The sequence below is a fragment of the Ambystoma mexicanum genome, chromosome 12 (assembly GCF_040938575.1).
Source record: "Ambystoma mexicanum isolate Mex_15411 chromosome 12, UKY_AmexF1_1, whole genome shotgun sequence".
Classification (NCBI taxonomy): domain Eukaryota; kingdom Metazoa; phylum Chordata; class Amphibia; order Caudata; family Ambystomatidae; genus Ambystoma; species Ambystoma mexicanum.
Window position 1 is genome coordinate 251412615 of NC_090936.1, and position 144179 is coordinate 251556793.

The following is a 144179-nucleotide window of genomic DNA, read 5'->3' on the forward strand; positions in this document are numbered from 1 at the left end:
GTGTGAATCCAGTCAGCTTGCAGTTGTTTTTGGTACCATCTGCATTGTAACGTAGAAGCATTAGTATTACGTATTTACTATGTGTTTGTATTACTAACGTGGAGCGATTATCTGAATTGCAGGTAGAGCATAATCTACCATGGTTTGCATTTTGTACAAGTTGCGAAATGGAATGGATTCACAATTTGGTATTGATATATATATGAAGCATTCATTGGGAATTTCTTCTTGTGTCACATTGTTGCACAGAGTGCATGTATGTTTCCACATGTATGAAATCTGGAAGATTTCATTTATAGGTATGTTTTTGTTTTCCAGTACTAATAGTAAGTACATTAGAAATTCTTGTGGATCTTCCTGTGAGTTTATAGTGAATTTCACCATTCCAGCACAGTAGTCCAATTGTCGTCTTATTCCAAAAACACTATATGTGTTGTCAGGATTGTTTGCTGCATTTCTGTGAAGTACTAACATTTGCAAACACAAAGGGTCTGTATTGTGTAAGTAAATGTTGTTAACAATTGGTGGTAATTGAAATAGAATATTCATTGCTACATTTGCATAGCAACTTACACCAACTATATTTGAGAATTTAAATGGTCAAGGTAGTTCTGTATCTAACTGCTTTTTTGGAGTTTGTCTTCCTTCTTTAAAGAAGTACCTGGTTTCCTTTCTCTAATTGATTCTTTTTTGTTTGTGGTACTTGATGAAGTATTAGTTTCTTTTACTCTCTTTGGAGGATTTGCAGTGACGTCCTGTTGCATTTCTGTTTGATTTAGTTTTCTTTCACAACGTTTTAGTTTTTGTGGAACAGAATATGTGTTTAGATGGGGAGTGTATAGTGAGCAAAGTCTATTATATTCTAAAATGCAAGGAATATCAGGGTTTACTTTACTTGCATCAAAGTTGATTAGAAATAGACCGTCAAGTGTACGTAAGCGTGATAGTGCTACGTAGCTCATGCCTTCTTTAAAGACTGTGTTACCAATATCTATCATTGCTTTGTCTAGAGTAAGACCTTGTGATTTATGAATCGTGACTGCGTATGCAAGAGTTAGAGAAAATTGTTCTCTGCGTACATACATATCTTTGAAGAGAAGGAATCTAGCTGTTGAGCGACCTATCCGTTTTACTTCTGAAAGTTTGTCAAAGAGTATATTGACAAAATGAATTTTGTTGTCACGTGGGTATGTTTGAAAGCCAACAACTGTACCCAGTGCTCCATTAACTAGACCTTGGTCCACGTCAAGGTTACATTTAAGCATTTCTCTGCAAATTAAGGATAATTGTAACATCTTTTCTAAGCCTGCTGTGTTTGAGATTGATTTTTCTAAATTATTAAGTCTTGTTGTGGCTTGGCCACACATAGGTAGTGTCATACCATGTACATCTAGTTTGTCTGTGGCGCTAATTTCCATTAGTGGTTGCATTTCTTTACTTAACATTATTTCATTGAATTTGAGACAGCTTGCAAGAGTTGGCATTGAGGCCATACAATTGACATTTTTGTGGGCTAATTGTTCCATAACATCTGTAGCACATGCATTATCGCCATAAAGTGCATTAATGTGCCAGGTTTTCAATGTTGCTTCTGCTTCTATAGAAAGTATACCAACTCTCAAACTTTTTAAAATGTTGGCATAAGTTAGATCTGCAGATTGGCGCATGTTTTCTGTTAATTATCTGTATTGGAAATGTTGCCAAAGGTTGACATTTCCCATGCTGCCAACAGTTTTGCGGCAGAGTTTGTGCCCTAATGTTTTAAAAATAGGTTCACCTTTTACTGGTGTTAATTGAAGCAGATCTCCAAAAACAATAATGTGTTTTCCTGCAAAGAGCTCTTCATAGTCTGTTTTGAGTACTTCTTGTAATCTGAGGTGAATCAAAGCTAACATCAGGTTGGAGACCATGCTCACTTCATCTATTAGTAGCATTTTCATTTGTTTCAATACTCTGCGTAATTCCATTGCAACTTCTGCAGAAAGTTTGTAATAGTCTAATTTGTTCTGGTGTTCTACTGGTAATAGTAGTAATCGGTGTAATGTAACACCACCTATGTTGTAGGCAGCTAAACCTGTGGGGGCAGTGACAACAGCTGACAGTTTGTTGTTTGTCAATTGTTGAAGGAACTTACTAATGATTTTGATTAGGAATGTTTTGCCAGAACCAGCTTCACCACTGACGTACAGTAGTATAGGTTTATAATTATGGCAGGAAAATTCTTTATTTTCATGTTTTACACCATGTGCAATTTGTTTTGTTACTTCTTGAAAAATGCTACTTTGCTCATTGTTTAGTTTTGATTGTAGTATAGTTAAGTCTTCCTTATCTTCATACTGACACATGGTGTTTTCTACTTCTATCATAGCTAATTCTGCCTCCTTTGTTATTAGTGGTTCTCCCGGTGGTTCTTGGCTTCCTGTTACAGAAGGTTAACTACTGTCAGGAGTATCCTTATCTAGTTGGGCTTGGAGTTCTTCTTCATGTTGCTGTTCATTGTGCAACATTGTTTTGTACTGTGTAAAGTTTACATCAGTTATAGTGCTTTCATTTGCTTTGAAAGCATCCTCATATGAGTCATAGTTATCTAGTAATTGTTCTTCTTTTCTCCACGGTTTGAAGAGTTGTAGCAGGGGCATGTAATATACTTCTTTATGTTGAGGAGTCTTCAATGACAATTTGATATGATTAATTAAATTTGGTTTAGTGAGTTTAACTAAGCTGCCTTCACAGTCTGTCACTCTATATTTACCTTTTTTTCATCAGGTTTCATATTATTTTTGTACGTGTAGTTTTGGGCTATTTGGTATAGAAACATGTTTTCCAAAGTATTACTTCTGTTTGGGTAGTATGTGTCCAATACATTGTTTTTTAAAATGTCTTGGCTGTTGGGATCATGTTTGGCTATTGTTTCTATATCTTCATATGATTCTAGAACTCTTTTTCTAGATTTAGCTGGACCAAGACTTTGCCATACTATATTTTCAGATTTACCATACAATGAAGTACCAGTTAAACGATCAGCTTCTTCATAAGATCCACATTCTCTATGGGTGAGCATTTTTATGCCCAAGCTGTATAATTTCTGAGATACTGTTTTATCTGATGACAGGTCATTCCAGAGGTCTTCGAGCTCTGTTTTTTCTGCTTTAGTTAAGTATGCTGTGACATATCGTGCAACTGCAGTAGAATTGTATGCAATGTACTGCACATCTATGTTTGCATTCCATAAGTGGGCAATGATTGCATAATAATCATTGATATATTTTTCTTCTTCTTTTCTTTTTATGTAATATGTATTTTAGGTGACTTACCTTTAACACTATGTCTAACTGAAGACATGAGGTTGTTTACTTGACCTGTATTTGTAACTGGTCTAGGGAAACCAAATCGGCATTTGGTGTAGTATTTGCCTTTGTTTTTGTATTTGCGACGACAATATTTTCCACATTTGTGTCTTTGAAATTGTAAAATTTGTGCATGAAGATCACTATTTGTGGCTTCTGATGGAATTTCACAAGTGACATATTTTTCAATAAACTGTAAAACAGTGGCATCACTGTCTTGACCAAATTTAGGAGCATCTTTAATCCATGAAAGCATGTGGATATGTGGTGCTCCTCTGGCTTGGTATTCTTTTCTCCAAAAGAAGTGTTGCACTTCTCCAAGGGGAGGAACAGTTTTATTACAAATAAAATGTAGCATAGCAATGAAGCGATGGTGAAAATATCTTGAAACATTAACAGTATCCAAAGAACAAAGTTCTCCAGGTGTTAGAATATCTATGTTTGTTTTGTTTTTATTTGATATGCGTAGGAAATCATGTAAATCTTCCCATGCATATTCTGCACAACTTAATGTAACAAACCAAGTGGGTGGGCCAAGGTTTCTGATCATACAACGTACATCTCCATGACGTTGAAACCAGTACTCTTTAGTACCACGCATATTTGCTAATAGATTTGTAATATTTGATTGTAATACCTCATCCTTTTGTTGCACTTTCTCTAATAATTGTGTAGCTGTCATATTTTGAAAGTGTGATCCTGATTTTAATATGTGTGCAACTCCGTAACATAAAGTTGCTAGTTCACTTTCAAAGAGTAGGTGGAATATGTATTCCACATTTTGTCTAAATCTGGGATCTTCAGAATACATCCGTAATGAGCGGTATTCTGAAGCTGATATTTGAATAGGTCTATCATCATACCTTCCTCCTTTGCCAGTAGGAAAGAGTAGAGGAAAAGCATGTGCTTCTATACTTTTTTTCCCATATACTGATTGGCGATCCTTTTGTTTGACGCATTTGGTAAGTTTCCAGTACATCTTGTACGGTGTCATTACAGTGCAAAGGATGAATTGTATAATGGTCTAAAGTATTTGATATTGTAGCAGGATCTAGTAGCTCAAATTGACCAGCTTCTTGTGTTTCTTGAATTATTTCAGTTGTATCTTTCAAGTTTTCTTCAATATTAATTTCTTTGTAATATTCATTATTCTCTTTAAGATATTGGAAGGCTTGTCTACCTTTATATAAATCTACCAGCTGTTGCCATATTTTTTTGTCTTTTGTAGGTACTCCATTTACTAATATAATTAAAGATTGCTGCATTGGACGTTGCACTCCTAGAGTATGCACATTTTCTTTTAGATTTAATGGTAAATAAACTACTTTTCCACAAATGCCTTTTACCAATTCAGAGGGAGGTAATTTTGCTGTTTTTGGTTGAAGGCATATTATTGCTTGAAATGGGTCTACTGTTTGAATTATGATGCTCTCATATAAATTAAGTTGTTGTAGAGGTTTTGGTACTGGGTATAATTCCAAATTATTTGTGATAGAACGTGAAGGAGTTTGGTTGTTGTCAAGTTTTGTAGTGCAATAACTGCAAAGTATTAAGGGCTCAGTTATTTCATATTTGTTTTCTGCTACAAGGTAGAGAGCTAATTCAAACCATTTAGAATCTTCATTGTCTTCTATTTTGTATGATAGGTCCACAGTTTTTGTGTTACTTTTATAAAAAATTCTACGGCAACATACACATACATGGTTTGGTACTTCAGCTGATGTACTTTTAAATTTTAGTATTTCTTTTTTGTATGTGTTTAGCAAAAGGTTGCCATGTGTAGAATTGTTGCTTAATTGGTTTAAAGCTATTTCATTCTGTAAATGGCTTTCACTTCCAAAATATATTTTCTGGATATAGTGAATTTCTTCAAGTAGGTCTTTTGCTGTACCATGTAGAAGGATGTTATTTAACTTTGCTAGTGCTAAAGCAGGACTTTTAGCATAGTACAGTTTATAGACTAGATTTCTTATAGTTGAATGATGTGTTGATATCCTTTTGATATCATGGAAAGTGGTTTTACAAGTAGGTCCTGTAATGCAGGCCAATGAATGTCCTTGTAGTCCTGTGTACTTGCGCACTGGACAGGTATCTATATTTTGCAGTAATTCAACTTTGATTTTGTCTTTGCTTTTTACATATTTATTGAGGAATTGGCGTAAAGATTTGAAACATTGTTTGGGAATGTTACACATTGACGTGCATGGCCATTTGTACACTAGACGTTCTGATTCAGTTGAATGGAGGGGTAATTCTAAGTTTTCAGGGCAAATTTTTGTAAGAAGTACTTCTTGTTCCATTATGGTATTATTCACTTTTTCATAATAATAATAATAATAATAATAATTTGGCATTTATATAGCGCTACGAACCCTTAGGTATCTGAGCGCTGCTTATTATTACCCACGGTGTGTAGTGCTCATTTATCGACCTCGGAAGGATGAAACGCTGAGTTTGGCGCTGCCGGGATTCGAACCTGCGTTCGCAGGCACTGCACTGATGTCAAAGCGAGCGCTCTACTCGCTGTGCCACTTGTCCTAACTTGTCACAACCTCGACCACTGATATGTATGGCAATTGTATTCGTTTGCTTTTGTTTGTACGCTTCTTCATTAAAATAAGGTTCTGTGCTTGTAGTGTGATTCCATTCACCTCCGCTGATACTTAAGAAGTTCTTTCTGTTGACATTTCGCTTATTGAGAAGTCTTTTTTGTAATTTAGTTATTAGTTTTGTTAGTGGTTTCATTTTGTTTAACAGTAAAATAAATAAATTTCTTTTGAGAAGAATTGCACTGTCCATCAATGCTTCTAAGATTAATTTCCTACGATAGGTTTTAAGCTTTGAACCTGATTTCTCTCCTGTTTTTATAAGATTTTGAAGGACTTTGTGACGGTATATTTTGGCTAAAATACTTTTCTTGGTATGCTTACTTTGCACTATATTAAAATTTGAAGAAGTAGTTTTATCTGTACTGATAGCTGATTTTCTGTTAATTGTTTTTTGGTTTGTTTTACATTTTGTTAGAGGAAGCAAAGTTGTTGTACTTGAAACTTCTTGTGTTTCACTAAAGGATTGTATTAGCTGTTTTGTTTTAACTTTTTTTTACAAATTCTGCTAGAGATGGATGCTTATGTTGGACACCTTTATTTTCATTTGCTCTACTTTTGCGTTGCTTTCTACGGACTTGACTTTTGGTAGGCATTCTTTAGGGTCTGTTGAAAAAAATAAAGAAGATATGGGTTTGGGTGTTCTGGAATGTATGTGTGCTGGGTGCTGTGTGCATGAGTGTTTGAGTAAGATGATAAAGATGTATGTAATGGTGTGTGATTGTGCATTGGAAACTAAAACTAGTAGGGATAGGTATTCTTGAATTTATGTGTTACTAAACTGGGGTTCAGATGACAAAAAAAAAGCAAGCTAGTGGTGTGGAAAAGTACAAATAGTAAATCTAATGTATACCATTAAAACAGTTGTTTGTTCTATAATATGAAAATTGTAGTGGTTCAGTTGGGTAATTTGTGTGTCCAGAAATAGAAATTTGTGGGCCATTCTGGCTTGGCTGTAAATCGCTGTTTAAGACATGGACATTTTTGGACAAAATGGTACAAAATCTCTATTTTTAGAAACCGAAATAGCTCGTATTAACGTTAATGTATATTTGATTAATAATACAAATATTATGGTGATATTTTACTTACTTTTTTTTTAAATTAACAGGTAACTTCTTAGTTTTTCTTTCTTCTTCGAATTCGGCTGCTTCTTTTCAGGAAACTGGTCTTCACTGCAATTGTAAAAGCTTCAAATTAGTAACTTTGTTTGTATATTGCACTGTTTTTAATTTAGATATTGATTTTTTTTAATTGAAATCCTGAGTGCCTTCTGTAAAACCATTAAACTAATTTATTTACATAAGATACATTGCATCAGTTCAGTACATATGATATGTTCTTAATTAACAAATTGTATTGAATGACTAACTGTAGCAAAAAAAAAATATCTTTACTATGTCTTGTGAAATTTATAATATATTAGTAAATACCACTATTTCTGTAAGTAAACTGTTCTAGGTAATAGCGCCTCAATGTCATGTCTAATTTAAAGTAATTAAGTAATAAATAAATAAAAACAAACAATATGAAATTGTATAAGTATTTTTATAAAGGTTTAAACATAGATTGTGTTTGCATGCAATTTTGTTTGAATATATGTAGTCTATATATTTCATTTAAAAAATGTTAGTTTAACATGATTTGAGTGTGTGTGTATAAAGAAAGTAAATAGTATAAAGGTTTATAAGTGATAGTTGATTTTAGGAAATTGAAAAAAGTACAGTAAATTCATTTTACAGATTTTACAAGGTAAAAGTCTGTTTGAAAATGTGTTCATCTACTATACAGAAAATATGCATACCTGAAGTTTGTGTTCATGCATATGGATATGCATGGAGCTGCAAGTAGAAATCTTGAAGACTTGTACAGTATTTCTGGTAGATGCTGCTTGCCAATGATATGACACTTGTACTCAGAGAGATTCAGAGTACATTTGCAGTGCTGATCTATGATGATGCAGTTAGATGTAGAGGTCTTGAATGTGATTGGTGCATGGTCATGTGATTTTTGAGGTACATCCAATGAGGGAATAGCAGAGAGAGTGTAGTGGAAATGGTAGAAGGGCTGTTCATGTTACTATATGCCCGCGGACATGGCGGTAGTTCGCGGACATAGGGAGTTACATCCGGGGATTTTTGGGTTCAGAAGTCATGCAAATGAGAATAAGCACTGAAAGGGATTGGTCAGGAAAGTTTGGTGGGTGTGTTGTGCCAGGAGAGATTTTCTCAGATACTCTTTTTGCTGAGAGAACAAAAGATAGCTATGGCTGTGTGTTTCAGAAAACAGATTGTTTGGATTTTAGGAGATTCGTAGATACATTGGTTGAAGGTGCATGCAGAAAGCTGTGGAGTAGCTGTAGATCTTGGATTCCCACATGTGGAAGTACACTGGCATGGAGTACGTGGAATGAAGTGGTTGGACTTGCTACCTCTCTGTGCTACTTTGGAGACAGAGCAACATCCAGACATAATTGTAATTCATTGTGGAGGGAACAGTTTAGGACATGTGACTGAAATTTTTTTGCAATTTGCTATGAAAGAAGGATTTAGGAAGGTTATGGACATGTTTCCTAATTCTCAAGTGATATTTTCACGGATTGCGCAGAGACAAATGTGGCTTTGTTCTTCTTCATTTGGTCCACAAATGGAAAAAGCAAGGCACAATGTTAATAAGGCTGTTTGTGCCTTTCTAAGAGATCTTGGCATGTCTTCTTTTCACAATGAAAATATTATGTTTTGTAGTACATACATTTTTCGCTGAGAGGGAGTCCATCTTACTTATGCTGGCAATCAGATTTTTCTGAGAAATGTACAAAATGCATTGCGACCTTTTTTGGAATTACAACAACGATTTTGAAGTAGATGTTAAGCATTTACAATTTTTGACTTACAAACACCACACAAAGGCTCTTTTCAGAGCCACCACTTCTTTCCAGAGAAAATTACAATGTTTGTGATGGAGTAGCAACCCAATTTTTTTATGTTCGCGAACTGTCCGCGGACCTCTAAAAAATACAAAGAGCCCTGCTTCATTTATTTTCACTTCTATTTTTTAACTGGGAAAGACGGCTCTGAAAAGAGCCTTATTTTTTTATTTTTGTAATTTCGTATTTTTTTTGGTTTTTCAGACACAACACACTAGGAGAGGAGGGTAAAGGAGGGTAAAGGGGGGGACACCACCCACAGGGATAAGAAAGGGCGAGCTGAGAGAGGAAGATGTAGAGTGGGTTTTACTTGGGTAGTGAGCAGGTCTTCTCGTGCTCTGAGACGATAGTCTCAAAAGCACTCCGAAGTCGCTCCCCCCTGCAGAGTACTGTGTCACAGTACATACATACAACTGTGACCCTCGAAAGGTAAGGGTCATCAGCATTCTGTATGGCCTGTGAGGCAGCTTGAGGAAGACGCTGTCCCACAGAGGTAGTCCTTGTGGTGACAGGATCAGAAACAGAGGATGAAGTAGAGGAAATCAACCTGCTACGTTCTTCGCAAGGTACAACCCTGCGAATAGCCCCAGAGTGAAATGACCTCAGGTGTCGCTTCATAGTAGTGGTCCCAAAGCTGTACTTACCGTGCTTCCCGCGACTGAGTATCATTTTGCACTCATTGCAGGTAACACGGTTCGCACGAGCCTTAGGAACATTACCATGAATGGTAAATAACAGCCACACCCAAAACTCACGCCTAGTGCGGGTAGTAGGGTTTTCCTCTACCTCATTCTCATCATCCTCTTCTTCCTCCTCCGCATCCTCACTCCTGTTCCCCTCTTCAGGCCCTTGGGGAGGTGGTGGAGGTGGAGGGGGTGGGGGTGGTGCTGAAGCAGGTGCAGCACCAAGTGGCAGTTCAGCAGCCAAGGATGCCATCTCGATGATGGTGTAGTCTGCAGGTGGCAGCAAAAATCACTGTGTTCTGAAGAATAGCCAGAAACACAATGGGAATAAGCTCTTGGGCGTGGTCTTTTATAGGGGTGCTTGTGCGCGGTTCGCGGACATGCGTACTGTCCGCGGACAGATCGAACACAAAAAAAGGATCAGAAAGTTTCAAAAGGTATATAGAAACTCAAGATTGCTATGTGGGACTTGTGCCACGGTGAGATTGTATTGAAAAATATTATGGATTAACTGAAAATGTACTTTTAAATTGTTCGGGGACACGAACAGTGTCCGCATTTCAGGACACACGATGAGCGTGGGCGCGGTCATATGATCCGTTCGCGAACTAGTCCGTGAAGGAAGCGCCTGTCCGCAGGACACCAAGTGCACGGAGATTGGTTAGCGCATGCGCATTGATGTCCTATGGACACTGTTCGGGTTCTGAAGTAATTAAAAGTGCGTCACACGTGAAACGAACATTTCAGGACGCCGTGTGTGTTCTTAGAACAGTTTAAACTTGGTAGCGAACAGTAATGACAGATACTTTGTTCTTCAGGACACGTGTAATTTCGTTTATGTACGAACATTTCAGGACACCAATAGCGTTCTTAGAACAGTTTGAACTTGCTAGCGAACAGTACCGGACAGGTATAGTGTTCTTTAGGACACTTTAATTTTTGTTTGTTTACGAACAATTCAGGACACCGCGTGTGTTCTTAGTACAGTTTCATGTTGCTAGCGAACACTACGAACAGTTGTACTGTTGTTCAGGACACATCATTTTCGTTTATTTACGAACATTTGAGGACACCAATTGTGTTCTTAGGACAGTTTTAAGTTGATAGCGAACATTACGGACAGATATAGTGTTCTTTAGAACACTTTAATTTTTGTTTCTTTACGAACATTTCAGGACCCCACGTGTGTTCTTAGAACAGTTTCAACTTGCTAGTGAACAGTACAAACAGGTGTGGTGTTCTTCAGGACACCTCCATTTTCATTTATGTACGAACATTTCAGAACACTCGCACTGTCCGCGGACACTTTTATTGTTTAAAAAAAAAAAACGGAAACTATTCACAATACAATATAAAAATTAAACTTTATTTAACATATATTAATAATTTATGACAGAGAAGGTGAGGCAGAAACAGAAACAAAAACAGGAGAATTTGGGGTTTCAACATGATTGGTATTAGGTGAAGAAGGGATGGAAGTCTCATCAAAACGTTTTGGATTATGGAGAGGGTTTGGGGATAATTGACTGGGATATGGTGAGGAGGGACAAGTACATGTCGGGCAATGGTACGAGGTTTTTGGTTTGAAATGATTTTCTACAAAAGTTTTTAAATTATTAAAATTAGCCAACAATACATCCATTTTTTCTTCTATATTCTGAAGACTGTTATCCATAACAGGTTTTTCTGAAGTTTTTTCTATTTTGGTATGCTCTGTACAAAAAAATAATATATATGTTAAATATATATAAAAAATAAATAAATAAATGGTTTATATTATAAAGTGTTTGCCATTAGTTTCACTATCTTGTGACATTTCTTCATGTGGGAAATTGTCCTCTAGCCATTCCAGAGTACTAGACATTTCTGTGAGAAAAAAAAAAAAAGATAATATATTTTTTAATCTAATACAGAAAGTTTATAAATATATGAGTAAAATGAAGTACACTTACTATTTCTGGTAAGATAAGTCCTATGTATTCAGTGGGTCTGGTCTTGTTCTCAGTTCTGTTGTGTCTGTGAGGTAATTATGTTGGAAGCCAATATATCTTCTTGTGGTATATTCCATTTCAGAACATATTGTATTTAAATGAATGGTTAGTGTGTTACATATATGGGTTACATTTCTTATGTATTACTATATATAATGTGTTTGTGTGCTGCTTTTTGAATTTGTTAAATGTTCCTATATTATGATATAACAATCAAACATACCCCACCACCCCCCCGCCCACAGTTTTTAGGTAGTGGTACTGTTCTCCGAACATATCCGCGAACATTAAATAAGTTCGCGGACATCAAGTTCATAAGAAGAGATCTAGTCAGTTCCATATGACATGTATATAAAGTCAAAGTCATTATTGTTAAGTTGTGCTACTAAAAAACTATGAAATTCAGTGAAAAAACTTTGTTAAAAGGACGTTATGGTTAAGTTGCGCTACTAAAAACCTATGTAATTCAGTGAAAAAATGTTGTTAAAGGGACGTTATGGTTCCAAGTAAAACCGAAAAACCCTTGAAATTCGCCAGTTATGGTAAGCCAAGCAACCATAACTCGCGCCACCACCGTGCACTGCTAAGACTAACACCCAGGACATCAAAGATGACATCACAAATGTCATTGATGACATCTTTGATGTCCTGGGTGTTAGTCTTAGCAGTGCACGGTGGTGGCGCGAGTTATGGTTGCTTAGCTTACCATAACTGGCGAATTTCAAGGGTTTTTCGGTTTTACTTGGAACCATAACGTCCCTTTAACAAAGTTTTTTCACTGAATTTCATAGGTTTTTAGTAGCGCAACTTAACCATAACGTCCCTTTAACAAAGTTTTTTTCACTGATATATATATATATATATATATATATGGGTTTTGGGGGTTTGGCATTGGGTGGGGGGGTTCCCCCCACATATATGGTACAATTGACCTTCACAATTCGGTCAATTGTGAAAAGGTCAATTGTCATTCGAGCAGTTGTAAAACGATCAATTCATATACAACCGTTGAGGCGGCATGTTGGACAGTCTTATGCAAAATGCATATGCAGACGGGCGCACCTAGATACAGAGTTCACACTAGGGCTGAAAATGCATGTGCAGACAGGGTTCACCTAGATACAGAATTCGCACTAGGGCTGAAAATGCATGTGCAGACAAGGGTCACCTAGGTACAGAGTTCACACTAGGGCTGAAAATGCATGTGCAGACAGGGTTCACCTAGATACAGAGTTAACAGTCTACTACTATACCTTAAGCAAACGTATGCATACAATCAGATGTCAACGTGGTACAGGTACATAACATGCATATGCATAACAGATATCATGAGGCAATTCAAACTAACCTTGGGGACAGGAAGTGGATGCAAGTGAAAGTTAAGCAGCGTGCATAGTGTTGTGGCGCATTTATAGGCAGCATTATGTAGCGATGCGGGCCGTATTACAGGAGAGGCAGGAATTACCTTACGAACTTGCAAACTTCAGTCGTGTCAGGGATCCAGGTAAATTAGCAGAACTAGTATGTGTGTATCTGTGTTATCAGGGGCCAACACTGAGGGTCTTGGCAGGCAGTGTTATATATGGAAGAAGCCTGAAGCATCATAACATTTTGCAATGTTGGTTCTGTGCAATTCTCAAATAGTCAGGTGAATTATTCGAGCTAGGCCTTATACAGTGTAGTAGTGGATAGGTGGCTTACCAGCATCCGATATCAAGTCCAAAGGTGTCAGACAGCATCAGTTGAATAAGAGTCAGGTGGCCATACGGCAAGGATATGGCAAAGTTCACAATGGGCAGCGTCGCCGCAGCGTCCCGGGGCGAACAGGGGAGGAACAGGGCCTTTTCCCTCGGGCCTTCTCCCGAAAGCCGGCTTACGCCTACCGGTGTCGGGGATTGGCTGAAGATCAAGCAGGTTGCTTAGCAACCAATGGCAGCCTCGTTTTCAGGCCGCACTGCGCCCGCCATTTTAGGGTCAGGCAGCATTAGGAAAGACAAAATGGAGGATTGGCACAAAGGTAGTATGCAGGTACGCCGGAGGGGCTATGGTGTACAACAGGGCTCGGAGGACAGGCCCAGTAGGGGTGAAGGAGGCTATTCAGCCATACGATTGCCTCACCAATGCAGTTGCTTTTGTGGGTGCTGCTTCAGGTAGGTCAGGCAGCACGAGTGCGGGATTCCAATGGATTCTTCTGGTATGCTCGTGAGGGGAAGGGGAGGGCTCCAGCCCTCTCACCCTTCCAGGTGAGCTGATGCAGCAGAGTGGGGCTCACTGGGGAGGAACAGGGCCTTTTCCCTCGGGCCTTCTCCCGAAAGCCGGTTTACGCCTACCGGTGTCGGGGATTGGCTGAAGATCAAGCAGGTTGGTTAGCAACCAATGGCAGCCTCGTTTTCAGGCCGCACTGCGCCCGCCATTTTAGGGTCAGGCAGCATTAGGAAAGACAAAATGGAGGATCGGCACAAAGGTAGTATGCAGGTATGCCGGAGGGGCTATGGTGTGCAACAGGGCTCGGAGGGCAGGCCCAGTAGGGGTGAAGGAGGCTATTCAGCCATACGATTGCCTCACCAATGCAGTTGCTTTTGTGGGTGCTGCTTCAGGTAGGTCAGGCAGCACGAGTGCGGGATTCCAATGGATTCTTCTGGTATGCTCGTGAGGGGCAGGGGAGGGCTCCAGCCCTCTCACCCTTCCAGGTGAGCTGATGCAGCAGAGTGGGGTGAACACTGCGTGCTGGGTGGGTGATGGATAGCCATGGGTAAACACCCGAGTCCTTTCTATTGCTACGGCAATTCTCAATACACCAATCACACCCCTTTCATTATAGCCGTGGCTAAAAAAAAATAAAAAAATTAAACAAAATCTGAGTATGGTATATAAATGATATAAGAGACACTAGTAATACCATAGTATTTATAAGGTGTCAATACAATAAATCACTGCTCATGGAGTTATTTAAAGAAGATAATGATAAAGACAGTATCCATGGTAGTTAGGGTACAGTAGATTGGAGTTAGGAAGTGTGGATGAGGTTCACAAACAGGTAAAGGATGAGTTTGACACAAAGAATGGAAGTATGGTACATAACGACTTCTAGAATCTAAAGTACAAAACTTCACAAAATGGTGCCTTTTACACTTTCCAAAATCAAGCCCACAAAAAGAGGTACAATTGAAAAATCACAGAGAAATGTTAATAAAGTAGTTTCAGCATTCATAAAAGACCACAACCAATTATGGATTTCAAACAACAACATACAGTTCTAAATAGCTAATTTCTTTATACATGATGGAGGACACCTAACCAATAAAGGTATTGCAAAGTTTTGTTATAACATCAAAGTAGTACTTTTATAAAGCAGAGTATTGTTGAAAGCCAGACATGGGGTGAGGAAGGGGAATGATGAGAGGGCATGGTCTGATCATTGGTCCTGAAAGCGCGCTTTTGTAAATTTGGTGAAAATCTGTCCAGTAGTTTTTTTAAAAACGATCAAAAAGTAGGTCTGAAACAGAGGCGAAATGCAGTATTGTGGAGTGTTTTGGTGTGCAAGAGTCCTTGGGGAGGTTTGGGGGGTAAGAGATGTGTGAAATAATGTATTTGTTTAGGTGGCAGGTGCTACTGATGTATTCGCCATGCCCGCGCTGTCCGGGATTTTCGTAATTAGTGAAAATGAGGGGTATCCTAAGGATAGTATTCCCGTTCATGCTGTGCGCAGGCAAGTTGAAACCATGGGTGTGGTATTTTGCGGTGGTTGTGGGTAGGGCCTAGAGTCTTGGGTGAATAGCCGAAGGCCATGCACCCAAGAGCTAAGTTATAAGTACTGAAGTTATAAGGCACCATGGGTGTGATATGCTGCGGTGGTTGAGGCCAGGGCCTAGAGTCTTGGGTGCATGGGCAAAGGCCATGCACCCAAATCTGAAGTTATATGCACTGAAATTATAAGCCACTATGGATGGCTTACAACTCCGCTCTACCTGGATGTATTCTCACCAAACTTTGCAGAAAGTGTGATATGGGTGGGCCTATATAGACAGTTAAAATGTTTCATTCTATGGGTGTGATCTATGGGTGTGATATGCTGCGGTGGTTGTGGCCAGGGCCTAGAGTCTTGGGTGCATGGCCAAAGGCCATGCACCCAAGACCTAAGTTATAAGTACTGAAGTTATAAGGCACCATGGGTGTGATATGGTGCAGTGGTTGTGGGCAGGGCCTATAGTCTTGGGTGCATGGCCGCAGGCCGTAGGCCGTAGGCCATACACCCAAGACTCTAGGCCCTGGCCACAACCAACACAGCATATCACACCCATAGATCACACCCATAGAATCGAATATCTTTCAAATGTTTGAAATCTACAGTTTCTGTACTGTTTGAATTTTATAGTTTATATGTGAAGTTTTGGCTACCAAAAGTCATTAAGATTGAAGAGTTTGGTAACAAGCACTGTAGTATAACATATCCATGGAGGTGGACATTTAGTATTGTGGTGTATGGTTAGATGTTTGCTTCAATGGTTCTGTTATGCAGCAGTATTTATGTGTTCTATTAGAATATACTTACTGTTTGATTTTTTGAGGTTAGATATATTGTTTTCATGAGTTTTGTAACTGGAGTACATATTCTTTTTCAGTGTCTGTGATAAAAGAAAAAAGCTTGTTAATGTATGTATTTTATAAAGACTTATTACAGTGCATAATAGACATTTCAGGTTTTTTTCGGCCCTCATATTTAGTAGTTTACAAACCAGTGTATTTGCTCAGTTTCTGTGTTTGATTTTCAAATCATTGAGTTTGAGGGAAAAAAAATCCATGTCGGATTAAAAAAAAAAAAAATTTTGTTATGCTACAGTCTATTTGTTTGTTTGTTTTCAGTGTTCACTTGTTGTTATGGCTAATGTTCTATCTGTTGGCTTGTTGCAGATTTTTGGAGCGGTTAGATACCTGTTGGCATATTCTAACTGTCTATTTTTTGTTATAATTTAGGGTTATTCATTTATCTGTTTGTTTGTTATAGAATCTTGGGGCAGTTAGATACATGTTGGTGAATTCTAACAGTTTATAGTTTTTTAATTGAAGTTTTGTTAATGTTTAATGTTAATGTTGTTAATGTTTAAGTACAGATTAGTTATTCAATCCTGGTTTTAAGAAGATTAAATAAGCATTTGTAAGATTTGCTGGTAATCTTGCTTTAGAGTAATGGTACTATAATTTCATTCAAACCATCCACATTTCTTTTTTATATATGCAGTGTAGTGACCTGCATTGGTTGTGGCTCCTGCGTGGTAGATTATACCTATTGTTGTGAAGGTTTTCTTACCAAGTGATACTTGACCATGTGTGAATCCAGTCAGCTTGCAGTTGTTTTTAGTACCATCTGCATTGTAACATAGAAGCATTAGTATTACGTATTTACTATGTGTTTGTATTAGTAAGGTGGAGCGATTATCTGAATTGCAGGTAATACATAATCTACCATGGTTTGCATTTTGTACAAGTTGCTAAAATGGAATGGATTCACAATTAGGTATGGATACATACTTGAAGCGCTCATTAAGGATTTGTTCCTGTGTCACATCGTTGCAGAGAGTGCATGTATGTTTCCACATGTATGAAATCTGGAAGATTTCATTTATAGGTATGTTTTTGTTTTCCAGTACTTGTAGTAAGTACAACATTCTTGTGGATCTTCTTGTGAGTTTATAGTGAATTTCACCATTCCAGCACAGTAATCCAATTCTTGTCTTATTCCATGAACACTAAACTTGTTGTCAGGATTGTTTGTTGCATTTCTATGAAGGACTAACATTTGCAAACACAATTGGTCTGTACTGTTTAAGTAAATGTTGGTAACAATTGGTGGCAATTGAAATAGAATATACATTGCTACATTTGCGTAGCAACTTACACCAGTTACATTTGAAAATTTGAATGGACCAGATAGTTCTGTGTCCAAGTCATTTTTTCGGAGTGTGTGTTGCTTCTTTGAAGAAGTATCTGAGTTACTTTGAGTAATAGGTTCTTCTTTGGTTGTGGTAATTGATGAAGTATTAGCTTTGTTTACTCTCTTTGGAGGATTTGCAGTGAGATCCTGTTGCATTTCTGTTTGAATTAGTTTTCTTTTAAAAGGTTTTCCTTTTTGTGGAACAGGATATGTTTTTAGATGGGGTGTGTATAGTGAACGTAGTCTATTGTATTCTATAATGCACGGAATATCAGCGTTTACTTTACTTGCATCAAAGTTGATTAAAAATAGACCGTCAAATGTACGTAAGCATGATAGTGCTACGTAGCTCATGCCTTCTTTAAAGACTGTGTTACCAATATCGATCAATGCTTTGTCTAGGGTAAAACCTTGTGCTAGACTTAGAGAAAATTGTTGTCTGTGTACATACATGTCTTTGAAGAGAAGGAATCGAGCTGTTGAGCTCCCTATCCTTTTTACTTCTGAAAGTTTGTCAAAGAGAATATTGACAAACTGAATGTTGTTGTCATGTGGGAATGTTTGAAAGCCAACAACTGTACCCGGTGCTCCATTAAATAATCCTTGCTCCATGTCAAGGTTACGTTTAAGCATTTAATTTTAACATATTCTCCAAACCAGCTGTGTTGGAGATAGAATTTTCGAAGGTATTTAATCTTGTTGTGGCTTGCTGATACATGGGTAGTGTCATACCATGTACGTCCAGTTTGTCTGCAGAGCAAATTTCAATTATTGGTTGCATTTCTTTTTTCAACATTGTTTCATTGAATTTGGAACAGCTTGCAAGAGTTGGCATTAAGGACATACAATTGACATTTGTGCTAATTGTTCCATAACATCAGTAGCACATGAGTTATCGCCATAAAGTGCATGGATGTGCCGGGTTTTTAATATTGATTGTGCTTCTTGAGATAGTACACCAACTCTAATACTTTTTAAAATGTTGGCGTAAGTGAAGTCTGCAGATTGGCACATGTTTTCTGTTAATTCTCTGTATTGGAAATGTTGCCAAAGGTTGACATTTCCTATGCTGCCAACAGTTTTACGGCAGAGTTTGTGTCCTAAGGTTTTAAACATAGGTTCACCTTTCACTGGTGTCAATTGAAGAAGATCTCCGAAAACAATAATGTGTTTTCCTCCAAAAGAGCTCTTTGTAGTTTGCATTAAGTACTTCTTGCAATCTGAGGTCAATCAAAGCCAACATTAGGTTGGAGACCATGCTCACTTCATCTATTAGTAGCATTTTCATGTGTTTTAACACTCTGCGTAGTTCCATTGCAGCTTCTGTAGAAAGTTTGTAATAGTCTAATTTGTTTTGGTGTTCTACTGGAAGGAGTAGTAATCAGTGTAACGTGACACCACCTATGTTGTATGCAGCTAAACCTGTGGGGGAAGTTACAACAGCTAACAGTTTGTTGTTTGTCAATTGTTGAAGGAACTTGCTGATGATTTTGATTAATAATGTTTTGCCTGAACTAGCATCACCACTGACATATATTAGTATAGGTTTGTAATTTTGGCAGGTACATTCTTTATTTTCATGTTGTACACCATGTGCAATTTCTTTTGTTACTTCTTGAAAAATGGTGCGCTGTTCTTTTTTCAGTTTTGATTGTAGTACAGTTAAGTCTTCTGTATCTTCATACTGACACATGGCGTTTTCTACTTCTGTCATAGCTAATTCTGCCTCATTTGCTATTAGTGGCTGACCCAGTGGTTCTTGGATTCCTGTTACAGAAGGTTCACTACTGTCGGGAGTGTCCTTATCTAGTTGGGCCTGGAGTTCTTCTTCATGTTGCTGTTCATTGTGCAACATTGTTTTGTACTGTGTAAAGTTTACATCGGTGATAGTGCTTTCATTTTCTTTGAAAGCGTCTTCATAGGAGTCATAGTTATCTAGTATCTATTCTTCTTTTCTCCATGGTTTAAAAAGTTGTAGCAGGGACATGTAATATAGTTCTTTTTGTTGAGGAGTTTTTAACAACAATTTGATATGATTAATTAAGCTTTGTTTGGTAAGTTTCACTAAGCTGCATTCACAATCTGTCACTCTAAATCTACCTTTTTTTCATCAGGTTTTATATTATTTTTGTATGCAAAGTTTTGGGCTATGTATAGACACATGGTTTCCAAAGTGGTACTCCTGTTCAGGTAGTATGTGCCTAGTATATTGTTTTTCAAAATGTATTGGCTGTTTGGATCATTTTTGGCTATTGTTTCTATGTTCTCATATGATTTGAGAACTCTTTTTCTAGATTTAGCAGGGTCAAGACTTAGCCATATTATTTTTTTAGACTTTCCATACAAAGCAGTACCGGTTAAACGATTGGCAGATTCATAGGAGCCACATTCTCTATGAGAGAGCATTTTTATGCCTAAACTGTACAATTTCTGAGATAGTGTTTTGTCTGATGATAGGTCATTCCAGAGGTCTTGAAGCTCTGTTTTTTCTGCTTTTGTTAAGTAGGCTGTAACATATTGTGCAACTGCAGTGGAATTGTCTGCAATGCACTGCACATCTATGTTTGCATTCCATAAGAGGGCAATGATTGCATTGTAATCACAGATATATTTTGATTCTTCTGTTCTTTTTATGTAATACGTGTTCTTAGGTGATTTACCTTTAACACTATGTCTAACTGAAGACATGAATTTGTTCACTTCACCTGTTTCTGTAACTGGTCTAGGGAAACCTAAGAGGCATTTGGTGTAGTATTTCCTTTTGTTTTTGTATTTGCGACGACAATATTTGCCACATTTGTGTCTTTGAAATTGTACAATTTGTGCATGAAGATCACTATTTGTTGCTTTTGATGGAATTTCACAAGTGACATATTTTTCGATAAACTGTAAAAACAGTGGAATCACTGTCTTGACCAAATTTAGGAGCATATTTAATCCATATAAACATGTGGATATGTGGTGCTCCTCTCGCTTGGTATTCTTTTCTCCAAAAGAAGTGTTGCACTTCTCCGAGGGGAGGAACAGTTTTATTACAAATAAAGTGTAATATAGCAATGAAACGATGATGGAAAGATCTTGAAACATTAACAGGATCTAGAGAGCAATGTTCTCCAGGTTTTAGTATATATATGTTTGTTTTGTTTTTGTTTGATATGTGTAGGAAATCATGTAAATCTTCCCATGCATATTCTGCACAACTTAATGTAATGAACCAAGTGGGTGGGCTAAGGTTTCTTATCATACAACGTACATCTCTGTGACATCGGAACCAGTACTCTTTTGTACCACGCATGTTTGCTAACAGATTTGTAATGCTTGATTGTAAAACCTCATCTTTTTCTTGCACTTTTTGTATTAATTGCTTAGCTGACATATTTTGAAAGTGAGTTCCTGATTTCAATATGTGTACAACTCCGTAACATAGAGTTGCAAGTTCACTTTTAAAGTGTAGGTGGAATTTGTATACCACATTTTGTCTAAATCTGGGATCTTCAGAATGCATTCGTAACGAGCGGTATTCTGATGCTGTTATCTGAATGCGTCTATCACCGTACCTTCCTCCTCTGCCAGTAGGAAAGAGTAGAGGAAAAGCACGTGCTTCTACACTTTTTTCCCATATGCTGATTGGTGATCCTGGTTTGTCGCATTTGGTACGTTTCTAGTGCATCATCTATGGTGTAATTAGAGTGTAATGGATGAATTGTATAATGGTCTAAAATATTGGATACTGTAGCAGGATCTAGAAGTTCAAATTGACCAGTTTCTGGTGACTCTTGAATTATTTCAGTTGTTTCCCTTAAGTTTTCTTCAATACTTATTTCTTTGTAGTATTCATTATTGTCTTTTAGATACTGCAAGGCTTGTCTAACTTTATGTAAGTCTACGAGTTGTTGCCAATTTTTTTTGTCTTTTGTTGGTACACCATTTACTAAGACAATTAAACATTGCTCTATTGGACGTTGCACTCCCAGAGTGTGCACATTTTCTTTCATATCTAATGGTAAATAAACTACTTTGCCACAAATGCCTTTCACCAATTCAGAGAGAGGTAATGTTGCTGTTTTTGGTTGAAAGCATATTATTGCTTGAAATGGGTGCACTGTTTGAATTATGATGCTCTCATATAAATTGAGTTGTTGCAGGGGTTTTGGTAGTGGGAATAATTCCAAGTTATTTGTGATAGCACGTGAAGGAGTTTGGTTGTTGTCAAGTTTTGTAGTGCAGTAACTGCAAAGTATTAAGGGGTCAGTTATTTCGTATTTGTTTCTGCCAAAAGGTAGAGAGCTAATTCAAACCATTTGGAATCTTCATTGCCTTCTATTTTGTATGTTGTAGTTTTTGTGTTACTTTTATAAAAAGTTCTGCGGCAACACACACAGGGACGTCATTTCACCAAAATGCCTGGGGTAGCGGAAGTGACATCACACAACCCTTGACCCCGATGACATCACGGGAAGTGATGTCATTTGGCCCCACCCCAAAGTGATATACATTTCATACCTGAATGGATCACCATATGTATCATTAAGATCAGTGTGTCTAGGCCCATATTACCAAATTACTGTCATTGCAAGCAGACGTCCATGACCAAATGATAATGATGTGTTATTATATAGCACTTACACTTAAGCGCTTTACATAGAAGAAATATACACCCAATATCACCCAACATGTGTTGGTACCCATTTATTGACCTCAGAAGGATGAAAGGCTGAGTTGAGGCGTTTGAGAACAGACTAAATCAGTGACTCACGCGCTGAAGTGTGCCTGAAACAAACCTTTAATGAGTCTAGCAATTATTGTATAGAATTCCAGAAAGACAACTTTTTTAGGCATTCCTATTCTTTCTTATTTAGGTTCAATGCTGAAAGTGTTAGACTTGTGTCCCTCATGTTCATATTTGTATTCTTTTTTTAAGGGGCCTGAACAAGAAAGCTAGCCACTCCAGAAATAAAGAGCCACATGGTGATGGCCACAACCCAGGAGCTTGCATTGCAAAAAAAAAAAAACTTTTATTTTTTTAGATGTCGCAAGGGAGACCCCAAATGACGTCCCTGAACACACACACACATGGTTTGGTACTTCAGAGGATGTACTTTTAAATTTTAGTATTTCTTTTTTGTATGTGTGTAGTAGAAGGTTGCTATGTGCAGAATTGTTGCTAGTCTGTTGTAAAGCTATTGCATTTTGTAAGTGGCTTTCACTTCCAAAATATTTTCTCTGGATATGGTTGATTTCTTTGAGTAGGTCTTTGGGTGTACCATGTAGAAGAGTGTTATTTAAATTGGCTAGTGCTAAAGCAGGCCTTTTAGCATAGTACAGTTTATAGACTAGATTTCTTATAGTTGAATGATGTGTTGATATCATTTTGATATGATGGAAGGTGCTTTTGCAAATAGGTCCTGAAATGCAGGCTAATGAATGTCCTTGTAGTCCTGTGTATTTGCACACTGGACAGGTATCCATATTTTGCAGCACTTTCATTTTGATTTTGTCTTTGCCTTCCACATACTGATTGAGGAACTGGTGTAAAGATTTGAAAGTTTTTTTTGGAATGTTACACATTGACGTGCATTGCCATTAGTATACTGGACGTTCTGGTTCAGTCGAATGGAGAGGTAATTCTGAGTTTTCTGGGGATATTTTTGTAAGCAGTATTTCTTTTTCCATTATGTTATTATGCATTTTTTCATAACCTCGTCCACTGCTATGGATCGCAATAAAGATTGCCCACGCTTACAGCTCAGGAAGTCTTCATTCTATTAAAGACACGCGTGGCCAATCTTTATTCTATGACAAGACAGGAGGCTCGCATTATGCTTATTCAAAGCTAGCTACCACTCTGTTCGTTATGTCAGATACTGGTTATGAAATAAAATGTCTTAAAGGTCGATTCTGATGACCAATCGGCAGCTTTCATTATATCTTAAAGTGGCACTCCCGCTGAGAAGGCTCTAGAAGCTATCGCGCCCCTACTAGAATGCGCGCCAAACTGGGACAAACCTATCCCTGCCCATTGCATCACTTCGCGCACCCATCTTGCAATTGTCGCCATTGCTACTGCATGATAAGGCTTTCTACGCGCTATTAACAACTGTGTTATGCCTGGCGGTCTGAACTGAGCTGTAACGGACTCGTAGTCCTTGAGACACATATGCTACACATAATTTCTTATTCTCAGTAAAATAGGGATATGAGATCACTTGAGAGTCTGATTTTGTCCGCTTAGCTATGGTGAAGGCTACTCCTTCTGGATAGACAATTTTTCCTATGGATTTCTAGTGCTTTTACATCGGATACTCTTTGGCATGCCGTGAGACACAATAACATTGCTAGCTTGCCTGAAAGTTGTGATCGGGATAGATCTCTATAACCTGGCCACCTGAGAAATAGCTGAAAAACTTCTTTGACATCCCATAATGTCGTATATATAGGCTCCGGGGGCTTCTTCAACTTCATCCCTCTCAATAGATGCAAAACTGTCGGGTGTTCACCAATGGCATTACCCTCTACTAGGTTATGTCCTGCTGAAATCGCTGACCGTAGAACTCCTATCGTTCTAAAGGCGCTACCTCCTTGAAATCTCTCTGCCAAGAAATTTAATAACTGTACTACGGGGCAGAAACGGGATCCAGACTGTGCTCTGAACACCAGTGTGTCCAACTCTTCAATGCCACGTTATAGCTCCTGACGCTGGAAGGCGCCCATGAATCCCTGATACAGTCTGCAGCGAGTTGCGAAATTCCTGGCAACTCCCACTTTCTCCTGAAACCTTGCAGATCATCAGCTGCAATATACCCGTAGTTAAGAGCGGGTGAGTCCTTCCGGCTGGGTCGAACAGAAGGTCTGGCTGGTGGGGAACTGTCCTCGGAAAATCCGTAGAAAGTTCCATCGCTACTGGAAACCAGGGCTGAGATTTCCAGATGGGGTGCACCATTATTAGATCTGCTTGTTCCCGTCCGAACTTTTGCCAGTGCTCTCGTGATCATGAGAAACGAAGGCAAGGCATAATTTAGTGGTCGGGCCCATGGTTGGAGAAAAACGTCCGTGCCAGCTGCACCCGGGTCTATTCTCCAACTGAAATATGTCTGTGTTTGTGCGTTCAGTCTGGATGCAAATAGATCTATGTGAATGGGGCCCCAGAGATGTTGTATCTTCTTGAATACTGTTGGGTGTATCTTCCAATCGCTGGAATCTACAAGATATCGTGAGGTCCAGTCTGCTACCTCGTTGAGTGACCCCGGCAGATACTCTGCTGTTACTGCGATCTGGTTCTGCAGGCAATAATGCCAGAAGTCCTTTGCTAATTCTGCTAGCATTCGCAATTTCATTCCCCCTAGCTTGTTGATATATCGCACCGCCGAGATGTTGTCCATCTTGAGCAGCACGCAGCATCGTACTTTGTCTTTCATAAAGGCACGTACTGCGAAAGAACCAGCAAATAGTTTGAGACAGTTTATGTGCATACGTAGTTCTTGCTTTGACCACTTTCCTCCTGTCTCTATGTTCTCGCACCTGGCCCCCCAGCCCGACCTGCTGGTGTCTGACTCTATAATGACGTCTGGGGTATCTCCGAAGATCGCTCGGCCATTCCAGGCTTCCATGTTGTAGAGCCACCAATGAAGTTCTGAGATTGCTTCTTGATCCAGGGTCACTAGCTGGTGGTAACCTAGCCCCCCATGTAGATGTCTTATTTTGACCCTCTGTAGAGCTCGATAGTGTAGCGGACCCAGGAAAATTGCCTGGATTGAGGCCGCTAGAAGGCCCACTACTCTCGCCAGAGCTCGAAGAGATATAGTCTTCTTTGCTATGGTTATTCTGAGCGCCTTCTTTATCGCCTTCACCTTGTGATGAGGACGTTCGAGGGTCGCTTTGACAGTGTTTATATTGAAACCTAGAAACTATATGGTCTGGTACCAGCTGGGACTTGTCCAAGTTTACTAAGAATCCTAGAGACGACAAGAGCGTGAAGATCCATTGGACGTTTTTGGAGAGGGTAATCTTGTCTGCACCTCGGATGAGAATGTCTTCTAGGTAAACGATTATGCGAATACCTCGCTCTCTTATGGCTGCTGCTACGGGCTTCATCAGCTTGGTGAAGGCCCAAGGTGCTGATGCCAGACCGAATGGAAGACACGTGAATCGCCATGTCTCTAGTCTCCATCAAAATCAGCGATATCTCCGGAACACCTGAGCTATTGGGATCGTTAGGTAGGGATCTTTGAGGTCAAGTCGTGCTAACCAGTCCCCCATACAGAGGAGATCCCGAAGAAGATGGATACCCTCCATCTTGAAGTGATTGTATACAACCCATTCGTTCAGGCCCTTCAGATTTATGACCGGTCGTATCTTGTCCCCTCTGTCTACCAGGACATGTTGCTGAGGAACCCTGGTCCTCCCTGTGTATTTCTCTTTATAGCATTTTTGTCTATCAAATTGAGGATTTCTTTGTGTAGCAATGCTCCCTCTTCTTGTGACACCCGAATAGGATGGGGTTCCGCCTTCTGAACAGGGTTCCCTATGAATTCTAGTCGCAGCCCTGCTACTGCTTGCAGTACTCATGCATCGCGCGATAACTCTTGCCAAGCGCTCAGAAATTGGAGAGTTCTCCCTCCTACTGGTAATGAAGTTGCACTCACCTCCTGCTGCATTGGGTTGCCGATAGGCACCTCTTCCCCTTCGTCCTCTAGGGAATCTGGTTCTGGTCAGAAAGAATGTATCCTCTTGTTTCCCTTCCCAGTACTGAGCACGTGGCCCCTGGGGTCTGCGTTGGTAGTTAAACCGACTGGACGAACAACCCCTGTAACGTCCAGTCCCGGGAAAAACTTGAGTGGGGAAGATTTTCTTTATCGAGCTTTGGGCTCTCTCCAGTGCTGAATAAGTACCTACAAATTGTGGCATCTCTTTGGCAAATGCCTCACCAAACAGTAGTCCTTTGGCTCCTGCCCCTGCTTCGTAGGAGGCTAAGTCACTTAACTTGTTATCAATCTTCAAAAGTACTCCTCTTCTCCTCTCAGAGGACAGAGTGCAGTTAGCGTTTCCCATAAGGCAGACCGCTCTTTGAGCCCAGTTGGCTAGGACAGAGGCGTCTACCGGGGTTCCCGTGTCTCTCGCCTTCTCCGCTACGTCCATTATTTTCGCTAATGGCCGGGCGATGTCGAGGAGCTTATCTTGGCATCCTCGCCAGGAGCGGTCTATGCCCTTTCGTAAGTCTTTTGCTGTTTTTGTTACGAAAGTGACCATCTTGGGGTCTAATTCTGGCGTTTCTGCCAGGTTTCCTGGCAACTCTGGCCTAGGACACTTCGAACGCATACGCGTCCTCACCTCTCTATCAAGAGGTTTTCGTATGTTGCGCCATATAGGTGGCTACTCTGGGTGATGGGACCCATTCAGAGGACTTCGGGTGTCTGATGGCCTCTGGGTCAAACATGTCTGCTGTACCTTCTGGCTCTTGAGGATCCATGTCCTCCTTGTGGTGACAATCATCGTATAATTCCTCCTCTCCATCGTCGGGCATATAGCCCTTCTCATTGTCCCCTGATTTGTCCACCCCTGGGGCAGGGGGTCTGTCCTGGGACCGTTTCTTCTCCAGGAAGGCTCTCTTTAGCCTGGCGACGGGGTCGCTTACTTCTTGGGGAGTGGAATCCTCCCTATCTAAATTGCTTGGGGGGGTCATAGAGTGTTTAGTCTTGCGATCCGCTTTCTGCACCTTTGGTCCACCCCTTCCTCAGGGTGTCTGGCTGACAGCTCTTTTTCTGGACTTTCTGTCCTTCTTTTCTTAGGCAGTTGTGTTTGCTGTTCATTAATCACAGCTTCTAACATGTCCAACCTCTGGGCAACAGGCTGTACTCCCTGAGACACAGCCTTTGCTAACGAATCTGCTAGCACCCTTTTAAAACTTTGTGAAAGGGCTGTGTTCTGCTCGTAAGGACTTTCTTCTTCCCACTCCTCCTCTGACCACTCTGGTGAGGTGGATGGAGTGGCACAGGGCTCTCCACCATATTCCATAGTGTTAGCAAAGCTAACTTCACATGCTGTCAGCAGGGGAAAAAGTTCCCAAAACAATGTATATTCCTTTTCCTTGTACTATCCCCTTTCTTAGAGCTCCGGCGTGATGTTCAATAAGATTTCTCTTTTTTTTAATTTTTTTTATGAGCCTTGGTACTTAAAGTCTTCCTCGCTCGACAGACGCTACACAATTACATTGCGAGCGGAAGAGTGGAAGAGCTCCCAGGGGATGATGGGGGATGTAAATCTTTCCGCTCCCTCGGTCCTACCGCTCGCCGTGTTCGACGGCATGGACTTGAGGGATGAGGAGCAGGACCGGGAGCCTGAAGCGGGCGCGTTCGCTTGTGGCGCCGGTCCCGCCTCCTCTTTTGAAATGTGCTTGCTTTCTTGCTTGATAGTCGCGTTCCCTAATGCGTCACCGGCGATGAGAAAACAAAGTGGAACGCGGCTCCAAACACGCAGATAAATGTGAGGAATATAATCAATAAAATAATGCGTATTTACTTCTAATTTACTCACGACGCCTATGCGCAGATAATACCAAAAATCGCATGTACATTCTATAATGTTACATTTTCTTCAAGAGAATGACAATTCATGTACTTATCTTATGACAGCAAAAAAGAAAGAGGAAAGGACCTGGGACTGGGGGTTCTTATAGGCTGACCTGACACCGGATTGGAGCAAGAGCTAGGGTCAGGACTACTACACTCCCAAAGGTTCATGGGAGTTTTAGTTCAAGCTGATCTCAAAAAGAGTATAAACAGTTTTGGAACTTTTAAACCTCGGATTGGCTATTTTCAGAACTACAGAGAAAAAAGCACAAATGTTAAAGTTTTTAAAGTTATAAGTTGAAAAGCTATGATGACAGTATTCAAGAAATAAAGCATAATGGGAGCCTCCTGTCTTGTCATAGAATTGTGTTTGTTTGGTTTTGTTTGCATGCTTCTTCATTAAAATATGGTTCTGTGCTCGTGGTGTGACTCCATTCACCTCCACAGATATTTAAGAAGTTATTTTTGTTGACATTTCGTTTATTGCGAAGTTTTTTTTGTAATTTAGTAGTTAGTTTTGTTAGTGCTTTCATTCTGTTGAACACTAAAATGAATAACTTTCTTTTGAGAAGGATTGCACTGTCTATTAAAGCTTCTAAGATACATTTTCTACGGTAGGTTTGAAGGGTTGTGCATGATTTGTCTACTGTTTTTATAAGATTCTGAAGGACTTTGTGGTGGAACATTTTTGCTAAAATACTTTTTTTTTATTTGGTTACTTGCAAGTATATCAAGATTTATAGGAGCAGTTTTAGCAGTAGTGGTAGCCAAATTCTTGTTAAGCATTTTTTGTTTCATTTTACATTTTGATAGAGGAGGCAAAGTTTCTGTACTGGAATCTTGTTTTGTTTCGCTAAATGACTGTATTAGCTGTTTTGTTTGAACATTTTGTACAAACTCTGGTAGAGATGGATGCTTATTTTGGATACTTTTATTTTCATTTGCTCTATTTCTGCTTTGCTTTCTACAGACTTGATTTTTGGTAGGCATTCTTTGGGGTCTGTTGAAAAAAAAAAGAAAGTATGGGTTGGGCCGTTCTGCAATGTATTTGTGCTGTGTGCATGAGTGTCTGAGTATGATGGGAAAGATGTATGTGGTGGTATGTGATTGTTCATTGGGCAGTTACAATTAGTTGGGAAGGCTATTCTACTATTTGTGTGTTACTAAACTGTGGTTCAGATGAGAGTAGAAAGTGAGCTAGTGGTGAGGAGAAGCATTAATAGTAAATCTAATGGTATAAAATGAACACAGTTCTTTGTTTTGTAGTACTAACATTCTAAGGGTTGAGTATGTTATTTGTGTTTCAAAAAAATGGGGATTTGTGTGCCATTCTGCCTGCTAATCTTTGTTTAATAAATGGGGATTTGTGGGCAGAATGTTTGGTGTGCAAATTACATGAATGAACCACACAGTGTGTTTGAGGAACAGTAAGAATATTAAGGTAGTATTGTACTTACTCTTTTTTTTGTGCAATGAGTAGGTCTCTTCGGATATGTTGTTTGTAGTTCAGATGCTGCTGATTTTCAGGAGAGTGGTCCTCACTGCAATTGTAAAAGAAAGAAGTTAGTAATTTTGTGTGTTTATAGCACTGATGTTAATGTAGACGTTGATTTTTTACGTTTTTGTGGTAGTATTCTTGTTTGATATCTGAACATAGTGTATTCAGGCATTTCATTTGACTATGTGCAGTGTTTATATTTTATTTACAATATGTTAGTTCAACATGCTTTGCAAATTAGTACAATTTTAAGTGCACGAAATTTTCTTGGTTTTTTAAAGGTGTGTTGTAGATAGCATACAGGTTTTGGGAGTGACAGTTGATTATAGTAGATGGGAACCATTTCAATAAATTCATTTTATAGGTAGACATGCCAACAATCGGGAGCAGCTGAGAGGGAGATTTCACCAGAGCAATCGGGAACATTTATTTTTCTCATAGGATTGCATTGGGATTAGCATTAATTTAGGCGGGAGACAGTAAAAAATAGTGTGATTTTTCAATGAAAAATCGGGACTCTCGCACCTAAATCAGGAGGGTTGGCATGTATGTATAGGTTATGCGGGAGACAGAAAAAATTGTGCGATTTTTCAATGAAAAATCAGGAGTCTCGCGCTTAAATTCAGAGGGTTGGCATGTATGTGTAGGTTATGCAGGTTTAGTGGCATTACTCGCGTTTAAATGGATTCATAGTACTTGTACATGTACTGTGAATAAAATATGCATTCTTGTAGTTTGGATTCATGTATGTGGATATAAATGCAGCTGTAAGTAGAAATCTTGGAGACTTGTAGAGTAGTTTTTGTAGTAGGTGCTTTCCAATGATATGAGACTTTTGAAGTGCGGAACTCTGATGATGGAGTTAGACGTAGAGGTCTTGGATGTGATTGGTGGATGGTTGAATGACTGCTTAGCTGTATCCAATGAAGGAATGGCACCGAGAGTGATGTGGAAAGGGTAGAAGGGCTGGCTAAGAGTTAGGTGCCGCACGGACACGGTGTGCCACATCCGGGGTTGTCAGCAAATCCAGTATAAAAAGGGGACTGTAGGAATCAGCCAATCAGATGTTGACGTTGTGGATTTGTGTAGTAAGAGAGTGTGTGTAGTGAAGATGGCAGAGGTGGAGAAAGTTAGGGTGTTGGTGCTCGGAGATATATTTGTCCATGGATTACAGCAGTATTCTCAATGCAGGCATGTGGCAAACAATTTTGATGTTAAAGGAGTGGAGGTGGTGTGGAGCGCTGTGCCTGATTGCAATGTAGAGGGAATTCTACAAGTTTGTGAAGATATGCATAGGACGAACAGTCCCCATCTGGTAGTTTTGCACTATGGTGCTTTCCATTTGGGCTTCGTGAGTGCCCCTACTTTGTTGGCAGATTTGGAACAGTTGGTTCAAGCAGTAAGGAACATCCTTCCAAATGCGAAAGTAATTATTTCTGGATTACTACCTAGGGCAATATGGGACAATAGTTCTGTTTTTTGTCCTCAGCAAAACATTGCTAGGTGTTCAATCAATCGAGGCATGTGTGCTTTCATGCTTAGAGCTGGTATGTTTTTCAGTAATAATGAGAATATTGATTCCAGTGATGCTGTTTATTTTGAAGAAGATGGTATTTCTTTATCTTTTTTGGGAAATGCCATGTTGTTTTGGAATGTAAGGGTTGCATTGGAGAAGGTTACGTGAAGATTTTAGTTGTAAAGTAAGAAGAAAAAAAACACCAAAAAATACAAAATAACAGGTGCCTGTCAGGCATCTGCAAAAAAACCCAAAAAAACATCTCTTTTCAGAGCCCACCTCAAAGGGGAAATGCGGCACATTATTTAAATGTACATTCACCACGCTCAGATCTTCGATATGTCCGCGGATATGGCGGTAGTCTGCGGACAGCGCATATTACATACAGGGATTCTGGGGTGGAGAGGCATGCAAATGAGAATGAGCGTATCTATGGATTGGTCAGTAAAGTTTAGTGGGTGTGTTGTGTAAGGAAAGATTCTGTGAGAACGTCTTTTTCCAGACAGAATAACAGATAGCTATGGCTGTGTGTTTTCGAAAACAGATTATCTGGATTTTGGGAGACTCATGGATACATTGGTTGGAGGTGCATGCAGAACATTGTGGAGTAGCTGCAGACCTTGGATTCCCTCATGTGGAAGTGCACTGGCATGGAGTGCATGGAATGAAGTGGCTGGACTTGGTACCTCTCTGTGCTACTTTAGAGACAGAGCATCATCCGGACATAATTATAATTCATTGTGGAGGGAACAGTTTAGGACATGTGTCTGGAATTTCTTTGCAATTTGCAATGAAAGAACGACTTGAGAAGGTCATGGACATGTTTCCAAATTCCCAAGTAATTATTTCTCGTATTGCGCAAAGACAAATGTGGCTGCGTTCTTATTTATTTGGTCAACAAATGGAGAAAGCGAGGCGCAATGTCAATAAGGCTGTTTGTGCATTTCTAAGAGATGTTGGCATGTCCTCTTTTCACAATGAAAAGATTATGTTTCGTAGCACATACATTTTACGCAGAGATGGAGTCCATCTTACTTATGCTGGCAATCAGATTTTTCTGAGAAATGTAAAAAATGCTTGGCGACCTTCTTTTGGAATTAGAGTGACCCATTTTGCAGTAGATGTTGACAATGTCAAGTTTTTCAAACACACAAAACACTACCAAAAGGTTCTTTTCAGAGCCACCACTTCTTCCCAGAGAAAAGTGCATTGGTTCTGCTAGGGCAGCACCCTAAATTTTCTATGTCCTAGGACTGTCTGCGGACTTTCAAAAAAATGCACAGGGCCCTGCACTGTTTATTTGACACTTCTATTTTTAATCTGTGAAAGGCAGCTCTGAAAAGAGCCTTTTTTTATTTTTGTTGTTTTATTTATTTTTTTGTTTTTTACACATGACACACTAGGAGAGGAGGGGAAAGGAGGGTAAGGAAGGGACACCAACCACGGCGATAAGAAAGGGCAGGTGGAGAGAGGAAGATGTAGGGTGGGCCTTACTTAGGTAGGTAGCAGGTCTTTTGGTGGTCTGTGACCGTAGTCTCGAAAGCACTTTGAAAAGTCTCCCCCCTGCAGAGTACTGCATCGCAGTACAAACACAATTTTGTGACCCTCGAAAGGTAAGGGTCAACAGCATCGCAAATGGCCTGTGAAGCAGCTGGAGGGATGCACTCTCCCACAGGAGTGTCTCTTGTGGTGAGAGGAGCGGAAAGGGAGGATGCTGTAGAGGAACTCAACCTACTACGTTTATCACAAGGTACAACCTTGCGAATGTCGGCACTGTGGAACGAAGTTAGGTGTCACTTCATGGATGTCATACCAAAGCTGTACGAACCATGTCTCCCACGACTCATTACCAATTTGCACGGGTTACAGGTGACCTTGTTCGCACATGCTTTTGGTACGTTACCATAAACAGTAAACAACCGCCACACCCAAGACTGCCGGTGAGTGCTGCTAGTAGGGAGTTCCTCGACCTCATTCTCTTCAGCCTCTTTTTCCTCGTTCTCTACATCCTCACCCGTGTTCCCCTCTGCAGGCCCTTGGGGAGGTGGTCGTGGTGGAGGGTTTGGGGGTGGTGCTGAGGCAGATGTAGCAACAGCAGCCATAGATGCCATTAGGGTTGATGAGATAATCTCAGCAAGAGCAGCAAAGGCGGCAAAAGTCAATCTGCAATAGCCAGAAGTACAATGAAGATCAGCTCTTGGGTGTGGCCTTTTAGAGGGGTGTAGGGGTGCGCCTCGCGAACATATCGAACACCCAAAAAGGTTCAACAAGTTACAAAAAGTATGTGGAAAGCCAGGGCCATTGTCTGGGACATGTTAAATGGTGAAATTTGGATTGTCTGAATAAGTTCTTTTAAAATGTTGGGGAACCGGACAGAGTCTGAAAATTAGGACACATGCTCAGCGTGGGTGCGGTCACATGATGATGTCAGGAACACATCAGCGAAGGGAACGGGTGTCCGCAGGACACCAAATGCACCGGAACGGTCATGCGCATGCACGCGGGTGTTCTACGGACAGTATCCGGGTCCTGAAGCTAATTAAAAGTGTGACACAAGTGAGACGGACAGTTACGGACAGGCGTGATGTTCGCAGGACTTACGGGTGTGATGCGCATGTGCGTAGATGTTCTGCAGACTGTACGGCCAGGTATAGTGTCCTTAGGACACCTCTGTTTTGTTTGACTACGGATATCCCGGACACCGCATGTGTTTTTAGGACAGTTTCAACTTGGCTACGGACATTACGGACAGGTATAGTGTCCTTAAGACACACCCATTTTGTTAATTTACGGTCATCCCGGACACCTGGTGTGTTCTAAGAACCATCTTGGTTGCGAATGGTATGGACAGGTGTAGTGTCCTTAGGACATCCACATTTTGTGAATTACGGACAGGCCGGACAGGCGCGTTGTCCGCGGTCATTTTAACTGCTTTAAAAAAAAAATAAGACACAAAGAATTTCATTAAAAGAAACATACATTTTCTTTATGATATACATATACACAATTTATGAAAGAGAGGGGGATGCAGAAACTGATACAAATACAGGGGAGTTAGGGGGTTTGTACAGGATGGATGGGAGGAGATGAAGGGATGGAAGTCTCATCAAAATGTTTATCTTGGTGTTGAGGGTTTGGGGATAGTTCACTGGGACATGGAGAGGGGGCACATGTACAGGTGGGACAATGGTATTTAATTTTCTCTTTTATGTGGTCCTGCACTAACTGTTTCAAACCATTGAAATTTTTCTTGAGCATATCTATTTTCTGTTCCATGCGTTGCAGAGTCTTTTCCAATGTGTCTTTTGGTGTAATATTTTCAATGTTTGTATGGTATGTTAAAAATAAATATATATATGTTAAGTACACATAAAGTAATGATTAATAATTTGTATATATAGAGAAGTGTCTACCATTATTATCACTGTCTTCAGACATTTCCTCACGTGGAACATTTTCTTCAAGCCACTCCAAAGTACTGCACATTTCTGTGTGAAAAACAAAAATATATTAATTGTACTGTACCTCATACAAAAAGTTTAGAAATATATAAGAAAAATTAAGTTTACTTACTAGTTTCTGGTAAGTTGTATTCGTAGTTTTGTGTAGGTCTACTGTTGCTTCTAGCTCTGCAGTTTCTGTGAGGTAAATATGTTGGAGGCATATCTTTTTTGTTATGGTATAATCGATTATTATTACATATGGTATTTAAATGGATGGTTGATGTGTTAGATATGTAGGTTCCACTACTTATTTATTATTACATATAATGTGTTTATGTGCTGCTTTTTGACCTTGTGCAGTGTTTATATGGTATGATAGAACGATTTCAGATACCCCCTGAGTGTTTGGGTAGTGTTGATGTCGTCCGCGGACATCAAAATCATTAGCGGGGTGTTCGGTATGTTCTATGTTACATGTATATAAAATAAGGGAATCCTAGTTAACATCTATCAAATTTACACTATGAAAATGTATATTCAATAAAAAAACATTGTTAAAGGGACCTTATTTTTAAGTTGCGCTACTAAAAACCTATGAAATTCAGTAAAAAAACGTTGTTATAGTTAAGTTGCGCTACTAAAAACCTATGAAATTCAGTAAAAAACTTTGTTAAAGGGACCTTATGGTTCCAAGTAAAACCGGAAAACCCCTGATATTCACCAGTTATGGTAAGCTAAGCAACCATCAATGACATTTGTGATGTCATCTTTGATGTCCTGGGTGTTAGTCTTTGCAGTGCATGGTGGTGGCGCGAGTTATGGTTGCTTAGCTTACCATAACTGGGGAATTTCAGGGGTTTTTCGGTTTTACTTGGAACTATAAGGTCCCTTTCACAAAGTTTTTTTTACTGAATTTCATAGGTTTTTAGTAGTGGAACTTAACCATAACGTCCCTTTAACAACTTTTTTTACTATTGCATTGCTAAGACTAACACCCGGGACATAAAAGATGACATCACAAATGTCATTGATGACATCACATGTTTGGCTCCCTCTTTTTTCCTTTAGTGATATATCTTGGCCAGTAATACTTAGGAACAAAAAAATCAAAAAGTACTATATTTGTAGACTTATACTTCAAATATGTTCTTACAGTAAATCATTTGGGGTTCACTCACAGCATATGAAACATATACATAGGGAAAATACACACTTGAAAGATAGCAATGCTTTCTGTTTATGAAGACAATCAATAAGGTTATCAACACTTTCTTATTGTTCTGCTGTTTTTTTATTACTGTACTTTCTCTGGATATGCTCATATTTGTATTCACATTACTTTCTTTAGGGTGCAGTCACATCATGTCATAGTTATACATAGGGAAGTAGTAGGTTTGAAGCAGAACAAGCATTTCTGTGTATAAAGATTATCAGTTAGGTTATGAACACATACAGGATAATTCATAGATTTCAGCGCAGAGGCAGCGCACGCGAGCAGCGCAGAGAGCTAGCGTGCGCCAGCATGCGCCAGCCGTGTGCGCTAAACAGCATTCTGGCGCACCGCGTATTCATGGAATATCAAAGCCATTTACAGCGCTGGCGCAGAGAACATCCCGCAGCGCCAGTTACGCCCCCAAGATTGCCCCTTGCGTAAGGATAAGGCATTGAAATCCCCAATGCAGCGCAAAGGGTCGCGCTAACCCTTCACCAATTCACAGGGCCGGGACAGTGCATTTGGGAGGTGTGCGGGAAGTTTCACACGCGATAGGCGTTGGGTACGTGTATTTCAGGGGTGCGCGTGAAGTATCACACGCGATAGGCCTTGTGCGAGTGGGGTACGTGTATTCCGAGGGGTGCGCGGGGAGAATCACACACGATAGGCCTTGTGCTAGTGGGGTACGTGTATTTCGGGGCTGCGCGTGAAGTATCACATGCAATAGGGCTTGGGCTAGCGGGGTACGTGTATTCCGAGAGGTGCGCGGGGAGAATCACACCCGAAATGCCTTGTGCGAGCTGGGTACGTGTATTCCAAGGGGTGGGCGGGGAGAATCACACGCGATAGGCCTTGGGGAGTGGGGTACGTGTATTTCGGGGGTGCGCGTGAAGTAACACACGTGATAGGGCTTGGGCTAGCGGGGTACATGTATTCCGAGGGGTGCGCGTTGAGAATCACACGTGATAGGCCTTGGGGAGCGGGGTACGTGTATTCTGAGAGGTGTGCGGGGAGAATCACACGTGATAGGCTTTGGGGAGCGGGGTACGTGTATTCTGAGAGGTGCGTGGGGAGAATCACACGCGATAGGCCTTGGGGAGTGGGGTACGTGTATTTTGGGGGTGCGCGTGAAGTAACACACGCGATAGGGCTTGGGCTAGCGGGGTACGTGTATTCCGAGGGGTGCGCGTTGAGAATCACACGATAGGTCTTGGGGAGCGGGGTACGTGTATTCTGAGAGGTGCGCGGGGAGAATCACACACGATAGGCCTTGGGGAGCGGGGTACGTGTATTTTGGGGGTGCGCGTGAAATAACACACGCGATAGGGCTTGGGCTAGCGGGGTACGTGTATTCCGAGGGGTGCGTGGGGAGAATCACACTCGATAGGGCTTGGGGATCGGGGTACGTGTATTCCGAGGGGATTCGCGGGGAGAATCACACGCGATAGGCCTTGGGGAGCGGGGTACGTGTATTCCGAGGGGTGCGCGGGGAGAATCACATGTGATAGGCCTTGGGGACGGGGTACGTGTATTTCAGGGGTGCGCGTGAAGTACCACACGCGATAGGGCTTGGGCTAGCGGGGTACGTGTATTCCGAGGGGTGCGCGGGGGAGCAGGGTACTTGTAATCTGAGGGGTGCGTGGGGAGAATCACATGCGATAGGCCTTGGGGAGTGGGGTACGTGTATTCTGAGGGGTGCGCGTGAAGTAACACATGTGATAGGGCTTGGGCTAGCGGGGTACGTGTATTCTGAGTGGTGCGTGGGGAGAATCACACGCGATAGGCCTTGGGGAGCAGGGTACGTGTATTCTGAGGGGTGCGCTGGGAGAATCACACGCGATAGGCCTTGGGGAGCGGGGTACGTGTATTCCGAGGGGTACGCGGGGAGAATCACACACGATAGGCCTTGGGTTGCAGGGTACGTGTATTTCAAGGGGTGCACTGGGAGAATCACACGCGATAGGCCTTGGGGAGCGGGGTACGTGTATTTCAGGGGTGCGCATGAAGTAACACACGAATAAGGCTTGGGCTATCGGGGTACGTGTATTCTGAGGGGTGCGCATGAAGTATCACACGCGATAGGCCTTGGGGAGTGGGGTACGTGTATTCTGAGGGGTGCGCGTGAAGTAACACATGTGATAGGGCTTGGGCTAGCGGGATACGTGTATTCTGAGTGGTGCGTGGGGAGAATCACACGCGATAGGCCTTGGGGAGCAGGGTACGTGTATTCCGAGGGGTGCGCTGGGAGAATCACACGCGATAGGCCTTGGGGAGCGGGGTACGTGTATTCCGAGGGGTGCGCGGAGAGAATCACACACGATAGGCCTTGGGTTGCAGTGTACGTGTATTTCAAGGTGTGCACTGGGAGAATCACACGCGATAGGCCTTGGGGAGCGGGGTACGTGTATTTCAGGGGTGCGCATGAAGTAACACACGAATAGGGTTTGGGCTAACGGGGTACGTGTATTCCGAGGGGTGCGCATGAAGTATCACACGCGATAGGGCTTGGGCTAGCGGGGTACGTGTATTCCAAGGGGTGCGCGGGAGAATCACACGCGAAAGGCCTTGTGCGAGCAGGGTATGTGTATTCCAAGGGGTGGGCAGGGAGAATCACACGCGATAGGCCTTGGGCAGTGGGGTACGTGTATTTTGGGGGTGCGCGTGAAGTAACACACGTGATAGGGCTTAGGCTAGTGGGGTATGTGTATTCCGAGGAGTGCGCGGGGAGAATCACACATGATAGGCCTTGGGGAGTGGGGTACGTGGATTCCGAGAGGTGCGCAGGGAGAATCACACGCGATAGGCCTTGGGGGGCGGGGTACGTGTATTCCGAGGGGTGCGCAGGGAGAATCACACGCGATAGGCCTTGGGGAGCGGAGTACGTGTATTCCGAGGGGTTTGCGGGAAGAATCACACACGATAGGCCTTGGGGAGCGGGGTACGTGTATTTCAGGGTGCGCGTGAAATAACACACTTGATAGGGCTTGGGCTAGCGGAGTACGTGTATTCCGAGGGGTGCGTGGGGAGAATTACACGCGATAGGCCTTGGGGGTGGGGTACGTGTATTCCGAGGGGTGCGCGGGGAGAATCACACGCGATAGGCCTTGGGGAGCGGGGTACGTGTATTCTGAGGGGTGCGCGTGAAGTAACACATGCGATAGGGCTTGGGCTAGCGGTGTACGTGTATTCTGAGGGGTGCGCAGGGAGAATCACACGCGATAGGCCTTGGGGAGCGGGGTACGTGAATTCCGAGGGGTGCGCAGGGAGAATCACACGCGATAGGCCTTAGGGTTCGGGGTACGTGTATTTCGAGGGGTGCACGGGGAGAATCACACGCGATAGGCCTTGGGGAGCAGGGTACATGTATTTCAAGGGTGCGCGTGAAGTAACACACATGATAGGGCTTGGGCTAGCGGGGTACATGTATTCCGAGGGCTGCGTGGGGAGAATCACACGCGATAGGCCTTGGGGAGCGGGGTACGTGTATTCCAAGGGGTGCACAGGGAGAATCACATGCGATAGGCCTTGGGGAGCTGGGTACGTGTATTCCGAGGGGGGCGCGGGGAGAATCACACGCAATAGACCTTGGGGAGTGGGGTACGTGTATTCTGAGGGGTGCGCGTGAAGTAACACATGCGATAGGGCTTGGACTAGCGGGGTACGTGTATTCTGAGGGGTGCGCAGGTAGAATCACACGCGATAGGCCTTGGGGAGCGGGGTACTTGAATTCCGAGGTGCGCGGAGAGAATCACACGCGATAGGCCTTGCGGAGCAGGGTACGTGTATCTCGAGGGGTGCACGGGGAGAATCACACGTGATAGGCCTTGGGGAGTGGAGTACATGTATTTCAGGGATGCGCGTGAAGTAACACACGTGATAGGGCTTGGGCTAGCGGAGTACGTGTATTCCGAGGGGTGCGTGGGGAGAATTACACGCGATAGGCCTTGGGGGTGGGGTACGTGTATTCCGAGGGGTGCGCGGGGAGAATCACACGCGATAGGCCTTGGGGAGCGGGGTACGTGTATTCTGAGGGGTGCGCGTGAAGTAACACATGCGATAGGGCTTGGGCTAGCGGTGTACGTGTATTCTGAGGGGTGCGCAGGGAGAATCACACGCGATAGGCCTTGGGGAGCGGGGTACGTGAATTCCGAGGGGTGCGCAGGGAGAATCACACGCGATAGGCCTTAGGGTTCGGGGTACGTGTATTTCGAGGGGTGCACGGGGAGAATCACACGCGATAGGCCTTGGGGAGCAGGGTACATGTATTTCAAGGGTGCGCGTGAAGTAACACACATGATAGGGCTTGGGCTAGCGGGGTACATGTATTCCGAGGGCTGCGTGGGGAGAATCACACGCGATAGGCCTTGGGGAGCGGGGTACGTGTATTCCAAGGGGTGCACAGGGAGAATCACATGCGATAGGCCTTGGGGAGCTGGGTACGTGTATTCCGAGGGGGGCGCGGGGAGAATCACACGCAATAGACCTTGGGGAGTGGGGTACGTGTATTCTGAGGGGTGCGCGTGAAGTAACACATGCGATAGGGCTTGGACTAGCGGGGTACGTGTATTCTGAGGGGTGCGCAGGTAGAATCACACGCGATAGGCCTTGGGGAGCGGGGTACTTGAATTCCGAGGTGCGCGGAGAGAATCACACGCGATAGGCCTTGCGGAGCAGGGTACGTGTATCTCGAGGGGTGCACGGGGAGAATCACACGTGATAGGCCTTGGGGAGTGGAGTACATGTATTTCAGGGATGCGCGTGAAGTAACACACGTGATAGGGCTTGGGCTAGCGGGGTACATGTATTCCGAGGGGTGCGCGGGGAGAATCACATGCGATAGGCCTTGGGGAGTGGGGTACGTGTATTCTGAGGGGTGCGTGGGGAGAATCACACGTGATAGGCCTTGGGGAGCATGGTACGTGTATTCCGAGGGGTGCGCGGGGAGAATCACACGCGATAGGCCTTGGGGAGCGGGGTACATGTATTCTGAGGGGTGCGCGGGGAGAATCACACACGATAGATCTTGGGGAGTGGGGTACGTGTATTCTGAGGGGTGCGCGTGAAGTAACACATGCGATAGGGCTTGGGCTAGCGGGGTACGTGTATTCTGAGGGGTGCGCAGGTAGAATCACACGCGATAGGCCTTGGGGAGCGGGGTACTTGAATCCCGAGGTGCGCGGGGAGAATCACACGCGATAGGCCTTGGGGAGCAGGGTACATGTATCTCGAGGGGTGCACGGGGAGAATCACACGCGATAGGCCTTGGGGAGTGGGGTACATGTATTTCAGGGGTGCGCGTGAAGTAACACAAGTTATAGGGCTTGGGCTAGCGGGGAGTATGTATTCCGAGAGGTGCGCGGGGAGAATCACATGCGATAGGCCTTGGGGAGTGGGGTACGTGTATTCTGAGGGGTGGGCGGGGAGAATCACACGCGATAGGCCTTGGGGAGCAGGGTACGTGTATTCCGAGGGGTGCGCGGGGATAATCACACACCATAGGCCTTGGGGAGCGGGGTACGTGTATTCCCAGGGGTGCGCGGGGAGAATCACATGCGATAGGCCTTGGGGAGCGGGGTACGTGTATTCCGAGGGTTGCGTGGGGGGAATCACATGCGATAGGCCTTGGGGAGCGGGGTACGTGTATTTCAGGGGTACGCGGGGAGAATCACACACGATAGGCCTTGGGGAGCGGGGTACGTGTATTCTGAGGGGTGCGTGGGGAGAATCACACGCGATAGGCCTTGAGGAGTGGGGTACGTGTATTCCGAGGGGTGCGCGGGGAGAATCACACACGATAGGCCTTGGGGAGAGGGGTACGTGTATTCTGAGGGGTGCGTGGGGAGAATCACACGCGATAGGCCTTGAGGAGTGGGGTACGTGTATTCTCAGGGGTGCGCGTGAAGTAACACATGCGATAGGGCTTGGGCTAGCGGGGTACGTGTATTCTGAGGGGTGCGCAGGTAGAATCAAACGCGATAGGCCTTGGGGAGCGGGATACTTGAATTCTGAGGTGCGCGGGGAGAATCACACGCGATATGCCTTGGGGAGCAGGGTACATGTATCTCGAGGGGTGCACGGGGAGAATCACACGCGATAGGCCTTGGGGAGTGGGGTACATGTATTTCAGGGGTGCGCGTGAAGTAACACACGTGATAGGGCTTGGGCTAGCGGGGTACATGTATTCCGAGGGCTGCGTGGGGAGAATCACACACGATAGGTCTTGGGGAGCGGGGTACGTTTATTCCAAGGGGTGCGCGGGGAGAATCACACGCGATAGGCCTTGGAGAGCTGGGTACGTGTATTCTGAGGGGTGCGTGGGGAGAATCACACACAATAGGCCTTGCGGAGCGGGGTACGTGTATTTCAGGGCTGCGCATGAAATAACACATGCGATAGGGCTTGGGCTAGCGGGGTACGAGTATTCCGAGGGGTGCGCTGGGAGAATCACATGCGATAGGCCTTGGGAGCGCGGTACGTGTATTCTGAGGGGTGCGCAGGGAGAATCACACGCGATAGGCCTTGGGGAGCAGGGTACGTGTATTCAGAGGGGTGCACGGGTGGGGATAATCACACACGATAGGCCTTGGGGAGCGGGGTACGTGTATTCCGAGGGGTGCGCGGGGTTAATCACACGTGATAGGCCTTGGGGAGCGGGGTACGTGTATTTCGGGGGTGCGTGTGAAGTAACACACGCGATAGGGCTTGGGCTAGTGGGGTATGTGTATTCCGAGGGGTGCACGGGGAGAATCACACGCATTTTCGCTGCCACGGGAGGGGTACGTGTACTCCTGGTGTGCCCCAACGCAAATTGGCAGTGTGTGTCCTCCCAGGTGTGCCCTCTCACCCCTCCCCAGGCCCTGCAGGCAGCCCACAACACAGGGGACTACCCTGCACCCCTGGCCATGCCCCGCAGGCAACCCATCCACCCTGGCCATGCCCCCCAGCCACCCCACATGTCACCATGCACAAGTGAGCACGGACACATGTCCCCCTGCACCCCCACCCACCCAGCTGTGACAGGCACCTGCCTGCAGGCCCCGACTGATGCCCCCGTGCACCCCAACCCACCCAGCAGTGACAGGCACCTGCCAGCAGGCCCCGACTCATGTCCCCCCACCCACTCACCCACCGAGCTGTGACAGGCACCTGCCAGCAGGGCCCGACTCATGTCCCCCCACCCACTCACCCACCCAGCAGTTACAGGCACCTGCCAGCAGGCCCCGACTCATGTCCCCACCCACTCACCCACCCAGCAGTGACAGGCACCTGCCAGCAGGCCCCGACTCATGTCCCCATGCACCCCCTACCACCCAGCCGTGACAGGCACCTGCCAGCAGGCCCCGACTCATGCCCCCCCAACAACTCATGACGATCCACAATCATGGGCCTTATGGCCACCCAAATCACACCCCACGCCACCCAGTCCAAACACACAACCAGGTATTACATCCACCCACAATGAAATCCCCATCACATGATACATCCCAAATGGCAAGTATGCACATCAACATATTTCCGTCACACCCACACAATGGGTGCATGTGATTGAGAAAACACACATTGTGACATGCATGAAACCAAAGAGAGAATACCACACATTGAAGTAGGAAATAAAAATGTATTAAACACAAAAGCAAGGGAATGAAATGAAACACACAAAAATGGAAATAAAAATGAAAAGCTGCATGTCCAAAATATAAACGAAAAATGCATGATGGCAAAATCCAAATCAATCCAAAAGCATGTGTCCAAAGTGTCAGCCCGGCAAAACAAATCCAAAGTGCAAAAACAGGAAAAAACCACTGATCCATGGAAAAAAAGAAATAAGAAGCCAAATCCATTGTCGAACTATTTACAAAGTACAAATCCAGGGTCCACTACCTAATGAAGAACTATATACAAAAATGTGGGGCATTGTCCAAGCGCCCCAAAATATATAAAAACAGAAAGGAAACCTAACACTAGCTAACTATATACAATGGCGGCGGGTAAGTCCTACGGCTCACTCTGTGATGTCCTGGGCATCATCGAACTCCATGTCGATGTCCCGGAGGCGGGCCTCTGCCCTGGCCCCGAGGTCTCGCAGGGATGCAGTCATGGCCTGTTCCAACTCCCTGCGAGTTGCCTCAAGGCACTCAGCCCGCCTCAATGCCCGGCGCATGGAGAACTCCGCCCTGACCATGGTGAGCCGCGCCTCTTCCGCCCGCCGCCGCTCCACATCTATCCGCTGGCCCAACCACTGCCACACGGAAGACACTCCCATTCCAGGGTCATCCTGCCCTCCGGCCGATGCCTGCCCCTCTGATGTTGATGTCCCCGAGCCATCATTGCTCCCACCTTGAGCCTGCTGCTGCTGTCCATGTGCCCTGCCCGATGATGCCGGCAAATCCTCCATCTGCTGGTCTCCAGTTGGTGGGGTGTCCACCCCCGCTGGACCTCCGACTCCCGACTGTGGCAGGGATGGGAGCTCCACCAAGCTAGCTGGGTTGGTCAGGCCAGGTCCACAGGGGGCCCTGGTGGAATCTGAGCCGGAAGACGGCAGGGAGAATGACTGTCACATAGTCTCCACAGAGGAGGAGAGGGCCGCCAGAGTGCTCGACACATGTAGGAACCATCCGACCAGGGCTCCTCCCAACTGTGCCACGTTGCCACACAGCTCTTTGTGATGGCGTGCGTGGTCACCCCAGGAAGCATGCACATCATCACGAATGACATGCGTGTGCAACGCGACACCAATCAGGACGGAACCCATGCGGTCAGGGGTCTCCTCGTCCGCAGGTAGTGGAGTGCCAGATGACGTGGGCCCCCCTACCTGTGGACGGGCCTGGGATGGGGTATCTCTGCTGGTGCATGGTGGTGCAGTCACAGGGTCAGGGACAGTGACATGCACAGGCCCCTCCGCGGTGATCTGTGCTGCCTCCTACCCCTGGCTCTGGACTGCGCCACTTGCACCAGTGGTACACCCCCCACCAGGCCCCATGTGCGGCTCAGGAGCGGCCTCCTCCTCCTCTGTGGAGACCACCAACCTGTATGTTTCCGCACCGTCTTCTGCTATCGCAAGACTCTGTCGGGGCTCACCCGGCCCTTCCGCTACAGCAGTAGTGGCAGACGCGGCACCAGTCACCTCGCTCCCAGATGATGGCAATTCCTGGGAGGGTGGCTGGGCCTTGCGTAGCCGCCCGGTGGAGGCATCCCCGCCGCTTTGCTCCACGGCTCCGTCTCCGCCCTCTTCTTCAATCAACGTTGCGTAGAGGGAGACATAGAACACAAGCATCAGGGTACTGTACAATAGTCCCCTGGACAGGAAGGAATAACACATTAGTGGCACTGTCAAACGTCACTTCCGTCCTGTCCCTCCACAACATATGGGTCAATGCAGGCAACCCACATGCAGAAACAGGCATGGCGCATGCAATCAACATCAGCATCCATGTACAAGGGCCTCTATTGACAGAAATGTTGGGTTCAAACTCACATGCATCATTGCTCATACTGATCCCATGCACACACATCACCGGAGGATCATGCATCAGGGCTTGTACACCACCGACACAGTGGATACAAGGATGACTAGACTGCATAAGTGAATCAACACATCGTCACGGACATGTGTCATGCATCCATGGCGTTTCAAAATCACACAAGCTACTCAAACACACAGACATGTACACCATACATGTACATGAGAGCAACACCCATCTCTCACACCCCATCCATGTCCAAGAACAGAGACAGGCATGCATTCATGTGTGCATTCCGCATGCTGCTCCCCATGTCGCATTGGAACACATGCACCATCCATGTGGTTCACGCATGACTGGTCTCACATGCATTACCATGATGTCCCTACACACACACATCCATACATGGCCTTTGTCACACATACAGGCAATTAGCTGACTACCAGCACACTGCAACATGCCCTGTTTCACACATCAATGCATGGCCACTTACTGCTCAACTCCGGATGGGTCTGCCTCTGAAGGATCTGGACGTAGAGCGCTGGGCTTATGCGTTCCAGGACCCTCATCTGGATGTTGGTCAGGCTGACCCGGCACCCCCCTGCATCCTCTGCCTTCAAGAGGTGCCAGGCCTTGTTGAGGGTCCTGGACCTGAAGTCCTCCCAGTGCTTCCGGACGTGTTTGATGTCGTGGGTTGCCACCCCCTCCGCGTTGATGGCAACCACTACGTCCTCCCAGATCCTCTCCCGTCCTTCCTTGTTGGCGCGCAATGGTGTGAAAAGGGCATCAAAATGCCCCAAAACTTGCTCCACCAGGGTACCAACTTCCTTATTGGTGAAGCTGGTAGTCCTCTGCCTCTCTGGCTGGGGGTCACCAGTGGTTTCGGATGGTGTTTGCCCCTACATGGCGACCCCCGAGGCAGGTGTGGGTGGGCAACTGGGTCCAGGGTCTGGGCTGTGGAGTGATGGTATCCCAGTCGGGAGTCTTCTGTTCCAGCAGGAGTGGACACAGCAACTGGACCCCTGCAGATGGCTGACGTGCAGGCACCAAATAGCAGGGCAGGTGGGCAGCAGGCAGGCAGCAGCAGATGGCTGGTGGGAGCCTGCTCGTGGCTCTGGGGGGCAGGAAAATGGCCTTTTGGGCAGGAGCGTGGTCTTCTGTGTGTTGTCGCGTGGCCGGCTTGATACAGAGTGATTTGGAACGTGAAAAAACTGCACGCAGCGTCTAATTCGAGGAAAGGCCCTTAGCGCCTAAGCGCATCTGTGACGTGACACGCAAGGGCGTTACCCTCAACATGAGTGCATGTTGATTGTACACGTTCAATAACTGCACGTCCGTGTGTCACTGCGTGCAATTGGAGGAAAGGGCCTTAGCGCGTACGCGCTTTAGTGACATTGCATGTGTGGGCTGGCTCAAAAGGCACGCGTATGGCGCCATTTTCTCGTACGTGCTTTTTGTGGAGAGCAAGCAGGTGATTCTTGTACTTCTTGTTGGTTCAGACGCGATTACTTCACAACGGTTCCAGTTCGTACTCCCTGTTTACTCAGACAGCGTTCAAATCTTCTTTTGGCGCGGGTGTTGCCAACGTGCACACGCACGTCTTTTTCACGTTCTTTTTCCAGGTCGCGCATGTATTTTCCAACTGTGGCTGCCCCGTGTATCGTGTACTCCTTCAGAGGTCATTGTAGGCTGCGTGTATCACGCGTTCGCTTATTTTTGTGTTTCTGGGTGCCACAGCGTAGTGCGGGTTCATTTTTCCATGCATGTGGTCTACCAGGGGTTGCGTGCATGTTTAATATTGTTTTTGGGGTGCCTGTGCGTTGCGTGACCTATCATCTTCACCCAGGGGTCACAGACACCCTTGCTAGAGCACTAGGGTACGAATTCCATCTAGTACCCTACCCCTTTCACCCCAATTGCTCAGGACAATTGTTAACTGCAACTCCCATACGCACAACAACATCAGTGCCATGGTTGGGAGGTGACCAAGCAGTAAGGGAGGCAAAGGTGGCCGAGCTCAAAGAGGTGTGCGGGGTAGGGGACATGGCCAGGGTGTGCAGGGTGGCCCAAGAGGCCAGTGTGTGGAGGACCAATTGGGGACACCTATGGCCCCCCTCGCCCACCAATGGTTGGGGGAAATGTAGCTGACACCATCCCAGCTCAGCCCTTGTTAAACCAGCCCATATTGTCAACTGAACCGGCACAGGATGACTCCCAGGCTGACTTCCGTGCCACCAAGTCTAAGCCACGTGTGGCAGTGAAAGTTGCTGTCACCAGGGCGCGTGGATCTGGGGCAGCAATGTCATCTGCTGCCCCAAGTAGCCAGGGTGAGGAGGCTGCAGGGGCAGCTGCAGCTCAATCCACCCCAGCTCCGAGTCTCCCAGCCGGGACTGTGTCGGTCCAAGTCCATCACACCGAGGTTGCTCCTGCCAACATCACCCTGCAGCCAATGCCTGCAGTGAGACCTTTGGTTATTGTGCCTTCGGAAACTTCCAGTTCCCAGTCCACCTGCGCTTCTGCCCCTACCAACCAGAGCGGCGTAAGCAGTACAGGCTGGGACCCCAGACACGGCTACACACTCCGGCACGTCAAGGAAGCCTAGTTTCAAAGACGCCGAACTAGATGCACTTGTGGCCTATGTGTTGGCACATAGCTGCGAAATGGTGGTGACTGCAGGGTGCAAGACTATGCCTGCTCAACGTAGGGTCCACTGGCAGACCATCACGGACCGCATTAGTTCCCTTGGATTCGTGAAGCGCACAGCTGATGATTGCTCTAAGCGGTGGAATGACCTGAAACGCAGAGCAAAGAACAAGCTGCTTCCAATCATGCCTCTACTCTGGTGACTGGCGGTGGGTTTCCACCAGAGGACGACCAACTCACTGAACATGAGTCTGTTGCTGGAGGGTTCATCACAGAGTATCAGATCCGAGGCGTGGGAGACCTACCAGATCTTGAAGCATTGTCCAGTGAGTGCCCATGCATGTGTGTGCAATCCATGTGTATGTTGCTTGGGTGATGTGTTCTGATTGAGTGCCAGGTGAGGCTGTGTAGTCATGATTGGTATGGGTCACCCATGTGGTCCCTCCAAACCATTCCCCGGCCTTGGGTTTGGGTATGACAGTATCCCTTCTGACCACAGTTGCCAATTTGCACCAGATTACTGCAGTTGCCCTTCAACTGCCATCTTGCAACAACATTGTTCCAAATGTTTTCCTGTTCATTCAGCCTGATTGTTTTAATCCTTGCCATTTTTACCAAGCATTTCTTAGCCGTACTGCCACAAATGTAACATACTTCTGTCATAGATTACACCCCACAATGGCCCACATTTATTACCTTGTTATGGGAATGATTTAACCATTCAGGCTGATTGAGTAATGGCCTGCACACAATCATTTTTGGGCCCTGTTTGAATGTTGAACATGACTGTTGTCTTCTGTCATGTTGAAGTGACCAACCATTGATGTATACATCTGCCTGCCATCACTGCATCAATGAACACTGGATTTGTTGCAGCGTGTGGCACATGGTTGTTTTGTCACACTATTTTGCATGTTTTATCTCATGATGTCCATCTCACATGGATGGGTGACAGTACTTATTTCCTACCATATGGCTGTACTTGTCAAATGTACCATGGCTATGCTACGTGCCATCTGTGTTTTGGCATGTGTCATGTATGTGTATTGGACATGCCACTCACAGGCTAATGTGTGATGCCAGTGCAATCCAGCATGCAGCACATGTGTTGCTTTTCCATCTTGGAGTCCTCAGTGTCTGATTTTGCCTTCCCTTCCAACTCATTGACAGTGCATGCATGCCAGAGTTATTGTCATGTGGGACATGTGCAATTTATGTACTGGATCTCTGCCTCGTCAGGCCTATGTGTGTGTGCTATTGTGCTCATGCCTGTTTCCATTTGTTATCTTTCATGTTTTTGCAGGTGACGAGGCACTTGATGCTGTAGAGGAGGAGGAGATGATGCAGACCCAGGAGGAATCACAGCCACAACCGGGCAGAAGTGGAGGAAGTGGGGTGGTGGTGGGTGAAAACCCATTTCTCCTACAGACCATGCTGTCCACGGGTGTCTCTGGGTACACCTCCGGAGACCTCTATGAATCAGGTGCTGAATCGGACATTGAGACATATGTGCCGTCGCAGGTGAGTGTTTCTGGCAGGGATGCTGTTCTGTCCAACCCACCTGCACCGGGGTAGACCCCTCTATGGGGATTTCAGTGTTGGAAAGTCCACCTGTGGCGGTTATGGATGCAGCGTTACACTCCACAATATTTGCTCCTGTTCCTGGGCCAGCAGATCAAAGGAGGAATGCAGTCCTGCAGCCTCAGGCAGTGCCAGCAAAGCAAGGTGCACATCGCCTTGCCCCAAACAGGTGTGGTGCCCGCCAACGCGGTGGCCGTGCACCACCAGGAAATACTGTGTGGGAGAACTCCATGTACAGTATAGCAGCACAACAGGGGGCATCGTGTGAAATGATGGCTCAGGCAATGGATAGGGTGGCCACTTCCATTCTCCCCCCTGAAAGGCAGATGGAGCTCCAGCAGCAGGCAACAGTCTCCATTTGCCACACACACAGGGAGGACATGTTGGCGTCCAATAGGGACCGACGGGCTGGACTGGAGACTCTGCGCACAGCCATATTTGTAGAGTCACAGGCCCACAGTGCAGCCCTCAGGTTAGAACACAGCTCCCTCAGAGATACTCTAGGTGAACTTGAGGTGTCCCGGAGTACAAGGGCAGAACAGCAGCTGGAACAGCTGACACGTACACTGTCAGCTAAGCTCCAAGCAACCTGTCAGGAGACCCGGGCATCACGCGAGGCCATGCAGGCAGAAATGCGTGCTACCCGTGAGGTGCTGCATGGGGCTCTCCGTACCATTATCCTTCAGAACCAAACCTTCCACACCTGCATGCTTGCTGCCATGGAGGACCATACCAGGGCTTTGCGTGGTCTGCCTCCCATATCACAGCCACCTCCTGATGTAGCAGCAGAGGGTGATGACGCGACAACAGTTCTCCCACTGTAGCGTAGCCGTGCAGGCCATGAACCCATGGAGGTTTTTCTTTTTCTCTCAACATCCAGGCATGTGGGTGTTGGGGTGCACCCTGTACCTCGTCCATCCTGGGTGGCCTCCCCCCCTGGTCCACACATGGGCATTTTTTTTGTTGTTTTTTTTACAGTGTGTTGCATTATGTGGCTCCCGTAGGCATCGGCATCCACTGTGTATTCCAGATGGGCAAATGCAGGCTTGTCCTGTCTTTGGGTTAGATGCTTGAGTTCCTGGCACACCCACCTCTCCTGCTTCCCCTTTCCATGGGCTTGGAAAGGGTGTGACCAAGTGACAGTAACTTACACAGTGACATTGGGCTCCCATGAGTTGTGTGGCCAGTCTGTAGTCAAAAACTGTGTGTACATCCCTAGTGGGATTGTTGTTCGATTCTCCACTGCATGGTGGATTGATATTTGCTTGTGCATCCATGTCTTTATCCTTATATACATGTAGCTTTTTCATGTCTTAACAAGCCCATCTCCTTTGCAGATGCAGTTCATGTTGTATGCAGTACACTGACACATTTGCCTGACAGCAACACTCTGCAGTTGGAAGGGGCCGATGTGCTGCCTTAATCAGGTTGTGACACTTGCAGTACTTTAATTTTTTACTGTCATATATTGCCACTGTTTCATCCTGTACTGATGTTTTGTGTTGCTGGTAAGTATTCGTTCATGTGTGCTGTTTCTTATTGATTACTGAAAGCATATTGTCTGTGGCGTTACATGTGTTGTGCATTCATTTGGTTGCTTTCACATTGCATGCCATGCCATGGTGTGTTGGGTAGCTGAGATGGGGAGGGGTTGGGTGACATGGCACTATTTTGATGTGGTATTTTGCAAGAGGGTAGTCATTCATGCTGCATGAATGTGTGTCTTTTTGTGACACAGCATTGGGTGTCTTTAAGTAGCTAGGGATGCACACAATGTAACACTTCCAGGTGAACAATCTCAGGCTGGTATGGTTGTGACAGTTGACTGCCCCTTTTGTCATCATCATTGATTGTCAGCTGGTATGTGCCAGGGCTGTGTGCACTCCGCAGGGGTGGGGTTTTAGATAAAGTAATTTGCCACCAGCTGGGTACGGGCTGCCTCATCACGTGCCCTTTCACCTCCCATGCGCAGCGGCCGTGCATGTGGTTAGGGATGTGGGGGCACCACCATGTCCACCGGCACGCCCCGGTGGGTTGCAACGTTGTGCAGGACAGATGCTGCCACTATCATCCTGCACACTACTGGGGGTGCATATAGAAGCTGCCCACCAGAGCGGTCAAGGAAACAAAAGTGTGACTTGAGCACTCCGAATGAGCGCTCCACTATGCCCCGGGTTGCAATATGGGCTGCGTTGTATCTTACCTCGGGTGGTGTGGTGAGGTTCCGTATTGGCATCATCATGTAGGTGATGAGAGGGTAGGCACTGTCCCCTGGGGAGGTGATAATGGCTATCATTAGTGGGGTTTTCCCATTAGTCAGTGTCTGACATGCATGCATGTGTAGAGACATTTATACTCACCAATCAGCCATGTGTCGCCATGCCGTCCAGCTTCCAGGTCCCGGTTTACGGGTGACATTCTGAAAATGAAACTATCATGGCTTGACCCTGGATAGTTGGCATATACTGAAGTGATGATTCCCTTGGCATCACATACTACCTGCACGTTGATTGAATGCCAGTGCTTGTGGTTTTGATATATGTGCTCAGTGGCCCTGGGAAGACGTAGAGCCACATGGGTGCAATCAATGGCACCTAGCACTTTGGGGAAGTGTGCCACCCCATAAAAGCCCTGGACCACGGCCTGCCTTTCTGAGGGTGTTCTGGGCATGTATATGTGCCTGTGGACTGAGGGGCGTGCAGTCATGATGGCCAGCACCTGGTGTAGGCAGCGTGACTGCGTGGCCTGTGACACACCCCCCACTATGGCACTTGTCCGCTGAAATGAACCAGTAGCCAAGAAGTGCAGTAAATTGAGCCCCTTTTCCAAGGGGCTCAGTGCTTGCGAGCACAGGGTGGGTGATGTGAGGTCATCCTCCCACTCCCTAACCAGGTCTAGGATTATGTGTGGTGGAAACCTGTACCTCCCATACACCTGGTCATCAGGTATCCCAAAAAGGCTGGTCTTGGGTAAAAAAATGCAGGGTCTGGCTATCCTCATCCTCCTGCGGTGTCCCACGACCACTGCTATGAGGAACGGTATATTCATCGTAGCGTCTGAGCTTGTTTGTTGTTTGCACACACTTTTATGCTGCGCGGGACCACTTATGCCTGCTTCCTGCTGGCGTATGTGTTTCTGGATTAGCGTGTCTTTTTTAGCGCACGCCTTTCCCCTGTTCGATTCCATGAATACGTGTTGTTAGCGCACGTGTGGGCGTTGCAAGCATTTACCTCCTGTACTTCCCCGTAACACCCACATTTTCACGCGTTGTTCCCCATTCCGCGTGTTACGCCCTGGGTTCCGCCCACTGTTCTTGTGTGCGCTGCGCTATGTGTGCTTTCCCTGTGCGCGTAGCGCACGCCGTTTAGTGACGTGTGCGCCCACGTTAGCCCCCAACAAATTTAGTGCACATCCCAGGATTTACACACGCACTGAATTCCATGAATCGATGTGCACGGCTTTGGCACGCGTGCGCTGCGATTTTCACGCTTGCGCTGCGATTTTCACGCTTGCGCTCCCCTTTTCGGCGCACATTTATTCCATGAATCAGCCCGATAGTGTGAATTTAATAGATGTTTACTAGGATTCCCTGACTTTATATCCATGTAACATAGAATATACTGAACCCCCTGCTAGTGATTTTGATGTCCACGGAGGGACGCGGACAACATCAACACTACTCAAAAACTCAAGAGGGATGTTAGATTATTCTATCATGCCATATAAACACTGAACAAGTTCAAAAAACAGCACAGGAACACAGTATATGTAATAATAAATAAGAAGTGGAACCTATACATGTAAGACATTAACCGTCCTTTTAAATATTATATGTACTAAAATGGAATATACCAAAACAAAAAAGATATGCCTCCAACACATCTCAGAAACTGCACAGCAAGATGCAACAGCAGACCTACACAATTGTAACAACAAAACTTACCAGAAACTAGTAAGTAAATTTCATTTTTCTTATATATTTCTAAAATTTCTGTATTAGGTACACTAAAAGTAATGTTTTTTTTTAACACAAGAATGTCCAATACTTTGGAATGGTTTGAAGAAAATGTCCCACGTGATGAGATGAGTGAAGACAGTGATACTAATGGTAGACACTTCTGTATATAAGCAAATTAATAAACATTACTTTATGTGTACTTAACACATTTTTTTTAGCAGACCATACAAACAGTGAAAATAATATAGCAAAAGAGACATTAGAAAATGCTCTGCAGCGCATGGAACAAAAAATGGATATGCTAATGGGAAATTTCAATCTTTTAAAACATTTTGTGGAGGACCACATAAAAAAAAAATTCAATATCATTGTCCCACATGTACCTGTTCCCCCTATCCATGTCCCAATCAACTATCACCAAACCCTCACTACCAAGAAAAACGTTATGATGAGATTTCCATCCCTTCATCCCCTCCCATCCATCCTCTCCAAACCCCTAATTCCTCTGTATTTGTGTCTTTCATTTTTTAAAAAGGCAGTTGGGGTGTCCGCAGACAGCACGGGTGTCCGGAATGTCCGCAATTGTCCAAAAAATGTAGGTGTCCTAAGGACACTATACCTGTCTGTACTGTCCGCAATCAAAATGGAACTGTTCTTAGAACATTCTCGGTGTCCGTAATGTCTGCAATTAACCAAAATGGAGGTGTACTAAGGAAACTATACCTGTCTGTACTGTCTGCTATCAAAATTCAACTGTTCTTAGAACACACTTGGTGCAGGGAATGTCTGCAATTAACCAAAATGGAGGTGTCCTAAGGACACTATACCTGTCCGTACAGTCCGCAATCAAAATGGAACTGTTCTTGGAACACACTCGGTGTCCGTAATGTTTGTAATCAACCAAAATGGAGGTGTACTAAGCACACTATACCTTTCTGTACTGTCCGCAATCAAAATGGAACTGTTCTTACAACACACTCGCTGTCCAGATTGTCCGCAATTAACCAAAATGGAGGTGTCCTACGGACACTATACCTGTCCGTACTGTCCGCAGAACATCTACGCACATGCACACCACACCCATAGGTCCTACGAACATTGCGCCTGTTCGTAACTGTCTGTTGCATGTGTGTCGCACTTTTAATTAGTTTGAGGACCCAAACACTGTCCGTAGAACACCTGTGCGCATGCGCATAACCGTCCCTGCACATTTGGTGTCTTGCGGACACCCGTCTCATTCTCGGACGTGTTTGCGACATCATCATATGACCACACCCACGCTGAGCATGAGTCCTCCTGATTTGCAGACACTGTCCGGGTCCCCAAACATTTTAAAAGTACTTTTTTGGACAATCCAAAGTATTTTACAGTAAAAATTCACATTGCACATGTCATAGACAATGTCCCTCGCGATAGAGAAACTTTTTGGAACTTTTTGAGGCTTTTTTGGGTGTTCAAAGTGTCGGCGGACAGCGTGGGGTTCGCGGAGCGCTCACCAGCACCCCTATAAAAGGCCACACCCCAGGGCTGACCCTCATTGTGCTTCTGGCTACCTGACAGAGCATTGTCTTTCCAGTACTGCAGATTAACCTGACAGATTGACCTGTTTTTGCTGATTTTGCTGCTTTTGCTTCCTGGTTCCTGATGGCATCTCAAATTGCTTCAGTTACTCTTGCATCAGCATCTGCACCCCCAACCCCTCCACCACCACCACATCCCCAAGGGCCTGCAGAGGGGAACGGGCGTGAGAATGTAGAGGAGACAGATGAAGAGGAGAAAGAAGATGAGGTAGTGGAAGTCCCTATTACCAGCACTCGCCGTGAGTCTTGGGTGTGGTGGTTGTTTACCACTCTTGATGCAGTGCCAAAAGCGTGTGTGAATAAGGTCATCTGCAACCAGTGCAAAATGGTGCTGATTCGTGGGAGGCCTGGTTCGTACAGCTTTGGTACGACATCAATGAAGCAATACCTAAGGTCATTCCTCGGTGGGGCTATTCGCAAGGTTGTACCTTGTGATAAATGTAGTAGGTTGAGATCCTCTACAACATCCTCTGTTTCCGCTCCTGTCACCACAAGAGACACTCCTGTGGGGCAGCGCATCCCTCCAGCTGCCTCACAGGCCATACATGATGCTGTTGACCCTTACCTTTCGAGGGTCACAATATTGTGTATGTACTGCGACGCAGTACTCTGCAGTGGGGAGAATCTTCAGAGTGCTTTCGAAACTGCAGTCAAGGAGCACGAGAAGATCTGCTACCTACCTAAATAAGGCCCACCCTACATCTTCCTCTCTCCACCTGCCCTTTCTTATTCCCCGTGGTTGGTGTCCCTTCCTAACCCTCCTTTCCCATCCTTTCCTTGTGTGTTCTGTTTAAAAATCCCAAAAAATATAAAACAAAACCCCCCCAAAAAAGTCTCTTTTGAGAGCCGCCTTTCACAGATTATAAATAGAAGTGACAATTAAATAGTGCAGGGCCGTGTGCATTTTTTTAGAAGTCCGCGGACAGTCCATGGACATTTATTTTCGGGGGGTGCTGCCCTATTAGAACCATTGCACTTTCCTATGTGAAGCTTTTGGTGGTGTTTTTTTGTGTTTCAAAAAGTTCAAATGATTAACAACTTCTGCTAAATTTTCAATGTAATTACAAAAAAGGTTGCAATGCATTTTGTATATTTCGCAGAAAAATCTGATTGCCAGCATAAGTAAGATATACTCCATCCCTGCAAAAAATGTATGAGCTATGAAACATAATATTTTCAATGTGAAAAGAGGACCGGCCAACATCTCTTAAAAAGGCACAAACAGCCTTATTGACATTACGCCTCACTTCCTCCATTTGTGGACCAAATGAAGAAGAACGCAGCCGCATTTGTCTCTGTAAAATACGAGAAAATATTACTTGGGAATTTGGAAACATGTCCATGACCTTCCCAAGTCCTTCTTTCATTGCAAATTGCAAAGAAATTCCAGACACATGTCCTAAACTGTACCCTCCACAGTGAATTATAATTATGTCTGGATGACGCTGTGTCTCCAAAGTAGCACAGAGCGTTACCAAATCCAGCCACTTCATTCCACGCACTCAATGCCAGTGCACTTCCACATGAGGGAATCCAAGATGTGCACCCACTCCACATCGTTCTGCATGCACCTCCAACCAATGTATCCATAGGTCTCCCAAAATCCAGATAATCTTTTTTTCTGAAAAACACAGCCATAGCTATCTGTTCTTCTCTCTGGAAAAATACTTTCTGACAAACTCTCTCCTTACACAACACATCCAGTAAACTTTATTGACCAATCCCTTGCTCTACTCCTTTTCATTTAAATGCCTCTAAACCGAAAAAATCCCTGTATGTAATACGCGCTGTCCGTGGATAACTGCCATGTCCACGGACATATCGAAAAATCTGAGCGTGATCAATTTCTATTTAAATAATTTAACCCATTTACCCTTTCAGGTTGCCTCTGAAAAGAGCCGTTTTTTTTGTTTTTTTGCAGATGCTTGAGAGACACCTGTTATTTTTTTATTTTTTTATTTAGTTTTCTTACTTTACTCCTAAAATCTTCACATAAGCTTCTCCAAAGCAACCCTTATATTCCAAAACAGCATGGCATTTCCCATAAAAGATAAAGAAATGCAATCTTCTTTAAAATAAACAGCATTACCAGAATCAATGTTCTCATTATTACAAAAGAACATACCAGCTCTAAGCATGAAAGTAAACATGCCTCGGTTGTTTGCACACCTTGCAATGTTTTGCTGAGGACAAAAAACAGAACTATTGTCCCATATTGCCCTAGGTACTAAACCAGAAAATAACTTTGGCATTTGGAAGGACGTTCATCACTGCTTGAAAAAAGTGTTCCAAATCGGCCAACAAAGTAGGGGCACTGACATAGCCCTAATGCAAAGCATCACAGTGCAAAACTACAACATGGGGACTGTTCATCCTACCCATATCTTCACAAACTTGTACAATTCCCTCTACATTGCAACCAGGCACAGTGCTCCACACCACCTCCACTCTTTTAACATCAAAATTATTTGCTCCAAACCATGCACAAACATATCTCCAACCACCAACACCCTGACTTTCTCCACCTCTACCATCTTAACTACACACAGCCTCTTTTAACAAAAATGCACAACCTCAACACTTGATTGGGCAGTCCCCTTTCCATGCTGGATTTGCTGGAAATCCCTGGATGTGGCACACCCTGTCCGCGGTGTCCGCATAGCATGTAACTCTTAGACATCCCTTCTACCCTTTCCACTTCACTCTCTGTGCCATTCTCCCATTGGATACAACTAAGCTGTCACACAACCATCCAGCAACCACATCCAAGACCTCTACATCTAACTCCATCATCATAGTTCAGCACTTCAAATGTACTGTTGATTACTATGAGTACAAGTCTCTTGTCATTGGAAAGCAGCTACTACAAAAACTACTGTACAAGTCTCCTCTCCAAGATTTCTATGTGCAGCTGCATGCATATCCACATGCATGAATACAAACTACAGGTATGCATATTTTCTGCACAGTACATGTACACCTCTTATAAATGCATATAAACAGGGTAACTGCCACTTAACATGTATAACCTATAAAATGAACGTACTGTCATTTTTCCCTGTTATAATTAACTGTCACTTCCAAACCTCTCTGCTATCTAAATTCTTTTTTTACACACACATCTATCTAAAAAAAAATGTAATTTAATATTAAAAGATGGGAGAAATAACAGTACAATTGTAGAAAAACACTTAGTAATGTATTATAAAATTACACACAGCCAGGATGAGTTCATGCATCTTTATACATTCACACAGATAAACACTATCATTAGAAAAGCATCCAGCTGAAAAAACACCACTCCCTCTACATCACACCCTTCTGCTTTATTACCCACACCTTCACAAATGCATACATTTCATGTTTTACCATACAGTTTCTGCCTTTTACCTAAGTATATGATTATTACTTCTATCTCCTAACATCCAATAATACACCCTTAAGAAACCAAGTGAGTTACATGTCTTTAGTATTATACTCATTTGCAAAGCATGTTCAACTAACAGATTGTAAGTAAAATATAAAGGCTGCACATAGTCAAAGGAAACTGCATGCACGCACTATGTTCACTTATCAAACAACGATACTACTACAAAAACATAAAAATCAATGTCTAAATTAACAAGAGTGCCATAAACACACACAATTAGAAACTTATTTCTTTTGCAATTGCAGTGAAAACCACTCTTCTGTAGAGCAGCAGCATCTGAAGTACAAACAACAACTCAGAAGAAACCTTCTCATTCCGACCAAAAAAAGTAAGTACAATACTACCATAATGTTCTAATTGTAATTCAAACACACTGTGGGGTTGATTCATGGAATGTGTGCGCCGAAAAAAGGGGGATTTGTGCGCCATTCTGCCCAGAAATCCCCATTTGTTAAACAGGAATTTGTGGGAAGAATGGCACACCAATCCCCATTTTTCAGCACACAAATTCCATTAATCAGCCCCTAGAATGTGAGTATTGCAGAACAAAGAACTGTTTTAATTCTATACGATTAGATTTAGTATTAGTGCTTTTCCTCACCAATAGCTTACTTTGTATTGTCATCTGAACCCCAGTATAGTGACACACAAATATAAGAATAGCCTTCCCAACTAGTTGTAGCTGCCCATTGCACAATCACACACCTGCACATATATCCTTACCATCATACTCAGACACTCATGCACACAGCACACATTCATTGCAGAACAGCCCAACCCATACCTTCTTTTTTTCCAACAGACTCCAAAGAATGCCTACCAAAAAGCAAGTCCATAGAAAGCAACGCAGAAGTAAAGCAAATCAAAATAAAAGTGTCCAAAATAAGCATCCATCTCTAGCAGAATTTGTAAAAAAAGTTCAAACAAAACATCTAATACAGTCCTTAAACGAAACAAAACAAGCTTCCAGAACAGAAACTTTGCCTCCCCTTTCAAAATGTAAAACGAAACAGAAAGTGATTAACAAGAATTCAGCTACCACTACTGCTAACAATGCTCGTATAAATCTTGATGTAGTGTCAAGTAGCCATACCAAAAAAAGTATTTTACAAAAAATGTTCCACCAATAGTCCTTCAGAATCTTATGAAAACAGGAGAGAAATCATGCACAACCCTTAAAATCTACCGTAGAAAATTAATACTAGAAGCCCTCATGGACAGTGCAATCCTTCTCAAAAGGAAGTTATTTATTTGAGTGTTAAACAGAATGAAACCACTAACAAAAATAACTACTAAACTACAAAAAAGACTTCTAAATAAACGGATGTCAACAAAAATAACTTCTTAAATATCTGTGCAGGTGAACGGAGTCACACCACGAGCACAGAACCATATTTCAATGAAGAAGCATACAAGCAAAAGCACACAGACACAATTGCCATACATAGCAGTGGACGAGGGTATGAAAAATGTAATAATACCATAATGGAACAAGAAATACTGCTTACAAAAATATCACCAGAAAACTCAGTATCACCTCTCCATCAGACTGAACCAAAACGTCCAGTGTAGTAATAGCTGTGCACGTCAATGTGTAACATTGACAAAAAATCTTTTGAATCTTTATGCAAGTTCCTCAATCAGTATATGAAAGACAAAGACAAATTCAAAATGAAACTGTCATGATCTCTGCTTCCAAAAGGTCAGGGTTTTCCCAACTCCCTTGGAAGCAGATCCATAACCCAGGTTCCGAGTGCCAACCAGTCCCAATTGGGACCTTTTGGACCCAGTCCTGGCGCCAGTGGCACCAGGCTCATAAATATGCCCAGTCCCAGCGCTGGAAGCGCCGGGCTCATAATGCTTGGGTGGACTTACCTTCAGCAGACCATGCTGCTTACTTGCCTGCCAGTTGAGCCTCTGATCCTCTTCTGTTTTAAACTACTTTTCCTGTTGGGTGGGGCTGGAGCCACTCCCTAGATTCAGAACACTGGAACTCTTCTGGAAGGCAGGAACTCTTTTCTTACCAGGAACTCTTTTCTTACTTAGGCGTGGCTGTGGAAGGAGACACCTAAGCACTACAGGAGGCTATTTAAACCACACCCGGTGGATGAATCTTGCTTTGCGTTATTCTGCAACCTCTGCAGCAGAACGCTCATTGTGTCTTCTGCATCCGGTCCTGGGCCTAAGGAAAAAGGCTTACCATCCTGAATCCAGTCTTCAGCAACACCTATAAAGACAAGAAAGAACAGGTTAGCATTCCGGCATCTGAAAGGCAAAGGCTTACCATTCTGAATCCAGTCTTCAGCAACACCTATAAAGACAAGAAAGAACAGGTTAGCATTCCGGCATCTGAAAGACAAAAGTTTACCAACTCTTCGGCGCTGCATCCCGCATCTAAAAGACAAAACAAGGTGCGTTTAAAGACATTGGGGAACTTTAATACTCACGTGCCATTACTCCTTTCCACATCTAATCCAGTGGGTATTCCGGCACCCTGCAGCCGCTCCGAACTCGTACCTGCAAAATAAAAAGACAGTTAGAGCGCATAGTGAAGCAGGCAACAAGCGCTTACTTACGTGCTTCCAGGCGCTTCTATTCATCACACGGGCTCCATCTTCAACTCACTTCAGCCCGTCATCCGCCATCGCCGGAACCCTGCAAAACAAGAGACATCATTACTAAAGACTTTAAAGACATTTGAATGACTCGAAACTTACCGTTCGTGCAGTAAACGACGGACAGCAGTCCTCTGAAGTCAAGAGGCCTGCGCTACCTATCCAGTGAAGAAACTGGTTACAGCACCCTGCCCCGAGGCAGATGGAGAGCTCGGCATTCACTTACCTAAGGTGAGAGCGTTAACCTTTGGGGGTCTACAGGAGAGGAGAAGAGGAAAGAGATAGGGACACCCCAATAACCCCAGTTCATTAACCCCATATTTTCTATCTGCAGACATCTTACTCTACACGTCAGGCATACAGTGCACAGAGGTCCAGCCCAAAGAGCCAACCGGGTGCTACACATCACCTTTGAAGATACGGTAGTCGCCCAGTCAAGACCGGTGCCTCTGCGAGAATCAGGTGAGCGTTACAGAAACTCCTACAAAAGATGGAAACCTGTCCAGTGCGCAAATACACAAGTCTACAAGGACATTCATTAGCCTGCATTTCAGGACCTATTTGCAAAAGCACATTCCATCATATCAAAATGATATCAACACATCATTCAACTATAAGAAATCTAGTCCATAAACTGTACTATGCTAAAAGTCCTGCTTTAGCATTAGGCAATTTGAAAAACAATCTTCTACATGGTACAGGCAAAGACCTACTCGAAAAAATAGAGCATATCCAGAGAAAATATTTTGGAAGTGAAAGCCACTTACAAAATGCAATAGCTTTACAAAAGACTAGGAACAATTGTACACATGGCAATCTTCTACTACACACATACAAAAAAGAAATACTAAAATGTAAAAGTACATCCACTGAAGTACCAAACCATGTGTGTGTGTGTTGCTGCAGAACTTTTTATAAAAGTAGCACAAAAACTGTAGACATAACTTAGAAAATAGAAGACAATGAAGATTCCAAATGGTTTGAATTAGCTCTCTACCTTATAGCAGAAAACAAATACGAAATAAATGACCCCTTAATACTTTGCAGCTACTGCAATGCAATACTTGACAACAACCAAACTCCTTCACGTGCTATCACAAATAACTTGGAATTATTCCCACTACCAAAACCCCTGCAACAACTCAATTTATGTGAGAGCATCATAAACCAAACAGTGCACCCATTTCAAGCAATAATACGCCTTCAACCAAAAACAGCAAAATTACCTCCCTCTGAATTAGTAAAAGGCATTCGTGGCAAAGTAGTTTATTTACCATTAGATCTGAAAGAAAATGTACACACTCTGGGAGTGCAACGTCCAATAGATACATTTTTAATTGTCTTAGTAAATGGTGTACCTACAAAAGACAAAAAAATGTGGCAACAACTCGTGGACTTACATAAAGTTAGAGAAGCCTTGCAATATCTAAATGACAATAATGAATAGTACAAAAAATAATAATATTAAAGCAAACCTGAGGGAAACCAGTGAAATAATTCAAGAGTCAACAGAAACTGGTCAATTCCAACTTCTAGATCCTGCTACAGTATCCCATATTTTGGACCATTATACAATTCATCCATTGCACTCTAAAGACACCATATATGATACACTAGAAACGTACCAAATGCGACAAACCAAATGATCACCAATCAGCATAGTGGAAAAAAGTATAGAAGCACGTGCCTTTCCTCTACTCTTTCCTCCTGGGAAAGGAGGAAGGTACGATGATAGACCCACTCAGATAACAGCATCAGAATACTGCTTGTTACGAATGTATTCTGAAGATCCCAGATTTAGACAAAATGTGGAATACATATTCTGCCTACTCTTTGAAAGTGAACTAGCAACTCTATGCTACAGAGTTGGACACACATTGAAATCAGGTGCCCATTTTGCAAGAAAAAGATGAGGTTCTACAATCAAGCATTACAAATCTGTTAGCAAACAAGCGTGGCACAAAAGAATACTGGTTCAGACGTCATGGAGATGTACGTTGTATGATAAGAATCCTTGGCCCACTCACTTGCTTTGTCATATTAAGTTGTGCAGAATATGCATCGGAAGATTTACATGATTTCCTACGCATATCAAACAAAAACAAAACAAACATAGATATACTTACACCTGGAGAACTCAGCTCTCTAGATCCTGTTAATGTTGCAAGATATTTCCATCTTCGTTTCATTGCTATACTACACTTTATTTGTAATAACACTGTTCCTCCACTCGGAGAAGTGCAACACTTCTTTTGGAGAAAAAGAATACCAAGCCAGAGGAGCACCACATATCCACATGCTTTTATGGATTAAAGATGCTCCTAATTTCGGTCAAGACAGTGATGCCACTGTTTTACAGTTTACCGAAAAATATGTCACTTGGGAAATTCCTTCACAAACAACAAATTGTGACCTTAATGCACACATTTTGCAATTTCAAAGACACAAATGTGGGAAATATTGTCATCGCAAATACAAAAACAAAGGGGAATACTACACAAAATGCAGCTTTGGTTTCCCTAGACCAGTTACAGCAACAGGTCAAGTAAACAACTTCATGTCTTCAGTTAGACATAGTGTTAAAGGTAAATCACCTAAGAACACATATTACATAAAAAGAACAGAAGAAGCAAAATATATCAATGATTACAATGCAATCATTGCCCTCTTATGAAATGCAAATGTAGATGTGCAGTACATTGCAGACAATTCCACTGCAGTTGCACGATATGTTACAGCCTACTTAACCAAAGCAGAAAAAAACAGAGTTTCAAGACCTCTGGGATGACCTATCATCGGACAAAACACTGTCTCAGAAATTGTACAGCTTAGGCATAAAAATGCTCTCACATAGAGAATGTGGTTGTTATGAAGCTGCAGACCGTTTAACCGGTACTGCTTTGTATGGAAAATCTTAAAATATAGTATGGCTAAGTCTTGGTCCTGCTAAATCTAGAAAAAGAGTTCTCAAATCATAGGAGGACATAGCAACAATAGCCAAACATGATCCAAACATGATCCACACATGATCCCAACAGCCAAGACATTTTGAAAAACAATTTAATAGACACATACTCCCCAAACAGGAGTACCACTTTGGAAACCATGTGCTCATACACAAACTTCACATACAAAAATATTATAAAACCAGATGAAAACAAAGGTAGATACAGAGTATCAAATTGTGAAGGCAGCTTAGTGAAACTTACCAAACGAAGCTTAATTAATCATATCAAATTGTCATTAAAAACTCCTCAACATAAAAACTATATTACATGTCCCTGCTACAACGTTTTAAATCATGGAGAAAAGAAGAAGAGTTACTGGATATCTATAACTTCTATGAAGACGCTTTCAAAGCAAATGAAAGCACTATAACAGATGTAAACTTTACACACTACAAAACAATGTTGTACAATGAACAGCACCACGAAGAAGATCTCCAGGCCCAACTAGATAAGGACACTCCTGACAGTAGTCAACCTTCTGTAAAAGGAAGCCAAGAACCACTGGAACAGCCACTAATAGCAAATGAGGCAGAATTAGCTACGACAGAAATAGAAAACACCATGTCTCACTATGAAGAAGATACAGAAGACTTCACTGTACTGAAATCAAAACTGAATAATGAGCAGAATAGCATTTTCCAAGAAGTAACAAAAGAAATTGAACATGGTGTACAACATGAAAATAAAAAGTGTACCTGCCAAAACTACAAACCTATACTGCTATATGTCAGTGGTCAAGCTGGTTCAGGAAAAACATTCTTAATCAAAATCATCAGCTGGTTCCTTCAACAATTGACAAACAACAAACTGTCAGCTGTTGTAACTGCCGCCACACGTTTAGCTCCATACAACATAGGCAGTGTCACTTTGCACCAATTACTACTCCTTCCAGTAGAACACCAATAAAAGGTGAACCTATTTTTAAAAACTTAGGGCACAAACTCTGCCGTAAAACTGTTGGCAGCATAGGAAATGTCAACCTTTGGCAACATTTCCAATACAGAGAATTAACAGAAAACATGCGCCAGATATCACATACGCCAACATTTTTAAAAGTATTGGAGTTGGTGTACTATCTCAAGAAGCACAATCAATATTAAAAACCTGGCACATTCATGCATTGTATGGCCATAACTCATGTGCTACGGATGTCATGGAAAAATTAGCACACAAAAATGTCAATTGTATGTCCTTGATGCCAACTCTTGCAAGCTGTTTAAAATTCAATGAAACAATGTTAAAAAAGAAATGCAACCAATAATTGAAATTTGCTCCACAGACAAACTGGACGTGCATGGTATAACACTACCCATGTGTCAACAAGCAACAACAAGACTAAATACCCTAGAAAACTCTATCTCCAACACAGCTGGTTTGGAGAAAATATTAAAATTATCTTTAAAATGTAGAATAATGCTTAAACGTAACCTTTACATGGAGCAAGGACTAGTTAATGGATCACTTGGTACAGTTGTTGGCTTTCAAACACACCCACGTGACAACAACATTCAGTTTGTCAATATTCTCTTTGACAAACTATCAGAAGTTAAAAGGATAGGACGCTCAACAGACCGATTCCTTCTTTTCAAAGACATGTATGTACGCAGAGAACAATTTTCTCTAACTCTACCATACGCAGTCACCATTCACAAATCACAAGGTCTTACTCTAGATAAAGCATTGATAGATATTGGTAGCACAATCTTTAAAGATGGCATGAGCTATGTAGCACTATCACACTTACGTACACTTGTTGGGCTATTTCTAATCAACTTTGATGCAGGTAAAGTACATGCTGATATTCCTTGCATTCTAGAATACAAGAGACTACGTTCACTGTACACCCCTATCTAAAAACCTACCTTGTTCCACAAAAAGTAAAACATTGTAAAAGAAAACTACTTCAAACAGAAATGAAACAGGATCTCACTGCAAATTCTCCAAAGCGAGTAAAACAAGCTAATACTTCATCAATTACTACAACCAAAGAAGAATCTACTGCTCAAGCTAACTCAGGTACTTCTTCAAAGAAGCAGCACACACTTTGGAAAAAATGACTTGGACACACAACTATCAGGTCCATTCAAATTTTCAAATATAACTGGTGTAAATTGCTATGCAAATGTAGCAATACATATTCTATTCCAATTGCCACCAATTATTGACAACATTTACTTACACAATACAGACCAATTGTGTTTGCAAATGTTAGCCCTTCATAGAAATGCAACCAACAATCCAGACAACACCTACAGTGTTCATGGAATAAGACAAGAATTGGAATATTGTGCTGGAATGGTCAAATTCACTATAAACTCACCAGAAAATCCACAAACATTTTTAATGTACTTACCACAAGTACTGGAAAACAAAAACATACCTATAAATGAAATCTTTCAGATTTCATACATGTGGAAACATACATGCACTCTCTGCAACCATTTGGCACAGGAACACATTTTTCAGATTTCATACATGTGGAAACATACATGCACTCTCTGCAACCATGTGGCACAGGAACAAATCCCTAATGATCACTTTGTGTATGTATCAATACCTAACTGTGAATCCATTCCATTTCAGCAACTTGTACAAAATGCAAACCATGGCAGATTATGGACTACCTGCAATTCAGATAATCGTTCCACCTTACAAATACAAACACATAGTAAATACGTAATAATAATGCTTTTACATTACAATGCAGATGGTACCAAAAACAACTGCAAGCTGACTGGATTCACACATGGTCAAGTATCACTTGGTAAGAAAACCTTCACAACAATAGGTATAATCTACCACGCAGGATCCACAACCAATGCAAGTCATTACACTGCATATATAAAAATGAATATTGGATGGTTCAAATGTAATGATAGTACCATTACTTTAAAGCAGAGATTACCAGCAAATCTTATAAACACTTATTTAATATTCTTAAAACCAAAATGTAATAACTAATCTGTGCATAAGCATTAACAAAACTTCAATTAGAACACTATAAAGTTAGAATACGCTAACAGGTATCTAACTGCCCCAAGATTCTGCAACTACCAAACAGATAAATCAATACCAATAAAATATAAGATGACATAAACAGTTAGAATATGCCAACAGGTATCTTAGAATATGCCAACAGGTATCTAACTGGCCGAAAATCTGCAACAACCCAACAGATAGATGAGTACGTTGAAAATATAAATAAAAAACTATAACCAGTTAGAATACGTCAACAGGTATCTAACTGCCCCAAAAAATCTGCAACAAGCCAACAGATAGAAAATTAGCCAGAAACAGCTAATAAACACTGAAAGCAAAGAAAGAAAATGTATTGTACCATTCAAAAAGTTTTTTTTAATCCAGCATGGAGTTTATTTTCCCACAGACCCAATGATTTAAAAAACAAACACAGAAACTGAGCAAATTGCACAGTACACTGGTTTGTAAACTACTAAATATGAGGGTCAAAATAATGCAGAATGTCTATTATGCAATGCAATAACTCATTATGCACTACCTACACTAACATGATCTTTTCTTTTATCACAGAAATTTAAAAAGAATATCTGCGCCAGTTGCCCAAGTCATGAAAAAAATATATCCAATCACAAAAAAATAAAACAGTGAGTATATAATAATTCAACTTACAAATACTGCTCCATAACACAACCATTAAAGCCACAATCCAAAATGTTTACTTCAATGGATATGTTATACTGCAGTGCTTGTTACCAAACTCTACAATCTTAATTGCATGACTTAGCCAAAACTTAACATACAAACTCTACAAATCAAACAATACACAAACTTTTGATTTGTGGATATTTGATGGATGTTTGATTCTATGGGTGTGTTATGCTGTGGTGGTTGTGACCAGGGCTTAGAGTCTTCGGTGCATGGCCAAAGGCCATAGGCTGTAGGTCATGCACCCAAGACTCTAGGCCCTGGCCACAACCACCGCAGCATAACACACCCATAGAATCAAACATTTTAACTGTGCTATATTGGCTACTTATACAGGATATTAAATACAATCAACACTGTACTAACAACCCAAAACCAATATCATACTAAAGTAAAATAGCCAAAAGTGAATTTTTTATGTCCGCTGACAGCCACGGGCACCTGCCACCTAAACAAATACAGCATTTTACCCATCTCTAACTCCCCTACCCTCCCCAAGCACTCTTACACACCGACACACTCCCCAAAGTTGTATTTTTCCCCATTCATCACCACGCTGCCCGTGGATGTCCGTGGATCCAAGATGGCGGACACAGCAAAACAATACGACGCACCTAACGCTTCAACCCAGCCATTCAGCGAACACGTCTTATGTCCGCGAACATGACGCAAGCTGATTAGCCAATCGGTGTCCTGTCCGCGGAGCGAACAGGGAAATGTGTCCGCAGAGCAGACATAGATATTACTAATTTTTTGAGACCTACTTTTTTGTCATTTAAAAAAAACTACTGGACGGATTTGCTCCATATTTGTGGCAGGGGCAGTGGCTTGGTCATGCTTTCGTGACCAAGCCGCTGCTCCTGCCGCACATTTGGTGCAAATCCATCCAGCAGTTTGAGCTGTAGGCGTGAGCAAAGTTTTTTCCCCATTCACTCTATGGAAAAAATAAATTTTGGGACCCCCCCTTATAACTTTGCCCCCCATGCACCAAACCTCACTAAACTTGATTCAGAGTGGGCCATATACTTTTTTTTACAAAGTTTGGTAAGAATTCATCTAGGGAGAGCGGAGTTATAAACCACCCAAAAAGTGCTCTTCCTATGGGATTAGCAACTTAACCATAACTACACAGCCACTACCGTGGGCCGTGTAATATGTATATATTTGTATATTACAGGATTTGCGATAGAGGCCCTGTAGTTATGGTTAAGCTGCTTAACCCATAAAAAGAGCACTTTTTGGGTGGCTTATAACTTTGCCCCCCCTGAATTAATCATTGCGTAACTTTTCAAAGAAAGTATATCGCCCCATCAGATTGATCCTTCACAGTTTGGTGAGGTTTAGTCAAGTGGGGGCAAAGTTATAGAGTGGGCCCAAAATGTGTGCTTTTTCCATTGACATAATGGAAAAAACTTTTTGCTCACGCCTACAGCCCAAACCGCTGGACGGATTTTCACCATATTTGCAGCAGGAGCAGCGGATTGGTCCCAAACGCGCACTTTTGTTAATTTGGTGTAAATCCATCGAGTCTTTTTCTTTTAAACGGCCAAAAAGTAGGTAAACAAAAAAAAGTGATATCTGGGTTCGGTCCGCAGACTCACTTCCCTGTTCGCTCCGTGGATGGGCCTCTGATTGGTCCCAAGTGCAACGAGAGGTCTGCGGACATTAGAGGCATCCAATGATTGGATGGTGGAAAGCGTAAGGTGCGTCAGATTTTTGGAAACACCCGCCATGTTGTATTAGCGGACGGCGCATGTTGTCCACGAACATTGAGGTAAAAACACAACATTGCACTTGTCACACTAATTAAACTTTGTCTGGGGAGGTGAGGGGTGATGAGGATGTGATGGGATATATCCTTAAAAATATCCACCTACTCCCAAGCAATCCTGTGTTGTTTGCGGACATCTGAGATGTTCGGGGTCATCTATGCTTATTTCGGATTACAGGGTTGGTGAAAAGCAGTTTTTGGTTGCCCTGGCTCCACTCAAAGCAACTGCATGAAATCTTGGAATGTCATTCTAGAGCTGATACTGAATGGTTTTGCAAAGTGTGGTGCTATTTTGTCAAGTGTCAACAAAATTAGAGGGGGGGTTTCAACATCTTGCAAAGGCTTATAAATATGGTGCCATTCGACGAATCTGCACAAAGTTTTGCAAAAATGTTTACAATCGATATATATAAATGTTTCTGCAAAGTTTGGTGGGATTGTGCCAAGAAGGAGCATAATTAGAGTGGGGGACTCAACATTTTTAGATGGCTTATAACTTTGTTGCCGTTTGAATGAGGACACATGTTTGCAGAAATATTATAGACCCAACCTTGACTGTTTGTGCAAAGTCTGAATGGATTTTGTGAAGTGGGGGTTAAGTTATATGACTATTGTATGTAGGTACATTTTGACACTTTTGAAAAAAATAAAACATTGGAGGATTTCCAGCAAACTTGTGCATTGGCAAGGACCCGAAAGCATGGTTTTGCAAATGTATCCGTGTTTATTTTTTGACAAGTTTCATAATGTAGGTACAAAAATTGTTATATACATTTGGTGACTGAGGTATAGCCTGTGGCCATGGGTAGTGGCCAGATTGTCTGGGTCATGGCATAAGGTCATGACCCGGACAATTTGGCTACTGGCCATGAACACGAGGGACGACCAATGGGGTTAAAATGGCCAAGTGCACCAGGGACCGGCTATGTGGTAAAGTCTTACAAAATTGGCATAGGTTTGAAAGGGAAATAAAATGTGCTGGTGGGTACAAGTTGAAGTGCTTGATGGGATTGCAGCAAATATGGATGAGGAGGGTCAGCAAGAACGGGAAAGCATGTTTTTGCAAATATGTCCTGTGTTTTTTGTTTAAGTTTAAATAATAAGTAGACAACATAGTGAAATAACGTTGGTGTCTGAGCAGTGGGCCTGGCTGTCAGCAAGAAGAAATGTGTACTGTAATTTGCTTATAGATGCATGCAGCATGGCCGAAGCGGTAGGTTTGAATGGGGAAAACATATTCTGCTTGCGGTTACAGCCTGAAGCGGTGGACTAGATTGCAACAAACTTGCGTTATGAGTTTTAGCAAGGACCTGCATGCATGTTTTTGGAAACAAGTCTTGTGTTTTATTTTTACAAAGTGTAAGAATGTAAGTAGAAAAATTAGTAATATACATTTGGTGTCTGGTTAGTGGGCCTGGCCTTCGGCAAACGCAAATGTGTATTCTGATTTGCTGATTAAGCTCATTGTCTCTCGAGCTCTGGTCCTCTCTAGGCTGGACTATTGCAACAGCCTCTTTTTAAATCTGCCTGCAACTACTCTCCGCCCTCTGCAGCTCACCCAGAACAGGACTGCAAGACCTGTCCTTGGCCTCAAGCCCAGGGATCGTATCTCTCCAGCCCTGAAATCTCTTCCTTGGCTCCCAATGGCTGCTGGGATTAAATTCAGTACTCTTTGCATTGTCCACAAGGCCTTCTGGGGCCTGGGTCTGCAATACCTTCAACTTTCCCTTCAGAAATACCTTCCTACTCAAGCTCTTCACTCCTCCATCTCCAACTCCCTCAGGGTCAGTAGCTTCTCCAAGAGAGTTGGGGGTAGATCGCTTTCTTCAGCTGGGGCCTCCCTCTGGAACAGCCTCCCTGCCTCTCTGAAACTTGAGGAGAACCATCTTCGGTTCTGGAAACACCACAAGACCTTCCTCTTTGCTTCTGCCTTCGCTCTTTCTCTCCCCTGCTGATCTGTCTGCTTTGGCATTGGGCACCTGGCTACCCTCTGATAGCAGGCCCAGATCCCTGCCCACCCAGCCACATACCTGCACTGCCTCTTGGCAACCCTGCCCTTGGGTCTGTATCTGCAACCCTACAGTCCCCTTCCTGCACTTATTGAACACTCGTTGTCTGTGCCTTATTCTTGCACTTACCACCTTCTGACTGCACTACCTGTTGTTTGTTTGATCTTGTGTTCAGCACTTTTGACTCCTCCTCTGCCCCCTGCACTTGCACGTTCTCAATGTCACTGGGCCTAGTAAGATTGTTTTTTTGTCCTCCTTTGTTCCCCCCCTTGCCTCGTCGCGCTCTGAAACACTTGTTTATGGGCACAATCTAAATATACTATCATATTGAGGAATGTGGCATGGCCAAAGCCTATGCCCCTTGGATTTGGAGCCTGGCCATGGTTGCAAGCAATGAGCACTGGCCATTGGTTACATTATTATGGTATGGTAGACACTGAACTAGGATGCAGGGTAGGTGCAGCGAATAATAGGGGTGGTTTGGTTCAGCTGGGGTCATGGTGGTGCCTTATGCCCTAGGCAATTGAATGATGATTTCCATCCCCAGCTTGCACTGCTGACAACAACAGACATGTGCATGTGTTGACAAAATATGTTTTTTAAAGAAGCTTTCTAGTTCTTTCATATATGTGAAAAGAGGAATTGTTAATAACTTATATACATTGATGTAAAACCATGAAACATTTTCACTTATAAAAAATCTATTAAATTGACAGAAAAAACGTTGTTAAAGGGATGTTATGGTTAAGATGCATCCCACCTTTGGGACTCCTCTGATCCAGTAGTTTCCCACTGGCGTCCCACCTTGGCATACGTTGGCATTTCCCTCCTGAGTTCTCATGGCCACTTGCCCATCCTTACTGCCTCTTGTTGCAAAAAATATGTTCCTTAAAAAAGCTTTATAGTTCTTTCATATATGTGAAAAGAGGAATTATCAATAACTTATATACGTTCAAGATGCATATGTAACATTGCATGGTCACTCCAATCGTTATTAGTTATAGACAGGTCTTCAACCAATACTGCCACACCCACACTAACAAATATGTAATCTAAAGTATTCTTGGTAGAGCCTGTGGTACATGTGGTTTTCCCTGGGCGATCACTCCAAGTCCACCCATTAATAATTTCAAGCTCCCAATCATAGAAAAAGCTCAGCCAGCAATCTCCCTCGATATCAGGTTTGGTATAAGTCATCAAGCTGGATTGCTACAACTTGGTATTAATAGCACAGCCCTTCCCTCCAACTACATGCCAATTAAAATCCCCAGCCACGATAATATGGTTACTACTGGTTGCATAACTCCAACCACTCAATAGTTCATGAAGCGCATCCTGAATGTTTTCTCTGTGGTAACCTCCTGGAGGATTATAGATGTTAACCAATAAGAGTTTAACAATCTCCTCCTACTGTCCATATCAACCTCTACTGCACAGATGTTATCATTATATACATTGGGTAGAACTTTTGATAGAAAAACTGTAGAAACCCCAATTATAAGGCCACCCTCTCGGTCCTTTCTTAGCCACAGTGTGGTACAGACAGTAGCCATCAACTACCAAGGGGGTAAGTAACCATGTTTCCTGAAGGAAAAAACAAGAGGAAACAGTTATTTCACATAAGGACCCAGATTGCGATAAAAGGTGAGAAAACCCCCGAGTATTCCATCAAACAAGAGAAAAGGGTGATAATCCGGCTCAGCGGTTCTGAATTGCCATATGTAAGGATTCCGCTAGCCATTTTAACATGGTCTGAATGTCACTCATCTCTAATTTTTTGTCTTGGGGTAAATTAACATTTATTCTTAGCACTCAGAAAACGCTAACCCCATGTAAATTATTAGGCAATATGTTAACCAATCAAACAGCTACTAGGATAATATGGTCTGACACTAATATCGCAAATCCACGAAAAAACATATTAACTGGTAACCAAGATTTCCTGACCAAATGCAAGTCTAGGACATTTGAGGGAATCGAGATTTGGATTAGTAAGTTTTCAGGTGAGCATGCCACATTAAAGTCTCATATAGCCCTTAAAGGAAATATATCTGAGAGGCCATTTGATAGAGAAATTAGAGATGCGAAAAGACTATTAAGAAAGAATATCCGTATAGCCAAAGAATCAAATCATGCCCTGATAACTATAAGTAAAAATATAAGAACATTAAAAAATAAATACAGTTCATGGCACAAAATAAGGAAAAGATCTAAACATAGGACCACATGGCAACATAATGCAAAGGTTATGTGTTCCCGAAACTCTCGCTCTATATGGGCACTTTTAGGTATGGCAATGGACAATACCAGACAACAGATGATTAATCCCATTAGTGGACAGGAATGGGAGGATTATCTAGAACAACATAATTATATGGGAATTGTACTAAGTGATAGGTTTGTAGCTGAGAGACCACTGACTGGACCGATAGAGGTGGTAGAGACTAACTTAGAAAATAAGATCAATAACTTGAAATCAACTAGGGCCCCAGGGGCAAATGGATTATCTAATGCAGTCCTGAAGAACACCCCAGGATTTTGGGCCAGGTTGCTTAAAATCTTATTTGAGAAGATACTAAGAGACGGGAAAATTCCCAATAGTTGGAAAACTTCCATGTTGGTCCTGTATTCAAAAAAGGGGTGAGGCCTGTACCGGGAAATTACCGTTTACTCTCTATGCTCGATGTATCCGGTAAATGATTTGCCTCTCTTTTGCTGGATCAGTCACAAGCCTGGACAGATAGGGCTGGAGTACTAGATAGCCTCCAATATGGTTTGTGGGTAGGCTACTCTACATCACATAATCTATTAATCAAGAATCTATTGAGAAGCCGGACATTGCAGCCAAATAATCCACCTCTATATGCAATGTATATTGATTTTAAGGCAGCTTTCGATATGGTTGACAGAGAAAGACTTTGGCTAAAGACTTTGGGATGCCCAGAGGGATTGCTCTACTATCTTAAAGTACTACGTGAAAACACCACAGTAAGATTGAAACTAGATAGCGGGGGTATTATGACTAAGATAGTGGTTCAGAATAGGGGTGTGAAGCAGGGTTGCGTTACCGCACCACTGCTTTACAACCTCTATGTTTCTGATGCACCTCAGTTCATATTGAATGCCCCAAATACTCCTCCTAAAATAGGAACAAAACATTGCGTTGTTATGGCATACGCCGATGATCTTATCTTTGACCAAACCTTGAGTGGTTTTAAGAATTCTGTGGAATGCCTATGGCAATTCGCGGTTGTAGGTCAACTGGTCGAATCTAAATGGTCGACAGGACAAATGGTCGACACCAAAAGGTCGACAGGTCAAATCATCGAATTATTTTTTTTAGTTTTTTCACATTTGTTTTTTTTTTGGGGGGTCCCCCAACCCTCTTTTTTTGCTAAAAACCCCTTTTTTTCCCTTAAACGAAAACCTAAAAAAATATATATAACTAAAAAAAAATTTGATCATTTGTCCTGTCGACCAAATTCTGTCGACCATTTGTCTGTCGACCATTTGACTAGACACCGCAATTCGCAGATACTAATAGCGTGATGATCAACCATTATAAGACCAAGATCATGGTCTATTCCAGCAAAAAGATAGCTATACCTTGCATGTATATTAGATCTCATGAAATTCAGTATGTGGATACTTATAAGTATCTAGGAGTAGAGTTCAACGTCAAAAGGGGACACTTATATTGTATCCAAACCCGCAAAGTGAAGGTGGCCCAGTTAACTGCTCTGATATATCATTTTACTCGTACTCAGAGCGGGTTTTCGATTTGGGGAGCGAGACAATTATATGTGCAATGCATGATCTCTATGCTCATATATGGTCTTGAACCTCTGCTCGATATGGATCTTGAATGGCTTGAAGTACTTGAAGGTAAATTCTGTTGAAAACTACTGGGACTTCCTCAGTCCATCCCTATGGCCATCCTAAGTTTGGAGTTGGGCCTTATATCTTTAAAGACCAGGGTATTAAGGAAGAGGGCGGAGATCTATATTAAGATCTATAATAGCACTGCCACTCAGTCCAACCAAGCAAACCAACTGTTGGCTAGACTGGGGGAAGAGTTGGGCCCAAATAAGCTTAATAGGCTTATTGAAAATATGGACCAACTTTTTAAAGATCTAGGCTGGGCTCCAAAAAATGTGATAATTATGAGACCAACAGATTCCATCTAGGTAAATATATCGAGCTGTGGGACTGGCAAAAAGTGTTTAGGCATCTGGAGAAACTTAAGAGTTATAGTCATGTAACTTATATGCTATATACTTTTAAGCAAGCACAACAGTACCTTATCCTCTGTCCCGGTGCAAAGCTCAGAAGATTCCTGTTATTATCAAGACTCAATAACCTTCCAGTTATGGAGATAATGGGCAGATAAGCACAAATAGCCCATTCTCAGCGGATTTGTAGGTTGTGTAAAACACAGAATCAATTTGAAAGTGCTAAACACATATTGACATTATGCCCTAAAATGGTAACAGCATATATAAAACATTATGGGAAATACGTACACAATCTGAATTACATCAAAGACTTGGAATTCTGGTACCAGAGTATCAACACCTGGAATCCCAGTCTTCAAATTGCCCTGTATAATGTATTCAATATGTGGTGTACATGCCTAGTAAGAATTGAGAGTGCCGGTTAATCGGTGGGCCTACAGTACTGATAAATCGCTTTGGGCTGTAAAAGTTTTTTTCTCTTTTTATATTTTTTTTCTATTCATGTTATTATTCTACTGGAAACTGAAATGTAAACGGCGATAGTTGGTCTGTCACATGAAGGGTCTAAAATGATTAATGTGGTTAGTCCTTATTTATTTATTGATTGATTGTATTTTGTATATGTTTATAAATAAGTTGAATATATTTGTTGGTGTAATATTTTTGTAATTATGATTAATTATATGTGTAAAGCTTTTATTTTTAAAAACTGTATCACATTAAATTAAATAAAATTATATACAGTGATGTAACACCATGAAACATTTTCACTTATACAAATTTATTAAATTGACAGAAAAAAGTTTGTTATAGGGATGTTATGGTTAAGATGCATCCCACACGTGGGACTCCTCTGCTCCAGTAGTTACCCAATGGCATCCCACCTTGGCATTTCCGTCCTGGATTCTCATGAGCACTTGCCCATCCATACTGCTTCTATTTATGCACTTCTCTCACTGCACAATGCATATGTGCAGTTATAGGAGCATTGAGTACAGTTTTTTGGATAAGTAAGGGAAATGTAGAATGCAATGTAAAAGATTGGTAAACGGCAGTTGGTGTGTGGAAGCTTAATATGGTCATAGGGTTCTCTCTTCGCCTTCTGCAGGCCGCCATGGTAAGGGAAGAGGGGCTCTGTATGGAGCCTGCCTTCCCTTTCCATGGTGGCCATCTTGAAAAAGGGTTTTCCTTCCAACAGCGGGACGATGCGTGAATCCCGCTCTACGAAGGAAAATCCTTTTTTTAGCACCCCGGGTTACTGCTTTGGCAACCAGCTGTGCTAATTGCCTTCATCCCCCATTGCAGGGCTTGGAACGAAGGATAATGGTCTGGAGCACTTGTTATCTGCCCTCTCTTCGCTTGGGCCAATAATTTGGGCGGGGGATCCGTTATCTCCCGTTCCAGTTCCTGGAAAGTGGGATGAATGCCACATTATTCCCATTAGCGTAACACAACATGCTAATGGAAATGTTGGAAAATCTTATTGAGTCTATGTACTTTACTGAAAAATGTAAAGTAGATGGAGACTATACGATTTTTTTTGTTCTATTTTTAACTGTGAAAGGTGGTTCCTAAAGGAACCGTTTTTTGTTGTTTTTTTATTTATTTTTTATTTGCAGGAGAGGTTAGAATGTAAGTTTTGTAAAGTGCTTATCTGTGAATGCATGAGATGTGCGAATGTTGGAGTCTTGCTGTAGCATGTTGTCCTGTGAGTGTGTGTGACGGTTCCAGCCTATGCCAGTTGAAGCTGGGCCTACCTGGGTGATGGGACCAGTGGTGTCCTCTATTGTAAGATCTTGATGTAACTAAGAATAAACCTTAAGTGTTTTACCTACAAAGCTTACCGAGGCTGCTTTACATCAATGGCGACAAGGATGGGATTTGAGAGCAAGCGTGCTGAAAGTAAAGAAAAAACAGTCTGCTGAGGGGGGGAGCAGCAAGATGAGAAGAGGAACCACTGCCCCCCAAAGAAATTAAGTAAGTCCCATCACCCAGGGAACAAAGATGAGAAAGAAAAGTCCAAAGTAAGGGTAGTAATCACCCAGAGCGATATGAAGGGGGAGGAAAAACCCAGCTTAATAAATGCAGAACCCCATTAGTTAGTATCCTGGGCAGAAGCCAAGAGAAATGCCAGCATAGAAAGGTGCAGTAACACATGGGGGAGTGATAATAGATGTCCCCTGTGCAACATGTTAACTGAGAAAACATTAGAATGTGTGTTTGAAACGGGCAAGAGAAAGAAGGCCCCAGCGCTTCCCCAGGGCACCAGTGAAGAAGAGGCATTCCAGAGAAGTATCAAAGGGGTTGCTGAACAAAGAGGTTTCTCCAGCCCAGGCTCCAAAAAGCAATATTGAATATGAAGGGGAGTAAAGTCCAGTGCAAGGGTGGATGCAGCATCAAGTGTTAAAGCAGGAAGAAAAGATTGTCCCAGTGCTGATTCAAGGGTTAACAAGGGCCCAAAGAGCTGCATATCAGCCGGTGTATTAAATGGAGCTAAGCCTGGCAAAGAGATCCTGGAGAGGCATTTCAGGGTATGCTGGGAGTTGTATGGCAGCCACAACGGGCTAGCAGGACATCATCAGGAGCATAGAGAATTTGTTTGGGAACAGAAGCAATTTTTTTTTGTGAGAAGTGTTATAAAGCAGTGAAGTGCTGTGCACATTAATGGAGCATAATTCTGAAAAAGAAAATGAAGTTATCGGATGATATTAGGTCCCTTTTGTTTAAAAATGTGTTTTTACAATGTATGACATGGTTTATGAGATGTCACTGTTCTGGTTAGAATTGCCATGCATGTAAGGTATGTGTGCTAGAGCAGCATGTTGAAGTAGTTGGCTGAATTGATGATTAACGTATGCTGCAATAAAGGATATAACTTTTGAAGGATTTTCAGGAATCTATGGACTTTTATGGACTTTTTAGAAATACAGTCATTGTGGTAAATGTGTTTAAGTGAAGAGCATGAAGTAAGCCAGGAGTGGCGAAATGGAAGAGCCTGTGTGTGTGAGTGAGTGATAATGATTTTGAGGCTTTGCAGCTATCTGTAGATTACTAATGGACATTTATGGACTTTATAGAAATTAGTTACTGTCTTGCTAGACAATTGTATGTATGTAATGTATTCCTGATACAGCAAGATGTTTGAGCCAGTGTAAGTGGGCTAGAGGTAATTCTTTTTGGGGCATTGCAGTGTTTATGTTGTGCAATACAACAAAGACTTTTAGCACTACAAGATGACTTTTCACTATGCATGTTTTTGTTTGGTCCTAGCAAAACCGAACCAAATTGTGATAATTTGAACATGTAGATCATTCTTGGTGATCATGTCAGCAAATGTGCAAGAGTCATGTACCCTCGAATGTTTAAGTTGAGGCTGTGCCTAATATACTTAAATAAAGGGAGGTTGTGCCTCCCATATTGAGAATCTGGGTGTCAGATTAAGGTAGGGATGTGAAGTAGGGGTCATGCCCAAAGAAGATGTTATACGAGGTCATGTCTCAGCAATGGTTAAGGGGGTGAGGTCACACCTGCACTCACATATATATGTCGGAATAGTACGTTTCCCAATATATATATTAAAGGAATGGTTCGGTCAAAAAATGTTATTGCCCCTATGGGTCGGCCATGTGTTTTTAAGCCTAAGTCGCTCGATTTTAGAAAAATTTCCTATGGACCCTACCTGAGTTTTCGTCCATTAAACACACGTGAAAACAGGCACTAGGGAGCTGCCATTTTGTGATAATCCTATCATTTCCCCCATCGCCCTGGCTGACCTGCTTTTGTGGCACTAAATCATATCCCCGCCCCTGAGCCTGTCATCAGCAGACGCGTACCGCCCATTTCACAACACCAAAGCACGTCTCGTGTCACATTCGCTGCGCTTCAGCTAATGACGTGTCGCCATGGAAATGGCTGGACGCCTCTTTCCTCAATAAGTATAAACAGACCGTTTCACAACACACAGCAGCAGATTTTCGATTCCATTCCTCTCTCTGTGTTACTTTGAGTATTCTGTGACTCGTTTCTGTGCTCCGGTCAGCTACCTTCGTTGCTTGTAGCCCGTGTGGACAGATACCAGTACCACCGCTATCAATTATTTTAGTTTGTGCAACACACAATGGATACAATAATGCCCTACATGTACGAGCCCGAGTATACCGAGGAGGAACTACTGGAAAGGGAAACACGCGAAAACGATGGGGCTTCGGACAGCAGTTGGCAGGACGAATCAACGGATGAAGACACTGGACCTAGTCGCATGGACGGTGTTTCCACCTGGTGCACATGCAATCGGTGCGAGCTAATGCCGACCGAGGAGGAGAACTGCTGCTGCTGTGAAAACTCGGGATGCGTGGCCTACATTTCGGAAGGCGAGCCAGGACCGCAATGCATCACCGAGCTGCCAGACTTCAGGGCAGCCTGCCTCCCACGGTCCGTTTTGAGGATAATGATGGTGCTTATGCACGAACTTCGCGCAACTGTACGTCCTCGTAATCCGAGTAACGAGTAAGTATACTCTGCTTGTGATGCCACTACTATTTCATGGTCTTCTACTATATCCAAAATTACATATACATATCATTGTAACGCATGAAAGTCGTTCAATAGTGTGCAGTGTCTAGATAGCATTTGTCCAAGCAGAATGCCATTAGTTACAAGAATTGTCATTGACAACAAATGTTTATTAAAATTATCTTGGTCATTTAAAAACAGTTTGTTTCATTCCTTTTCACAGGTGGTACAGGCTGGTGGCCTATCGTTCCTTTACATGGTGGCTTCACGGGAGGCTTGGACACCACGTTCGAAGAGTGATACCCGCCTGTGCCGTTCGTGCCATAAGAGAAACATTCCCGAGTGACAGCGGTCAGTACAGGGGATTTTCTCTCGCTGTGCTGCAACCTGAACTGTTCAATGTGTAAACTTTTGTATTTTTGTGTCATCAAAATAAGCTACAAAATAAAACACCACATATATTTTAACAACGGTTGTTTCAATTTTTTTAAATCAATCAAGTGTGTCTCCATTCAAGGATGGACGTCAGACACCTGTGCTCTGAATGGTTGAAGTTCAGGTCGCTGTGAAGCGGGGTGGTCACTATCTAAGCTAACCAAATATATTATCAATAATGCATGCACTAAATAACACTTGTTCAAAGTCTTTCAGTCGGTTATGTCTCTATAAAAGTCACACATATATCAATACTATCAATGAACATTGGATTATACAGGCCTTAGGTCAAGGGTATTGACCACTATAATACAGTGTTTGAAGTGTGGGTCTGTGCTCACGAGAATCTCCGATATGTGGCATTTGTTATTGATAGGCAACAATATACTGCAGTAGGGGTCTAATGTTAGTTGGGGATCTGCTAGGTGGCCATCATGGTGTGGTCAGTGGTCTGGCACATGAAGAGAATACCTTGCAGGGACACAGGGTCAGAATGGCAGTTACTTTACACTGGCGAGGGTACGTGGGCAAGGAAACGTTTGTGGAGATGAACGAGCCAAGTGCATGGTTCAAGCCGGTTCACATGCAGGACCGTGATCTCAGAGAGTGATGTGTTACATTAATTAGCTGTTGCAAATACCTCTGGAGTTTTCCAGTCAGAGTGGGAACGAGGCTGTGGGCCATGGAGTGGGAAGGGGATACAAAAATGAGCCAAACAGCATGTACACTTCAAAAGGTATCCCACGCCCAGGGTCCATCGCTCACATGGCCTCCTCAGACCCCGTGTCTCCAGGCAGGCCTCCCCTGAGGCAGGCCGCCCCCCTGCAATCCACATAAGTGTGTCTCCATTCAGCAGTCTTCCTGTGCCTTATCTGCACGCCCCCGGCCCATCCATCCCACCCCCTCTATCAAATGCGGTTCATACCCGGGGAGGAGCGCTGGCATGGGGGGCTGTGGCAGGTGCAAACGGCCAAGGTGCCAAACAGCATGTACACTTCAAAAGGTATCCCACGGCCAGGGGCCATCGCTCACATGGCCTCCTCAGACCCCGTGTCCCCTAATACCACAACATACACACGTCATTCATTCACAAACACACCCCTGTTTCTAATACTTTATAAACCATTTGATATGTCTCATGAGAACATCTTTGTGCTTTGCAAGTCAACTCCTGAACCTTCTACCTGAGAAGCACTGAGATCTGTGCTAATCTGCTCGTCGCTGTGCTATCTGTGACCGCTTCGAGCAAACTCGTCAGTGTGCTACCTGTGGCCATCTACCTGTTCTCCTGCAACATACTGCTCGGCCTGCTGAATCCAACTGTTTGTTGGTCAAGGTAAGGCCATGTATCCTAGTCATATTTCGGTCATTTTTACATTTCAATCTATTTGCTATTACAGTACCCAATAGAGCTATGGTCATTGGTCTCATTGCTATTGACTTGAGTTTCAATTGTTATGCTATCAATAGATCTATTTATTTTCATCTGTGTCAATTGTCATCGAATTGCATCCTTCGGGGGTCCAGTCTATAATGTAAGCATGGTTCCTTTTCGTGCAAGACAAAACAGAAATTTCTGTAACTTATGCAAATACCAAGCCGCACATGATGAACTGGTATAGTTCTGGCGACCAAAACAAACCTTGCATTGAGCATGGTATGGTTCATTTACTTTTTTATGACATTTTTATTCATCAAGGTTTTATAATAATCTTGATATTTACTTTTCAGAATTTTCAACAATGCCTGCCTGTTCTATTAGCGGTTGCCCTTCAAAGACCCACGCTAAATCTGAAGGCACTACAATGCATGTATTCCCGAAAACTGTTGATCGAATAAGAGAATGGGTCAGACATTGCGGATATCCACTGGATGATCTGGAAAGTAGAGTCCAACAAGTCTTTGAGGACAAGAGGGGTGATCGATACCGCATCTGCAGCCGGCACTTTCCCTCGAACATGTATACCACATCTTGGGTAACAAAGAAGAACAAACGGCGATCGACATGAAAATTGCCACTGGTGAGTCAAGTGTCCGTTTTTAGCTTTAGGCCTTGCAGTAGTGTGTAGGTAGCCGAATGGATTCAATGATATTTTAGGTGTTGTTTCCAATTTGTAATACTTTCGACATTGATATGAGTGTATAGCTTTTTGAATAATGACATTTATCAATATATTATTTTTAGATTTCATAACCCACAAACAAAATCTATATATGGGCACAGGGAACTGTGCTATATTGCGCATTACTCAAGTATTTTGTCTCCTTACATGGCAATTTTAAATATTGGCATTTCATTATCAAACAATAATTTACCTTTACAACTTCTTGACTATCCCTTGAATCTGAAGCAAGAACATTCTACTTCCGTCACGTGCTCGCAGTTATCAACCACTTCTAGCGCGTATCAGGTAATATACTTGGCTATTCCGCTACAGACTTGTTTTATGCATGTCAAGTAATAGTTTGTATGTATCGTGTGATTATTTTACCAATTGTTTGGTTAGTGCTTTCCAATTGATATACACCTTAGTTGTCGTCCCCTGGTGTTTGTTTTCAGTTATAATTAGTGTTATCCATACTAATGCAAGTACTGTCTTTCAGGGAGATGCTGAAGCGTCCACCACATTGACAACAGCCCTAGATGTTCTTCAGCAGCCCGAGGTATGGATACTGACAGCTCAACTGACCGTGATCATCAGGACTGGAACACTTGTCGTTTGATTGTTCTACACCATGTTTCATTTGTGGTTAGCCGTTGATATGTACCTGTGCGGTCGACCCCAAGCATGTGTTGTGTTTTCAATTTTGTAATCCTTACTAATGCAAATACTATGTTTCAGGCTTTTGTTGAATCGTCAACCCACGCACTTGATGCAGAGCCTGACATTCAAGTAATTCCGGTGGAAGCGGGACCATGCGGATACGAATCGGCGCAACAGCTTTCGGAAGTGCGCACCCCATTGACAACAGCCCTAGATATTCTTCAGCAGCATGAGGTATGGATACTGACAGCTCCATCGAGCGTGATCATATAACGTGATTCCATTTGCTATACTTTCTTCCCTATTAACGCAAGTACTGTGTTTCAGGGAGATGATGGAGCTTCCACTACAATCACAAGATCACATTTAGATGATGCAGATGTAAAGAAATCAGAGAAATAAGTCGATTAAATCTGATCATTTTTAAATATTCCTTGATTCTTTTAGATAATGCACCATTTGTGGTTATCTCTTTAGATGTACCTGTGCCGTCGACCCCAAGTGTGTGTTATGTTTACGATATTGAAAACCACACTAACGCAAGTACTGTGTTTCAGGGAGTTGCTGATGCCTCCTCTTCAATACAATCATTCGTGGCAGTCCATGTAGAGCCAGAGGTATGTATACTGACATCTCCATCGAACTAGGTCATCAGAGCTCAAATACTTGTCGTTTGATTGTTCCACATAATGTTTAAATCGTGTTTGGCTATTGAGATGTACATGTGTGTTCGTCCTTACGTGCGTTTTACGCTAACAATATTTTGATACACAGTAATGAAAATACTATGTTTCAGGGAGACGATGGAGCCTCATTCCGTGCTGTCTATGCGGATACAGAAAATAGAGTTGTTGCAGCGCAGGAGGAAGGGGAGACATGCAGATACGTATCAGAGCAACAGCGTGCAGATGTTGAAGGTCGAGTCAAAAAAGTTGTAAAGAAAAGAAACCAAAATAAGGTTAGTTACAAACATTGTGCTGGGGACTATTTTATGTTTTTTTCCAGTCAATTGTACTATACTTTATCTTGTGTTTAAACTGCTGAACATCCCCTTTTCCAATCTGTCCTCTAGTTACCCGTGGGTCTACGAACTATACATACACAGACAGTGAAGCGAATGAGAGATGTTGCTTGCCAGACCATTAACACTATGGAGGCTATGGAGGAACTATTAATTCAGACGCGGCGTGTTGAGACTCGGGATGCTCATGTCCAATGGCCAGAACATGAAATGAATGTGTCCGGAGAATCCAGCAAAGTTTTATTGGACCATTGCTATAGTACGACCGCACCGCCACAACAACATGATACTAGAAGTATTGAAGATAGCTCTGAAGTAGTCGCAGATCAATTCACACAATCTACACCCGCCAAAAAATTGCCACCAATAAAGCTGTCGACATTGTTGTGTTCTCCCATCAATGTTGAAGTAACAGATGTTGAAATGACAGAGAATGAACCAGCAGCAGCATTCACCGATGCATCAGAACTTGATAGCAGTGATATTTCTTTCAAATGTGGTGATATGGCCTCAACGTCACAGGCCGAATCAACTTTGACGCAGGATGACAGTGGGGGTCATTACAACCCAGGCGCTAATTGCGCCAACTTTACCACCATGGTGCTAAACACTGTTTACACATTGGTGGATGGCGGATTTACCGCCCCATTCCAAGGTGAGTGGGGCGGTAAATCCCCATTTCCCATTTTCCCTTCCCCATTCCTATTTTTGCCCCATAGGGCATAATGGGAGTGGGGAAGGCGCTAATTACGCCACCGTAAATTACGGTGGCGTAATTAGCATCATGGCAGGTTAGCGCCATGGATTTTAACGGCTGCTAAAAGCAGCCGTTAAAATTAGAATAGGCGTTAAGGGTTAACGACGGCGTTAACCCTTAACGCCTGGGTCGTAATGAGGCCCAGTCTAATGAAAGAGGGCAAATACATAGTATTCGACAGTTGTTTGATGGATATTATAAGTATGCTGAAATGTGGGCATTCCGTCAGAGGGAAAGTATGTGGGAAGCCATTGATTCATGTGACTCGTCAAAAACAAGGCAGTAACGTCACAATACATGCCGCCTGTAGATTACATCATACGTTCTCACGGTCTGCACAACCGATGCTGGGGAAACTGCCAGCAGGCAATCTACTGTGTGCAGCTGCATCACTTTTTAGTGGCTCCAGTTTTAGAAAGTTAGAGTCTTTCTTTCAGTTTGTGGGACTTCATTTCATTTAAAAAACACAGTACTACAAATACCAACATGATTATCTGTTTCCGGCCATTAGTGATGCTTGGAAAATTGAAAAATTGTCTCTAGCAAGTACATTCGAAGGCAAACGATTCAGGCTAGCCGGCGATGGACAGTGCGACAGCCCTGGATTTTCTGCCAAGTACTGCACCTACCACTTTCAGGACATGGATAGTAAGACAATTGTGAGTTTGGTGGTCGTGCAGGTAACACAATGTACATCCTCAGTGGCCATGGAGAAACTAGGATTTATAAAATCAGTGGAATATCTACAATCGAGGGGAATGCACATCGACCTCATAGCCACAGACAGACACGTTTCAATTGCCAAGACAATGAGAGAGCAGTTCCCACATATTAAACATCAATTTGACATATGGCATCTTGCTAAATCAATCAATAAGAAAATCTCGGCTGCAGGGAAAAAAAAGGTTTGGAAAGTATTTCAGAGTGGTCCCAGTCTATCAGCAACCATCTTTGGTGGAGCTCCAAAACTTGTGAAGGGTCAGTGAAAATACTAGTTGAAAAATGGCAGTCACTGATGCATCACTGTACCAACGTGCACCGCTGGTCAGAAAACCTACATTTCCACCAATGTGAACATGGCCCTTTATCCCCAGTGGAGGGGCACGGAAGAAGAAGTGGTTGAATCCATCTTCACCGACACACAAAGCCATTGAGAAGATTGTTTTCGATAAAACTCTATCAAGAGATTTGAGGGGACTGACAGAATTCTGTCACACAGGAGGTTTGGAGGTGTTCCACAATATGTGCCTAAAGTACAGGCCAAAGCGCTTGCATTTTAGCATACAGGGCATGAGACATAGGACTCTACTTGCCGTCTTGGCCCATAACGAGAATCTCGGCCGTGAACAATCTAGGACTAAGGGTAATGTAAGGATGCCTCGCTACACTAAGGCCTTTTCAAAAAGAAGTAAGCAATAGGTGATCAAACCAGTCTATGAGGAAATGGAGTTCGACTTTGTTAAAAGCCTTATTGTTGCTGTATTAGAGAAGCACAGATATGGAATTTTGAACGTTTCTATGCCGAGCACTGATCCATTGCCGCCCAACATTGCCACTGTGCCATGTCCACCCAAAGGAGAGCTGGTTGTGAAGTACAAATCCCGGTTTAAATAATTGTAATACGATTGTCTTTTTGTAAATTAATGTTATTGTACAGTGTGCCTACAAAGTACGCTAACCCTAACCCCTACCTTCACCATCCTGGGTGCCAAACTACCTGGGTGTCATCTTTGAATTCTCTCTCTCTTCACATCATATTGCTGACCTTGTCTATATGTGTATGTATATATTTTTGTTGATGTAACTAATTTTCGCAATCTCTTATAAATGCTGGGCACTGTTAACCGAGGGGAGGCTTGCGTATTGCAAATAATAAAACAAACAAACAATAAATCTCACTTTCAAATCAACTGCTCGGGTACTTTATACTTTCACCTGACCTTCGCCAAAAAATGAAAAGTCTCAATAGTTATGGTTCTTTGGGGCTTCAAAGCTCGCAGACAACGAGGACAAAATTGGGGCCTTAGAACGCGCCAAGCGAGCCGTTGCAGATGGGAGAGAAGCCAGTTCGCATTTGCACATTGAGGCGCACTACATAGATGGATTCGAAACTTCAAGTTCTCATAGATGGCTTTACTATGGGATGTTGCAAAGAAAGAATGCATGCTAATTTCTAGTGAAGGTCAGCGGCATTGATTTTCAGCTCGCGCCCTGAAGAGGCCCACAACTCGCACTGGCAGTATAAGGTTCTATTGTGTTTTGACCTTGAGAGACAGGGACCATGCAAAAAGAACTTCATTTGAAGGGGGGTTTGGGGGGTGCAATAACGTTTGAGACGATAAGGCAGAAAATTCTTAAACTAGACCGAGTTTCATGTTAGTTCAATATACGAAAAATCATTGTCAAGAGCACAGTAGGTTTACAGACTGCATTACGCAGAGACACAATGGAAATTGCAAATATAATGTAAGTAACTCTTTAGACGCTTTTATACTGGAATGAAGAATTAATGAATGGATGCATGAATAAATGAATGAATGAAGAGCTTTGAAAAGGTTTGTGGGATCGTCCTTGTAGCGGGCACATGGGCTTGCAGGTCCACATTCCACACGCATGTAGACAAAAAGTTGTTTCTCATTGTGTACCAACCTCGATTTATTTAGTTAGTTTTGGCATTGATTTTAGAGCCGAACATACTCCATTGCACTATCCTTGAAAGCAAATAATTTCAGCTCGGCCGTAATAAATAAAATGAATAATATTAATAAAGATCGGCTGGCGAGACTAATTATAAATTTTATGTTTTCAAAATAGGTACATCCTTCTCTTTTGCCCCTGCCACCAGTTTCAGACACCGGCAGACGGTTTCTTCAGCCGCCAGCTGCAGCTTAATGTAAACAACTGCACCATTCTGATGATCTTATGGGCCGATCGCCAAGGGCCCATATGCCCTTACGCGGTACTAGCGGCTAGAAGCAACATATCAACCTTTACGCTGGCCTAGTGCCTACTTGATGGAACAGCCTTGCGGTTCAACGTGCGACAAAAGTGCCTCTTTGAACGAAAACCAACACCCTGTGTACCATAAAGGAACAGCGCGTGACTCATGATAAAATGTTAAGGATTTGCGGATAGAGATAAAAGAAAATAAATGACTTTCGGAGTTCACATGGCAATTGCAGAATATTCTATAAACATTTAATGTCAAATAAATGTACTTTACCATATTTACTGTGTTGCTGTTTCATTTTAAAGTACAGTTTCATATTCCGAATTGTGGCGCGCTGTGTTGTGAGCTAATCTGTGTTGGTTTCCGGGTTCTATGTGAAGTCGCGTAGAAGACGACTGGGCGCGTTTGCCTACGCAGCACAGAAACGTCACGGATAGAGGCGGGGAATATGAATGTTTTGATAATGTCAGGCTCATTGGCGGGGGATATGATTTAGTGCCGCAAAAGCAGGTCAGCCAGGGCGATGGGGGAAATGATAGGATTATCACAAAATGGCAGCTCCCTGGTGCCTGTTTTCGCGTGCGTTTAATGGACGAAAACTCGGGTAAGGTCCATAGGAAATTTTTCTAAAATCGAGTGACTTAGGCTTAAAAACACATGGCCGAGCCGTAGGGGCAATAAAAACATTTTGACTGAACCATTCCTTTAAAAGGTCACACCTCTACAAGGTGGTAATGGTTAGGTTGCGCCAAGAACCATTTATTAGAAGAGGGAGGGTTCCCTGAAAGTTGTCATGGGGAGGTATTGCCTACCGCCATGTATCCTAGGTGGGATAGTGATTTACACAGAGGTGAAGTGAGAGGTCACACCTCAATTGGATGATAGTTGGGTCACACCTGAGCCATCAGTGTTTCTAAATTGGCTGTGGGGTCAACCCAATGATGTTTTTAGAGTAGCACACCCTCTTTAAAAGGTGCGAGTTGCTGTGTGAATGTGCATTGTGTTTTCATGAGAAAAGATGTGTTGTGAAGTAGATTTGTTTATGTGTGTGTGTCTGAAGTAAAAGAGGGAGATATGTTGTAAAGTGCTTAGCTGTGAATGCATGAGATGTGAGAATGTTGGAGTCTTGCTGTAGAATGTTGTCCTGCGAGTGGGTGTGAAGGTTCCAGCCTATGCCAGATGGAGATGGGCCTACCTGGGTGGTGGGACCCAGTGGTGCCCTCTATTGTAAGATCTTGATGTAACTAAAAATAAACCTTAAGTGTTTGACCTGCAAAGCATACTGAGGCTGCTTTACATCAGTAAGGTGGGGAAGGAAATGAGGTAAGAGGCACCAAGCACTAATACGGAAGGGCAGGTGTATGGGAGAAGATGTTGCATGTGTGATACATCTAAGGTAGGGGCAAGTGCTTCTCATGCTCCTTGATTACAGCTTCAAAAGCACCTCAAAATTGCTCCCCACTGCAGAGTGGTGTGTTGCATTATATACAGAGGACTGTTGTCTTCGAAAGATATGGATCAACAGCCTCTTTTATTGCTTCCAAGGTAGCTGGTGTGATTTTGTGTCCAACAAAAGTAGGCTGTGTGGTTACAGTACTGGTTGAGGAAGATGAGGTGGAGGAAGACAGCCTACTACTTGCTAAGAAAGGATCAACCTTTGTGAGAGCATTGCAGTGGTTGGATTGGGTGTGGCGTGCATGGAGGTGGTCCCGTATGAGTACTGTCCAGGTAGTGCTCGACTTCAGTGTATTTCACTTGTGATGTCATCTTTGATGTCCTGGGTGTCAGTCTTAGCAGTGCTCGGTGGTGGCACAAGTTATGGTTGCTTAGCTTACTATAACTGACAATTTTCTGAGGTTATTCAGTTTTACTTGTAACCATAACATCCCTTTAACAACGATTTTTCATTGAATTACATAGGTTTTTATTAGTGCAACTGAACCATAATGTCCCTTTAACCAAGTTTGTTCAGTGAATATATAGAAATGTGAAAGTAGGAAAGTCCATTTGAGCCAAGTCACACATTCCACAACGCCACCTTATAGACATCACTGGAAGTTCACCTCCAGTTCTGAGCCACAACACAGCATTGTGGTTATGCAAATTAGCCCAAATACAAACTTTTTTCTCCAGGAAATTGTCTTTGGCTAGCAGGGCAATGCTACTTAATCAACCCAATACAGACATTTGCAAGGCTGCCAGGACACCTACCTACCTGGTTTCACCCTTATTAGGGATCATCAGTGTAGTATAGTCCCAACAGCCTTGTGGTTGGAGCATTTAGCTATGTTTTCACAACACCAAGTAAATGATGGTGGGTTTCAAAAGGTTTGAAAAAACCTTTTCACCTGAACTATGACACATGCGGCGGTAGCGTCCATGTAGTTATGGTTAAGTTGCTCAACTCATAGGAGGAGCACTTTTTGGGCGGCTTATAACTTCGCTCCCCGTGGAGAAATCCTCACCAAACTTTGCAGAAGAAGTATATGGGCTGCTCTTAATTTTTTTGGCAAGTTTGTCGAGGTTTCATCCAGGGGGGCCAAAGTTCTAGGGTGGGGGTCACAATTATTTTTTTTCCAAAGACTGAATGGACAAAAAACGTTGGACAGATTTTCATGAAATTTGCGGCAGGAGTGGGGGTTTGGTACCAAAAGCATACTTCTGTGACAATCAGTCCTGTACTTTTTGTAAAAATAGGTGAAATGTACCTCTCAAGAAATTTGTGATATCTGGCACCACTTCACGGTCCCATTTCCCTGTTCATTCCGCAGTCACAAGTCTGATTGGGATGGAGTGTGGCGTGCTGTGCGTCATAATTTTTGGTAACGCCGCCACGTTGTATTTGAGGACAGTGTAGCACCGAAAGGGGCTGCAATACATGCTTTGCAGCATCTGGTGGTGGGAAGAGGCAAAGGAAAGGGTGGGGGAGTGAGAAGTGAATCATCTGATATATTTCATTAGGTGGAAGAAGACGGTGGTGTGACAGTGGTATAAGTGCGTACGGCGGCACGGGTATGTCTTTAGGCGAGTACCTTGTGTGGCGAATTTGGGTAGCCTTCGTTACAGCTGCATAGGTGCTGAGGCGACCTCTTTCTGTTGTTGCTACTGGCAGGCTCCATTGCAGATGGCGAGTTCATAGCAAATTACATGAATATTTCTATATAGGATGTAGTATGCTTTGTTGTGTGTGGTAAGCTCCTATTGCCTTGGATGCATGGTGTCAGCCTTTGGAGGCATGGCTGCAGGCCTTGCACCAAAAAGTATGTGCATTGGTAGCAAGTACATTTCACATTGCCTTCCTTATGGCTGCATAGGTGCTGAGGCAACCTCATTCTGTTGTTACTACTGGCAGGCTCAATTGCAGATGGTGATTGAACAGTCCTTCACTGTGTCCACTGGGCACATTGTTGAAATACTGTGTGTATAAAAGTGTATAGGGTTCAAGTGGATGGTGTAGGTGGTTGGGTTATTGCCATTGTGCAGATTACTCAGTACTGAACTGTATTATGCTGTAATGGTTCTTTGTAGTCAATACAGTGTTGGGGCCAGAGGGAATGTTGTGAAGATTTTGTGGTGTGGTTGGAAGTAGTAAAATTCTATGTGAATGGAAGTCGGTAGGGGTGCCAGAGGCTGTGTTATGCTTGTGGGTTCTGGTACCTGGTTACATGTTTGAATGCATGGCTGCATTATATTGTGCGGTTTTGGTAGGACTTCGGTGTCTGTGTTATGTTTCCGGGTTGTGGTACCTAGTCACATGTTGGCATGCATAGCTGCATTACACTGCAGTGGGTGTGGCCAATGCCTTGGCTCTTGGGTGCATGGCCGAAGGCCGAAGGCTGTAGGCCATGCCCGCAAGAGGGTAGGTCTTGGCCACACCCACTGCAACCCAATACATGCTAACAATGTTATACAGGTGTATGGATGCCACAAGTATGTTTATGGAGTCATTTTTTTAACCTTCGCTCCCTTGGGTAACTTGTTATAATAATAAGTTGCTGCTTCGTACACAGTCTCCGAGGGTGATCACTTTTACAGAATGGTTGTGAAGGACATTTTAGACCTGCTGGAGCAGTAGAAGTGAGCTATTAAGCGTACACCTCTATATGGTATAGGTCACAGTACTTGCTCCACATTAGGGAGCAATATGCCACTACTTGCATTTGCTGTGGTTAGCTGAAGAGACCCTTAGTTTAGGCAGTGTAGTGAGCTAGTGCGACATGAAAGGAGTTGCTCTGCATCACACATTTAAAATATGCAAAATGCACACAGCCACCCACATATAGTTGCGGTTACATAGAATTTACTTTTACCTACATGGCGAGAAGCTACTACCTGCCACATGAAGCAATGAATGTACAATTGCTACAGTATATCAATGTACATTTATGGGCCCTATCTGCTATCTCTATGTGTAGAGTCTTACGAATGAACGGTGTTGGTTGGCTGGCTGTGTGTGCACGATGGCTGCGCATACGTGGGGTGGATGGCCATCTTACGCACTGTAGTCTGTTTTGGCAAGGACATTTCAGGCCTTCTTGTTCACGAAAGGAAACACATTACTTTACAACTCCTTTGCCAATTGTACTTCATTTCCAATGTCTGTTTACAGTGAACTGAACTAATTGTGTTGCCTGTGTGGTAGATTATGGGCATTGGTGAGAAGTTTTTGTTGGCAAGTGGTACCTGTCAGTGAGTGAAGGTTGTAAGCATGCAGTTATTTTTGTTGCCATCTGCATTACATGTTGAAAGCATTCTCATGACGTATTGCCTATGTGATTGTATATGTAAGGTGGAACGAATACCGGAATTGCAAGGCCTACACAATATGGTATAGTTTGCATTTTGTGCCACCTGCTAAAATGCCATGGAAAATCAGTTAGACATAGATATATAGAGAAAGTGTTTGTTCAAGACTTGTTCTGGAATGACATGATTGCAGAGAGTGCATATATGTTGCCACATGTAGGAAGTCTGAAAGATTTCATGTATGGGTTTGTTTTTGTTTCCCTATATTTGTACTAACTACATAAGAACTTTCTGTGCATCCCTTTCTCTGTTTAACGTGGCCTAACCATTCTAGCACAGTAGTCCAATTCCTGCCTTAATCCTGAGATTCTACAACTGTTTGTAGGATTGTTTACAGTATTTCTGTGCAGGGGTACCATTTGTAAACACAATTGGTGGGAGCCATTTGCAGAACTGTTTTACAAAGTTGCTGGTATGTGTAATACATAATTGATTGCTACATTTGCATAGTAATGTACACCGCTTGAATTGCAAAATTTGAATGGACCAGGTAGTTTTGTATTTGAGCACTGTTTCCTTAGTAGACTTTACAATGGTGTGTTGTTAACACTTTCATATGATGGAAGGTACTTTTGCAAGCTGGTTTTGAAATGAATCTTACCAACTGTACTGGCACTCCTGTGTATTTCTGCACTGGACAGGAGTTAAGAGTTTTTAGTATATTAATGTCTCCTTTCTTGTTGGCTTTCATATGGAAGTCGAAGAGCTGTTGCAATGACTTGATAGAGATGTGCCGCCCTTTACACATTGATGTTTACTCTGGGTTGCATTGTCAAGGTGAAACGCCACTGCCTTTCAGAACAGAGGTGTTTAAGACAACTGTGAAAGAATACAGTAAGAACATATGTTTCTTAATGGCATACTGAGTGCATTTGGTGACTACAGGACTTAAAGGGGTCAGGGATGTGTTGGCAGGAAGACTTAGTGTGTATGTATAATGCAATGGCTTTGTATATGAATGGGAACTTGGCAGCATTAGTACTGTTGGTGAGGGGGCAAAAGCTTCCCTTGTAAATGTGTTGTACGATGTGCAGTTTAACATGTGTGTACATTGCTGTACGAGTATTTACTTTGCAAATGGGTTACTTGTACTTGTACTTGTAGAAGGGTGAGAAAAAGTTTCGGAAAGGTGTTCAGCTTGGAAAGGAAAATGTTTTTGTGTGTGAAATTTCCTTACCTTTTCTGCCTATAAATGCTTTCTACTTGAGTGGAGCAATTATTTCACTTGTTGGTTTCATTTATCCACATTTACAATTGCTAGTGGTGTGGATGCACAGATCATTTTTTTTGCTTTTATACGTAATGTTATATTGTGTGCAGTGTGCAAGGTAAGTGGCAGGCATCTTGTTCTCATGCATGCAATGTATGTAGTTGGTTTGTATCAATAGGGTGCATTAGGTGCTCCTTTGCTGCAACCATTTTACCATGTTATATGATGATACGTTAGTGTGGACAACACTTGTACAATTGCCATAAGAAAAGAAGAGATTAGCTATTTGGATATTGCAATTGTTGATATGGGTAAATGAAACATTTGATAGGCCATACCATTGCAAGTGGTATTTGATGGTAGGTGATGGAGAAATGAGCGTATGTTTCCTGAGAAGCTTAGAGGCACTTATACCCTGCAGATCTGCAAAAGTACTGTATATAATATATTGATACCTGTCCTTTCTGCTAGTGGGTGACACTGTGCATTAATCATGGATGCATACATTTTGCATACTTTTACAGAGGTTTCTACTGCAGGTGCTTTATGATTACACTAGACTTGTACTGTGAGTTGTTTACGGTACAAATGGCGTGTTGCGTAGAAATTATATTGTTAGCTGCCGAGGTCTTGGATGTGAATGATGGATGCGTGTGTAACTATTTAACAGTACCCTCTGAGGGAGTGCTGGCAAACGAGTAGTACAAAGGGAAGAAGCTCTGCCCCTGCATCACTAGGGTGAGGTCCTCGCAGTAGTTGGGGAAGCGCACATGCCACAGCCTGCACTTATCCGCATGCTGGGCATGCAAATGGAATGTGGGGAGTATCCAATCAGGTGGTGAGGGTGTGCCTCACTGGAAGGGGCGGTAGCACTTTTTTTAATTGCTCTGTGTAGTGAGGATGGCAGAGATCGTGAGACGCACTGTGTTGCTCCTGGGTGATGCCTTTGTGCAAGATCTGCACAGGTATGCCCTGGAAAGAGGCATTGCTGAAAATTTCGATATGGAACGAGTGGAGGCTTTGTGGTGGGGTTTGCGTGTGTGCAGATTTGGCACTGTGGTTGCGCTTTGCAGACATGTGGCCACTGAAGCTACTGTTCATGTTGTCGTTGTGCACTGTGGGGCGTTGCATTTCGGTTACATGCCTTGTGGACGTTTGCTGCATCAACTCAAGAATTTGCTCAAAGCATTGAAGTGGATTTTCCCCACTGCCACAGTCATTTTTTCATGTATATCACCAAGAAGAGTATGGGATTATCTGAATGTAATTTATCTGCAGCCAGAGGTTGGAAGGTGTCCAATTAACAGAAGCATGTTTGAATTTTTGTGTGCCGCTGGGATGTTCTATTGTGACAATGACATCCTTAATCCTAGAAATGTGTACTTTTTCCATACTAATGGCATTTCTTTTACCACCATTGGAAATTAAATTTTGTTTTAAAATCTACAGGAATCTTTGAGGAGTTTCCTGTAAGAATGTGAATGCAAGGAGAAGAAGAAAAGGAAAATCCCCCAAAAAAACTAAAAAGAAGGTGTTTGCTTGCAAGTAACTATATTAAAACAATATTTATAAAAGGCTCTTTTCAGTGCCACCACTATAGATTAAACCTGCTACCCTGGTTGCAGTGTGTTCCCCCACGCCTGTATACAGCACAATATGTTTGTGGATAGCGCTGTATTTGCAGTAACGCACATGCCTCAGCTGGCTTATTCATGATGGTAGGCATGGCAATGGGACTGTTGAGGCTAACGGATTGGTCAGTCAGATATCTGGGTGTGGTGGGCAGTGTTGCAAACTTGGTGACGTTCTCCCTGCATTTAGGGGAAATTACAGCCCCCTAGCAACGTTTCACTGTAAATGCGGCTACCGACAAATAAACATACTTTCTGCCATTGGTTTGGAAACTTACAGTTTTTTCGATTTGTTTGCAAACCCATACAAAAAAGTAGCTAGATGTTTTGGTAGCTGTGTAGCTAGTAGTTGCCCATTATTTAAATTGAGTAAATACTGTGCAAACTGCATAAGTTGCATCACATTTTATCAAAAACTGGCACTTGCGTAGTATTGAAAAAGTCTGCCACAAAAAAGATGGAAGAGCCATACAACTGTGGGCCACTTTTTTATTGGTGTCTGAGACAATTGTATGACCCAGTTCAAATGTGACGCTCACCTAGCAGGGGATTCTGCAGATCAGAAGCAGCAAGGTGAGGTGCTTTGAGGTTCCATTAGTGTTTAAACCTCTACAGCTATTTAAGGCTGCACTACTTTCTGGGTTGAGAGCAGACAAGGCCCTGGCAGAGGAATTTTATATGTTTTTATTGATTTCCTCCACATTACACGGCGGCCGTGTAGTTATGGTTAAGTTGCTCATCTCATAGGAAAACCACTTTTGGGTGGCTTATAACTTCGCTCTCCCTGGACGAATTTGTATAAAATGTTGCAAAAAATATGGCACTCTCTGAATTTTTTGGGGTTAGTTGGGTGATGTTTCATGGAGGGGGGTGAAAGTTATAGGGGAGGGTCCCAAAAAATGATTTTTTTTCCATACACTGAATGGAGAAAAATGTTGCACACGGCCTACAGGCCAAACGGCTGGATGGATTTTCACCAAATTTGCGTTAGGAGCAGAGCCTTGGTCCAGAAGTGGTGATAATTAGTCCTGTACTTCTTTTAAAAGCAGGTAAAATGTATGTTTAAAAAAATTAGTGACATCTGGCTCCGCTCCGTGTTCCCATTTCCCTGTGTGCTCTGTGGTCAAAAGTATGATTGGGCTGGGGTGTGGCGTGAAGTTGGCTGACATAGGATGCGCCCAGTGGTTGGCTGGAGGGAAGCGTGATGTGCGTCATAAGTTTGAGTAACGCCACCATGCAGTAGCCAAGGATAATGCGGCGCCGAAAGGGGCTGCAAAACATGCTTTCCGGGATATGGTGGTGGGAAGAGGGGATGGAAAGGGAGGGGGGAGTGTATCTGGCGTACTGTGCCAATTTGCAGGGACCTCCTCAGGTGACTAGCTTGTATGGTAACTGCAGGCAACCTTCATTACGGCACTATATGTTCTGAGGAAACCTGTTTGTGTGGTAAGTGCTGGCAGGCTTAATTGAAGATAAGGAGTGGATTGCAAATGACATGAGCATTTTGGCATAGGGTGTACTAGGCTTGTGTGTGGTAAGCCCCTAGCACCCGTGATGTATGGCTGGACATGTGATTGGGCATTTCCGATATTGTGGCCATTGCGCATATTACTGATTACTGTATTGTACTATGATGTATTGGTTCTGTGTACTTAATAGACTGCTGGGAGCAGTGGCAATGTTCTGAAGATTTTGTGGTTTGGTTGGCAGTAAAGAAATACTATGTTAGTGGAAGTGGGTAGAGGTGCTGGAGATTGTGTTATGTTTGTGGATTTTGCTAACTACCTACATGCTTCGATGCATGGAATTATTATATTGCAGGGGTTGGGTAGCAGTGCCAGTGGCTTTGTTAGCTTTGTGGGTTGTGGTACCTGGCCACATGTTCACATGCATGGCTGTATAATGTTGCTGTGGGTGTGGCCAAGGCATAAGCACTTGGGTGCATGGCCAAAGGCCATAGGCTGTATCAGTGCTGGTGGCTGTATAACATTTGTGGGTGCTGGTACCTGACCACATGTTGACATGCATGGCTGCATAATGGTGCGGTGGGTGTGGCCAGGGCATAGGCTCTTGGGTGCATGGCCAAAGGGCGTAGGCTGTAGGTCATGCACCCAACAGCCTAGGCTTTGGCCACACCCACCGCAATTTTATGCAGCCATGCATGGCAACCCTCCGATACTGCTATATGGATTTTATTTTTGAAATGCCTAGAAGGTCTACATTTGGCACAAATCATGCATTCCAATGAAGCCTATTTTACAATGAGCTCTACCCTTGTTGATAGAGAGGTATGGCAGGGTTGTATTTCTTGCCACGATGTGGCTACAAAAACAAAGTCAGGCGGCAACGTGTTACCATGTCATTGTGCATTTCTAATGCAAAGTAATGCAGTTACGTACACCTTCCTCATGCACTAGTTGCAAGTAGGTTTCACCTTGTTGCCTCGTATATGTTGTGTGTCAACGTTGTACATATTGTTGGTTGAATGGGTGTGGTGATTTTTTTGCCATCCTACAGTTTTCCGTCCATGACTGGAAATGATGGAGTCCACAGTCCTGCAGTGTGTCCACTGGGCGATGTGTTGGAATATTGTGTTTATAAAAGTGCGTAGGGTTCCAGTGCATGTTTCATGTGGTTGTGGCTATGGCACAGATTACAGAGTACTGCACGGTACTATGCTGTATTGGGTGTGTGTATGTAATAGACTGCCGCGCGCAGGGGCAATGGTCTGAATATGTTGTGGTTTGTTTGGCAGTACAAAAATACTATGTGAGTGGAAGTGGGTAGAGGTGCCGGAGTCTGTGTTATGTTTGTGCATTTTCCTAGCAAACTACATGTTTGTATGCATGGCTATATTTTGGTGCGGGCGTTGGGTAGGAATGCCGGTGGCTTAATTACGTTTGTGGGTTCTGGTACCTGGCCACATGTTTGCATGCATGGCTGCATAACTTTGTGGTGGGTGTAACCAAGGCCTAGGCTCTTCGGTGCATGGGCAAAGGCCATAGGCCACGCACTGAAGATGATAGGTCTTTGCCAATCCCACTGCAACGTTATGCAGCTATGCATGCCAACAATGTGGCACTGGTATATGGATTTTGTTTTTCAATTGTATAGAGCCTGCATATTTGGCACAATTCATGCTTAGAACTGAAGCCTATTTTACACTGAGATTTTCCCCTGTTGATAGAGAGGTGTGACAGGTTTCCATTTCCGGCCACCATGCAGTTATAAAGACAAAATTAAGGTGGCAACGTGTTACCATTTGATTGTACATTTCCAATGCTAAGTACTCCACTTACGTAGATCTTCTCTTAACATACATGGAGACATGTTGGTACATTGTACATGGTGCACTGAATGCACAGCTGACACAATATATACATGTACATTTATGGCCCCTATCTACTAATCATATGTGCAGTGAGTTACGAATCAACAGTGTACGTTGGCAGACTCTGTGTGCAATGGTGCGCATACGTGTTTGTCAGGGCCATATTATGGACTTTAGTGCCATTGGGGAAGGAGATTTGTGGGCCTGTGCTTCACGAAAGGAAACAAATTCCTTTACAACAGTTTCAAAGATTGTACATGCTTCCTAATGTATGAAGTGTAGTGACTTGACCTGGTTGTGTCGCCTTTGTGGTATATTACGGCTATTGGTGTGAACGTTTTGTTGCCACACGATACGTGTACGTGTGTGAAGGTAGTAAGGTTGCAGTTATTTTTTCCCCATCCACATTGTACGTTGAAAGCATTCATGTTATGTGTTGCCTATGGTATTATATATGTAAGGTGGAATGATTATCGGAATTGGAAGGCCTATACAATATGCTACGGTTTGCATTTTGCACCACTTGTTCAAATGGAATGGAATCACAGTTAGGTATAGATACAGAGAGAAAGCGTATGGTAGGGACTTCTTCCGGAATGACATGATTGCAGAGAGTGCATGCATGTTTGCACATGTAGGAAATTGGAAAGATTTCATATATGAGTATGTATTTGCTTTCCAAAACCTGCAGTAAGTACATTACCACTTCCTGTGGATTTACTTGTCTATGTAACGTGCATTTTCTATTGCAGCACAGTACTCCTATTCCTGCCTTATTTCTGAGTTTATGTGATTGCTTCTTAAATCATTGGCTCTGTGGGAAAAAAATCCATGCTGGATTAAAAAAAAAAACTTTTTTGATATTGTACAATATATTTCTTTCTTTGTTTGCAGTGTTTATTTGTTATTTCTGGCTAATGTTCTATCTGTTGGGTTGTTGCAGATTTTTGGGGCATTTAGACACCTGTTGGCGTATTCTAACGGATTATAGGTTTTTTTTTTAAACTTCTCTTTATTAGCAAGAAGCTGTAGCAAGTGGATCATGTATTACTTCAACAAAAGCATATTGCATATACAAGGGTATGGACAGACAATCAATACATTAGCGACAGAGCGGGCACATTCAAAGAAAGGAGCTAGAGTCTCGTGGGGAGAGTCACAGTACAGCCTCCACCTCTGCCCGATCTGGCGTTGGAGGCGAGGATAAAAGTTTCAGATCAGCTTTAGCGTTCAGGTAACTGCAAAACTCAGTCCATATGTTTTTAGGGCGAGCATTCACAGGCAATGTGGTGATATAGTCCTCCTCACACACCTGTGTCCAAGTGAGAGCCTTAAGCCACATTTCTAGTGTGGGGGGGGGTCGCCGCTTCCAGCGCTGCAGAATGCATCTCTTGGCCACTCTGGCTCCCATATTCAAGAATTTTACAACCCGTCTACCCCCCTCACCCTCCCACCACCCAAACAACACCGCCAAGGGGTCAGGATCTCAGGATCTATCCGGAATCCCACCATCTCCGAGAGAGCCTCCAGCACAGCTTCCCAGAATGGGGCCAACGCCCTGATCCGCCTCGCTGGATTTGCATCTCTGACAAACATGGGGTTGATGCCGTGCAAACCTCCCAACCGCCTGAGGAGTGTAGTACAGACGATTAAGGAGTTTGAATTGTATGCATCTAAATCTAGAGTTGAGGGAAACCTTACGTGTGTGCGCACACATCTTCACCCACATCTCGTCAGTGATTACCAACCCCAGTTCCTGGCCCCAAGCAGCACAAACCTTGCAAGATGGTTCTGCAGAGCGCTCAGCCAACATTTTATAAAGTGCGGATATCATGCCCCTACCCCCCGCTGAATTAGCAATGTAGCAAATTTCAGTGGACTCTGGGGGTTCGTCCGGGTATGAGGGCCACATGTCCTGCACAGCTGCTCTGAGCCTAAAGTATTGCAGCAACTCCAGTGGTGAGCCTGAGTGTCCCGTCCTCCTTGTCTGCGGGGTGATGAATTTCCCCTCAGGGAACAGGTCAGAGAGCGCCCAATACCCCAAGTCCTGCCAGTGTTGCATGAGGAGCCTATCCTGCGTGGGGGCAAGGCCTGGGAATGACCATATGGGAAGCCATTTATAGTACAGACAGAGGTTAGAATGGGGTTGCAGCATATGTCTCCATGCCCTGATAGTGGTGGACACTGAATCCGCCGGGGCGTCAGACTGGTACGAGTGGAAGAGGTTCAATGACATTACATTTATCTCCTCAGTTGCCAGGATCTCGAGTTTGACATGCGGAGGTGGGTCTTGGTGCTTGTACCAATGAGTCGCGTGTTGGGCCTGTGCGGCTATCCAGTATTGTGCTATGTCCGGGGCAGTATATCACCTGGTAAGGTGATATACTGCCACTTCCTGCGAACGGCCCCAGTGTGCCACAGGAACCGGGCGAACCCTGCGTGCAAGTTTGTGAAATAGTGCTTCCCGGGCCAGAGTGGGAGGTTGGCGAATATGTATAGGAGCTTTGGAATTATAATCATTTTGATTAGCGACAGTCTTCCCGCTAGGCAGGGGGAGATTACGCCACCTCTCCATTTTTGTCTACGCGTATTGCGCTGTGGCACTGTAGTTGTCTGCCAAGAGGGAAGCCCTAGCCAGTGAGACCTGGACCCCGAGATATTTGATGCCTTCTAAGGTCCATCTGAGTGGGAATTCGCATGATGGTTGAGGGGTTGCCGGTGTGAGAGGGAAGATGTCTGATTTGGTGTAGTTTATAGTGAAGCCCGAAAATGTGCCAATTTTGATGATCTCGCGGATGATTGGGTCAAAGTGGACCGAGGGGTCCCTGACATACAGAAGCACGTCATCCGCAATACAGAGATATCATTTCAGGTGTGTTGCGAAGACGAATACCCTTACGAGTAGGGGGGAGAATGGGCACCCCTGTTGCATCCCTCTGTGGAGGGCAAAGGGAGCCGAGATATGGGAATTAACCAGGACTCTGGCCATTGGGTTTGTGTACAGTAGCTTGATATAGGAGAGCATGCATGGGCCAATTCCCATCTTTTCCAGCACGGCCCACAGGTATTGCCATGACACCATGTCGAACGCCTTTTGGGCATCCAGTGTCACCACGACCGCATTACCGTTAGGGTCAATTCTAGACATGACGTTGAAGAGGCGTTGGATATTTAAGGAGGTAGAGCGGGCAGGGACAAAGCCGATTTGGTCTGGGTGAATAAGGTACGACATGATGGGAAGGAATCTGTTCGCAATTATCTTGGCGAAAATGTTCATGTCTGTGTTCATAAGGGAAAGAGATCTGTAGGAGCCACATTCCTCCGGGGGCTTGCCTGGCTTTGGGAGTACAGTGATTATAGCCTTGTGCAGGGACTGGGGTAGAGTGGCAAGGCGAAGGGACTCGTCCCATACTTCATGCAAGCGCGGGGCCAGTAGAGCGACATGCTCTTGATAAAATTCAGCGGTCAGGCCGTCCGGGGGCCTTGCCTTTTGGGAGGGCGTAGATAGCCACAGTGATTTCATCTAGGGAGATGGGAGCGTCAAGCTGCTCTTTGGTTCTTTGGTGACGGGAGATATATAGGACGTGGGAATATTATCGAGGAGAGACGATCTAGATCCTGAGGACTGTGCACACTCTGCGGGGCGTAAAGGGTTGCATAAAAGTTGGAAAAGGTCTCCAGAATGGGTTGGTCAGCCCAGTGACGTACGCCGTCCTCGCCCCTAATGCTATCAACACGGTTCTGCCCCCCCTCCATCCGGGCCAGCCTGGCCAGAGTTCAACCGGGTCTTTCCCCCTCGCCATATTTGCGAGCCGCAATGGGTCGTGCGTAATATCTGATTTCCCTGAGGGCATGCGCCTCGAAGCTCTCCAATTCCGCCCGTATCTATGCCAACTTAGACGGGGAGGGAGCAGAGGCGTATTCACGCTCTAGGTCCTTGAGTTTTGATTCAGATCTTTGTAGAGAGTTCCTGATGTCTTTCAGGACCCCTGCTTCCCTAGAAATACACATCCCTCTGATGTACACCTTGAAAGCCTTCCACCTGACCCCGTCTGTTGTGTCATGACGTTTATTGGTGTCGAAAAAGGTGCTGATGTCCGCAAGGATGTCGGCCTTGAAAACAATGTCATGTAGTGCCTTAGATTTGAAGCGCCAGCCAGAGTGGCGCGGTAGTGTGTGTTGTAGGGTATTATCGAGTGTCACTGGGGAGTGATCTGAGAGTGTGCATGGTAAGATCTGCATGGTGAGGTTCCTCCCCATCAGCCCGGCTGACAGGAGAAAGAGATCGATTCTGGAATGGCTGTCGTTTGCAGAGGAATAAAACGTGTATTCCCTAGCTATTGGGTTGAGTGCTCGCCAGACATCTATTAGGCCAGCTGTGCCCATGTGTGCCTGGAGCCGACGAGCGGCTCTAGACAGTGTCCTGTGTGCAGTGCCCGACTTGTCTAGCTCAGTGTTCAGTATGAGGTTCATGTCCCCCCCCCAGATAATCGGGATCCCTATGTATCTCGAAAGTAGGGTATTGATATCATTGAAGAAGTCGGGGTTGTCTGTAATCGGGGCATAAGTGTTGACCAGTAGGCATTCCGTGTTAGCCAACAGGCAGTGGAGGATCACATATCTACCCTGTCGATCTAAGTGGCTAGTATGTAAGGAAAACTCCACTGATTTGTGAATTAAGGTTAGCACTCCCCTGGATTGAGAGGAGTACACTGTGTAGAATGTATTGGCTCCCCATGCCGGCGCCAGGGAGGCGGAAAGGTGCGCAAGTGCATGGGTTTCCTGCAACAGAAGAATATTGACCCCATGTCTCTGGGCGTATGCAGTTATCCTACGAGCCTTGGTGAAATTACTGAGCTACCGCACATTCCATGACATTAGCTTAATAGCCATGTTACAAGCTTAAGGAACATCCCAACATCGCGTAACATTGATTGTTGACCATGTAGTAATCCTCGATGCAGAGGTGCCATCTTCCACCCTCCAAGCCACACGCTCCTTGCCATTTTCACAATAACATCCCTCAACATTACCACCCCTCACCCTCACTGCCCTCCCCAACCAAGCAGTGTATAAGACCCCACCCCAATACCCAGCGGGGGCACGCCCTGCGGCACAAGGGCACACCCAGCTGCATGTCCAACTGGGGCGCATACAACGGCCGTAACATGCCAAACTCGGCATTGCAGCTGCAACGGGGGTCGCTGTTGCCGTAAACCCAACTTGAATGTGCGATTGGTGCAGCGCACCGTGTATTATGCAGCGGTAACAGTTAGTACATTACAGGGAGCTTTAACAATAGGTTACACTTAGCAAAGGATATAGATGATGCAAGATTCATAAGTACCACAAAGGAAGCGTAGACGGCGCGCTTAAATAGAGCCCATGGTGGTCCACGTGTATGGGTCAATGTTCACCTCTTCAGTCACCCGCTGCTGGCTCCTCGAGCGGGTCGGGGAGAGGAATGTGGGCTTCGATGAATTTCACTGCCTCCTCGGGTACCGTGAAGATGTACAGTTTGTTGCGATGAGTAAGCTTCAAACGTGCCGGAAGTAGCATGGCGTACTCAATTTTCCTCTCTCTGAGCAGTTTGTTCACGCCGTTGAACTGCCTACGCTCCATTTGCACACCCATGGAAAAGTCTGGGAAAACTCTAATGGTTTGGGATTCAAATTTCAGTTCCCCTTTATCCCGGGCCAAACGTAGTATGTGATCTCTGTCCCGAAAGCTCAGAACCTTGGCGATGATCGGCCTGGGGAAGTCTCCCGGTTTGGGACGTGATGCAAGCTCCCGATGGGCGCGTTCAATCGTGAAGAACAGGGAGAGTTGGGGGTTGCCCGGGAGTTCTTTCAGTAGATTCTCAACTGCTTGCTCCATTTTACCCTTTAGTGTGGACTCGCCTCATATCCTGCACCAGTTCAGAAACAGTGTTTTGAAGAGTGTGCACGCCATCCTCGGTGGCCCCAATACGTGTCTCGGCCTTCGCCAGTCTGGTGCTGTCCTGGTCCAATTTGGCTCGCATAGAAGCAACACTTGCATTTATGTCATCCAATTTTTTGTGAAATGAGGCGAAGTTTTTCGCCATAGTTTCCATCAGGGTGGTGAGGTCAGGCTGCGGGGATCCGGATGGTGGGTCAGAGTTGTCCCGGCTCGGAGGTGACCTCCCCCGCTCCTGTCTGGGGAGCGACTTAGCGTATTTGTCCATTGCTCCCGCCTTGTCGGTTCCGTGTGATTTACTTCGCATGCTACGGGAGTGCAATGAAGCACCAAAGGGCAGCTCCTGCCAATTATTAGGACCGTAATCTTTGGGCCCTTTTGGTGCAGTAGTATTGGGACAGGCAGGGGAGTCCCACCCCTCCGCCAGCAGGAGTCTAAATTCAGTGTACGGGTAGTGCTGAACTGCTCACCGGGCGACACCGTTCCAGAGCAGGATCGCAGGTCCCGGTAGTTGCAGCGGCAGAGAAGGCTCAGACGGAGGCTCAGATGTACGCTGCAACTCCGGCACCCCGTGTGGGCGGCCCAATTTATCGCCCCAGGGCTTCAGTTCCACAGCAGTTGACGAGTATAAGGGCCCCAGAGCCTAAGGGGCACCGCGCCACAACCGCAGCTCCCAACCTCCTCACCCGCAGGGGCGTAGCTCGGATCTTTCAGCCGCGAGCCAGCAAGCAACCTGGAGGTGCACAGGATAGGAACCGCTTCAGGCACCGGTCAGCCCATAAGGAGAGGCTCGGGAGGAAGGCACTGCCCGGGCGGTTCGTACAGAGTCAAGTGTGCAGGTGGCAAAGCCAGGAAAAAATATAGTCCGCCGCTTCCGCGGCCTCCGGGGGCCTCCCCCTGACGATGTTGCGCGGCTCCGCAGGGCATCAGAGGTAGCCAGCCGCTCCGCCAGGCTTAGGAAGTCACAGTCACAGCAGCACGCTAGGGCCGAGCCCGCCGCAGCGTCACGTGGCGCAGTAGGCCTCAGTGAGCGGGGAGCCGGGTCGAGAGGAAAAAGGGTCCTGCTCAGTAAAAAAGTCACGGTTTTCACCACGACTTGGATCAATATGTCGCTCCGAGGGTAGCCAAGACGATGAGCACACTCCCAGCGACGGATGGTACAGAGAACCGCTGATATAGGCGGATATACAGCAGTCGGGCACAGAGCTTGAAAGCTAGGCAGCCATCTTGCAGGCTGCTCAACAGCGCCACCCCTATAGTTTTTTATTTATATTTTCAAGTTACTCATCTATCTGTTAGGTTGTTGCAAATTTTTGGGGCAGTTAGATCCTTGTTGGCTTATTCTAACCTTTTATTTCTTCGTACATTTTAGTGGTATTGATTTATTTGTTTGGTTGTTGTAGAATCTTGGGGCAGTTAGGTACCTGTTGGCGTATTCCAACTGTTTATAGTTTTCTAATTGAAGTTTTATTAATGTTTATGCACAGATTAGTTATTAAATTTTGGTTTTAAGAATATTAAATAAGTGTTTAAAAGAGTTGCTGGTAATTTCTGCTTTAGAGTAATGGTACTATCATTATATTCGAACCATCCTCTATTCTTTTTTATATATGCCGTGTAGTGACCTGCATTGGTTGTGGCTCCTGCCTGGTAGATTATACCTATTGTTGTGCTGGTTTTCTTACCAAGTGATACTTGACCATGTGTGAATCCAGTCAGCTTGCAGTTGTTTTTGGTACCATCTGCATTGTAACATAAAAGCATTAGTATTACGTATTTACCATGTGTTTGTATTTGTAAGGTGGCGTGATTATCTGAATTGCAGGTAGTACATAATCTGCCATGGTTGCCTTTTGTACAAGTTGCTGAAATGGAATAGATTCACAGTTAGGTATGGGTACATACACAAAGCGTTAATTAGGGATTTGTTCCTGTGCCACATGGTTGCAGAGAGTGCATGTATGTTTCCACATGTATGAAATCTGGAAGATTTCATTTATACATATGTTTTTGTTTTCCAGTACTTGTAGTAAGTAAATTACAAATTCTTGTGGAACTTCTTGTGAGTTTATGGTGAATTTCACCATTCCAGCACAGTAGTCCAATTCTTGTCTTATTCCATGAACAGTGTATGCGTTGCCAGGATTGTTGGTTGCATCCACCCTCTGTCCTTCGGGCCCAGGTACTCTGCCTTTCCTCTCCTTCCCCCAGAAGATCATGGTATCCCAAGCTCTGGTTCTCTCTAGCGTGGACTATTGTAACAGCCTCTTTCTAAATCTACCTGCCTCTGCTCTCCGCCCTCTGCAACTAATCCAAAACAGGACTGCAAGACTTGTCCTTGGCCTCAAGCCCTGGGATCGTATCTCTCCAGCTCCGAAATCTCTCCACTGGCTCCCAGTGGATGCAAGGATTACATTCAAAACCCTCTGCATTGTCCACAAGGCTTTCTGGGGCCTGGGTCCAAAATACCTTCAGCTATCCCTCCGCAAATACCTCCCCTCTCGAGCTCTTCGCTCCTCTACCTCCAACTCCCTCAGGGTCAGTTGTTTTTCAAAGAAATGTGTTGGGGGTAGACCTCTGTCTTCGGCAGGGGCCTCCCTCTGGCACAGCCTCCCTGCCACTCTAAAACTTGAGGAGAACCATCTCCGGTTCCCGAAGCACCTCAAGACCTTCCTCTTTTCTTCTGCCTTCTCTCCCCCTCTCCCCTGCTGATCTGTTCTCTCTTGGCACTGTGCACCTGGCCACCCTCTGTCTTTCGGGCCCAGGTACCTGCTCACCCTGCCACCCTCCCGCACTGCCTCCGGGCCACCCCTTGCACTGGGGTCTGTATCTGTACCCATACAGCTCCCCCTTTTTCTTCCTGCACTTATCAGAACTACCCTGTCTGCTGCCTTAAACCTTGCACTTGCAAATTGTTGGCTGCATTACCACTGTTTGTTGCCTTTATTATTTATTTATTGTTATTTATCTGTTTCTCCTCTGCTTCGCACTTTCCACTTCTCCCTCCTTCCATGCACTTTTCCCCTCCCCCTCTCCCATGCACTTGCGTGTTCTCAATGTCACTGGGCCTAGTAAGATCGCTGTTTTGTTCTCCCCTGCCCCCTCCTTTGCCTTGTTGCACTCTGAAACACTTACGAGCGCGATAGAAATAAAATATCAATAACAATATCAATATCAATTTATATGAAGGACTAACATTTGCAAACACAATTGGTCTGTATTGTGTAAGTAAATGTTGTGAATAATTGGTGGCAATCGGAATAGAATATTTATTGTTACATTTGTGTACCAATTTACACCAGTTATATTTGAAAATTTGAATGGACCTGATAGTTCTGTGTCCAAGTAATTTCTTCGGAGTGTGTGTTGCTTCTTTGAAGAAGAACCTGAGTTACTTTGAGTAGTAGATTCTTCTTTGGTTATCGTAATTAATGAAGTATTATCTTTTTTTACTCTCTTTGGAGGATTTGTAGTGAGATCCTGTTCCATTTCTGTTTGAAGTCGTTTTCTTTTACAACATTTTTTTTAGATGGAGGTGTTTAGTGAAGTAATCTATTGTATTCTAAAAGGCAAGGAATATCAGCATTTACTTTACTTGCATCAAAGTTGATTAGAAATAGGCCGTCAAGTGGATGTAAGCGTGATAGTGCTACGTAGCTCATGCCTTCGTTAAAGACTGTGTTCCCAATATCTATCAATGCTTTGTCTAGGGTAAGACCTTGTGATTTGTGAATGGTGACTGCGTATGCTAGAGTTAGAGAAAATTGTTCTCTGAGTACATAGATGTCTTTGAAAAGAAGGAATCGGGCAGTTGAACGTCCTATCATTTTAACTTCTGAAAGTTTATCAAAGAGAATATTGACAAACTGAATAATATTGTCACGTGGCTATGTTTGAAATCCAACAACTGTACCAAACCAGCTGTGTTGGCGATAGACAGGCCGATTCATGGAATTAATGTGCGCTGAAATTTTTGGCGCAAGCGTGCAAAAGCGTGCGAATCGCAGTGCCAGTGTGAAAATCGCAGCGAAACCCGCGCACAGCAATTCATGGAAGTCTGTGCGCGTGTAAATCCCAGGATGTGCGCCAAAATTCTGCCTGGCGCACACGTCTCCAAACAGCGTGCGCTATGCGCACAGCGAAATCGCACATAGCGCGGCGCACACAACAAAAGTAGAAGGAACAGGGGGCGTGACATGCGGAATGGGGAACAACACGTGAAAATGTGGGCGTCACGGGGGAAGTACAGGAGGCAAATGCGCAGAACGCCCACACGCACGTTCAAAACACGTATTCATGGATTCGAACGGGGCTAACGCGTGCGCCAAAAAAGACACGCTAATCCGAAAACACGTACGCCAGCAGGAAGCAGGTGTACGTAGACCCATGCAGCATAAAAGTACGCGCAAACAACAAACAAGCTCAGACGCCAGGATGAATATACCGTTCCTAGCAGCAGTGGTCGTGGGATACCGCAGGAGGAGGAGGAGGATAGTCAGGCCCAGAATTTTCACACCCAGAACCAGCCTTGTTGGGATGCCTGATGACCAGGTGTATGGGAGGAACAGGTTTCCACCTCACATAATGCTCGACCAGGTGAGTGAGTGGGAGGATGACCTCACATCACCCACCCTGTGCTCCCAAGCACTCAGCCCGCTGGAGAAGGTCCTCAATGTACTGCACTTCTTGGCCACTGGATCATTTCAGCGGACAAGTGCTATAGTGGGGGGGTGTCACAGGCCATGCAGTCACGCTGCCTACACCAGGTCTTGGCCATCATGACTGCATGCCCATCAGTCCGCAGGCACATATACCTGCCCAGAACACCTGCAGAAAGGCAGGCTGCCGTCCAGGATTTCTACGGGGTGGCACAATTCCCCAAAGTCCTAGGTGCCATTGATTGCACCCATGTGGCTCTACGTCCCGGCAGGGCATCAGAGCACATCTATAGAAACAGCAAGCACTGGCATTCCATCAACGTGCAGGTAGTATGTGATGCCAAGGGAATCATCACCTCAGTATATGCCAACTATCCAGGGTCCACCCACGACAGTTTTATTTACAGAAACCGGGACCTAGAAGCTGGGCGGCATGGCGATACATGGCTGCTCGGTGAGTATAAATGCCACAGCACATGCATGCATGTCAGATACTGAGTCATGTCACAGCCCCACTAATGATACCCATCACCACCTCCCCAGGGGACAGTGCCTACCCTCTGAGCACCCACATGATGACACCAATTCGGAACCCCACCACGCCACCAGAGGTAATATACAACACAGCCCACATTGCAACCCGGGGCATAGTGGAGCGCACATTCGGAGTGCTCAAGTCACGCTTTCGCTCCCTTGACCGTTCTGGCAGGCAGCCGTTATATGCTCCCCCAGTAGTGTGCAGGATCATAGTGGCAGCATGTGTCCTGCACAATGTTGCAACATGCCGGGGCCTGCCCGTGGACATGGTGGTGCCCCCACATCCCCAACCACATGCACGTCCGCTGCGCATGGGAGGGGAAAGGGCACAGGGTGAGGCAGCCCGTACGCAGCTGGTGGCTAATTACTTCACCTAAAATCACACCCCTGTGGAGTGCACACAGCCCTGGCACATGCCAGCTGACAATCAATGATGATGACATAAGGGACAGTCAACTGTCACAACGATACCAGCCTGAGATTGGTCACCTGGAAGTGTTACATTGTGTGCATCCCTACCTACGCAAACACCACCAATGTTGTGTCATCAAAAGACACACTTCTATGCTGCTAAATTCATTACCTCCTTGCAAAATACAACATGACAACAGTGCCATGTCACCCAACCACACCCCAGCACCGCCACCCAACACACCATGGCATGTCATGCTATGTGAGAGCAAACAAAGCAATCCCGAAAACCTGACACAAGTGTCACAAAGTACAGTGTCCCTAATGGAAACTGGCCACACACAATATGCTCCCACCAATGTAGAACTAACAACACACATGACCAAATACTTACCAACAATACAATGCAGCTACACAACCTCAAACATAGCAAAAATATGACAGTACCAAGTTAAAGTATTGTTAGTCTTACAACCTGATTATGCCAGCACATCGACCCCTTCCAACTATACAGTGTTGCTGCCACGCAAATGTGTAAGTGCACTGCTTACAACATGAAATCCATCTCCAAAGTAGACGGCCTTGTGAAGACATGAGGAATGAACCTGCAAATTAGGAGGAAGACATGGATGCACAAGCACATATCAATACACCATGCAGTGTACAATTCAACAACAATATCCACTAGGAATGTATACACAGTATTGACTACAGACTGCCCACACAGCTCATGGGAGTCCAACATCACTGTGTAATTCACTGTCACTTGGGCACATCCTTTGCAAGCCCATGGAAACAGGAAGCAGGAGGGGTGTGTGTCTCACAAACCCAAGCATCTAACCCAAACTCAGGACAAGCCTGCATGTGCCCAGCTGGAATACAGTCGACGCCCACGGGAGCCACACAAGGCAACACACTGTAAAAAAAAAAATCAAAAATCAAAAATGGCCATGTGGGGGTCGGGGAGGGGGGCTCCCAGGAGGTCCAAGGACAGGGTGCGCACCTACAGACACCTGTGTGGATGTTGGGAAAAAAAACACCTCCATGGGCTCATGGCCTGCATGCCAATGTGCCAATGTGGGAGAACTGCTGCTGTCGCTCTCATCACCCTCTGCTGCTGCATCACGAGGTGGTGGTGCTATGGGAGGCAGCCCACACAAAGCCCTGGTACGGTCCTCCATGGCAGCAAGCATGCGGGTGTGGAAGGTCTCATTCTGGAGGATTATAGTGCGGAGATCCCCATGCAGCACCTGACGTGATGCCCGGATCTCCTCCCGAGTTGCCTGCATCTCAGCTGAGAGCAAACGTGTGAGCCGCTCCAGCTGCTGTTCTCTCCTCAAGTTAGTGGAAGCCTCAAGGTCAACAAGAGTCTCCCTGAGGTGATGGAGTTCTACCCTTAGGGCTTCCCTGTGGCCCTGGGACTCTATTGATATCGATGAGAGTCTCCAGTGCCGCCCGTCGGTCCCTGTTGTACGCCAACATGTCTTTCCTGTGTGATTGGCAAATGGAGTCTGTTGCCTGCTGTAGCTGCTCCAGCTGCCTTTCAGGGGGGACAATGGAAGTGGCCACCCTCTCCATTGCTTGAGCCATCATCTCAACTGATGCTGCCTGTTGGGTTGACATACTGTACATGGATTGTTCCCATATGGTATTGCCTGGTGGCGTACGGCCACCGCGACGGCGGGCACCACACCTGTTTGGGGCAAGGTGATCTGCGCCTTGCTGTGCTGGCACTGCCTGAGGCTGCAGGATTGCATTCCCCCTCTGATCTGCTGGCCCAGGAACAGGATCAGATGTTGTGGAGTGTGACCCTGCATCCGTAACCGCCAAAGGCGGACTTACCAACACTGACATCCCCATAGAGGGTTCTACCCCTGGTGCAGGTGGGTTGGACAGAACAGAATCCCTGCCAGAAACACTTACCTGCGATGGCACATAGGTCTCATCATCCGAATCAGCACCTGAATAGAGGTCTGGGGAGGTGCACCCAGAGACACCCCTGGACAGAATTGTCTGCAGCAAGATTGGGTTCTCACCCACCACCACACCACGTCCCCCACTGGTGCCCGGTCGTGCCTGAGATTCCTCCTGGGTCTGCACCATCTCCTCAACCTCAACAGCATCAAGTGCGTCATCCCCTGCAAAAACATGAAAGACAAAAAATGGAAACAGCCATTAGCACCATAGCACACAAATAGGCCTGACAAGCTACAGAACCAGTACATGATTTACACATGTCCCACATGACTATAACACTCCCATGCATGCACTGTCACTGAGTTGGAAGGGGGGGCAAAAGGCAGACACTTATGACACCAAGATGGAAGAGCAACACATTTGCTGCATGCTGGGTAGCACTGCCATCACACATTGGCCTGTGAGTGGCATGTTGTAACGCTCACCTGATTCCAACGGAGGCGCAGGTCTGGCTTCGAGTGCTGATGCTTCTTCAATGGTGAAGCTCAGGACTCTGAAGATGGACAGGAAGGGCCCTCTACTCTGGCTTCTCCGGCTCGCAGGAATATTCCCCTGTGCGTGAAAAGGGAGTATTACCTACTGACTGAGATATGCTCAAGCCTCCCACTTTCTTCCAACCCTCCACGATACCCTTCCACGATTCCCCGTGAAGTCTCACCTTAGGGTCTGAAAGGACAAGCTCTCCATCCTGCTTCTGACGCAGGGGCGCGTTGAACCCAGTTACTTCACTGGATTGAGGTTGGATGGGAGTTCAGGTAAGCTTGATTATACTGGTAAGGCGCTGTAAAAGTTCTGTTGCAAGTTCAAAAGTTCAAGCTTTAAATAATAATGTTCATTGTCTTTTTTCAGGTGATGAATGAAGATTCCTTTGGAGACTTCTTGCAACAAAGCGCTGATGTTGATGTCTTTTCCCCATAGGGGTTGGGTTCGGAATGCCAGAAATATGGTGCCGACCCGAAGTGAAACGTGCAGTTCCAGTAAAGATCTGGTAAGTCCTAGATGAGCGCTCAGGTGATGTTTTTGCATTCGCTCATCTAATGTCTTTGGCCCTCATTAGGACCCTGGCGGAGGTCCATGGTGCAATTTGCACCATGGACCATGGCGCAGAGCTGCCAACACCGCCATGGGGGTTGGCGGACTTACCGCCCCATTCCGAGGTTGGCGGGGCGGTAAGTCCCCAATCCCCATTTACCCTTCCCCATTCCCATTTTTGCCCCATAGGGTATAATGGGAGTGGGGAAGGCGTTAATTACGCCACCGTAAATTACGGTGGCGTAATTAACAACAAGTCCCGTAGCGCCATGGGTTTTTCCGCCTGCAAAAAGCAGGCGTAGAAATCTCCATGGCGCTACGGAATGTCGTAGTCTGGCGGAGAGGTACGCCATGCATTACGCTGGCGTAAACCCCTCTCCGCCAGGGTCCTAATGAGGGCCTTTGTCTTTTTTCCCCACAGGGGCCGGGGTCCTGCTTGGAAGCAGCAAGACCCGAAATGAAATGGGAATGACCCAACAGGTAAGTCTTAGAAGGAAACTGGGCTTTTCCTATTCCCTTCCTTCTCTCACCTCTTATTCTTGTCTTTCTCTCTAGGCTCTGGGAAGTGGCTGTGTTTCCGGATGATCGCTGCTGAAGATGGAGGAACCCAGGAAAGGTGAGTGAAATGCAGCGCTGCAGCGATCGTAACGAAATGCTTTTAAAAATGATTTCTTCCCTTTCAGGATCGTCGGTGATGTCTCCGTGGTGCAGATTAGCTGGTAGGTCTCTTGTCTCCCTTTGCAGGTGACCCAGGATGCTGACAGGCGTGGCTGAAGTCCAGATGCAGGAGCTGACATGGTGAGCGTCCAGCTGCGAGGAGCAGAACAACGCGAAGTGTGAGTTGCTGATCGGGTGTGGTTTAAATAGCTTTGGAAGAAGTTCCAAGTGTGTATCCTTCCTCCGATCAGGTATGTATCCTTCCCCGACCACACCCGGGTGGAAAGTAGTCCCACAGGTAAAGTAGTTCCTATTCAGGCCTCAAGAGGGCCTGGATGTGGCAGCATGGTCTGCATCCGGTAAGTGCACATTAAAACACTTGAACACATGTCTAGCTTTATGAGCCTGGCGCCTAAGGCGCCAGGACAGAGGTCCAACACTGGCTGGCACTCCCCTGGGGGAAATGATGCCTGCCTCTGGGGTTGCTGGGTCGGACCTGGCTCCTTGGAGGTAGGCATCATGACACATGTCCAATACACATACATGACACATGCGATCACACAGATGGCATGTACCATAGCCATGGTACATTTCACAAGTCCTTCCATATGTCAGTGAATGAGTACTGTCAGCCATCCATGTGAGATGGACATGATGAGATGAAAAATGCTACATAGCGTGACAAAATACGCATGTGCCACACACTGCAACACATCCAGTGTACAAAAATACAGTGATTGCAGGCCGATGTACACATCAATGGTTGTGCACTTCAATATGACAGGAAACAACTATCATGTTCCACATTCAAACAGGCCCCAAAAATGTATGTGATCAGGCCAATACTCAATCAGCCTGAATGGTCAAATCATTCACCTAACAAGGTAACACATGTGGGCCAATGTGGGGTTCATCAATGACAGAGCATGTCACAAATGTGACAATAGGGCTGAGGAATGCGTAGCAAAAGTGGGAGAATTGAAACAATCAGCCTGAACGAACACTGAAAAATACAAACAATGTTGTTGCAAGATGCCACTTCAAGGGCAACTGCCATAATGTTGCGCTAAATTACTACGGTGGGCAGAAGGGATACTGTCACAACCAAATCCAAGGCCGATGACTGTTTTGGATGAAGCACATGGGTGACCCATACCACTCAGGAACACACACCCTCACTTGGCACTCAATCAGAACCCAAACAACATACACATGCATTACACACACATGCATGGGCACACACCGGACAATGCATCATAATCAGGTAGTTCTCCCACACCTTGGATCTGTTCCTCTGTGACGAAGGCCCCAGCAACAGACTCATGTTCAGTGAGTTTGTTGTCCTCTTGTGGAGACCCACCACCAGTCACCAGAGTAGCGGCATGATTTGAGGCCAGCATGTTCTTTGCTCTGCGTTTCAGGTTATTCCACCGCTTGTAGCAATCATTAGCTGTGCACCTCACAAATCCAAGGGCACTTATGCGGTCGGCGATGGTCTGCCAGTGTGCCCTACTTTGACCAGGTGTGGTCTTGCACCCTGCAGTCACCAGCATTTCGCGGCTATGTGCCGACACACAGGACACAAGTGCATCAAGTTCCGCGTCATTAAAGCAAGGCTTCCTTGACGTGCCGGAGAGTGTAGCCGTGTCTGGGGTCTCAGCCTGTCGTGCCAGAGCACCCTTCTTTCTCTTTGTTAAAGGTGGAGCAGAGCCAGAGTGACTTACGCTGCTCTGGTCAGTAGGGGCAGAATCACCGGTGGACTGGGTAGTAGGAGTGTGGGAATGCACAATGACCATAGGTCTTGATGCAGGCTTGGCAGGGGGAACGTCAGTTTGATGGACCTGTACTGACACTGTCCTGGCTGGGAGAGTCAGAGCTGGGGCAGATGGAGCTGCAGCTGTCCCTGCAGCCTCCCCACCCTGCATACTTGGGGCAGCAGATGACATAGCTGCCCCAGATCCACGTGGCTTGGTGGCAACAACTTGCACTGCCACACGTGGCCTAGACTTACTGACCTGGAAGTCAGCCTGCGAGTCATCCTGTGACTGGTCAGGTGCTACAATGGGCTGGTCCAACAGGGGCTGAGCTGGGATGGTGTCAGCCACGTTTCCCTCAACCATGGGGGGGGCATGGGTGTCCCTGATTGTTCCTCCACACATGGGGGTATAGGGGCACCCTGCAAATCCCGGCCACGTCCCCTACCGTGCCCACCACACCCACCTTTTGAAGGTCGGCCACCTTTGCCTCCCTTACCGCTTGGTCGCCTCCCAACCATGGCACTGATTTTGTTGTGTGTATGGGAGTTGCAGTAAACTATTGTCCTGGGCAATTGGGGGTCAAAGGGGTAGGATACTAGATGGAATTCATACCCTAGTGCTCTAACAAGGCTGTCTGTGACCCCTGGGGGAAGATGACAGGTCACGCAACGCACAGGCAGCCCAAAATCAAAAATTAACGTGCACGCAACCCCTCGTAGACCACGTGCGTGAAAAAATGAACCCGCACTACGCTGTGGCACCCAGAAACATAAAAATATAACTGTACGCGTAATACACGCATCCTAAAATGACCTCTGAAGGGGAGCGCGACACACGGGGCAAGCACAGTTGCTAAGTACGTGCGAAACTCACCGTCTGCCTGGAAAAACAACATGAAAAATAAGCGCGTGTGCGCCTTGGCAACACCCCCGCCAAAAGAAGAATTGTACGCTGTCTGAGGAGACAGGACAAAAGGAGAAGTGATCTCTGTTTGAGGAAACAGGCCCAACAAAAAATCAGGAAAGAGCTGTTAGAGGTAACAGGGAGTACGAACTACAAACGCTGTGAAGTAATCGCGTGTGAACCGACAAGAAGTACAGATTTCAGCCACTTGCTCTCCATGAAAAGCACGTACAAGGAAATGGCATCCTACACGTAGCTTTTAAACTGGCCCACACATACACGTCAGATACGCGTGTACGCTGGGCCTTTCCTCCAATTACACGCCATGACACTCAGACGTGCAGTTTTTCCAAGTGTGCTCTGTCATCACATGCTATGAGGGAAACGGCAGTGCGCGTAATGTAACTTACGCGCTTACGCGTTAAGGGCCTTTGGTCCAATGAAATCGTGTGTGTGTGCTGACGCGCTTACGCGCTAAGGCCCTTTCCTCGAATTACACGCTGACGTGCAATTTTTTCACGTGCCAAATCACTCCGTATCAAGCTGGCCACGCGAAAACACACGGAAGACCACGCTCCTGCCCAGAAGGCTGAATTACTGCCCCCCAGAGCCCCGAGCACGCTCCCACCTGCTGCTGCCTGACTGCCTGCTGCCCACATGCCCTGCCATTTGCTTCCTGCACATCAGCCAGGGGTGTAGTTGGTGTGACCACCCCTGCTGGAACCGAAGACTCCCGACTAGGATTACATCGCTCCACAGCCCAGCCCCAGGACCCAGTTGCCCACCCACTCCTGCCTCTGGGGTTGCCATGTCCAGCACAACACCATCTGGCAGCACTGGCAACCCCCAGCCAGAGAGGCAGAGGGCTACCAGCTTTACTGCCACCGAAGTTGGTGTCCTGGTGGAGCAAGTCCTGGGGCACTATGATGCCCTCTTTGGAAGTTTGCGCGCCAACAATGAAGGACGGACCAGGATCTGGATGGACATCGTGACTGCCATCAACGCGGAGGGGGTGGCAGTCCGCGACTTGTATCATGTCAAGAAGCGCTGGGAGGACTTCAGGTGTAGGACCCTCAACAAGGCCCGGCGCCTCACTAAGGCAGCGGATGCCAAGGGGCACTGGGGCCAGCTGTCGAAACATCAAATGAGGGCCCTGGAATGCATATGCCCAGCGCTCTACGTCCAGATCCTTGAGAGGCAGCCCCGTCTGGAGTCGAGCGGGAAGTGTACATGCATGTTGATAGTACGCTGTGCGTGTCGTGGTATGCCAGTAGTGTGCAGGTTGCACATGTGTTTATGTAGGGCCATGTAGGGATGTGTATGAACATGGGCGATAGGCTGCCACATGTGAGTCTTCTCAGTTGTGTGACACATTGATGGTGTATGTGTTGGTAAGCATGCTGGGCAAATGCAGGTGTGGGAGCACACATGTTTGAATTTCTGTGTATGTACATTGGCATGGTTGTGGCATGGATGGTGGTTCATAATGCATGTATCTGCACTGTGTACATGTGCATGTATGTGTATCTATATTTATTCTGAGAGCTTCGGTGTGCCCTGGGTGACAAGTAGCAGACTCAGGCATCGAAGATACAAAAACAAAAGGAAGTAGAACTGCTACATTCCAGGTTCATACCCAATTTTTGTCAATAAATGGATCAAATGGGAATCGGGGAGCCTGGTATAGTTGTACTAATGGATTATATCCCTGAGATAGTGACCCATAAGTTTGTCCAGAAAGAAGAAAGATTGAAAAAGGAAACTCACACGTGTCAAAGGTTGTGAACATAAAAGGTTTGTATTTAAACAAAGAACATCAAAAAAACATTTGAAAGCAATATTATGAGACAAATTTCCATAATCTAGACAACAATAACTTGGTGAAATAAATAAAAGAAATGCCCATTCAGGCCTTTTGGTGCTTGCTGAATGGAGAGTATTTAAGTGTGACCCAAGAGGGAAGAATTCACAAATGATTCTAAGTTTATAACATGCTCCATGTATAGTACATGTAGGAGTTGAGGAAGTTTATTGGACCTGTGCCATCTAGGTCCTAGAGTTGCTTCTATACAAGGAAGCATCTCATCTTGCATGTCTGTGTATCTGACAAGTGTACAACTGTGATGCAACATGGATGCATGTGACACTGATATGTAGAAGGATGAATGGCAGATGTGACATGTATGGCAATCTCATCACTGCAACAGTTGGAGGAGATGTAGACATGCATGTAAGTGTGGTGGCGTGTGTGCATTTCTAGTGCACTCCTTGTGTTTCATGTGATGTCAGGCTCACATTTGGCTGTTCATGCTGTTGTATGTGTATGGATGGTGCTGCCTGGTGCAATATTGCTGTTGAAATGTTCATGTGTGTGAGTTAAAATGACATGTGGCGTGAAGTGTGATGCCGTGTCTGTAGTTAAACAATGCCACTCATGTGCAACTGTCATGTGTGTATCAGTCAATTGTACAGTTCCCTGATGCCTGTGTTTTATCTCTCCCTGTCTGCAGCATCAACTGAAGAAGAGGGCAGAGAGGGTGCTGTGGAGCACAGCGACAGGGATAATTCCGCCAGCAGGAGACGCAAGGCCCGGCTCCCCTCCCAGGTTGTCATCTTGTCGGGGAGTGAGGAGTCCGGTGCTGCGTCCCAGGCTGCAGCTGCCGAGGGAAGGTCCAAGAGGCGGAGGTCAGAGTTGGACTCCTCGGCAGCAGAAGGGGCAGCTGAGACCCCACAGGGTCCGACGGAGGAAGATGGCACAGAGTCATCCAGGTTGGTGGGGGGTTTGGTGGAGGAGGAGGCCGTGCAAGGGACAGACAAGGGGTCTGGAGGTGGGGATTCCACTGGTGCTAGTGGTGCAGTGCAGGGGCAGGGACAGGAGGCAGCACAGGCCACCACAGAGGTGCCTGTGTGCAATCCTGTCCCCGATCCTGTGACTGCATCTTCCCACACCAGCAGGGATGCCTACGTCCAGACCCGTTTTCAGGGAAGGGATCCGCTTACAACAACTGGCCTTCCTCTCCCTGCGGATGTGGCTATCCGGGACCGGGTTGAGCCTGTCTTGGGTGGGGTGGCATTGCGTCAACGGGCCATGCGGGTTGACCTGCAGTCTTTTCATGAGGAGACTGCACGTCATCTCGAATGGCTCGTTGACCGCGTTGACCTACTGGGACAGCTCACCAGGTCTGGATTCCTCCGTTTGCTGGTCCTTGTTCTGACCCCCTCCTCAACTGAACCCCCTATGCGCCAGTCGTACTCCATGCCATCTTCCCACCCATGTATCACCTGGGTACCCTGTGGAGCTGCCTCTGACCCTGCGGCCAGGCTGGTGGAGGACACATCCCTGCCACAGTTGGGAGTCAGACATCCAGCAGGGGTGGCCACATCAACAACTGCACCCCAGCCGGAGGAGGATGTGCAGGCAGCAAGAACCAGGGCACAGGCAGAGGCACAGCAGCAGCAGCAGCAACAAGGTGGGAGCCATGATGGCTCAGCGCCTTCGTCATCGGAGGGGCAGGCATTGGGCAGAGGGCAGGAGGACCCAGGACTGGAAGTATCTTCCATGTGGCAGCGGTTAGGCCATGCTATAGATGCGGAGCGGCAGCGGGCAGAAGAGGCACAGCTCACGATGGTCAGGGCGGAGAACTCCATGCGGAGGGCCCTGAGGCGGGCCGTGTGCCTCGAGGCAATTCGCAGGGAGTTGGAGAAGAACATGTAATCGTCCCTGCGAACCCTCGGGACAATGGAAGAGGACCACCTCCAGGACATTGAGCAGGAGTTCGATGATGCCCTGGCCCGGGACATCCAAAAGTGAGCTGTCGGACTAGCCCGCTGCCATTGTAAATAGTTTTTAGAGTTAGATTTCCTTTTCCTTTTCCTTTTATTTGTGGTCAATGGACAATGCCACACACATTTGTATATAGTTATGTTTTTAGGTAGTTTCTTAGGTAGGTTTCATTTGTTTAGTTGTGCTCACGGACCCTTTACATCGTTGGACAATGGATTGATTTATTTTTGGGATTTTTGCACATGGATTAATGGATTTTTATTTTGGGCAATGGATTGTATATAGTTACATCATGGATTCATTTGGATTTTGTTTTTCATTATGGACATGGAGTAATGTTTTTTTTTTCAGGGCAATGTATTGTAAATAGTTGGACTATGGATTGATTTCGCATTTTTATTTATCATTATGAACATGAAACAATGGATATCTTTTTTTACCTTTTTTTGGATTTGCGTTGGTGGAGGGAGAGTTTGGACTGTTTTTCTTTCAAATTGTTTTGCATTGCTTATCATTTTCATCCACTCATCTTTTTCACATGCTTTTCATTTCATGTTTGATATTTTGGTATGCTTTCATTTATTTATTTATTTATGTACATAATACATTTTCATATTTTAGTTCCATGTGTGGGATTTGCTCATTGGGTTGATGCATGTGAAATTACACAAGCAATGTGTTGATGTACATAGTTGAGTTTTGGTTTGTGTTTAAAGATAAGCATGTCAGTGTGGGGTGGATTGGGAAATCATTGCGTCTCAAGAATGGGGTGGCGTGATGTGGTATTTTTTGGTGTAGAAGTGGTCCATGACTGTGCATCTTTATTTCGTGTAGGGGGGGACATGAGTGGGACATGAGTGGGGGCCTGCTGGCAGGTGCCCCTGACTGCTGGGGAGTGGAGTGCAGGGGGACATGAGTGGGGGCCTGCTGGCAGGTGCCCCTGGCTGCTGGGGGTGGGGGTGCAGGGGGACATCAGTGGAGGCCTGCTGGCAGGTGCCTCTGACTGCTAGGGGGTGGGGGTGCAGGGGGACATGAGTGGGACATGAGTGGGGGCCTGCTGGCAGGTGCCCCTGACTGCTGGGGAGTGGGGGTGCATGGGGACATGAGTGGGGGCCTGCTGGCAGGTGCCCCTGGCTGCTGGGGGTGGGGGTGCAGGGGGACATCAGTGGAGGCCTGCTGGCAGGTGCCCCTGACTGCTAGGGGATGGGGGTGCAGGGGGACATGAGTGGGGGCCTGCTGGCAGGTGCCCCTGACTGCTGGGGGGTGGGGGTGCAGGGGGACATGAGAGGGGTCTGCTGGCAGGTGCCCCTGACTGCTGGGAGTTTGGGGGTGCAAATGGACATGAGTGGGGGCCTGCTGGCAGGTGCCCCTGACTTCTGGGGGATGGGGGTGCAGGGGGACATGAGTGGGTGATCAGTAGTGCAAGTTGACATGTGGCTTGGCTGGGGTGCAGGCCCATTGTAGATGGGCTGCCTGCGGGACATGACCAGGGGTGCAGGGTAGTCCCCTGTGGTGTGGGCTGCCTGCAGGGGCTGTGGTGGGTGTAGAGGGAACACCTGGGAGGACCCACACTGCCAATTCACATGTAGGACTCCCCGCACACCCCCGAAATTCAGTACACCACTCTGACATCAAAATCGCAGTTGAAACTTCCCGCGCACCCCAGGAATACACGTACCCTGCTCAAATCGCGTGTGAAACTTCCCGCGCACCCCAGTTATACACGTACTCTGCTCGCACAGGGCCAATCGCGTGTGAAACTTCCCGCAAACCCCAGTAATACATGTACCCCACTCGCACAGGCCCTTTCGTGTGTGAAACTTCACACGAACCCCAGTAATACACGTACCCCACTCACACAGGCCCTTTCACGTGTGAAACTTCCCGCGAACCCCCGTAATACATGTACCCTGCTCCAATCGCACGTGAAACTTCCCGCGAACCCCAGTTATACACATACACCACTCGCACAGGCCCTTTCGCGTGTGGAACTTCCCATGCACCCCCGAAATACACGTACCCGGATCCAATCGCATGTGAGACTTCCCGCGAACCCCCGTAATACACGTACCCTGCTCCAATCGTGTGTGAAACTTCCCGCGAACCCCAGTTATACACGTACCCAACTCGCACAGGCCCTTTCGCGTGTGAAACTTCCCGCGAACCCACGTAATACACATACCCAGCTCCAATCGTGTGTGAAACTTCCTGCGAACCCCAGTTATACACGTACCCCACTCGCACAGGCCCTTTCGCGTGTGAAACTTCACACGCACCCTCAAAATAACGTACCCGGATCCAATCGCGTGTGAGACTTCCCGCAAACCCCCGTAATACATGTACCCTGCTCCAATTGCATGTGAAACTTCCCGCGAACCCCAGTTATACACGTAACCCACTCGCACAGACCCTTTCGCGTGTGAAACTTCCCGTGAACCCCGTAATACACGTACCTGGATCCAATCGCGTGTGAGACTTCACGCGAACCCCAGTTATACACGTACCCCACTCGCACAGGGCCTATCGCGTGTGAAACTTCATGCAAACCCCAGTAATACACGTTCCCCACTTGCCGTTTGCTGTTTGGCAGCCCTGTAAACTGGTCCAGGGTTAGCGCAGCACTTTGCGCTGGATTGGGGATTTTGATGGCTTTTCCTTGCGTGAGAGCGTTCTTGGGGCGTAACTGGCGCTGCTGCAGGGTCGCTGCACCAATCTGCGCCACAGCTGGTTTTGGAGGCTAAAATCCATGAATACGCTGTGCGTGGAAATCGATTTTAGTGCACGCGGCTGGCGCAGACATTCGCACGCGCACACTGTGCGCCAGCCGCGTGCTCCATTTGTGCGTGAAATTCTATAAATTACCCCCAGAGTTTTCTAAGGTATTTAGTCTTGTTGTGGTTTGTTGACATACAATTGACATTTTTGTGTGCTAATTTTTCCATGACATCAGTAGCACGAGTCATGGCCATACAGTGCATGGATGTGCTGGGTTTTTAATACTGATTGTGCTTCTTGAGATAGTACACCAACTCTACTACTTTTTTAAAATGTTGCTGTATGTGAGGTCTGCAGACAGGCACATATTTTCTGTTAATTCTCTGTATTGGAAATGTTGCCATAGGTTGACATTTCCTATGCTGTCAACAGTTTTATGGCAGAGTTTGTGCCCTAAGGTTTTTTTTTTTTTTGAGCCGACCATGCCCTAAGGTTTTAAAAATAGGTTCACCTTTCACTGGTGGAAATTGAAGAAGATCTCCGTAAACAATGATGTGTTTCCTCCAAAGAGCTCTTCTTAGTTTGTTTTGAATACTTCTTGTAATATGAGGTGAATCAAAGCCAACATTAGGTTGGAGACCATGCACACTTCATCTATTAGTAGCATTTTCATTTGTTTCAAAACTCTGCGTAGTTCCATTGCAGCTTCTGTAGAAAGTTTGTTATATTCTAATTTATTTTGGTGTTCTACTGGAAGAAGTATTAATCGGTGTAAAGTGAAACCGCCTTTGTTGTAGGCAGCTTAACCTTTGGGGGCAGTTACAACAGCTGACAGTTTGTTGTTTGTCAATTGTTGAAGGAACTTGCTGATGATTTTGATTAAGTATGTTTTACCTGAACCAGCTTGACCACTGACATATAGTAGTATAGGTTTGTAATTTTGGCAGGTACATTCTTTATTTTCATGTTGTACACCATGTGCAATTTCTTTTGTACATCTTGAAAAATGCTACGCTGCTCAATTTTCAGTTTTGATTTCAGTACAGTTAAGTCTTCTGTATCTTCTTCATAATGACACATGGTGTTTTCTACTTCTGTCATAGCTAATTCTGCCTCATTTGCTATTAGTGGCTGTCCCAGTGGTTCTTGGCTTCCTCTAATAGAAGGTGACTTCTGTGGGAATGTCCTTATCTAGTTGGGCCTGGAGTTCTTCTTCGTGTTGCTGTTCATTGTGGAACATTTGTTTATACTGTGTAAAGTCTACATCTCTTATAGTGCTTTCATTTGCTTTGAAAGCATCTTCGTAGGAGTCATAGATATCTAGTAACTCTTCTTCTTTTCTCCATGGTTTAAAAAGATTTAGCAGGGACATGTAATATAGTTCTTTATGTTGAGGAGTATTTAATGACAATTTGATATGATTAATTAAGCTTCGTTTGGTAAGTTTCACTAAGATGCCTTCACAATTTATCACTCTGTATCTACCTTAGTTTTCATCTGGTTTTATATTATTTTTGTTTTTGAAGTTTTGGGCTATGTGGAAGTTTGGGTAGTATGAGTCTAGTAAATTGTTTTTCAAAATGTCTTGGCTGTTGGGATCATTTTTGGCTATTGTTGCTATGTCCTCGTATGATTTGAGAGCTCTTTTTCTAGATTTAGCAGGACCAAGACTTAGTCATACTATATTTTCAGATATTCCATACAAAGCAGTACCGCTTAAACAGTCTGCATCTTCATAGCAGCCACATTCTCTATGAGAGAGCATTTTTATGCCTAAGCTGTACAATTTTTGAGACAGCGTTTTGTCCGATGATAGGTAATTCCAGAGGTCTTGAAGCTCTGTTTTTTCTGCTTTGGTTAAGTAGGCTGCAACATATCGTACAACTGCAGTGGAATTGTCTGCAATGTACTGCACATCTATGTTTGCATTCCATAAGAGAGCAATGATTGCATTGTAATCATTGATATATTTTTCTTCTTCAGTTCTTTTTATGTAATATGTGTTCTTAGGTGATTTACCTTCAACACTATGTCTAACTGAAGACATGAACTTGTTTTCTTGACCTGTTGCTGTAACTGGTCTAGGGAAACCAAAGCATAATTTGGTGTAGTAGTTCCCTTGGTTTTTGTATTTGCAATGACAATATTTACCACATGTGTATCTTTGAAATTGTAAAATATGTGCATGAAGATCACTATTTGTTGTCTGTGAAGGAATTTCACAAGTGACATATTTTTCGATAAACTGTAAAACAGTGGCAACACTGTCTTGACCAAATTTAGGAGCATCTTTAATCCATAAAAGCATGTGGATATGTGGTGCTCCTCTCGCTTGGTATTCTTTTCTCCAAGGGGAGGAATAGTTTTATTACAAATAAAGTGTAGCATAACAATGAAGCGATGATGGAAATATCTTGAAACATTAACAGGATCTAGAGAGCAAAGTTTTCCAGGTGTAAGTATATCTATGTTTGTTTTGTTTTTGTTTGATATGCGTAGGAAATCATGTAAATGTTCCCATGCATATTCTGCACAACTTATTGTAACAAACCAAGTAGGTGGGACAAGGTTTCTTATCATACAACGTACATCTCTTCTTTAGTACCACGCATGTTTGCTAACAGATTTGTAATGCTTGATTGTAGAACCTCATCTTTTTCTTGCAGTTTTTGTATTAATTGCGTAGCTGACGGGTTCCTGATTTCAATGTGTGTGTAACTCTGTAGCATAGAGTTGGTAGTTCACTTTCAATGAGTAGGTGGAATATGTTTTCCACATTTTGCTAAATCTGGGATCTTCAGAATACATTCGTAACAAGCGGTATTCTGATGCTGTTATCTGAGTGGGTCTATCATTGTCCCTTCCTCCTTTCCCAGTAGGAAAGAGTAGAGGAAACACATGTGCTTCTATACTTTTTTCCCATATGCTGATTGGTGATCCTTTGGTTTGTCGCATTTGGTATATTTCCAGTGCATCATCAATGGTGTCTTTAGAGTATAATGGATGAATTGTATAATGGTCTAAAATATTTGCTAGTGTAGCAGGATCTAGAAGTTCAAATTGACCAGTTTCTGGTGACTCTTGAAATATTTCAGTGGTTTCCCTCAGGTTTTCTTCAATATTAATTCCTTTGTAGTATTCATTATTTTCTTTTAGATATTGCAAGGCTTGTCTATCTTTATGTAAGTCTACGATTTGTTGCCAATTTGTTTTTGTCTTTTGTAGGTACACCATTTACTAAGACAATTAAAGATGGATCTATTGGACATTGCACTCCCAGAGTGTGTACATTTTCTTTCAGATCGAATGGTAAATAAACTACTTTGCCACAAATGCCTTTCACTTATTCAGAGGGAGGTAATTTTGCTGTTTTTGGTTGAAGGCGTATTATTGCTTGAAATGGATGCACTGTTTGAATTATAATGCTGTCATATAAATTGAGTGTTTCAAGGGTTTTTGGTAGTGGGAATAATTCCAAGTTATTTTTGATAGCACGTGAAGGAGTTTGGTTGTTGTCAAGTTTTGCAGTGCAGTAACTGCAAAGTATTAAGGGGTCATTTATTTTGAATTTGTTTTCTGCTATAAGGTAGAGAGCTAATTCAAACTATTTGGAATCTTGTCTTCTATTTTGTATGTTATGTCTACAGTTTTTGTGCTACTTTTATAAAAAGTTCTGCGGCAACACACACACACACGGTTTGCTAGATTCTCTCTGGATATGCTCTATTTTTTCGAGTAGGTCTTTGGCTGTACCATGTAGAAGATTGTTATTTAAATGGCCTAATGCTAAATCTGGACTTTTAGCATAGTACAGTTTATAGACTAGATTTCTTATAGTTGAATGATGTATTGATATCATTTTGATATGATGGAAGGTGCTTTTGCAATTAGGTCCTGCAATGCAGCTTAATGAATGTCCTTGTAATCCGGTGTATTTGCGCACTGGACTGGTATTTTGTAGTAGTTTCATTTTGAATTTGTCTTTGCCTTTCACATACTGATTGAGGAACTGGCGTAAAGATTTGAAAGATTTTTTGTCAATGTAACATATTGACGTGCACGGCCATTTGTACACTGGACCTTTTGGTTCAGTCGGATGGAGAGGTGATACTGAGTTTTCTGGGGATATTTTTGTAAGCAGCATTTCTTGTTCCATTATGGTATAATTAAGTTGTTCATACCCTCTTCCACTGCTGTGTATGGCAATTGTGTTTGTTTGTGTTTTTTTGTATGCTTCTTCATTGAAATATGGTTCTGTGCTCGTGGTGTGTGTCCATTCACCTCCACAGATATTTAAGAAGTTATTTTTGTTCACATTCCATTTATTGAGAAGTCTTTTTTGTAGTTTAGTAGTTAGTTTTGTTTGTGGTTTCATTCTGTTTAACACTAAAATAAATAACTTCCTTTTGAGAAGGATTGCACTGTCTTTGAGAGCTTCTAAGATTAATTTTCTATGGTAGGTTTTTAGGGTTGTCCATGATTCCTCTCCTGTTTTTATAAAATTCTGAAGGACTCTGTGGCATAACACTTTTTTTTAAAATACTTTTTTTGGTATGGTTACTTGCCACTATATCAAGATTTGTAGGAGCAGTGTTAGCAGTAGTGGTAGCTGAATTCTTGTTAATCACTTTCTGTTTCGTTTTACATTTCGTTTTACATTTTGAAAGAAGAGTCAAAGTTTTCGTACTGGAAGCTTGTTTTGCTTCGCTTTATTTTGGACACTTTTATTTTCATTTGCTCTACTTCTGTGTTGCTTCTATGGACTTGTTTTTTTGGTAGGCATTCTTTGGGGTCTGTTGGAAAAAAAGAAGGTATGGGTTGGCCTGTTCTGCAACCCCACAGCCTGTTTGAGTAACAGTTAGAACATTATGGTAGTATTGTACTTACTTTTTTTGTTTGGAATGAGCAGGTTTCTTCTGAGTTGTTGTTTGTACTTCAGATGTTGCTGCTTTTCAGGAGAGTTGTCTTCACTGCAATTGTACAAGAAAAACGTTAGTAATTTTGTGTGTTTATAGCACTGTTGTTAATTTAGACGTTGATTTTTATGTTTTTGAGGTAGTATAGTTATTTGATAACTGATCATAGTGTGTGAATGCAGTTTCCTTTGACTATGTGCGGCCTTTATGTTTTACTTACAATCTGTTAGTTCAACATGCTTTACAAATTAGTATAATACTAAGCGTATGAAACTCACTTGGTTTCTTAAGGCTGTGTTATTGGATGTTAGGAGATAGAAGAAATAATCATATACTTATTTTGCTATTTTTATAGGGTAAATGGCAGAAACTGTATAGAAAAGCTTGGAATGTATGCATTTGGGAAGGTGTGGGCAATAAAGCAGAAGGATGTGATGCACAGGCAGTGGTGTTATTTCAGCTGGAGCTTTTCAATGATAGTGTCTATCTGTGTGAGTGTATAAATATGCATGAACTTATCCTGGCTGTGTGTAATTTTATAACATACTATTAAGTGTTTTACTACAATTATACTGTCATTTCTCCCATCTTTTAATATTATAATTCTTTAGATAGCAGTGTGTGTAAAAAAATAATTTAGATAGCAGACAGGTTTGGAAGTGACAGTTGATTATAGCAGATGGGAAAAATAACAGTAAGTTCATTTTCTAGGTTATACAGGTTAAGTTGCAGTTACTCTGTTTATATGTATTTATAAGAGTTGTACATATACTGTGCATAAATATGCATACCTGTAGTTTGCATTCATGCATGTGGATATGCATGCAACTGCAAGTAGAAATGTTTGAGACTTGTACAGTAGTTTTTGTAGTAGGTGCTTTCCAGTGATATGAGACTTGTACTCAGAGTGATCAACAGTACATTTGAAGTGCTGAACTATGATGATGGAGTTAGACGTAGAGGTCGTGGATGTGATTGATGGATTGTTGGGTGACTGCTTAGCTGTATCCAATGGTGGAATGGTACAGAGAGTGAGGTGGAAATGGTAAAGGGCTGTCCAAGAGTTACGTGCTCTGTGGACACCGCGGCTGTCCGTGTGCCACATCCGGGAATTTCCAGCAAATCCCGCATGGAAAGGGGACTGTAGGGACTAGCCAATCAGGTGTTGAGGTTGTGGATTTGTGTTGAAAGAGGCTGTGAGTCGTGAAGATGGCAGAGGTGGAGAAAGTCAGTGTGTTGGTGGTTGGAGATATGTTTGTGCATGGTGTACAGCAGTATGCTCAATGCAGGTATATGGCAAACAATTTTGATGTTAAAGGAGTGGAGGTGGTGTGGAGCACTGTGCCTGATTCCAGTGTACAAGGAATTGTACAAGTTTGTGAAGATATGGGCAGGATGAACAGTCCGCATGTGGTAGTTTTGCACTGTGGTGCTTTGCATTTGGGCTATGTCAGTGCCCCTGCTTTGTTGGCAGATTTGGAACACTTGGTTCAAGCAGTAATGAAAGTCCTTCGAAATGCCAAAGTTTTTTTTCTGGGCAATATGGGACAATATAGGGCAATAGTTCTGTTTTTTGTCCTCAGCAAAACATTGCTAGGTGTGCAATCAACTGAGGCATGATTGCTTTCATGCTTAGAGCTGGTATGTTCTTCTGTAATAATAAGAATATTGATTCTAGTAACGCTGTTTATTTTAAAGAAGATGGCATTTCTTTATCTTTTATGGGAAATGCCATGCTGTTTGGAATGTAAGGTTTGCTTTGGAGAAGCTTATGTGAAGATTTTAGGAGTAAATTAAGAAACAAAAAACTAAAAAACTACAAAATGACAGGTGTCTGTCAAGCATCTGCAAAAAAAACAGAGCCAACCTCAAAGGGGAAATGGGGCACACTATTTAAATTTAAATTGATTACACTCAGATTTTTCGATATGTCTGCAGACATGGAGGTTGTCCGCGGACAGCGCGTATTACATACAGGGATTTTGGGGAAGAGAGGCATGCAAATGACAAAGAGTAGAGCAAGGGATTGGTCAATAAAGATTACCGGGTGTGTTGTGTAAGGAGAGAGGTTGTCAGAAAGTATTTTTCCTGAGAGAAGAACAGATAGCTATGGCTGTGTGTTTTAGAAAACAGATTATCTGGATTTTGGGAGACTCATGAATACATTGGTTGGAGGTGCATGCAGAACACTGATGAGTAGCTGCAGATCTTGGATTCCCTCATGTGGAAGTGCACAGGCATGGAGTGCATGGAATGAAGTGCCTGGACTTGGTACCTCTCTGTGCTACTTTGGAGACACAGCATCATCCAGACATAATTATAATTCATTGTGGAGGGAAAAGTTTATGACATGTGTTTGGAATTTCTTTGCAATTGCAAAGAAAGAAGGACTTGGGAATGTCATGGACATGTTTCCAAATTCCCAAGTAATTGTTTCTCATATTGTGCAGAGACAAATGTGGCTGCATTCTTCTTCATTTGGTCCACAAATGGAGAAAGCGATGCACAATGTCAATAAGGCTGTTTGTGCTTTTTTAAGAGATGTTGGCATATCCTCTTTTCAAACTGAAAATATTATGTTTCGTAGCACATACATTTTCCACAGAGATGGAGTCCATCTTACTTATGCTGGCAATCAGATGTTCTGAGAAATGTACAAAATGCATTGCAACCTTTTTTGGAATTACAGCCATCCATTTTGCAGTAGGTGTTGATCAATTGAAGTTTTTCAAACACATAAAAACACCACCAAAAGGCTCTTTTCAGATCCACCACTTCCTCCCATAGAAAAGTGCAATGGTTATGATAGGACAGCACCCCAAAAAGTAAATGGCTGTGAACTGTCCGCGGACTTCTAAAAAATGCACAGGACCCTGCACTATTTATTTGTCACTTCTAATTTTAAACTGTGAAAGGCGGCTCTGAAAAGAGCCTTTTTTTTTGTTTTTGTTGTTTTATATTTTTTTGTTTTTTACATACGACACACAAGGAAGGGGGGGAAAGCAGGGTAAGGAAGGGACACCAACCACGGGGATAGGAAAGGGCAGGTGGAGAGAGGAAGATGTAGGGTGGGCCTTATTCAGGTAGTGGGCAGACCTTCTTGTGATCCTTGACTGCAGTCTCAAAAGCACTCCGAAGATTCTCCCCCTTGCAGAGTACTGCGTTGCAGTACATACACAATATTGTGACCCTCAAAAGGTAAGGGTCAACAGCATCATCAATGGCCTGTGAACCAGCTGGAGGGATGCGCTGTCCCACAGGAGTGTCTCTTGTTGTGACAGGAGCAGAAATGGAGGATGTTGTAGAGGAACTCAACCTACTACATTTATCACAAGGTGCAACCTTGCAAATAGCCCATCAGTGGTATTACTTTAGGTGTCGTTTCATGGATGTTGTACCAAAGCTGAACGAACCAGGCCTCCCACGACTCAGCACCACATGGCACTGATTGCAGGTGACCTTATTCGCACGTGCTTTTGGCACTCCACCAAGAGTGGTAAACAACTGCCACACCCAAGATTCATGGCAAGTGCTGGTAGTAGGGACTTCCGCTACCTCATCCTCTTCATCCTCTTCATCCTCCTCCTCTACATCCTCACTTCTGTTCCCCTCTGCAGGCCCTTGGGGAGGTGGTGGTGGTGTAAGGGGTGGGGTGGTGCTGAGGCTGGAGTAGCACCAGTCGGAGCGCAGCAACCATGGATGCCATCAGGTTAGATGATGGAAAAGCAGCAAGAGCAGCAAGAGCAACAAAAGCCGAAAAAGCAAGTCAATCTGCAGTAGTAGAAAGACAGAATGAGGGTGAGCTCTGGGGTGTGGCCTTTTATAAGGGTGCAGGTGCACGCTCTGCGGACAGATCGAACACCCCAAAAAGGCTCAAAAAGTTCCAAAAAGTATGTAGAACGCCAGGGACATTGTCTGGGACATGTGCAATGGTGAACTCTTACTGTAAAATACTTTGGATTGTCCAAAAAATGCTTTTAAAATGTTTGCATGCACGCAGGTGTTCTACGGACAGCGTTTGAGTCCTCAAACTCATTAAAAGTGCAAGACACATGTGACAGACAGTTACGGACAGGCTCAATGTTCGTAGGACCTATGGTTGTGGTGCGCATCTGCGTAGATGTTCTACAGACAGTATGGACACTTCAATTATAATTATGAACAGTATGAACAGGTATTGTGTCCTTAGGACACCTCCATTTTGGTAAAATATGGACATCCCGGACATCGAGTGTGTTCTATGGACAGTTCCATCTTGACTGCGGACAGTACGTAAAGGTATAGTGCTCTTAGGACACCTCTATTTTGGTTAATTGCGGACATTCTGGACACCTAGTGTGTTCTAAGAACAGTTCAATTTTGCTTGCGGACAGTACGGACAGGTATAGTGTCCTTAGGACACCTCCATTTTGGTTAATTGCGTACATTCCAGACAACGAGTGTGTTCTAAGAACAGTTCGATTTTGCTTGAGGACAGTAAGGACAGGTATAGTGTCCTTAGGACACCTCCATTTTGGTTAATTGTGGACATTCCGGACACCCGTGCTGTCCGCGTACACCCCAACTGCCTTTTAAAAAAAATAAGGCACAAAGGACTGAATTAAAACACACATAATATTTTTTTAAATTATATACAAATATAAAATGTATGAAAGAGACGGGGAAGCAGAAACTGACACAAATACAGGGTAATTAGGGGTATGGAGAGGATGGATGGGAGGTGATGAAGGGATGGAAGTCTCATCATAACATTTTTCTAGGTACTGAGGGTTTGGGGATAGTTGACTGGGACATGGAGAGGGGGAACAGGTACATGTGGGACAATGATATTTAATGTTTTCTTTTATGTGGTCCTCCACCAAATGTTTTAAAAGATTGAAATTTTCCATAAGCATATCCATTTTTTGTTCCATGCGCTGCAGATCATTTTCAAATGTTTCTTTTGCTATATTATTTTCACTGTTTGTATGTTCTGTTAAAAAAATGTGTTAAGTACACATAAAGTAATGATTAATAATTTGCTTATATAGAGAAGTGTCTACCATTAGTATCACTGTCTTCACTCATTTCATCAAATGGGAAATTTTCTTCAAGCCATTCCAAAGTACTGGACATTTCTGTGTAAAAAGAAATATATCACTTTTAGTGTACCTAATACAGAAAGTTATACAAAATATATAAGAAAAATGAAGTTTACTTACTAGTATCTTGTAAGTTTTGTTATTAGTGTTGTGTAGGTCTGCTGTTGCTTCTTGCTGTACAGTTTCTGTGAGGTAATTATGTTGGAGGCATATCTTTTTTGTTTTGGTATATTCCATTTTAGTACATATTCTATTTAAATGGACGGTTGATGTGTTACATATTTAGGTTCCACTTCTTATTTATTATTACATATAATGTGCTCATATGCTGCTTTTTGAACTTGTTCAGTGTTTATATGGCATGATAGAACAATCTAAGATACCCCCTGAGTTTTTGGGTAGTGTTGATGTTGTCCGCGGACATATGCACAGTCCGCGGACATCAAAATTACTAGCAGGGGGTTCAGTATATTCTATGTTACATGTATATAAAGAAAGGGAATCCTAGTAAACATCTATCATTTCACACTATGTATATGTATATTCAGTAAAAAAAATGTTGTTAAAGGGATGGTATGGTTAAGTTGCGCTACTAATAATCTATGGAATTCAGTAAAACAACTTTGTTAAAGGGACGTTATGGTTCCAAGTAAAACCAAAAAAAACCTGAAATTCGCTAGTTATGGTAAGCTAAGCAATCATACCTCGCGCCACCACTGTGTATTGCTAAGACTAACACCCAGGACATCAAAGATGACATCACAAAGGTCATTGATGACATCACTGATGACATCACATGTGCATTTACTTTTCATGAAAAGCTGTACAAGGGATTCTTATTATAATGTTGACAAAAAAGTGTCAAGGATCATTGGAATAGATGTCATGAGATATGTAGTGCATTAAGCAATGCATTGATATAAATAGCATTCTATTATGAAGTTCTTTACAGCATAGTAAGCTACTCATGTATAAACATAAGCATTGCGTTCAGCATACATGATGGAAGTGCAATATTCATAATCTTCCCATGTTGAATAGTGAAATGATACATTCTTTCTAATTAAAGTTTTGTGCACTGTGCAACATGTAATAAGTAGCTAATAAAACCCACTTACTAAATCATTTAATTATTAAATACAAAACACAAAAACATAACAACACATACAGATATGAGTATAAACAGAGAAAGTGAAATACGTAAAAAGCAGCAGTAGAACCAGAAAGTGTTCATAACCTAACTGATTATATTTATGCACAGAAATGATTGTTCTGCTTCAAACCTACTACTGCCCTATGTTAACTATCACATGATGTGACTGCACACTAAACAAAGTAATGCAAATACAAATATGAGTATATCCAGAGAAAGTATAGTAATAAAAAAACAGCAGAACAATAAGAAAGTGTTGATAACCTTACTGATTGTCTTCATACACAGAAAGCATTGCTATCTTTTAAGTGTGTATTCTCCCTATGTATATGTTTCATATGCTGTGAGTGAACCCCAAATGAATTACTGTAAGAACATATTTGAAGTATAAGTCTACAAATATAGTACTTTTTCATTTTTTTGTTCCTAAGTATTACTGGCCAAGATATATCACTAAAAGAAAAAAGAGGGAGCCAGAAATGTGATTTCATCAGTGATGTCATCAATGACATTTGTGATGTCATCTTTTATGTCCTGAGTGTTAGTCTTATCAATGCACGTGGTGGCGTGAATAATGGTTGCTTAGCTTACCATAACTAGCAAATTACAGCGGTTTTTCGGTTTTACTTGGAACCATAACGTCCCTTTAACAAAGTTTTTTCACTGAATTTCATAGGTTTTTAGTAGTGCAACTTAACCATAATATCCATTTAACAACGTTTTTTCACTGAAGTTCATAGGTTTTTAGTAGTGCAACTTAACCATAATATCCATTTAACAAAGTTTTTTTTTACTGACTATATATAAATATATATGTTGGATGTTTATTTCTTCTAGTGCCAATACTTGTCAGTGCCATAAGAGAAACTCCAATTGAATGTTTATTTTAAACATTTCCCTGATTAAAATAAACACTTGTAGTTGATGTTGGAGAAAATGAAATGCAAATAATCTGCCATTCAACAAAGTACATTATTTATTGATGTTAGAAATGTAGTTATGCAAAGACACAAAGTATTTTTTTCTTTAGACAAACTGCCTTTCAATTGTATGACATTGGTGTTGACTTCCCAAGCATACAGTCTGGCAACCGTCTTTGGATTTGAGTAACGATTTTAATAAAAAGAATATTAAGCCCAAGTACAGCCTGTTTCTTGACCAAGGATTCTGGAGTGAGACTATGTAGGGATTGTTAGATCAGGGGATTCTACCTTAGTAGAATTCAAAATGCATCAATAAATCATTCTACAAACGTCAGTGGCTGTTTAAATCTCAACCTCTTATTCTCTCAACATATTAGTTCCATCATAAAGATTGAGAACGCTACCTGATAATGCTCAGAGGTGACCTCTCTAAAAGCCTAGATAACTGATAATTCTTCAGTTGGGCTGTTTCATCTCACTTTGCAGAAGAGCCTCCACAAAGGAACGCATAAATGTCTAGACAATTCAGAATCAGGTAAGCAGCTCTGCTTGAACCTAAACAAATGGAATCACGTTTGCCTTGAAATACTGCCACTGGCTACCAATGAGACATTTATTATTTATTATTCACAATGTATGATTCTTTTGAGGGCAAGATTACTGGGTGCTTACAGAAGTTATCCCCATGCTAAATTCCCATGATACACCTTAGGTTAGGCAAAACCAGAACTATATGTCAAACCAGACTTAAGTGGATAAAGCAAAAGGTGAAAATAATCCAGGGATATTTTGCCCATCCTGGAAGCACAGTGCAGCCAGACCTTTCAGCCCATCACAACCTTCATATAATCAAGAAGGTATTAGCAATCTTCTCCTTTCAATGAAGCTCTCTCTTGGTTTTAAGTGTTTAAATAGTAATACTGGTGAAGGTTGTAGTTTGGTCGACTCATTTTGGTCGACCTTTTCATTTCTTTTACTGAGGTCCCCCCATGAACTCCTTTCCCCAAACCCCCAACTTTCCAGGCACCTACCCAACAATATAGATGTAGAGCATATGGATCCTACCTTTAGCTGCTGAAGAATCATCCTATGCATGTTTTCAAATTAGAAATTTGCAGGACTAATGTCCTGGAGCTCGTTATGAGTGCATAGGCTTATTAAACATGGCCATAGCTCCTGCAAGCTTACAGAAAGAGATTCATAGTTTAAATGTTTCTGAAGAAGCTGGACATTGATAGTAATATGCCACGGGATTTCTCTCTATCTTAAGGCTCTCTTTTCTGAGCCGAGCTGTTGGAGAAACACCATCAGACCTCAGAAGCCTATGCACTTTTATCAATTTCAAGTGTGCATCTACCTCACGGTAAAGGCAGAATAATGGGGGATGAAATTAGGAGGATGGCTGATGATGTTGGTGCCCTGGCCCTACTAAATATCAGTCGCTTTTGAGATCCTCCTGGATTGCATCCATTAGGATAATTTTGAAATTGAAGCTCTGAAATGGATCACCTAATTTCTAACAGAAATGCCACTATGGGGGGCATTTTCTTAAAAGTGCAACTTGAATGCAGAGTACTAACAACATTAGCACTTATATGCTGTTGGATCACCTGTGTTCTGTTCCCTGCATGCAATTTTCAAATTTCAGAAAACAGTGCAAACGGAAAGAGTAAATACAGGTGAAATTACCTTTACACTGTTAGAAATAACAGTTTGCAGACTGTTTTTACAACTGACTTTTACGGAATCCACCTGCTTTTAGTGGGTGCTAAAAACGGGTATTCCAGAGGAATCCATTCTTTTAATGCCGCCTTGAAACACTCAAGCAGGTGTAAAAGCATGTCCCCTTTTAAGTCGCATGAGAAATGTTAGTTGCATTTCATGCACATTCTCTGACTTTAAATGGCAGCTCTAAAAACATCTGAAGATCCAAAGGTTGCAGACCTGTGACATAGAATTTAAAAGAACGGAGTAAATGGCTAACACCACGTATTTACTTCTAGCTTTTCACTAAGGGGCTTGTAAATGACCCCAATCTATGTCTTCCACTCTTTGAGACTTCATTCTGCAAGACACATTTCTTGAGGTGTGTCAAAAGTCTTATTCCTTTGTCGCTGATCTGTTTAAAATGGTTACCTGCCCCTGTGCAAAAATACATCTCAGTTTAGATGGGTGCATGGATGTCACTGTTGAATGTTTCAATGCCTGCCTGGAAACTGTGTTGTTATATGTGAACTGTTTTGGACCAAAGCACAGTATTACAAAGTTGGAACTCTTGTTCATTTTTACTGACAATACCCTAAACAGGTCGTGCTGGCTGCATTTTCTAAGCCCCTTTTCACTGCTTTGACTGAAATAGGGAATCTGGGATTTCAAGTAAAATCTAAACTGAACTGCTGGAATTTGCTTTTTCTGCTGTTTCTCAGGTGGATTCTCAATTGGTTGTTGTTCCCTCATAAAGCACAGTGGAGCATGCTCTTGCATGCTCCAGTGTAGAGTTCAATAACATTATTTATCTCACACACCAAGGGCCCGATTCATGGAAAAAAGCGCATTAATCCTGCAAGGGCTGCGTGCCGAGAATGACCCTGCGTGAGCCTGCGCGCATAAGTAAATATGAGCACTCCATGTATTCATGGATCCAAATGTGCATTTCTAGCAGACACGCAAAGGGAGTCAAGCTGCATGAGAAACAAGGACAACACACCCCACGCAAACCAAAAACATAGCCGAAGACCAATCTTTCCGCAAAGGTCTTTGTCCACCTCTGACTCAACATCCAGCAACGCAGCTACTCTTGGCGAGGTTCCACGTAAGTAACGGCTGCCCCCAGAAACTCTGCGCAAAGCTCCATGTAACTAATGGCTGCACCCCAGCTGTTCTGTGCAAGGTCCCATGTAAGTAACGGCTGCACTCCAGCTATTCTGCGTGAGGTCCCACGTAAGCAACGGCTGCACTCTAGCTACTCTGATCGAGGTGCGATGTAAGTAACGGCTGCACGCCAGCTACTCTGCGTGAGGTCCCACATAACAGCTGCACCCCAGCTACTCTGCGCAAGGTTCCACATGATTAACAGCTGTACTGCAGCAACTCTGCGTGAGGTCCCACATAAGTAATGGCTGCACACAAGCAATTGCCTGAAACTGCTGTAGTTTAATGACCTAGGAGGACACTAGTCCAAGACATCACTGACAGGACAGAGTCAAATGTAATGTCAGAGCAAAGTAGCAAACAATCACTGAATCAAGGAACTGAGGTCGGAAAGAACATCATTCAAGGCCCCTACAACTAAGATAATTTGAACAGGCATGTTTTGGGGTCATGCAAAGGAAGTCTGAGAGTGTGTGCACCGAGCAGATCGATGATGTGTACAGCCACATATAACCAAACTCACATGTGATGAAGAAGCATTACAGTAGCAGATGTGCTATATGACATGAGAGCACACACTGTATGACAACTGATGTGTGTTGGAGGGTGTCCATGCATTGTGAGTCACGCCCCCTGCATAATTGATGAACGTATACCACACCTCCAGAGTTTGGCCCCCAACCCACATGAGAGTCATACAACAAATGATTAGCAAAATCAAAGTAAACCACATGCAGCACATAAACAAAGAGACAACTGTCTGATGAATAACGAGAAACTGTATTAACAATATTTACACTATCAAAAAATACTATGTGGAAAGGGGGAAATGTCCAAGGGAAAAATGAACAAAAAAACAAAAACATGCAATTAACTATTTACATAGGCAGCAGGCTCTATACTCTGCTATGATGTCCTTCAGGGAAGAGCCGCATTCTTCTTTCTCCACTTGGAGGCCGGCCATTGTTTGGTCCTGGATGGCTTGCTGCCTGTCCCTCATCCTCCTCTACTCCTCCCCCGCATCTCTGCAAGCCTCCTCCAGGATGTCAATCCGCCTCTGTATTTTTAGCATTTTTTCCATCTGTGTCCTCCACCACCTCTTTCCTGGCCCTGGCAACCTGTGCTATCCTAGCCCACTGCCTCTCTACCATCAGCTGCATCCTCAACTCCATTCTGATGCACACCAATTGCCAAAAGTGGCGGTGCTCCTCCTTAAAGGTTTACAAACCTTGCTGTGTTGCCTGCCTCCCTGATGTTGTAGGGCGCGGTGCAATTGCCTCTGGACACTCCTATAGTGCTTCTGCCTGGCCAAGCGTACCCTGTAAATACACCCCCGCCATCTGCATGTTACACGGTGGGGGGTACAGTTCCAGAATTGTCCAGATGTGCTAGCTGCTCCACAGATGCCTGTTCCAGTGTAGGTGCTTTGGCAGGCACAGCGACCACCTCTGCTGAACTTTGCGGGACTTCCACCTTAGACAGGGACGTGCTGACCACCAGACTGGGCAGTGTGGGTGGGACAGGAGTAGAGGAGGCTGGTGATGGTAACTGGCAGGGAAGGACCCCCGGAGGACGACTGGGGCAAAGAGTAGGCAGTGAAGGAGGGGGCAGGTGAATACACCAGTACACAGAGACCACCCGAGAGCAGCACATGTGCCAGCTGGCTCAGGGAGACAGACATTGATTTGTGATGATCTAAGAGCAGTTCACAAATCTCTCTCACATCATCACAAATCGAGCCTGTCAACCTTGCAATCCCAGCCAGCAGGGCATGCAGTAGCTCAGGAGTGGTCTTGGTGGCCCCAAAAGGGGGCACGCACTGGGAGTAGACAGGAAGTTGGTCAGCTCCCACACAGTGCACTGCACATCCTTATGTCCCTGTCCCAGGGGTGCAGCCTGAACATCCTCCTGGATGCCCCCACTCGACTTTGTGCGCTGGCCTTCATCTACCTCCTCCTCCACCGCCACCTCCATCTCCCTGGAGGACTCCAGAGAGCCTTCCTCCGTAGATTGCCCCTCTGTCTCTACACCCTAGCACGCAGCCACTGAGGAGTCCCCCTCCACAACAACCTCCTGGGATGTACCCCCAGCAGTTCCGCCCGATGGAACTTGCGCTCTCCCAGCCAACTCACCCTTGGAAGATGTGGCTGGGGTGTGCACATTTGTCTGGTGGATTTGTCCCTGCATTTGGGCTCCACAACCATGCCTCCCCCTCTTCACGGGCTGCAGCAACTGTTGAAAATATGAAAAAAAACATTGACATCAGTAATCGTCATCAATGGATGTCTGCCATACACAAAATAAACATGAGAAATCCTGCATCATGTTTCAACCATGAACTGACAAACACACAATGCACACACACATGTATGTGCCCTGGCAAACTGCATTGAAAATGTTGCATGTGTGTAGTGTGAGGCCTCAATCACAGTCATGACCCATGCACATGTGAACAAAGCACATTGTACAGTGCCCAACAACGCATCACCTAAAACAGGCAATGCCACCATACCAATGCCCAACCAACACAAGAACGACATGCAGCCATGGTTATGGGGACAGCACCAGGCCACATGCCCATACAAATGTCAACAATGTCCACATGCGACAGCATGACCTGCAAGCAAGCGACATGTACCGTCACCCATATCTGTAAAAAAATGCACATGTCAGTTTGCCAACCATAAAAATATTGTATGCACACACATACACTTGTGATACAAATCCAGTGGAATGATAGGTCACATCCCACTCCTGAAGGCGTCAATGCATGAACATCACACATGCAGGCATCAATGCACATGTGTCTCTATCATCAGATGTGCCTTCATGGATACACTGTCAGGTGTGCCACATATGGACACAGACATCATGCACATCAATCACATACCCATAACACAGCATGTTCACATCTGTCATGTCCAAGCACTTGTTCCATGCTCACACATTGCATAAGCTCAACAACAAGCACACAATCTGCCAATCCTCACGCAAATGCCAGTATACAATGTCTGACGCCACAAATGGCTTTCATGGGCATGAATCAGCAATCAGCTGCATCTCACAACACACACAAGCCACAAACAGGATTTGGCATCTGCAAACATGCATGCCACACATTTTCGGTAGTGCATTGTCCCACATGGGTACTCATCAGCGGCATCCAGGTGACTTCTTCAGATCAAGAACTGGCAGTGGAGGTCTGGATAGAACTTCTCAATTGCCCTCAGATGTATCTGGGGGTGAACCGGTGGCAGCCAGCATGGTACACATCCACGGTGGGTTCCGTGTCGACTTTGGTAGGTCATCCCAATGTTTCTGGACCATGCTCCTGGGCAGACTGCCAACCCCTCCGCGTTGATGTCAGCTGTGATGTCGTCCCATAACCTTAGCCTTGCCTTAGTGCCCTGCTGCTTAGCTGGGTTGAAGTGGGCATCATAGGTGCCCAGTAACTGATCAACCAGGATGCCAACTTCGGTGTTGGTGAAGTTGGCCAACCTCTGCCTCAACCTGGGAGTGCTGCCCTCCTGAGATGGCATGGATGGGGCAGACATGGCACACACGAGACAGGTATGGGCTTCCTGGGTTCTGGGTAGGTACTGTGGAGCTTTGGTGGTGTTGGCAGAGGTGGAAGTCCCTGCAAGTACTGAGGAGGTGGTCACAGGGCCAACACAGCTGTCCAGGCAAAAGTGGGGCAGCTGGAACACCAAGACAGTGCTGGTTGCAGGCAGGCAATCACTCTCGATCAGGCAGCAGTCTAACCATTGTGACGCCTCTTACCCTCCCACACTTTGTCCCCACTCCATGGGGCCACTCTCCACACCCTCTTGTGGCTCAGTGGACCTTGTTTACATCATCCAATCTGATCTCCCTCTCTCTGCAGTTCACGGACCTTGACTGCAAGGCCCACTTTCAGCTGTACTTACTCATGGGCTTTTTCCCTTTCTCCACCTTCCTGCAGGTCCTCATTGTATCCAGTACCCTGTCCCAGACTTGGTTAGTGTGTCATCTGTTGACTGTGGTGTTGTCTGTGGATATGGATGACTGGCTGTTTACATGTGATTTCATTCAACATTCAAATGTCACATGTGCATTACTTTTCCCCTAGTATGTATTAAGACTCGACAGTTGCATGGCCCCTCATTGTGCATTTACGCCACTGTTGAATGTCAATCGGTCCACTGCTGGCATGGACATGATGGGTAGGTGGGAGGGGTTCACTTGTCAGCAAATGTCATGTATCTGTTGCTTACTGAATGTCACAACCTTGGTCTTGCGCGGAGGTAGCACGTACACCTACCTCCCCGTTGGGTCTTGGGACCTGGAGTGTTAACAACACAGGCTTCCTTGACCCTTCGGGGAAAGAGGGTTATGGTCCGCTGGTTGGATAGGAAGGGGTGGTTAGGAAAACCAGGTAAAAGGGGAGGAAAGGGAAATGGGAGGGTTAGGGAAGGTTTGAGAGGATTCGATGTGATGCCCCTCCTGGGGTTTCGTAAAACTGCTGAATCTCCTCCCATTCACTCCTTCACTAACATACATATGCTTAGTTATGAATCTGGATGATACTTCAGCTTGAACCCCACAGTAGAACACAATTGAACCTCAATGACTTTACTACTGTCTTAGTCTTTCCTTAGTGATTGGGCTTAATGAGCATTACTAACATACCCACTGGTCATCCTTCATCAAACATGAACATAGGAACACATACATATGTAAAACAACACTGGTTTAAACAAAAGTAAAGCACTTAGTTTCGGTTGTGCAGCAGGTGACTCGGGGTTAATTCACCAATGTTCTAGTCGTGCTGTGCGAACAACGGAACTCTGCTACAAAGGATCAAAAAACAGGAATGAGCTTACATCAAGGAATCAGGGTTAATTGCCTCAAATATCACAACTTATGCCGCCGGAACCCAGCTTTCACATAAGTAACTCTAAAATGTTAGAAATAGCAAGGGTTAGCAATGCCAGAGTTCCGGCTCGTAAGATTAGCATAAAGAACAGTGCCGGTGCTCCGGCTCGTAAGATTAGCAAGGTTAGCAGTACCGGTGTTCCGGCTCATAAGATTAGCAAGGTTAGCAGTGCCGGTGTTCCGGCTCGTAGGATTAGTAAGGGTTAACAATGCCGCTGCCCCGACTCCGTTAGCTTTCACTGCAGGGTGCGGAGCTGCGCGGCTTCAAATGTAAACAATGCCGGGCTCCGAACCACGTTATCAAGGAATATGATTCCTCCTAGAGCGCTCGGCACACTACGAGTTTTCGAGCTGACAGTGAGCAACAAAGGAAAGATGCACTTATCTGGAGGGGTGAGCAGGGCCTGCAGAAGTCGCAAGCGGGGTGTGGCCCCGCTGATGGCTGCCTGCAGGAGCCCGCTGGGACACGTCTTCTCTCCTCAAGATCCTGTAGCGCAAGCAGCGTTCCACGTGTTCACGCTGCGCATGCGCGTTCAGCCGGGCGTTGTCCTGTAGCTTCCTAGAGGCTCTTGGGCACGCGGGGCTGCTGGGAATTGAAGTCCTGTTGCTTCTTCTCTTGGTTTTGAGGGCTAGAAGGCTTGTTTGCCACAGTCTAGCTTTCTGCCTACATTGGACACAAAGCAAAGTCCTGAAGTAAAGAGGTTTTAACCTCTGTGTAACATTATTCATGTGTTTTCCAATGCCTGCAGTTCTTTGGCACTGCATGATTCCTCCTACCACCTGAGAAGTCCTGACACTGAACCAGGTGTGTGAATGCACAATGTCTGATGGGTGCGTGTA